This window comes from Anoplophora glabripennis, unplaced genomic scaffold (assembly GCF_000390285.2).
Source record: "Anoplophora glabripennis isolate ALB-LARVAE unplaced genomic scaffold, Agla_2.0 scaffold408, whole genome shotgun sequence".
Taxonomy (NCBI): Eukaryota; Metazoa; Arthropoda; class Insecta; order Coleoptera; family Cerambycidae; genus Anoplophora; species Anoplophora glabripennis.
Genome location: NW_019416514.1, coordinates 242,869 through 387,047, shown reverse-complemented (window position 1 = coordinate 387,047; position 144,179 = coordinate 242,869). Strand labels below are relative to the sequence as shown.

General features: G+C 32.1%; 5 protein-coding genes across 6 annotated transcripts; all 5 read left to right on the top strand.

Moving 5' to 3' along the window:
* The first annotated feature begins 27,688 nt into the window (after nucleotides 1-27,688).
* On the top strand, nucleotides 27,689-40,082 carry LOC108909932. Its single transcript, XM_018714405.1, has 4 exons — nucleotides 27,689-27,756; nucleotides 30,175-30,449; nucleotides 31,790-32,001; nucleotides 39,779-40,082. Exons 1-4 carry the CDS (start codon nucleotides 27,701-27,703, stop codon nucleotides 39,917-39,919), a joined length of 684 nt encoding a protein of 227 aa, XP_018569921.1. The 5' UTR covers nucleotides 27,689-27,700; the 3' UTR covers nucleotides 39,920-40,082.
* A 17,449-nt stretch (nucleotides 40,083-57,531) lies between these two features.
* Nucleotides 57,532-65,923, top strand: LOC108909931 (perlucin-like). Its single transcript, XM_018714404.1, has 5 exons — nucleotides 57,532-57,683; nucleotides 58,052-58,143; nucleotides 59,583-59,691; nucleotides 65,163-65,481; nucleotides 65,795-65,923. The coding sequence occupies exons 1-5, from the start codon at nucleotides 57,608-57,610 to the stop codon at nucleotides 65,805-65,807; spliced, it is 609 nt and encodes a 202-aa protein (XP_018569920.1). The 5' UTR covers nucleotides 57,532-57,607; the 3' UTR covers nucleotides 65,808-65,923.
* A 10,094-nt stretch (nucleotides 65,924-76,017) lies between these two features.
* Nucleotides 76,018-98,447, top strand: LOC108909927 (perlucin-like). Of its 2 annotated transcripts, none has more exons than XM_018714400.1 (5): nucleotides 76,018-76,269; nucleotides 81,236-81,327; nucleotides 83,085-83,193; nucleotides 84,617-84,908; nucleotides 98,248-98,447. In XM_018714400.1, the coding sequence occupies exons 1-5, from the start codon at nucleotides 76,158-76,160 to the stop codon at nucleotides 98,285-98,287; spliced, it is 645 nt and encodes a 214-aa protein (XP_018569916.1). In that variant the 5' UTR covers nucleotides 76,018-76,157; the 3' UTR covers nucleotides 98,288-98,447. The 2 variants fall into 2 exon arrangements, with proteins under 2 accessions (XP_018569916.1, XP_018569917.1); XM_018714401.2 differs by lacking the exon at nucleotides 98,248-98,447 and adding an exon at nucleotides 86,838-86,972 and having other exon boundaries at nucleotides 76,019-76,269.
* Nucleotides 89,189-96,340, top strand: LOC108909928 (perlucin-like). The gene is made up of 4 exons (XM_018714402.2): nucleotides 89,189-89,302; nucleotides 92,886-92,977; nucleotides 93,079-93,187; nucleotides 96,005-96,340. The coding sequence occupies exons 1-4, from the start codon at nucleotides 89,296-89,298 to the stop codon at nucleotides 96,271-96,273; spliced, it is 477 nt and encodes a 158-aa protein (XP_018569918.1). The 5' UTR covers nucleotides 89,189-89,295; the 3' UTR covers nucleotides 96,274-96,340.
* Nucleotides 98,448-100,633: 2,186 nt separating the features above from the next.
* LOC108909929 (perlucin-like) lies at nucleotides 100,634-106,354 on the top strand. Its single transcript, XM_018714403.1, has 5 exons — nucleotides 100,634-100,725; nucleotides 100,959-101,047; nucleotides 102,341-102,449; nucleotides 104,551-104,770; nucleotides 106,199-106,354. Exons 1-5 carry the CDS (start codon nucleotides 100,656-100,658, stop codon nucleotides 106,215-106,217), a joined length of 507 nt encoding a protein of 168 aa, XP_018569919.1. The 5' UTR covers nucleotides 100,634-100,655; the 3' UTR covers nucleotides 106,218-106,354.
* The last annotated feature ends 37,825 nt before the right edge of the window (nucleotides 106,355-144,179 follow it).

Here is a 144,179-nt window from a genome sequence, read left to right as displayed (position 1 = left end):
TATACATAAGGTGCATCGGCTTCTTGCACCTGCAAGAATTTCGCTATCAAAACATGGTCCAGCAAAGGACGAATTTTTATTAGTTCAATCATGTGATGCATATGCCAAATCTTTTAGTTCAAAGTCGCACTAATGACTTTTTTCCACATAATTTTCTTCATAAGACGAGGAGATACAACTCTTTGATATAGAACTTTTAATATTATATAAACTACAGCTAAAATTCTCATTATTAATCCTAATTGCCTCTAATCCTTATATAAATTTATATTTAGCTCCAATCAATTTGATTGAGTTGACAGTAATTTTTATTCAAGCAACGCATTCTTTTATCTTGTATTTACGTTATGATATTAACTATTTAAAACATTGAAGGTAATGTAGATTTCCCCAGAAACAGACACCATACCTTAAACACGAGTCAATTTGTGCATAGTATAATGCTTTATTTGTCCTTAACTAAAAATGATCTAAGACTTCGAAATGATTATGTCATTTTAAATATTATATTTTCGCAAAAAAAAATCCGATTAAAACAGTCATCTAAGTGAATTCCAAGAAACTTAACAGTTTTCTCGCATAGTATTAATATTTAAATTGTTACATTCCTTTTGTCTGCTGTGAAATCGTATAATCTGAGTTTTCTTAGGATTCATATAAAACTGATGTTGAGAAAATTCAACGACGTCAAAGTTTGTTTACAGCTCTTTTCGATCATAGTAAAATGAAGTAAAGACGTTATGGACTCAATATCATTTATGTATAAAAGAAAAAAAATGAGGCCCAAAAGGGATCCTTGAGGGAGCACTTTGATGTTACATTTCTCACTATATGTATTATGATAGAAATCCTGCAAATTCACATACTGCTGTCTACCTTTTATAAGTATATCTCTTTTTAACTCCCAACAGTATCTTGCCATCATATTTTCATTCCATTTTTTTGATACTACTCAATACTACCACCAAGGTAGTTTACTACAATTTTTAGGTCGTAAGTGGTCGCAAGAGATGACTGAGTTTTTTGAATAGTCAAAATATGTAATGACCTGCACTAATATCGATTTGTTTCCAGGACAATGTGTGCAGAGGAATCTACTACAGCAAAGTCTTAATTAATTGGTTTTCAGGCTTTAGGTGTGATTTTTGAAAATAAAAAGAAAAACTGGGAGATGGTACGAGTATCATGCGTGGAACAGTCCATATTTTTGTGTGTTTAGTTATATACTTGATTATTTAGATTAAGATAACAGATATTCTAAAATCACCTAGATAAATTTCAGATATCACAAAAAATTCATTTACCTTGTACCTTGTTTCAAGTAGGTTGTAATATTTGAAAAATATGTTATAATGTATAATCAGTTACTGTTTGAGAAAATGTGACTCTTTTATCACAAACATTTAATTTAGTAATAAATTTAGTCAGTACGAGATAAACAAAAAACACAGTTGTCTGTAATTCGTTTTTATTTATATGGTTTGATGAGGGAAAGAAAAATAAAATAAAAAGATAAATTACGTACAGGCTGTGGCGTGTATAATCTATAAAAATTAAACTACAGCTTCCTGATGATATTTGTAATAGAAAAGTCGTATACGAAAAAGTTCTATCTTCGCGTAAGTTTTTTGTAAGTTCATTTATTCGACGAAAATGCAGGCCGACCCTGTGATATTTATTAAAAACCTTGGAAATGTTTTTATGAAACCCGAGATGCAACCTTATAATTTAAGTCGGTATAATCTATAACTAGTAATACTAAAAGAAGGTTAGGTTACATTGTCAAAAAATTTGTGCAGTCAACTGATTTTGTATTTGTATTGAGTTCATTATTAACTTAATTATTAAATATTAAGCATCGTCAATCGACCCATCAGTGTTAGAAATTGAAAGATTTCAGACAAAAGGTTTTATTTTGTAATTCCACGATAATGACAGTGTAATTTTTATAAAGAAGTAAAAAATAAGAATAGCGTCCCGATTACATTAAAAACGAGATTCTTATTTCTTACTTTGCTTAATTTTTTAGTTTGTGCACAAACTAGTTTAACAATGAACCGAGAAAACAATGCATTTACTATTTTCAGTATTTTCGAACGTGTCGATATGGTGTTAGTGTATGGTGCAGCTGGAGAAAATACGCTCGCGGCGATTAGGTTGTACCGGGAAAAAATAGAACTTTTTCGTATACGACTTTTCTATTACAAATATCGTTAGGGAGCTGTAGATTAATTTTTATAGATTATACACGCCACACCCTGTATACTTTGAAATATTACTTAAAAAATGCGTTGTTGCAATATCTATTTTACAAATATCTATGTATGCGTTCACTAATGAACCTACACGTTTTTGGGGACTTATTCAAGCATCATCATTCAAATTATCTATTATATAAATTCTCATCCAAATAAGATAAAAAAATGATCATATTTTATCTAGTTGATTCATCTGAACAAATAATATAGCTAATACCCAACACTGTTTAGATGTGCACCAGTTAATTTTCGTCATATAGTACAGCACAGCACCCAATGAGAAGAGTATTGCAAATCTAGACCAATTAATTTTCCTTTGATCTCTCTGTTAGTTACGGTTTAATTAAATATTCGATACCTATTCAGACTAAATTCAAACCGTTACTCCAAATGCATTAAAAAATATAAAATAAACGAAAAGCAATTTGTCACACAATGAATGTGTCCAGCGGGAAAATTGAACAATAATGTATTTTTTTATAATTTCGTACATAATACGAGCTTTAGTTTTAATTCAAATTTTTTATTAACTGAAAATAATGTGTTGGAAACAATAATTAATTAATAATTAATAAATAATCACGAACTGAGGGTATTTGAAGAACTTTAACTACTAACATATTTTCTTAATTCCTAAATGAACATCCGTTACAGTTCATCTGAACTGGCAGCTCCCTCCGCATCAGAGCGTATACAAAACAGGAATTCAGAAGTACATCTGAAAGCAAATAAACTAAATTTCATAAACCGTCGACTGCAAATTACGTGGACCGTTACAGAGTTCACAGTAAGTTTATTGTTACCATTCCGTCGGCCAGGGTATTTTGCAACTTTGTTGTATTATGGCAGAACGACTTTAGGAAGGAACGAAATAAAGAAATTAAAATTTTCTTAACATCCCCACCTGAAGCAGAATAAGTTTCAGAAATGCAGTTAACATACAGGCCGAGTATGTATCCCATTTTATTCTAATAACAGTTACGTTATTTCAGGGTTAAACGTTAAGGTTAACGTTAACTATTAAGATATAACGTGCACGTTATTGAGGAATTAAGACCATTTTTAGCAAACACTCGTATTGCAATTTTGTTGTTTTTTGAAGACGCTTTTGTGTCGGCATTTTTAACAATAATTTTGCAAAATTATTATAAACAAGAGTCAGTATTAGACAAAAACACATATAACTGACAGAGGTCTTTTAGGTTATGAAATATGAAACAAATGCAAACGCGTAAATAACGGGTAAGTACGACATAAAATAGTTTGTAATACGTTATCTTAAATTATAACAGAGTTTCTTAAAGGCAAGGAATTTGGTGTCGCTATAGTTTAACGTACGTGTTATTTGTCTAATAAAAATGAACGGCTTGTTAAATTTACACTTACTTGCCGACTTTATAAACACACATCGAAGTTAAGTTGTGAAATTTAAGTAACTTAAGTATTTATCCTAAAATTATTGTTAGGTTAAATCAAACGAAGAAGGACCTAACAAGGAAACTACCCCAACCCGAACTCTCCGATTTCTAATATTTTTATATATGTTGTAGACTCGATTATAGAACAGAAAAAATTAAATGACACATATTTTTTTATCGGCGGAAAAACATATTTACGGGGTGAAATACATCCTGAAAGTTCGCCCCCTTAAACAGTTTTTTTTTAAATATCTGGGGTTCTAATCAATATTTTGGAATGAAACAAAATGGAAATTGCTTCTTATAAAAAAACAAATCTTTCACATGAGATTCAGTGTTTGGGGGTTGCTACCCGTATTTTTTATTTCAGAAAAATAATATTTTTCAAACATTTTTTATAGGTATATAAAAAATTCATATATTAAAAAAATTAAAAATATAATTTATATAAATAAATTGACAAAATTAAGTTCTCTTTTTAGGGGATGAACAACCCCCTAGTGTACTAATAATGTCTGTACGATTAAAATTGCTGCTTTTTTTATAAGAAGTAATTTCCATTTCGTTTCATTCCAAAATATTGATTAGAACCCGAGATGTCACAGAAATACTGTTTTTGGGGGGTGAACATGAGGGGTAGTTTGCATCCGTTTAAATCCGTTTGAGGCTAATAGAACAAATTATTCGTATGATCAGAGAAAAAGTAAAAACTTTTTATTTTGCTATGTTAATTCTAATCGTAGAGACATTTTTCGCACACTAGGGGGTTGTTCACTCACCCACAAAAAGATAACTTAATTTTACAATTTGTTTACATAAAACATATTTTTAATTTTTTTATGTTTGAAAAATAGTTTTTTGAAATAAAAAAAAGGGTAACAACCCCCAAACATGAAGTCACTAATAAAACATATGTTTTTTTATAAGAAGTAATTTTGCATGTTGTTTCATACCAAAATATTGATTAGAACCCCAGATATTTAGAAAACATTGTTTTGAGGGGCGAACTTTGAGGATGTATTTCACCGACATATTTAATAATAATAATAATGCAGATTTATAATAATACCCGACTCAATAGACAAAAACACATAGAACTAAAAGAGTTCTTTTAGGTTATGAAACATGAAACAAATACAACGTAGAACGCAAACTCGTAAATAACAGGTACCTACGTACGACATAAAATAGCGGCCGTTTTCAGTCTCATTTCAATACAATTAAATAACATAACGTCCGTTTCACGAATACTTACTATAAGATATACGTTATTACGGCACGTTATGTATAAACGTTATTTCTAACATAACATTTTAACATAAATGGGATACATACTCGACCTAATAGTGTTAAATAAATAACTACCTGTTTTTCACTATCAAATAAAACTTTTTTACACTATCAGATGAAGTTATGTAAATTATTCAACAATAAATATTTGAGTATGTTAAATATCAACTTTCAAGACAGAATATCCAATACATATATTTTAGATTAAAAAGAAAGTCTACCACTGTTACTGTTAAAAGTCTCATAATTGTTACAAAATTAATATTATAAGTCTTCCAAAACCAAACTATCTGGCAATAATAAAATATTCACGATCAATGTACATAGAATGACCATGATAATACCACGATATACCAAGGTGTTTACAAACTTGAACAGGATTTATTAATGGTAATGTAATAATAAGCATTTTTATTTATTTATTTATTTATTTATGTATTTATTTATTTATTTATTTAAGAAGTAAGAAACCCAAGAGGATTAAAAATCCCAATAACAGGGCAATACTAAACAAATAACAAAAAACAAGGTGATGAAGTACAATATAAACAAAATCTAACTAATAAGAGAATACAAAAAAAATACAAAAAAAAATACCTATGGTAGCTGTTTTATATTGACAATATATTCATGAATAAATTGACAAAGCTCTTCATGAATTAATTCACGAATTTATTGGTAAACAGTGTGGTTTTACACTGCTACAAACTTTGTCAAGTTTTTTGACGTATGAATCAGTTCTACCAATGAATCAAAGAAGCAAATAAATTTCAATAATGTCACCTTTCCACTCATAATTGTAGTGATACAACAGCGGTACCGTTCTAACACATATTATATAAATATTAGTGTTTGTAAGTAACAAATCAGTAAAAACTATGCAAAACTAGTACGACGTCACACAATTATTTACATATTCCAATAACATAACCTCGTTACTGATCTGAGGCTGGAAATCTGTAGAGTTGGTACTTCTAAACTTCACAAAGAAATTGACGAAAATTAGAACATGCTCTAATTCGTCAAGAACTTGATGAATAAATTCATAAAGTTATTTGACAGCAGATTTGGTGTATTACACTTGTCCAATTTCATGATGAAGCGACTTTATGAATTAATTGATCAATAAATTGTCAATGTAAAACAGCTATAAGAAATTATACACTTCTTCACAGAGAGGTTTTATATCTGTTCAAAGAAATATTAAAGATCTCAACTAGTTGACATATATTGCTATTAAAATATCCTGAAGTTCTATGAAACGGTGAATTTAAATTATAATTACTATGCGAGAGTTGAACATTGAAAACCGAGAACTGACGGTTAGCATACGCCGGGGCTAAAAAATTTATCAGAGACAAAATATCAGTATTAAAGTATCCATGAACAATTTTATATAACAAAACACAATCAAAAATTATCTACGCTCTTCTAAACAAAGCAATTTATGTACATTAAGAGAGTTCTTATATGGAACGTGTAACAATTCGTGATTAAATCTATATTTAACATTGTTGATAAATTTGATTTGAACAAGATCAATTCTGTTTATATATTTAAAATATAAAGGAGACCAAATGTAACATACAAACCGTATTATATGCTAATTGAGACCTAACCAAAGAAAATAAAGACAATACATACTTTTAATATTTTTAAAACCCTAAGTCTCAAAATGAAACCCAAAATTCGAAAAGCACGTCTGACTATGTAATCTATATGAGCCACCAACTTATCATCCAAGATGACTCCGAGATCCTTAATACTATTATAAGCTTTTTCAACAATATTAGAACCAAAAATAAAGTGACCCTGATGTCTATTTCTAGTGAAAGAGATGTGACGGCATTTCTTATCATTAATAAATAAGTAATTAGACTTACAAAAATGATACAATCTATGAATATCTTCCTGAAATTCAACAACATCAGTATGACTTGAAATTTGTTTGAACATCTTAAGGTCATCAGCATACATTGGCATACATTGAGAAATGACAGTGGTTAAAGCAGTTAGATATATTATTTATATATATAGAAAACAGTAAATGACCTATATGACTACCTTGAGGAACACCCGACTTTGCTAATATCAAAGCTACAATTCATAATCACAACGTACTGGGAACGATTGGTTAAATACGATTTAATCCATGCCAGAAGGTTGCCAAACACACCAACACATCGAAGCTTATTAAAAAGAGTATCATGGTGAACCTTATCGAAAGCTTTCGAAAAGTCCGTGTATACAGCATCCACCTGAACATTTTTATCCATACTATCAGAGATGAATTGTACATAAGGAACAAGGTTAGTCACAGTAGATCTACGACTAAAAAATCCATGCTGGTTTTCGTTTAATAAATATTTTATTTGAAAAATTAATTTATCCGTAATAATTGATTCCAAGATTTTGCTAAAAGTGCATAAAATAGAATGTAATTATTTGCCTCATATTTACTGCAAGATTTAAAAATAGGTGTAACTTTAACAATCTTCCACTTTTCAGGGAAACAACATTCAGTAATAGATTTATTAAATATTAAAAAAGTGGTAACTTAATATGATTACAACACGATTTGATAAAAATTGGAGAAATATTGCCACACCCAGCACCCTTATTAATATTTAAATTATTAATCTTATCTGTTATGTCATTAGAGGTAATAGTATTAGCATTGTTAAAACATGCAGTCATTAGTAATTACTGGCTTATTAGATGGCTCATAAACAGAAGCAAAAAATTCGCCAAAACTTTAGCAACGTCTGGATAATTACTGAAAACTTTATTGTTATAATTCAAGTTGCAAGGAATACTATTTGTACTTCTGATATGCGAAACATATGACCAAAATCTTTTTGAGTTACTAATAATATTATTTTCCGTATCAGCAATAAATTTTTTGTAATCAATGTGTATTTGTTTTTTAGACTGACTTCTATGACTTGCAAACAAATTATAATTAGCAACTAATTATATTTTTTTCCACCTATAATGGAATATACTTTTTTCCTTAGCAGTTTCCTTGTATCAGTAGAAAACCAGATAGGAAATTTTCTACTTTTATGGTTAACTAAAGGAACATATTTCTCTATAATATTATTTAGCACCTCATAAAAAATGGAAATAGCTCTATCAGTAGTATACTAGTCTTATCAAACAATATTTCCCAATTGACGACACTAAGTTCGGAATTAATTTTATTAGTCTGCTTTGAAGAAGTTAAAAGACAAATATTAAACTTTAGGTTCTGTAATTTCAGTGTAAGATAAATCAATTTGAATATCAAGTGACACATGATGTAAATCTCCTTTTACAAAAGGACAATCACAGTTCCTCACTATAATATCTGAATAGTTGGACAAAAATAAGTCTAATATCCTATCATTACTATTAGGTAACACAACCATTAAACGGGAATAATAATAATTTCAATAACTAGTTGAAACTTCAAAAGAGTGCATAAAATTAATGACAATCAAAATTGTTAAACTTATTGAAGACCTCTGAAATCATCCCTCGATTCACATGTTACATAAATGGAGGTGAGCAGTTGTATTGTAGATATTGACATTATTTTTTGCCACCCTCTTAAATTACTTAAAGTAAAGGTATGCTTGTGTCCCCTAAAAATGCTAAATATTCTACTATTGACATTTTGTAGACCTCTTTTATGATTTCCAAGCAAAATAATAATAACTATTATTTCTTACTGGTACTTAGTTAAATTAATAATTAAAGACTGCATCTAAAATTATTTTCTTGGCCCAAAAAATAATTTAATGGGTTGTATGTTGAAAGTAAGTTGCGATAAATTTATTTTTCATTGAAAAACCTTTGTTATTTATTAATATTATGTTAGTTATAGGATTTACGATATGTTTCTCGTTTCATGACGTATTTAATGTCATTTAAATAGATCTATACCCGAAAATATATCCAATCTTTTCGAAATCAGCCATTTGTTACGTTTTTCTTCTATACGTCTGTTTCTCTACCGTTATAAATGCACAAAATTGCCTTACCAACCGAAACAATTCCCAAAGGAAAGAAGGGTGAATTATCTACTCCTACACATAACCGTTTGGGACAGAACAACATGAGTTTTGCTTTTATAAATGTTATTTTTCTTATCGCGTACCATTATTTGCTTTACAGGGGACAGATATATTACATTTGTTTAACTTTAAAATAAAATGAATCTCGCCAAGTTTTACTCGAATTAGGTGTATTTTTAATGTTGCAGTAAACTTTGTGCAGTAGTTTTAATTGTTACAAGTAACGTTTTGTGATTTTCTTCGAAATTTCGATGGTAGAAATAAGTGGGTCATTACAGACCGCTTCTATTCATCCAAATGTCATGAAATTTTGACAGTACATCAGGATCCACCTTTCCAACGCATGTAACTGCCAATAATAATTATAATAATAATAGTTTATTTTCCATTTTGACAATATACATGGTATAGGAATAGTCAATTAAAAGAGATTACAGGTTTAACTGTATTCAAAGAGCAAACATACACGTATTAAAAATATACTGTAATATGTATATACATAAAAATAAAAACAATCAAACTTATTTATAAAGTAGGTTTCTACATAATAAAATATTAACAGATCAGAACATTTCAGACATTGATGCACATAGACCCATAAAATTACATGTACTCTGACAGTGAATAAAAAGACTTATCTATCAGATAAATTTTTAATTTCTTTTTGAACTTTATAATATTTTGTAGCGATTTTAAATGATCTGGAAGACGATTAAATATTTGTAGTCCGATGTAATTTGGGGATTTTTTGGTTACATTAAACTTTACTGATGAAATGTAAAAGTCATTTTTACGACGTGTATTATAACTATGAATATCTTCATTTAATACAAATGAGCGCACATTGTTAAATACATAAATACATAATTCATAAATATACAATGATGTTAACGTCAAAATTCCATATTTCCTAAAAAAAGGTCTACATGATTCCATAGAAGATATTCCGGCAATAGCTCTAATAACTCTTTTTTGTGAAATAAACACAGTATGATTAGAAGTCGAACCAGCCCAGAAACATATACCGTACCTTAAAATTGAATCAACTTTTGCAAAATATATATTTAAAAGTTGATTTTGTGTTAATACCGTCCGTAAATTTATAAAAAGAAATTTTAATTTATTTAAGCTACTAATTAACTTATCGCAGTGGTGCCTCCAATGCAAATTTTCGTCGATATAAAGACCCAAAAATCGTATTGCGTCATGCGAAGGAGACAAAAAACTATCATTAATTTTAACCGTAATATTCTCTACTTTTTTTTGATAATTATGAATTTGTAATAAATTAGTTTTCTCGGCATTAAAAAAGAGGTTATAACTATTAAGATAGCTCACAATATTATTTAAAGCATCAGAACATCTTCGCATCAAAACGTCATGATTCTTGTCAGAAATTACCATGGCTACGTCATCCGCGTAGACAGTAAGATGACATCCCTTTACAGCAGAATTAATTTCATTAATATATAAGACAAATAGTACTGGGCCCAGGATAGATCCTTGTGGGACTCCAATGTCAACATTTAAAGTTCTTGATTTAAAATGCGACTTCTGATTATTTTTTGTTATAGGCAAAGACACAAATTGATGACGGTCACACAAAAATGATTTTAACCAGTTTAAAGTAATTCCTCTAACTCCATAGTTTTCAAGAATGCTAAACATTTTATTATGGTTAACGCAGTCGAAGGCTCGGCTCAAATCACATAGTATTGCAACTGGGCTGTCTCCTGAATTTTTGATAGACTGTTAGGCATAGATACAGGTCTATAATTCTCTAATAATAAAGGATTTTTCTTTTTATATAACGGTACTACTTTATTTAACTTAAAATTTTGAGGATAAAGGCCCGAACTGAATGAAAAATTAATTAGAAATGTTACTGGAGTTATGACTAAATTTAATACTCTTCTTATCAAAAATACAGGAATATCATCTTCACCACATGACCTCTTATTTTTTATTTTTGTATTGAGTAGGGTGACTAATTCATCTTCTAAAAAAGGGTGCAGAAACATACTATTGGTGTTCACAAAATTATTTCAATAGATATCCTCATTAAAATATATATTTTTGAATAGTCCTATTTATATTGGAATGCGTGCAATAATAACTAAAATGTTTTATGTAACTTCTTATAAGTTTTATAGTAAATTTTACGTCTGCTAAATACTGTCTTTAATATTTACCCTTAACGAGATCGAAAATATTGACTTTCACGAATTGCAAGCGGTTCTAAAACGTTGCCATTTTGACTAATTATTACAATATCTCGTAAGAAATTCAACGTGTTTTTACTCTTGCAATACGAACCCGTTCATTTATTATTTTTCTCTTTGGCAGACAAAGAGATGTAACCCAGACACATTATTATTTCCCATTTCATCAGTCATAAAATAAAGATAATCTTACTTGACAGAAAAATTCCATGAATGCAGAGAGATTCCCGGTTCCTGACATTCTCGCAATTTTTATTCCTCTGACGACTTAATGCTTTCATGTAAAGATGGTCCCATTCTTCAACTATACCTCAACTCATTTTGCATTTTCACACGTACTCGTTTCTCCACCCACCGCCTTTATTTAAACACACACGACGCTATATACAGGGTGAGTTATAATTAGGTGTAAAAAGTTTAACCGAAATTTCTTCTCGACAAAACAAAATAATTGATCACATAAACCTTTGCTCCAAAATGCCTCCTTAAAAAGATATCTCCAGGAGTTAGCAAATTAAGTTGTATTCCTGCATTATCAGCGTTGCCAGTTCTTGTTAAATCAACCTACATTGTACGGAGCTACAATAGAAAATAATTTAGTAAAACAGTTTGCTTTTGTATAACTTATAACGACGTGTTATTTTAAAGTCATCATATTTTTTAATCTGTGATCGAAGTGCCAAACATTAGAAAAACGTTCTATTGTTCTAAAAGAAATTATATGATTTATAAATATGATACGTTGCTAATTGCAGCGTTCCTGAAATAAGCTGAAAAAACTGAAAACTTGAGTTTTTTTTATTTCTACCATATCTTTTTTATTATTGAAAGTATAGTAATGAAAATCGGTATGTGCATAAGGCCATAAGGCTGTATACTTTATCTATCTTCCAGGCTTTCTAGATCCCTATATTTTCATAACCAATATATTCTTATAGAGGCCATATTGGATTTTTGCACTATTAGATGAAACATTAAATTTCAAGTTCAACGATGTATAAGACTTTGATGAAGGGATTTTATTAAGGGACAAAAAGGTAACTTTTACCATTTACTTAATTCGATCGTAGTAGCCATGAAAAACAAACGAAAATTTCAATATTTCTGTTTAAAAGTAAAAATACTATCATTTACTGATGTCAATAAGTACTCAAGTCAATAGTCTGTTTACCTTTACTCTACTTTCAATAATAAAAAAGATATGAGAGAAATAAGAATTCAAATTTTCATTTTTTTCAGCTTATTTCAGGAACGGTGCAACTTATCTCAATTTTTTTTTCGTAATCCGAAATGGCATGAAAATATGCAACTTTTTTGAATATCGAACTTTCGCTTCATTTGAACAAAAAGGAAATTCTCTTTACAATTTATGCTTTGATAAAAATAATTTTGAGTTTATTTTACTTACTGAGTTGTCAGTTACGTAATTATAGTCAGTGTTTGTACAGGGTGTCCCAGAATATGTGGGCAATCTCTCGGATTTATACAGGCGACGTTAAAATAACATGACAAGTTCCTATACAAATTTCCCCTAGGTTGCTTCCCTACGGAGATACAGGCCACTAAAGGACGCCTATGAAAATCGATTTTGTAGTATAACAACCCCGGGTTCGATCGAAAAAATAAAATAAACGTAGTTGTGGCCAAAAATATGTGATCATCATAAGGAATACCTACGTTGTATACATCTATTTTTAATTGACCGGAAGGCGCTGGCTACTAACTTTAAAGAGGGGAAGTATGGTTTAATTTTATAAAACAAAAGCAGAGTAAATACACCTAACTTTATTATTTACGTACAACAGTCTTCAAATTAAACATGTGACAAATAGAAAGAACAACAAAAACATTAACAACCATTTAACATAAAATGAGAGTGCCAGGCTCACCTAGAGCTCCTGTGGGGAAAGAGCATGGCAGAGAAACCCACGATCGTTGCTCTAACTACCCAAATATAAATACAAAACAACCGCTAACAAAAGGCATAAATTAGGATCCTTTGCTAATGATAATTAACGCCCGACTCATTTAATGTGTCACTAAATGTCACCTCACTCGAATTAGACATACACACTTCCAAGTAAAACTGAAGAGGTTTGGTGTTAGTTAGCCGGCAGGGCCGGAAGGTACTGGAGTCCCATACGGGAGGCAATCCAGCTATGAGTTGAGATTTCGGAAGATCTGTTTTAGCAATTCTTTTTTTGTATTTAATTATTCTTTTTACAGATTCATTCCTCACGGGCGAAAATGTTAGTAAATTCAACAAGGCTCTTATATGCGTATGACATAAAGTGAGCACAAGAAATGCTTTATTATTTGTTTTTCGAACAACGTAATCATGATAAAACAAGTTAAATGTGAAACAAAGGAGTTGTTATTGCAATATCTGGGCAGTCACGACAATATATACATATTTTAACATGTAATAAATAATGAGCAATCGTTAATAATAATTGTAACAATTTTACCTTAGAAAAATATACGCTCCTGAGCATAAAACAATGAAGGCTAAACATACACAGAATTATTATCATGAAACATCTATAATCATCACAATCATAAGATTACATAGAACAATTAACAGCAAAGTACTTAGAGAATAATTACCTGCTAATTATAGTACGGGTTAAACACTTTGATTTTTCACTATTTTACCACACTGTCCGCTGATTGTCTTACTGTTCTCCCTTCAACTATTTAGGCTTCCTTCCAGAAATCCCCACCTAAGCGCTTGTTTTTGCGCTTCCTTCTACCAACTGTCAATATTACGTTTTCATTATTATACAACACCCACGTAACAGGTGACGTCGAAGTTGATACGATAAGTATGGTTTTGCACAGTTTGTTTAATAACTTTTAAAATAGTTTGTGTAATTTTATTATTTTTTGATACGATGGCCAACAGATAATACTACTTAAACACCTGAAAACAATTTGGTTTATTTGATTTGCTAGGGACGGACTAGCTGTAGCACAATAATGTAATTTTTTTACACCCTTTTCGATAAAGGCACAAAAAAAATAATTTTAGATAATTTGAACCTTAATCTAAAAAAATGTCACGCTTAGTTGATATCGATAAAATGAACCGTTTTCGAGAAAAAAAAAATATATATTTTTTTAATATGATTTTTATTACATACGTAAAGAGAAATAAATAAATTTGCATTCTTTCTGTGCCTTTTTAAAAAAATGCCACTTTTATTTACATTTTTTTTGTTTTTGCCTAAAAATAATTAAATTACGCAAAGTATGTTAAAAGTTATTAAAAAAATTGATTTTGAGAGGCGTCCTTTAGGGGCCCTCTAGGAAAAATTTTTATAGGAACTTTTATGTTATTTTAACGACCCCTGTACAAATCTGAGAGATTGCCCACATATTCTGGGACACCCTGTGTAAATACATAAATATAAACATTTGTATACCAGCGACGAGTGATTTCTCACCTTAAGATATACTGAAAAAAAATCCCGTTTTCTACAGCTTTCAATAAGAGATAGGCAAACAGGATTACTGAATTTCTAGTCTTGATATTCAAATGTAGACTAAAAACAACACACTGGAGATATTTTCAGTTTTCAGTGAATGATATTGATATTTATATTGTCTTACCAATCTCATGGGCAAATATCAAGGTCTCTCATTCATTCATTACGTCAATTGTAACTCATATTTCCTTGACGTTTTGTTGAGATTTGGATATATACTCCATCGTGACGTATATCAGGATAATAGATATGAAGCTATAACATTCTAATAAACCCTTATCAAATTTCATACCCCCTTTCCAAGCAAGAAGGGGAGAAGTAATTTGCTATTTGCGGAAAAGGCTTACTTTTTAAATTACGCTATTTATATTCAATTTATGTCTTTATGTTCAGTGTAGGCGGATAAACCGCGATAAAATTCCGCTGATATTTTTCGGTTACTACCTACAAAGGACCTACTTTCCTTGAACACTAGTCGTTACCATGAATTTATTATAAATATTTTTCTATTATAGTGAAACGAAAAGTAATTCAAAAGTATAATAAACAAGAAGTAGTATATTGTGCGGTGGAAGATGCGGTATGGCATTATCTTGTACCTAGTGGATGTGCAGTTGTGTAGAATTGCTAGTACTTATATGCTTTAATAAGATTAGAAAAAGCAAGAAAAATTGGATTTATTTGGATTAGCTTGATATCTTCATAATAATGTAAAATTACAAATATTATTTTATATCCCCGGTTTTCTTCAGAATTTCAGTAAATGAAAAAATTTAGTCCTGCACTCTTTCGTAACCTCAAAAAACAAATCGTTACTTGTTTGATGACAGTTCCGCCATATGCGCCTGGATTATTTCAATAATTGGGATTAGCTGTATCGATGTGTATGTACGTAGTAGCTTTATCAATATCGCAACCCCGCCATTGTATAGACTGTTTGCCTTAGTAAATCACGTACGCAAAGGATAAAGGCTGGGTGAAGAATTTTCTAGACTTTCCATGTCTATAAACAGATTATACACCGAGGAATCGAAATTATTTATATTCCAAGTCTGGGGAGACGTGATGTACTGAAAATCCACATTTCCAGTTATAATGCGAAACCAGCAGTTCGTTCAGCCACCGTGGATGATAAATATTTATTTTGCATGTATTCTATCCGTACCGCACTGCTGCGAAATATAAAACTGGTATGATTTGTTCATGGTCTTAATCTAAAATGAGATTGGGGATTTAAATTAAAATATATCCTATTCATGTTTGCTTACTTTGTTTTAAAAAATATCTGTTCGAATTTCTAAAGCTGATGTTATATACAGGACGGTAAATAAAATTTGATCTTTTGCCTAGACAGAAAATGATCACCCTGGTAACTTTTTTATTTTTAATTAAAAAAAAATGTTTCATATAAAAGTTGTAGGATCTTTTTTTAATTTAAAATGTTTTTATAGAAAAAATATTTTCGTATGATTTCAATCAACAAATATATCATATTACTTCTTTCTAAATGATTTTCAGAAAGCGTCTATAGCATTTCAGAATAAGTCATTTGTATTTTAGAAAGTTTTAAAGGCATTCCAAAAAAATAAATAAAATGTTAGGCATGGGTGAGTTTAAAGATATACGCTGGCTTTCAATTAATTATCTTATTTAAAAATATTGTAATTAATCGAGCAAATATTGTGACAAATTAGTCATTTCATAAAATTGAATAATACGAGAAAATAGTCTGCAAAGACTTGTATAAGTGCTAATACAAAGTTTCATATAATTTGTTACTCTACATGCAGTAAAAGTTAAAAAATTAATAATTCTTGAAAACATTTGATGTCTTTTGAAATACAAATGATGTTTCCTGCAAAACAATTTACGTTCTTTGACTAAGCTGAAATACAATTGACGCTTTGTAAATACTAATTTCAAATATAACTAACGCTAAATTAAATTTACTAAGTTGAAATAGAAACGATGCTTTCTGAAATATAAGTCATCGTTTTCGAAATATTTCCGGAGAAGTTGTAGATTAGACTTTTTAATTCATATCGACACTATTCACACAATTCACTTCTATTTACAACTGTGCCCCTGACANTAAAATGAGATTGGGGATTTAAATTAAAATATATCCTATTCATGTTTGCTTACTTTGTTTTAAAAAATATCTGTTCGAATTTCTAAAGCTGATGTTATATACAGGACGGTAAATAAAATTTGATCTTTTGTTTAGACAGAAAATGATCACCCTGGTAACTTTTTTATTTTTAATTTAAAAAAAAAATGTTTCCGATAAAAGTTGTAGGATCTTTTTTTACTTTAAAATGTTTTTGTAGTAAAAATATTTTCGTAATATTGTTACAAATTTGGAATTGGACTATAATTTTTAATTAGTCGTTTCATAAAACTGAATAATACGAGAAAATTGTCTGCAAAGACTTGTATAAGTGCTAATACAAAGATTCATATAATTTGGTACAATACATGCAGTAAAAGTTGAAATACAAATGATGTTTCCTGGAAAACAATTTACGTTCTTTCACTAATCTGATATACAATTGACGCTTTCTAAAAACTAATTTCAAATATAACTAACGCTTTCTGAAATTAAATTTACTTAAGCTGAAATAGAAACGATGCTTTCTGAAATATCAGAATAAGATCGTTTTCGAAATATTTATGGAAAAGTTGTAGATTTGACTTTTTAAATCATTTCGACACTATTCACACAATTCATTTCAATTTACAATTGCGCCCTTGACAGTGTAAAAATTATAAAATTGAAAGTTGAAAAACTGATTATATAGTAGGTGATTCATTTAAGACCTACGACCTTCATATGTTTTCCATAAACTAATTAGGTAGCTTCATTTTTGAAAAATTAAAAAAGGAAAATGTATAAGTAGACATAAACGAAAATTAAAAAATTATATAGAATATATTTTATTTCCCTTATTATGTAAATGATTTTTTTGTTCTAAAAGAACCCTACAACGTTTTTAGAATTTTTCTTAAAGTCAAAATTAAAGAATATGATTTCATAATATCATTTTTGAAACTCTGTATAAGTAATTGGTTAAAATATTTCTCAAAACATGTAATTGTAAAATGTAATGTAATGTAATTGTAAGACGTAGATACTATTATTTAATAATTCTTTTCTATTTTCTTCTCTTAAGTATGCATATTGAACGAAAAACTCTTATATAGGCTGTCTTACGGTGATGACCCATTAGTAAAATATATTAGAGCTTCCGTGTACCAAAATTTAACCGTTTTCGAGATAATCGGCATTTTATAAAAAATTTGACAGATGCAAGCGTTTCGAAAATTACTTATATCTTTCTTCGTTCTGCTTTGTTCTTGCTTTTCAGAACATACAAAATGTGTGGCTATATTAAGTATAAACATAAGGTACACGACCTTCCACTATAAAAATCACTTGAAGAAAATTATACCAAGTGAACAATGTTTTACGTTACATTTGGGAAAGTTAAAACCGACAAATATTTTTAAATTTAAATGGAACACTGTACTTTTTTGCACCATATTACAGAAAATCAGATTCTCTTTCCACCGATATAGGCATTCTAGAGGTTACAGTTTCGATTTTCTCAAGTATTTGCTGGTTACATTCCCAAGAATATTACGTTAAAAATATCATCAAATGTGTCTTGAAAGGTAAATATTGGTATGATGAATGACAATTCAGTATTCTACAAGTAAGGCAGCCTGTATTCCCGCAGTGATACACTTAGTTACATTTATTAGACTTAGATAAATATTACTTTATATGTAGGTATATTAAGTAGGCAAATACAGGGTGTTACATTCAAAACTGTTAGTACCACATTTTGAAAACAAAAAGGATTAATATCTCAACTCAATAAAATGAGTTTTAATATTAGTCCAGTTGGTAGAGGTTCGGCCTGTGTCAAACCTTGATAACCCGGAAATAACTACACAGGCCTACTTTAAATCATGAGTACAATAACAGGCTAATTTGCTGACAAAGTATTTTATTAGGAAAAAAGGTTATTACCAATTTAATAGTGAAAAAATTTTTTTTTAGTACTTTTCTATAAATAACTCAGCGGGATGACTTTGTACGAAAAAATGCTAAATTTTGTTCGTAATAAAAATAGCTACAAAATGGCGGTGGTCCGATTACGAAATTTGTAATAACAAAGCCGTGAGAGTTGTTGTAAAAATGTCAATTATAAACAAAAAGTGATAAAACTTTCGAAAACTATAGTTCAATATATATACAAGAATGACGCTAAAGCCGAAAATCAGGAGAGCAAAACTTTTTGTTCTAAAAGATGTTATACATTCATCGGCATCTGAAACTCGGAACTTAGCCAAATTTGTTCGAAGCTTTGCTGACACTTGAAATTTGGTACACACATAGTGTAAATATGCAGAAACCAAAAGCAATTTGCTAAATTATCTTCATTTTTGCAGTTTTTGTAAGGTTTTATACGTCACAGTTTTATACGTGACCGTTTTTTTTAATTTTTGGAAAAATATATATGTATATATATTTATAAAATNTTTTATACGTCATCGTTTTTTTAATTTTTGGACGTATATATATGTATATTTATAAAATATTCCTTCACGGTAGATTAGCCAGCACAATTACCTACAATTTAAAAAAATATATTTTCATTGTTTAGATCCTAAGCTACTTAACATTTTGTGCCCGTTAGCCATACTCATAAATTATTCAACAATTCAACATAAAACAAAAACGTACGTGTGGGGTAAACCTTTAACTTTAAGTAAACAATTGTTTAAATTTACTGTTGTATATTTCTAATAGTATCTATACAAGCGCCGAAGAGCGGAGCTCGCGCTGGAAAATGAAAAGTTAAAGGTTTACCCCACACGTACGACATATTGACATTTTTACAGCAACTTTAAAAAATTGACGTTTTATACCGTTTTTTCAATCTCACGACTTTGTTATTGCAAATTTCGTAATCAGACTACCGCCATTTTGTAGCTATTTTTATTACGAACAAAATCATGTCCTAAGCATTTTTTCGTACAAAGTCATCTCGCTGAGTTATTTAAAGAAAATTTTTTTCTCGATTAAATTGTTAATAACTTTTTTTCCTAATAAAATACTTTGTCAGCAAATTAGCCTGTTATTGTACTCATCATTTAAAGTATTCCTGTGTAGTTATTTCCGAGTTATCAAGGAAATGCCACCAACAGTAACTTTTCGGCCTTTGCCGACTGGACTATAACTCATTATCTATAACCCAAAATAGATCTTAAAGTTCTAATATCTGTTTTCGTAAAAAGCACTTTCAGTTTCGTTCTTAGACTTTCGTGGGAGTTGGCTAAACAATTTCAGAGGTTATTTAGACTTTTCAGAAGAAATTCTGAGATTAAGGCCTCTGGTCGGTATGTATATTCACTGTGTTACTAGTCACCGGCTTGTGACGTCTATTTTCAAATTCCACGTAGTTCTAACCACGCCAAATAATAGGCAACCCCAGTTCTCAGTATTTTTCCTTGATCGATTTTCGACCTTATGTACCTTGAACATAAGTGTCAAAAAAATGTCTTCTTTGTCATGAGCTTAAATATCGCGATATTCTGGCAATATTAGAAATATATAAGAAATTTCAAGCCCCAAGTGGCAAACTAAAAGAATTATAGAATTTATATATTTAAATTTATAGAACAATATTGACTTTTATAGTAATTAATAAATTAAAATTATATCAATGTTGCTGAGCAGGCGTATTAGAGATAATTTCATTTAAGCGAAGTAGCGTCGCATGAGGGCATAATTCAAGAAAAGTTTGGTTATGGTTAAAAGTACGTCTATAATAAACCACTTGATGAAAAAACACTCGATAAACACACTGACACAGCACAACACCAAGACAAACAATAGAAATACTTAGCAGAACTAGAAAATGCTAAGATTAAACACAAGAAAAGAAAATACGCTAATGATGACAACGACGACTATATCAACAAGATCTCACCTGCGTATGAGGCTATTCTTTCCGAGCATGCGCATTAGGAATAATACGGCTAATGTTAAATTTTTACTTTATTTAAATTTAGGAATATCCTTTTATATCGTTTCTTGTAAGTTTTAAGCATATTAGTGTATCCATTTTAAGAAACACGTGTTGTTTTTCTTAAATACTTCTAAATACTTGTAAAAATAAATTGATTTGAAGTTGTTCATTTTTATAGTATCTACTTAAATAGTACACAAGGGTCAGATTCGGTTTGTACAACTATGACAGTTTGTTGCGGGTTGCCTAAATATGTGTCTCACTAAAAAAGTCTATTTCTTTCCGTTGTTGTTCTCTCTGTTTGATATATGCTTTGCTCATGGACACAGGACACAGCTTGTCTTCGGAAAGGCGTACCCTATTCTCCTAGAGGTGCTGTCTGTTTCATTTGTATATCCTTGTATATAAGGAAGATCATTACCAGATATTCCTCCTTCTGCTTTCTTTGACAGCTGATTTTAAACGATATAGTTCAAGTGCTCTGACTTGCAGATAGTATGCGATCGATATACTAGGATGCTGACAATCTATTTCATGTGGGCTTGGTTAGGTAAGGGTTGGCATAAGCATAACGTTTTTTTTTAACATTTTGATGATGGACTTATATTTGGTACCATTAATATGGTTAGTGTTGCTGACTTTTTTTCTTGGAGGCTATATTTGTCAAAGTTGCAGTCAAGGGTGAGCCCACAGCTGTTCAGATTTTCCATAAAGGGGAAGGTTCATCCAATACATATCTTTGCTAAGTATACTAAATCAGTAAATTATCATCTTTACCTTCTGCAAATAATCTTCGATAACGTTCTACCAAGGCTTGGAACTTTCATGAACAATGACTTTACGTCATATCTCACTGAGATATCATCTGTATTAGATAGATATTTAAATTATTTAAACTTAAATAATTAAAGAACTTAAAACTTTATTGAATTGTATTGTAAGATCTTGTAATGCGCAAAATTAGCCAGGATAGATAAGATCTTACTGTCTCTGCATTTTGCTTTAGTATTGCTATATGAAGAGGCAAGTGGAATTATTTATTATCAATTCATTAATAGAACAAAACAATGCCACAATGTCGTTTTAAAATTTAATCTTTCTTTTCATTTATAATTTTGTTCTATTAATATTTATTAATTCCATTTGCAAGTACGCCATTTGAAATGCAAAACAAAATGCAGAAATAGTAAGATCTTATCTATCGTGGCTAATTTTGCACTTTGGTTATATTAATAATAATAATAATATCTCTACTCCTCATTCTAACTACGAGAGTTAGTCCAGAAGTCGGAGACTTGTGCGGGAGAGGAGGCGGCTTATTATTATTACGCATGCCGCATTTGCGCCCAGGAACGACTTATGTTGGTAGGCCCTAACCACCATTCAGTGCAGGAATGAGGGAAACCTGGAAAACCTCATTAATTAGGGGGGTGGTCAAATGCCAACCGGTGTCAATCTCTCACATTGACCCAAGCCAACATTCTTCCACCCTACCATACCTGCACAGAGGGTGCCAATCCTCCGTACAAGCATAGCTAATCTACGGTCTACCGGCCGCGGGATTCGAAACCCGGGCAGATAGCACACATCGATTGAAGTACTGACGCATTAAACCGTGCGGCTATCGACCGATTTGATTATTGAAAATTATATTTTTCAAAACAAGGAAGGCGAACTTCATCTTTCATCTATGTTTCTTATATCTATGGGATATTAGAGACAGAAAGAATCATTATGAAAGTATGGCCAGAACGAACAGATTTCCATCCAGGATTGAAAGACATCATCCGCGAATCCTTAATTAATAAATCAAGTATTCTGCTTCATCTCTCCATTTTAAACTTGGTCCCGCGAATAGTTCGTTGAAGCTTTGGTCACAGATGTTTTGGATGTTTCCGGAAATAAGTAGTTTTAAACTGGAAGAAGTTATTTTCTATGGACCTCAAATTCGTATTCACAGATGAAAAATTTACCACAGAAATGAATGACATTGAAAGAGCAGCATGGCTAAGTTTCAAGAACGTCGTTCAAAATTTCTTGGGGAATCAGAAGAGAGGATTATCAGCATTTAGTCGAGGAATTGTTGAAAAATTTCGAACAGTCGCCTGATGAACTTGCAAGTGCATTTACTAGACACTCATATTGACTACTTTCCACAGCAAATCGAAGACTACAGCGAAGAACAGGGTGAACGGTTCCTCATGATATCAAGGAAATGGAGCGTCTGTATCAATGAAGGTAAGAGTGGGATTTTTCGTATATTATAAGTATGGTTTTTCTTTATTTAAAAAACAGGGCGATGATGGAGCAATTCTGAATTTGGATTCAAATTCTGCTTATCAAAATATGTACATATAACCATGGTCCTTTTCTGTATTTAAGGACGACCTTTCGCGATTTAAAAAAAAGGAAGGTGATGAAGCCATCTTGCCCCGGATTCGGATTCAAAGTTATAAAGATACATAGATCTAGTTTTTGGAACACATCACTTTTCTTTTTCTGTGTGCCTGCCAATTTTCCATATTTTCTGTATTTAAGGTCGGATTTTCGCGGTTTAAAAAAAAAGGTGGTGGTGGAGCAATTCTGGCCCCGGATTCGGATTCAGCGGGTCACAACACATAAGGATACATTAATTTAATCTTAAGGAACATACCACTTTTTTAGTGAGACAATCAATATAAAAATATATACAGGGTGATTCAGAACTTATCCAAAAAAAAACTGGATATACAGGGGACCCGTACAAATACAATTTTGTAAAGAAAAAATCAAAAAGTGCAGTTCGAAAATGATTTAAAAATACACTTCTGCACAGCCCTGGAAACTGGTCCACTGTAAAACCTGACCTGGCACAATGTGACCGTCAAGGCGGCAGTGATAAAAACGGGCAAAAACTTGAAAGAATTTCGCAAGGAAAAGAATAAATAGAATTTTATAGCACCTATTTTATATCAGCAAATTCAACTGATTTTGCCACTATTGTTATTATTAATAAATCAAATTCATTTGTGGTTTTAAATAATAAAATAATTTAACATACCTGATGTTACAATAACTGTTCAAAATTTTGTCCACCGACGTATAAACACATTTGGGTCCGTCTTACTCAGTTTCTACGAACTAACACAAATTCTGTCTTGTTTCACCATAACACAAATACTTCACCATAATACAAATGTTTTCTTGCTTCACCATAAACTAAAACAATATCCATCAACTCCGAGTTGCTATACACGCAAGCCATTTTTGACACTAACTACTAAAAAACTATTATAAACNCCTGTCAAGAATTTGAAGGGTCTTCTAATATACCTATGCAATATCAATAGCTAAGTAATATAAGCAGTTAATTTAATAAATAAATTAAATTGTCTTCACTTTGATTTATTTCAAATTTGAAAACTGAAGTATTAAAGTATGTATTAAAAATGATATATAGGCCTTGGAAATGAAGAAAATTATTTAATTATTACAAAAACAAACATTCATTGTTATTAAAAGGTCACGAGTGAAGTTAAAAAACGACTCTGAATACCACTTACGTTTATATTATTTGATTTACGAAACTAATCTTCAAATTAAACTGATTAAATTTGATCGTATTTTACTGTGTTTCAAAGTTATATTTGTCTTTTAATATTTTTTATTGTATATCTACGAGGAGAGAAGTTGCCTGATGAAACATTCCCAAGTAATATAAAATGTGGAAACAAAATATTTTTGTAGGAACTTTTTTTACGTAATTAATCTTTGTCAGGGGTGATAATAGGACAACGAGAATACAGGATGTTCCTTTGAATGATTGCATTATTTAAAAGTTTCACTATATCAGGTATGTGTCTCTATATAATTATATTTAAACATATTATTTTTAGTTTTTATTCTGTATAATTATTTTACAGCAGCTGTTTACTAGGTATTGTCCTGACATATTTTGTGCTAGTTGGGGCAGGTAGCCCACATAGTAGTTGTTTGTCGCAAACATTTAAGACTTGGAAAAAATATTAATAGTAAAAATCTAATAATAAAATATATGTTTATTAATTTATTTGCCTGTTCCTTAAATTAGCAGTTAAGTTTAGAATATACGGTTAAAGATCTTAAATAGATCCTACGTTGAAAATTCCGGGGGGTACTTCAAATTAAATTTTGCCAAGAAACGTTTTATTTTCGAGTTATAGGTTGTTGAAGCTGAAAAAATTAAAACTACTTTAAGACATATCTCAGAAACCCATTAAGCAATGTTTTTCTGATTTGATATGGACAGTACCAAATGGGATAAGGTACAATATTCACTTAAATACAAAAAACAAACTTTTTTTTCAGGGTCCTTTTATAAAACATAAATGTTACGACGCCATGTATAATGTAAATTTTCAATAAGTATAAAAAAATTTGTTGGCTGTAGCTAAAATTCTTCATTACCTAAAAGAATTGATCACAATTTGCCAGTGCATTTAACCGTTTCGGACATTCTAATTTAATTAAAAATCATCTTTTTGATAAATTTCCAGCTGTATTAATTAATTTTTAAGGTTTATATCAACTTTAGTCTTCTATGCCCAATTTACCCTAAATGTAAAATCTAATACTATTTTACCCACGGAGGAAACGGTATCCTCTTTTCAATGGAATACTTTTTAAAATACACTCTATTCAGTACATAAAAACAAAATTAGACTATTGTTGTATTCTACAAAACATAAGAATGAACATTCTAATTATTTACAGGTGGATAAATGTAAGGGAAGTATTAATACTATTAGTTGTCAATAGAGAAATAGGTTGATCTTGCTATACGTATGGATTCTATAGTTTAGTTTTTCACATAAAGAACAATCTTAATGTACATAAGTTTTAGTGACTGTAATTAGTCATTAATAACTACAGTCACTAACAATCACTAAAATTTTGATGTAATGTTAATTAGAGTTTAAAATATTCCTAAGAATGTATGCCTTGTTCATGAGACATCCATCAATAAGTTTTGACATAAGTCTACTTTGAGAAAAGTGACTTATTTTATACACCGTAATATTGTAAAACTAATTAAAAGCCTTTTTTCTCGAAAACTGTCCACATTAGAAAGTTCTAACAAGAGTACATTGTTTTTAGAAAATAAGATTGTACATTAGAATTGGAGCCCAAATGGCAAAAAACCTAACCTTAAAAAATTAGAACTTAAAATATAATAGGAATGTAATCTCCAAAATATCCAAAAAATAATTAGACCAGCATATTTGGCATCCTTAAAAACCCCGGAATACCAAATTTCATTAAAATATTTCGCATCGTTTGTAAATTTTCGTAAGAATTCTATTTAAAAAAAATATTTTGTCGCTCTGTATCTTGAAAACAAGAGGAGATAGACATAATAGTTCATAAGACAAAAAATATTCTTATTTTTTGTCGTATTATCACCCTCTGTATTTACGGGAGGTCTTTCTGAAACACCCTGTATATGTTAATTTATCATTCTTATTATTAGCTACAACATTAACACAATCTTATAAATATTTCTAACAAATATAATATACATTTTTTAATAAAATATCAATGTACATATTAAATGTTACTTTTTCATTGAATATATAAATTATAGTTAACATTGATTTAATGACATAGAGATCATATACATATAGGACTGTCATTGGAAATACAATAGCAGTTTTCTTCATGTCACATCAAGTATATTTGGCTTCCATTTTTTACTGCTTTAAGACACAATCTTGGATTAATTTTGAATTTATAAAATTATATAAAAATCTAAAAACTCGAACTGAAAATCATAGATAATGCTGTTAATTTTGTTTTAATGCCCTCGAAAACAATTTGTACATACATCTTTTTTTAATAAAAACTTTATACTGAAGTCTTGAAATAAGGGCATTACTTGCACCTATTTATACTTGAAATGCCAAGAGGCTGCACGTTGGGAAGATACTAAGCATTCATAAATGCTTACAAGCCACGTCACTACCGACCTTAAAATCCCTAAATTTTGACGTCACCAATATTAATAAATTGTTTACAATGAGCAATGACAAACCGTTACATCTATGCTCGAGGTAATGCTTTCGTTGATTGGTTGAATAAAATTTCGTGCAAAATTACACAAATCACCAGCCGGTGAACCAGAATAATGTTTTAATGCAATCTTGATCTTATTGTTTTAATAATTTTTTAATTTTACCGAAATTTACAACGTAAAAGTAATAAAATTACTGTTTCAACGAAAATTACTGGTCACGTGGCTTGTAATCATTTACGAAAGCTCAGTATATAAAGTCTTCAAGCTGAAAAATTTATTTGAGTACAATTTATTTTAAAACAGGTACAATAAAAACATATAACTCATATTAAATTGAATTATATATCTATACATAGATTTTTCTGTGGACGACATAACGAATAAATCATATATGCACAAAAGCTTTTACAATATATTTACCGAAACCAAAATATTTTATTAATAGTAATGTTGTGTTAAATTAATTGTAAAGAATATCACAAATTTAATTTAATTCACAATTATATAAATCAAAACTAATTATCATTTAAACACGTACAATAAAAAAAGAAAGACATGCCAATTTCAATAAAAATCAATATTTCAACATTTTTTCCATATCTGAAGACATTTAGAAATAATTAACGAATGTGTCACAAAACTATTACTTTTTTATTAGAATGCATTAATCGAGAAATTATCTGTGAAACATATTTATATCTAGAGGAAGTGTCTACTATCACTATATATTACTCATTTTTACTTATTTTCTGCAAGTAGTAAGGATAATAAATTTTATCGTCCATATCCTTAATTATGATTCAGTCCCTTAACATTTTTATGATTTCAGAACAATATAAAAGGTGAATTTGGCACTAACATCATTACTTAGTTCGTTTGGTAACAACTAGCAAGATGAATTGTTGCTTACTCAAAGTGTTGCTGCTGCTAACTTCTTCTGCTACAATTTTGTAAGTTATATTTGCTGTAGATTTTCTATATTTTGTCAAAAACAGCACATCATATGTATTTTTGGTATAACTGACTGGTATAATCATCATAATTAAAAAAAATGTGCAATTCACAAAATTTTTATAACACAAAGGGTATAAACTGTCCAGGTATATGAAATTTTGTACAGGGTTAGTCACTATAATCTGACAACTTATTGTGAGTTTATTATTGAAATTACATAAAAGTTTTTAATATAAAATTTTTAGCTTTTTTTTATGAATTTTTATAATACAGTATTAGAAAAAACTATTGAATAATGGAAATCACTAAATTAAAGAAAAATTATTTTTTTAAATGGTACACCATATATATTAGTACATAATTAGCTTCGTTAAATTTTTCTCTTTTCAAAAGTGTATAATATGTTACTGTTTGATTAAGGACTTTTCGATATGGAGGGAAATTTATGTCTTACTGATCGCAGTCGCAGTGGCTAAAGATGAGGCATGCGGAACAAACAAATGACTCTGACAGAAATTTATTTATCATCATTAATTTATTTCATATAACAACTATTTTAACAAAGAAATAATGTTTAGTGAGAACGAAAAATTTGAATTTATCCGTTTATTTTATGATAATAATAAAAATCATTCTTAACTTTAACATAATTAATAAGAACCAACTAAAACACAAATGGTCACAGATACTCAACGTCATTTAGTATGAAATGGGAATTAAATTCACTTAAATTTTGTATACATTGATCAACTTTATGTCTTAGTTCATCTAAGTTTACACTAGTTTCCTTATAAACCCCACAGAAAACTGTCCAAGGGTGTAAGGTCTGGGCTATTTATAGGCCATTGAATATATCCTCCATTACCAATCCACAAATCAAACCTATTATTTAAATAATTTCGTACTGCTCTGGTTCTATGCGGAGGCGCTACGTCTTGGTGCCAAATTAAATTTAATTTTCTATTTGATTTTCAATAAGGTATCTTTCCCCAGTCAAAGCACCTTCATAAAATAGTGGGCCAATGATTATATTTCTCAGTATACCGCAACAAATATTAAACGATGTGCGTCCTTGACTTGGAATTTCCCTATTACAGTGAGGATTTTTATTTGCCCAGGTATGAGTATTTATTCTGTTGTAAAAGTCGCCGCATCAGTGAATTTCAAAGAAAATACATACTGTGAATACTTTAATACTACTAATAATTTTAAAATAAGAAATAGAATTTTCAATTTAATTGTTATAAAATGACAAATTTGCTAAATACCAACCCACTTGAAGTTAAGAAATTTTTTATCCCAACGGAATATAGAAATCTTAATGTTCTCTGGTTTAATATTACCAACAATCGCATCTAAAGCTCGAACTGCACTACCACTACTTTTTAGTTGGTGAAATTAAATATGGTAATAAATATGGCAAATCAGATACCCATATTTTAATTATTTAAGAAAAATATATAGAATACTGTAATATTGAAACAATTATCCTTAAATCCTCAAAATTTCTGAAGTTGCTAGTAAAAAATACCCTTAATTTATTATCAAAATTAACTTGATATCAAATATGATACTAAATCAGATAATCCAGCTTTGACTTAAAAATAATATCAGATTAGTATCTACAGAACATGAATTATTACTGTAAAAAACTGATCCCCACTTGACCCATGTGTAACTAAATTATTGTTTTTACATTATCCTGATATGAGGCCTTTTGTCAGATCATTAATCTAAAATCAAAATTAATAATTAATAACATTTATATATTTCTGCAAACTGTTTTGAGAAATTAACTTGTTTTATGAATACATACTCATATGTATGATGCACGTATTTCTTGTTATAAAAATTATTGATGTCTATCCTCGAACTGTGATTAAACTACATAGGCACAACCAATTTCCTCTCTTGAAATCCCATTTCAATTATACGGAACGAGAATCGATAACATCAGAAAAACTGCTCCGGTTTCTACCTTTCGAATTCTGGTTTTCACTGGTATTGTTTCTATATAAATCAATAAATTTCTGAATGAGCCATTTAATAAATCAAAATCTAGTTTCATTTCGTTTGATGGATTGAAGTTCCTAAATTTTAATCCTCTTTAGTAATCACACCCAGTTTCCCGTTTGAAGTCATCGATCCATCAGAATTCATCAGATGAGTTACATTACACCATCAACTTTAAATGTTAATAGATATGTTTACGTGATTCCTACATTTCCTGTTATTACATTTTTTTTTAATTCTTGCCCTAAAGAAGAATCTACTGAAATTTCCAACGTAATTGATGCTATCAAAATTTGTTTTTATTTCTTTTAATTTCGACATTAAATACCAACTAGTTCAGTAGCTCCATTTTTATGCTATGTAAATTTTATTTCTGTTCAGTTAGTATCTTAATGTTTTAGGGCTTGTCCACAACACCACCATGGACACCATTATGAACCTGCCAGATCCAATACATTAGAAGACACCAATGTGTTCAAAGAGGACAATCATCTACCCGAACCAGAAGAAAATCCTAAAATTCATGTTCACAAGAAAGTAACAGGGGATGTCGAGGAGAAAAAAATTATATTACAGATAGATGATGAATCAGTCCCAGAAACCGTTCAACCACAAGCACCTTTGAACTCTTCAGTAGTCAATGAAAATCATACTAATTCTGAAAATACAACAAAATGTAAGTAAACTTGTTAAAATGTTAAGAATTTTGTTTTTGCACTTTCTGCTGCATTAAAACTGTTTCCACCCCAATTTAATTTTCACTTTAACAAAAACAAATGATAAGCTCTGAAGGCCAATAGACTTTTAAATCAGAAATTCCCCTCATAAAAGATCACTCTGTATATTCTACTACGAAATTGTGTTACTAGATTGTTTTAATCAGCTTTTCAATATTATTTTAGTAATTAGAACACTTAGTCCATATAGTTATAGGTACTTCAATTCAGTATTAATGGAATATTGACTTCCTGTTGCAATTTAACAAATCCTAATTGGAAGACTTTTATCCTCACAATTTCCTCTACATATTTAGATGTAAAAAATCATATGAAAAACTGTTAACACGGCATTTAAAGTAATAAAAGCTATTCCTCCCTTATTCCTCTTAAAAAGAAGGCATTACTTAATAATTATTGCTAATACAGATATAGCTTATCACACCTAACATCTAATTATTAAACCTGACACAGAAACTAAAATTTAATTGTACAACATGAAAAGTAAGCGGAAAACATTTCTGATGTGACAAGTGAGTATAAAGTTACAGTAAGAAGTATTAATACTAAATTAAAATTACGAAAATATTAACTCTGACTATTCTTATTGCTAAAATAATAATATTAGAAAGCTAATTGCAGAAATGTATTACTAGTTTTAAATTTTTTTCCCTTCAAATTCGAGAACTGTACAACACAACAACGCATATTTTGGTCACTGATTTATGTATATTTAATAATATCCGAGTGGTGCGAGTAGTCACAAAAAAATGGTAATTCTCTCATTACCATCTTGGAAAGATACAATAATATTAAATTTTAATTAAAATTCATGGAACATCGTGTATTAATTGCTACAGCATTTTGAAGTAGGGCTTTTTTCAATCCGTACTCATCGAGATTGTATGTACGAGATCATCGAATATACTAAAACTGAGTTCTAACAGCGGTATTTGCTTGGTTTGAGTTGCAGTGCTTTGGGAATTTATAAGTTTATTATATTACTATTAAAAAATAATAATGGACCAATGCATTTAGCATTTCCTCTTTATCATTTCATATTATTAGCGAGACCTAAATAAGTTCCAAACTACCATCAATAATAACGTACTTTTGCATATTCTATTCCATTTGTGCAGTTCATAGACAATACATAAATAGTTCTCGGCTGTATTTATTGGGCATGAAACACCTTATTTAGCTTTCACAACTTCGATTTGGTGCTCACTTAAATACCTTAAGGATAAAAAAATGTTATCAGTTGGTGAGAACGAAAGTAAAGATCAATGGCTTGTTTCAGACATCGAATGTGTTTGCGCTCTATTCTCCCTAAGACACCCGATTGAGACCGATGTACCACTCATGTCGAAAACTTTCCACAATGTGTCTTGCGACGGCCATGTTTCTGGAAGTGATGTTTGCAGTAAAGTTTGCGTTACCTTCGCCACATCGCACCACAAAGAGAAGGATAATATCATTTGCTCCCAGCTTCACAATGCCACGAGCTTAACAGTAAGTAAAATACAAGTTTAACATCAGTACCTAATAGTAACGCATCTTCTAGTAAAATATTTGTTTAAATTAATTACAGACAAATATTGTAGTGTAACATTTACTGTTTCAAATAGATAGGCGTAAGTAATATATTCGTCTCTGTTTTAACATAAACTGGTTGATTGGCTGGTTATATACCAACATTATTTCCCTTTAAAACTATAGCTTTGTCACATGAAAAAATGGTGCGCATATAAAACTTCCTTCGCCCATATAAGCTCTTAAGTGACTACTGCAGGTAATTTGTCACGTGACTATTCGGGATATATCGATTCTAAAAAAATAGCTCAAATATATTATGGACAAAAATACTTATTTGTCATGTCATAGAATTTCGCTTTGTTGTGTGCAAATTTTAATTTTCAGTTTTCATTTCTTACAATTTTTAGTTTTGAGAGACAATACGGGTAAAAAAATTGTATTAATGTATTTTTTTTCATGGAAATTTCACATATCAGAAATGCAAACGGCGTTTATGGTAGGAGTATTGGATAATTTAAGGAAAAAATGTCACAAGCTTCTTTTGCGACACAAATGCGCACTGGATATGGCAAGGGAAAAGTTCCTATCCCAAATCGCCGCCCTACGTCATATTCCTTCTAGCTTATTAGTGTTGGTTTGCACAAAAAAATGCGCGTATTCACTAACACTCTCGGTTTTGTCTGTGATCCGAAAGGTGCTACAATGGTCGTATTCTGAACTATACCTATATCACAGTATTTACACATTCCGTTTTTTAATGATATTGGTGGCCTTCTAAAAGTACTTATTGAACCAATTTAGATGATCTAATTCGAAATCCGGAGTCAGCGGCAATTTTGTTAGAGGGGGTTTTTAGAAAATTATAAAGCGATTTTCTTGGTGCATTTTTTGTTAAAAATTTGGGAAATAGCCTCATTCAGCATTTCCTAAAATCCCTATATGTATTTCACATTTCAACAATTTATAATGAAGAATAATTTTTTTATTTAAACTTACAATTTTAGTCTTATGAAGTTTCCGTGTTAGTTTAAAAATCTAAGACACTTTAGCTATGCCTGAAGATGAAAAAAAATAGCTAACTAATTACAAGCCATGTTGATTGTAACTGATAAATAGTTTGAATCTTTGAATATTTTCACAATTTCATGGTTATAAGTAGACACTGTTGTTTCCAGTCATAGTGTCAGTAATTGGCTAACACTACTTCATCTTCCTTCATACAGGGCGTTTCAGTTCGAGTGAATCAAATTTTAACCACAGATAGAATTCGATAAGTAATTAAGAATTGCCTTATAAACCAAGGTTCTATGTCTCACTGTTTTCGCTCTACAGGGCCGTATTGGTCGTTTTTTTACATCATATTATTTATGTTATCTCTGGTATGGTTGTAACAATTTGATTCAAATCTGGTATGATGTTAATACTTACGAATGTCTATAATTTACTGCAAAATTTACAAATTTTTTGTAGGTCAGTGGCGTAGAAACGGGTAGGGTAGCGGGATTTTTTTGCCCCAACTTCTACGCCAATGACCTAATACTTATTTGGGGTAAATTTTTAGATTCCTTGGACAATTTGGCATAATACTTGTTTGAAATCGGTAAAGTGTCTCGTTCTGCCGAAAATCTCAATAATGTGGGAGGCCGTTCTTCTGATAAGGAATCAAGTTTAGTTCAGTTTAGCAGTTATTAAATTACGGTTGAAAACAATATTAAACAATACGTCTCTACACTTCGTGTATTATTTTTATAGCATTTATAGTGTGGTGAGTTTCCTTTCTGAGCTCTGTTTTATGTTGCACTACAGTGCGGTACACATTCAATGATACCTCCTTTACATTTCATTTATGCTATTCTGAAACTATTATAAGTATTTTTGCTAATTTAACGTTTCATTTATGTCAAATTAGATATAATTTGTTTAAAAAAATTACACCCCTCATTGACAATTGATGTGAGGCTCATATTGTAAGTCTGCGCTTTGGGAGTATGTATTCACAAAGATTGCTATGCAAAACATAACAATAATGACATTATCTGTCATCAGGAATTGTTATTTAATTATAAAGATTTGCAACAGTACTTACCATTTGTCAAAATATGGATGAATATTCAAGTGAAGAATACGCTGATATGATTTTTGTGTACGGATATTGTCATGGTCGTGCTCGAGAAGCAGAAAGAGAATATCGGAGAATGTTTCCAAATCGTCGGCGTCATCCCTCTTTTGGCGTATTTATAAGAACCTTTAGAAGACTGCGACAAACAGGTTCTGTGCAAGTAAGAAAAAATCAAGAAGGTAGAGGATATCGTAATATTCAACAGTACGAGGAAAATATTATCGAACGGGTAGTTGATACTCCTGAATTGAGTGTGAGACAAATCGGACGCGAATTACAGATACCCCACGTATCTGTATGGAGGGTCCTTCATCAAGAGCTGCTACATCCATATCATTACCAGCAAGTGCAACATTTACAAGAAGGTGACAACCTTCAACGATTACAATTTTGCAACTGGATCCTCCAAAATTTGACGGAAGATCCACTCTTTTTACAAAATATTATTTGGAGCGATGAAAGCCTTTTTCCTAAAAATGGACTGAATAATTTTAGAAACTTACATCAATGGTCATTACAAAATCCCCATTTAACAAGAAGAAGGGCCTTTCAGCGCAGATTTAAGATTAATATGTGGGGAGTAATTTTTCGAAACAAATTATTTCTTTTTGAAATAAATGGTATACTGAATGGGCAAAGATATTTAGAATTGCTACAGAATTCCACACATGAAATTCTAGACGAGGTGCCATTAAATGAAAGACAATACGTTTATTTCCAACAGGATGGTGCACCTCCGCACAATGCAAGAGATGTTAGTGCATGGTTAACGGAAAACTATGGACATAGGTGGATAGGAAATAGAGGACCAATACATTGGCCACCGCGATCCCCAGACCTTAATCCAATTGATTTTTTTGTATGGGGTCATATAAAACAGCTTGTTTACCGCACTGTCGCGCAAGATGAAAATGATCTCAGAGAAAGAATCCACGATGCTGCAGATGCAATAAATAATACAGAAGGGATTATGTTTGATGTCTATCAGTCGTTGGTTCGGCGATGCAGAGCATGTATAAGAGCCAATGGGGGTCATTTTGAACATGTTATTTAATATTGTTTTATGTTAGTGTTATTTGTTATGTTGTTATTTACCGTTTTGTATTATTACTTAAAATTGTAAAAACCGTACCTACAAACTATTACCTATTATTAGCATCTAAGATACAGCAATAAGAAAAAGAATATTTCATTGTTTGCTGTTAACATTTTTACATGAAACGTTCCATTTTAATTTAATACATAATATTAAAGTAATATTACTTTGAAATGTATTTGCTATCATTACGAAACTAAATGCTTTATCAGAAGAACGGCCTCCCACATTATTGAGATTTTCGGCAGAACGAGACACTTTACCGATTTCAAACAAGTATTATGCCAAATTGTCCAAGGAATCTAAAAATTTACCCCAAATAAGTATTAGGTCATTGGCGTAGAAGTTGGGGCAAAAAAATCCCGCTACCCTACCCGTTTCTACGCCACTGACCTACAAAAAATTTGTAAATTTTGCAGTAAATTATAGACATTCGTAAGTATTAACATCATACCAGATTTGAATCAAATTGTTACAACCATACCAGAGATATCATAAATAATATGATGTAAAAAACCGACCAATACGGCCCTGTAGAGCGAAAACGGTGAGACATAGAACCTTGGTTTATAAGGCAATTCTTAATTACTTATCGAGTTCTATCTGTGGTTAAAATTTGATTCACTCGAACTGAAACACCCTGTATATTTAAACTGAAACAGAAACTTAACATTTTAAGTCGGCATCAATAGCAAATTTTGCGTGAGAAATGGAAGAAAATTGAGCCACAATATCTAGTATCATAGTATGGGTATTAAGTGATGCAGATTAAGACTAATAACAAGATTTTTAATAAATTTCAAAATAATTTTCCAAAAAATCTCTTCTACAAAAAATTGCGGAAGGCCATGGCTTGCCAATTCGATTATGGCCTTTAAGGTATAATCTGGAAAGCCACTATACATAGAAAAATTTTAGTCGAGTCGAATGTCCAAAAAAAAAAATGTTTTCTTGGTTCTTAATGGTCCACACCGTATATACAGTGTGTCCCAGAAGTAGCGCAAAAAATTCATATTTTATTACGTGTTGCGTTTTCACAAAAACGCTAAAACACGTCAATTAGTAAATAGGAATTGTCATTTTGTCACGTTGCTTAAACCTTTTTTGAGCTATGTTTCATAAACCTATGACGTCATCGACATTTTTTTTTAATAGCACTACCTAATTTTTTAAGCATAAATGGATAGTCCTTTTGAAGGGAAATACGTCGATATAGGGTTTTGGCCTACTTTACTTTGACAGGAGCGAAAAAAAAGCCAATGACTGGAATGGACATGGTTTAAAATAACAACAACAAAAGTAGGTATCATAAACTGTTGCAAGAACAGTGCCACAGCAAAAAATGGAAATTTGTGGATGTTTTGTGTTTTGGTTGATTGTAGGTACGTTTTTATGTATTTATATGTTGGCGTTTTCGGCGATAGGACGAACAGCAGTGTGTGGATTTTCAGTGACAGCTAAACATAACATTTTGCCTATTAGACAAGGCGAAATCGGCGGCTTCGTATGAAAAAATTAGTGGATTCGATTTTTTTGCATAATCACCTCCGTGAGATGTCCCTGAATGAGGATCAAAATGTTACCGGCCAGTAACCTGGTCACAATTTTTTTAAACTAATTTTTTTTAAAAAAATTGAAAAAATAACTTGTTTTTGAATTTTGGGGTATTCTAAAAAAAATAGTTCCTATGGACTATGCTCCTAAAATTAACGGTTTCTGAGTTATAAACAATTTAATGTACGAAGAAATGCAAAAACGGCCATTTTCAAGACTAAAATACAATAACAAAAAATCAAGTTTTTGATGTTACTAAAGTTTAAAAGTAATCTTTGAACATCTCTTGACAAAATACCGAGGAGTTATTTGGTGTAATTACATTGTAATGCGTATTATTTTACCTATTAACTATATACGTTTTGACTTGCGCGCCGCGCCGCTCGGGCACTTCACTCTGCGCCGACTCCGTGTATATATTCATCACCTCACTTTTTGATATATTTTAGCAATGCTGAATTTTTATTTATCAGAATTATTTTTTGTTTATTGATATTATAAATTTCTAAACAGTAATAATAATAATAATAATAATAATAACAATAATAATATATCTACTTTACTTAAATAATATCTAATTTTGAATTTGCGAATATCGCAATGAAATTCCCGCGCCGCTAGGTTAAATATTTTTTCTCGAACGTGTGGAATGGGTATAAACTTAGGAAATATTCCAAGTACTTCTGATGTCTTTAAACTACACGTATTAAGAGCATAATTGTAAACGTATATTTGGAAAAATTCAATATACCTACTCTAAATACCAGACGTTGAATATCGAAAATTTCGGTTACAAACTAGATGAAAATGGTATTCTGTATTCCAAGCAGAAATCTTCGCGATAATGGCGTGTCTGGCAGAGAATGTACGTAGAGGTTATAGACGTAAACTCATATATATATTCTCTGATAGTCAAGCTGCAATTAAAGCTTTAGCCGTACACAAGGTAAGTTCAAAACTGGTGTGGGACTGTTTACAGATGCTGACTGAACTGGCCACCAACAATACAGTCAGACTGTGTTGGGTGCCAGGGCACAAAGGCATTTGTGGAAATGAGAAAGCGGATGAACTTGCGAGGAAGGGATCCGAGACAGTGTTCATTGGCCCGGAGCCCTTCTGTGGCACATCTCCCAGTGTGGTCAGGCGGGCTCTGGGCAAATGGACAGAGACAGAACATAGGAAATACTGGACTTCAAGGCCAGGACATAGCCATTCCAAGGAGCTTATGGAGTATCTTTCGAATGGAAGAGCGAATGAGTTACTGAGCTTGAATAGAATCCGGCTCAGGAGAGTGACAGGACTCATAACGGGACACTGTCACTTTAGGAAACATCTACATAAACTAAAGTTTGTAGACAGTCCGGTCTGCCGAGGATGTGAATCGGCGGATGAAACTTCTCTGCATATCCTGGGCGAGTGCCCGGGATTTGCACGTAGCAGAATGGCGCTCCTTGGGAGACCCTATTTGGAACCCAAGGAGCTGAGAGAAGTGTCAGCAAGGAAGCTTTTGGACTTTGTAAAAAGGACAAATCTACTTGCTGAATAGGACTAGTAGTGGGACGCACAATAGGCCTAATTAGGCCGCAGTGCTATGGGACTTTTAAAGGACCAACCACTAGATGAAGATGAAGATGAAGATGAAGGAGATGAAAATGGTGCAGTATTACCCATATTTATGTTAAATAATACCTGATCGATTGATGTAAATGTTTGAAAACATGTAAAACTAAAGCATGTAGTTGTAGAAAAAATAATGTTACTTGATGTGTTACTTTATGTGGTTGTAATGCAGACGAATGTGAAAATTTTATGCTTAAATAAATATATTTATAAGTTTAAGACATTTTACTCTTTATTTTTTATTTACTTTAAAATATATGTCGAGATATATGAAAAAATGAGGCGCTGACGGGGTCGGCACACAGTGGAGTGCCTGAGCGGCGCGGCGCGCAAGTCAAAATGTATATTGTTAATAGGTAAAATAATACGCATTGCAATGTAATTACACCAAATAACTCCTCCGTATTTTGTCAAGGTATGTTTAAAGATTACTTTTAAATTTTAGTAACATCAAAAACTTGATTTTTTGTTATTGTTTTTGAGTCTTGAAAATGACCGTTTTTGCATTTTTTCGTACTTTAAATTGTTTATATCTCGGAAACCGTTGATTTTAGGAGCATAGTGCATAGGAACTATTTTGTTTAGAATACCCCAAAATACCTAATAAAACGCAAAACGCGGCGCAAAACAAGTTGTTTTTAAAATTTGTTTTAAAAAAGTTAGTTTAAAATAATTGTGACCAGATTACCGGCTGGTAACATTTTGATCCTCATTCAAGCCGCTGTGAACATGTACCTACAATCAACCAAAACACATTTTTTGCTATAGCACTGTTCGCGCATAAGTTTGTGATACCTACTTTTGTTATTAATTGAAACTATGTCCATTCCAATCGTTGGCTTTTTTTTTCGTACCTGTCAAAGTAAAGTAGACCAAACCCTATATCGACACATTTCCCTTCAAAGGGCTATCGATTTATGCTTAAAAAATTAGGTAGTGCTATTTAAAAAAAATTTCGATGACGTCACAGGTTTATGAAATATAGCGCACCAACGTGACAAAACGACAATTCTTATTTACTAATTGACGTGTTTTTAGCATTTTTGTGAAAACAACACAAAATAAATAACGGATTTTTTGCGTTACTTTTGGGGCGCACTGAATATGTTTTTTGTAAAATATGAGCACCTGTTTTCCTCAATAATTAAAAGTACATCGTTTTCCAATTAGCTGCAAAGCGAACAGTGACCAAAGCCCGCGGTCTAAATCACCTGTGAAATTCAGGATCTCACATTTTTTAATTGGGTATTTAAAGGGATGTAACTTTAAATACTTATCAGGTCAACCCGCAATATAGTATTGTTTAAAATTAATTTTTAAACAATGCTTTGATAATGTGATTAAAAGTAATGAATATTTTTTAGGCATACTTACATTCAAAGCACTGCGAGGAAAATGGCATGTGGACCTTCACTGGACTAGAAACTCAAGAGCCATTATGTTGTAAGAACAGAGAGCCTATTGGTTGCGAAGAAGTGGCATCAACCACGATAATCGATTACTGACAAAAGAGAAAAAGTTAAAGCTTGTAGACTGGCACAAAATTAAAACTAGACGTCGCTATAAAATTTTCAGTTTTAAATTCCGGCGAATGTTTACTTTTAATTATATCCCGTCTAGAAGCAGCAGCTACTTTACTTTTATTGTTTTTCTGTAAGTCGTTTAAAATACTTGCGGTCTATAAAACATTTGATGACTCTGCAATGGATCTGGCTATGTTTTAATGTAAAAAATGTATTTAATAAATATTGTAAGCAAGCATATTCTTTTGAAATTTCCTCTATTGAAATGCAAGGAGATAACAATTAAAAATTTGAGTAAATTTTCGTCAATTTAAACAAATTATTATTACTCGTAGAAAATATACTTTTCCTGACCGGTTTCCCCTTCAACCTCCTGCATTTGCCTTAAAAGGCATCCAATAAAAAGAAGTTTATGTGACAAACTGGAATTATTTTTGTGTTAATTTATATTTGAATAAATCCTTCTTGTTGTTCCAAAATAGAAAGCTTTCCTACGTACACAGATATTCTTAAAACAGGCCTTTGCTTTCTGTTCTTGTTATAATTATGCAACAGAACATCAAAGAGGTCCATTTACATAATTAGAAGACAGCGTCATTTGGTGCCTTTAAGAAAGCGACAAAACAAGTACAGAATTCTTCTGCAGGACAAAACAAAGAAATGATCAATTATTTAATTTGGAGGCGTGCCTTAAGTTGCAAGTCAAGTGGTAAAAAATTGCTTCTTGGAGTATATTTCTCTATGAGGCATGACTGTGCACAGAAATAGTTCCGTTATAAGCTTAGTTGTCTAGATATGGACATCCTTAAGAAAAAGTGACTGTACAATGGATCTATTTCAATAATTTTTTGTGATAGAGAAAGGATAAATGCATATCTGGTGGTTTTCCTTGGGAACTTTATGCATTGTTTTTAATAATAATCTTGTAACATACATTTAATTTCCCAGTACGATGATTTTTTAGGTTGTGATGCCTACAGGGTGATTCAGAACATCCAAAAAAAAAAGAAATTTTTTTTGGATGTCTTAAAAATACAATGTGGTAAAGAAAAAATCAAAAAGGGCAGTTCGAAAATGATTTTAAAAATGTACAGAAACTAGAAGAATTTCTCAAGGAAAGGAATAAATAGAGTTCTATAGCACCTATTTTATATCAGCAAATTCAACTAATTTTGCCGCTATTGTTATTATTAATTAATAAAATTAATTTGTGGTTTTAATTAATAGAATAATTTGACATATCAATGTTAAAACAACTGTTCAAAATTTTGTCCACCGACATGTAAACACATTTGAGCCCGTCTTATTCAGTTTGTACGAACTAACACAAATGTTTGACCATAGGACAAATGTTGTCTTGCTTCACCATAAATTAAAACGATATCCATCAACTCCGAGTTGCTTTCACGCAAACCATTGTTGACCCTAACTACTAAAAAACTATTGTAAACACTATAGCAACGACGATCGTAAAATTGGATTTCAGTATTAGGAATCGCTGAGGCCACGTAGCGTATTGCGAATGACACTAGACATTACAGTTGTCCAGCGATGTAATGCTTGAAAATACTATAACTTCAATAATTTTTTCTCGGAAACTAAGAGAATTTTACAATTTCTTTTTTACGATATTGACTCCAATTAAGTTGAGAATCACCCTGTATGTACCCACCAAAACAACGCACTGGAATATACAGGGTGCTTCTTAAGTACGGTCCTTATCTTCAGGACACGATTTCTTATGGTATTTAAAGAAAAAAAATGCACGACGGTGCTCCGGTTCATTTCACTCGTGATGCTCGTCAGTACCTAGACAATACCTTTCCTAATCACTGGATTGGACGCTCACAAGTCCCCAAGCATGGCCAGCTCGCAGTCCCGAAATGAATCCTTGCGACTTTTATGTATGGAGTCACCTCAAGTCTCTTGTGTATATGACACCTGTGTACTAGATAGAAACGAGTTACGAAATCGAATAATGTCACGTTATACAATTTCTCCAGGAACAAGTGAGATAATCAATGATGAAACGATTGGAATCGGGCGTTTTATCAGAAGGTGGCCATTTTCAACATTTGCTTTGATTTTGTATCGAAACTGATTATTTCTATTATTGTTTTTTGTAGTTGCTGGTCATTTTTCTAAGAATAGATTAGTATTAGGCAAAAAAATCAAGACAACCTTTTTGTTTTAAGGCGAGTAACACAAATGCCTGTTTTACCATAATACAAATGTTGTTTTGCTTCACAATAAATTAAAACGATATCCATCAACTCCGAGTGGCTATACACGCAAGCCATTTTTAACACTTACTACCAAAAAACTATTGTAAACACTGACGCAATGACGATTATAAAATGGGATTTCAGTATTCGGAGTCGCTGAGGCCACGTGGCTCTCCACGCGTATTGCGAATGACGCTAGAGACTACAGTTGTCTAGGGATGTAATGCTTGAAAGTACTACAACTTCAATAATTTTACAAAATTTAAAAAAAACATAAATGTAATTACACTGCACTAATGTAGTATTTTATGAGGAGTTTAATACATATTGAGATTTCGTTTAATTTAAAACCCCTAAACCAATAATTTAGTCTTTCTGTGTTACCGATCCGACAAAAAAAAATTGCGCCTTTTTTGTAGACAAATAAAATGTGGGGCCTGATATTAAGTCGTCCATACAAAGGCGGAGTGTAAATGTAGATAAGAAGAAGGAAAGGAAAAGAATTGCCGATTCCTGTGTATCAACCAAAGAGAAAATATCTCCGGTTGAAATTTGATAATAGCCTGATACTGACGTGTTGCAAATAACGTTATTTTTTATTCCCTTTAATACAGTTTCCTGTTATAAAATATGATACTGCACAGCGGGAAAACAACAAATAAATAAGACGTGAAAATACGTCTATTTACAATGTTTTTTGGAGAACAGTGCTTGAAATAAGATCCGGTATAAGAAAATATTACGAGTTAAATTTTAAGTTTGCGGGTAAACAAGTATTTAGAGTACGCTTTTTTTAAATAACGACATAGTGTAGCAGCAGCTGTAAAGGCAAATACACAGATTCGTCAATAGAATGTGACATTTGCATCTACGTTTCTTTACTATTAAATTTAGTTTATTATGGATTTATGTATAACCATCGTACCACCGTGCTGAAAATATTACTCTGTGTACCTACCCCAGGTCAAAATGGTGTAATGGGCTTATTTGCTGATACCAACTGTATAGTCTTCAGTTATATAAAATAACAAATAAATATTACATGCTTTATTAAAAATTGAGTACGAATTGATGGAAACACAAATGATAAAACGGTTATCTGATTATATTTTTAAGTATTGTAGGTATGTGCATTAGAGTGTTTTTTTTCGCTCCATTGTTGAAATATTGTTCAAAACATTGGTAAAAAAATTCTCACCAAATTTCAACTTTTAATTTTAATTTTAAGAAGTCGCTATTTTATTTTAAAAATTTCCTAGTCATTTAACACGTAAACCTATTTTTTTTTTTTTAATTATCTATGTCTTAGCTGCATTTCACGTTATTTTATTGTCCATAGGCGATAATTATAAGGAATTTTTGTACTTTGAAAGTGCCCATAGTTAGATCTATGCGATTTGAATGATTTCACTGGTAAAAAGTTAATTTTTATCGATTTTTGCATTTTTTTCACAAACCGCTAGATTTACAGCAAAATCGTAACATGACATTTTCATAGGAAATTAAATTTGCTATAAAAGAAGCTCCTTAGTATCTAAGCTGTAGTATTATTAGTTCACGTTGAACCAAATGTTAAAATATTCTTGTATTAACAAATTTATCGTATTGAAAATTTGATTGTTAATTGTTCGTTCTACATTAACTACATTATTTTATAATGATAGTTTTTAACATATTAACGCTACCAAACAAAATTATTAAAAAATATTCTTATGTTAACAAAGCTGATAAAAAAATATCGAGTTATTTTTTCCATTTTTAATTTAAAATATTTATTTAAGAAATCAATCAATTTATATATTAAGTAATTTTAATCTAATATATTTAATAAAAATGGATGGAAAAACGTTTTGATTTAAATGATAAAGTATCTACAGGAAATTTGCCACCATTAGTTTGACTCTCTTTAAAAGCTATCGTTTTGAAATACTCAGTAAGGGATTTTTAAGGATACGGTCGATTTTTCCAACCTACATAATAGTTATCAAACTGCCAGTCCCCGTTTCAGCAGAAATTGCGTTAAACAAAATTACAAAATCCTTTCAAGTAAGTTCTAAAAGAGCTCCACCTAAATGGCATAAAAGGCAACTCGAGTATAGGTTTTTTCGTGAATTCAGTCCTGTTGGACAAACAAGCACACCTTTGTCGGTGCTTTTCATTTCTCTACAGAATGAGATTCCATATGTACGGTAAAATGTTGTTCATTCTGGAGTTTTTTCATTCTACGTTTTGGCTATTATAACACTAGATGTGGGGCTGCACTTTTCAGTTTGTAGATGCAGAAGCAAAGAAAGCAGTATTGAAGGTGACATTAAAAAAAAAGATTTAATTCGGCAGTGTCAGAAATATAAAACATTGCAGTATAATTTCAGAGTTAAAACTTTTAAACATTGTTAAATCATTTTTAACTTCAACAATCAATTTCTTGGGAAATAAAGGTCGTACAGAAAATCCAAGCAGGGGTTTGGAAACTGCAAAGTATTCTCTACAAGTCGTAATTATGGGTTTTTGATAAAAAAAAAATTCAAAGTGAAAATGTTGGTTAGAAAAAAGGTAAAAATTGCATAATTAGGGTTATTTGATTAACTTGCCATAACTTTGCAAATAATGAATAAACTAAGGATATTGACTGTAACTTTTCAACCTCAAAGTGTCCCAAAGAAACGCTGATAATTTCAAAACGCTGCGATTTTTTTTCCTTGTGCCCGGAATGCTTAAATTTGTCGGATTTGTTGAAAATCAATGTAATAAGTAATTTTTCACTTTTTATTCATTTTTTTAAGTTAAAAATGTTTTTTTAGCAATAATCCATATTTTCTCTTATCCTGTTCACCGATTCTAAGCGGTCTCGCTTGATAGCCAAGTATCAGTAAAGCTTCAAGAAATATTCCTACTATTAAGATTTATTTGTCTTTCCTTTTATGTAAAATAAGCAAGTAACATATTTTGCCTAAAATTTTTCTCTTCTTTTCTGAACCATTTGATGAATCATTTGTACTCAAATTGTACTTTGGTAATGGATACACATTATCTTTCCATGAAGAGACTAAAACATTAAGAAAATCTGATACATAGTTGTCATCAAATGTAACATTAATTATGTAACCTGCGGGATTATTTCTTTATTTATCTATACAGAATGATTCAGAACTTATCCAAAAAAAAAATTCTGGATTTTGTAAGCAAAAAATCAAAAAGGACAGTTCGAAATTGATTTAAAAATACACTTCTGCACGGCACTGGAAACTGGTCCACTGTAAAACCTGACCACGCACAATGCGACCGGTATGGCGGCGTGATAAAAACGGACAAAAACTTTTGCAAGGAAAGAAATATGTAAATAGAATTTTATCGCGCCTATTTTATATCGGCAAATTCAAATGCTTTTGCCTTTATTAATTATTAATAAAATTAATTTGTGTTTTTAAATAATAAAATCATTTGACATACCCGATGCTGCAACAGCAATTGTTCAAAATTTTATCCACTCACGTGTAAACACATTTGGGTCCGTCTTACTCACTTTCTACGAACTAACACAAATGATGTCTTACTTCACCATAACACAAATACTTCACCATAATACAAATGTTGTCTTGCTTCACCATAAATTAAAACGATATCCATCAACTCTGAGTTGCTATACACGCAAGCCATTTTTGACACTAACTACTAAAGAACTGATGTAAATACCACAGATAACAGATAAAAACTACCGCAACGACGGATTTCAGTATAAGGAGTCACATGGTTCTCCACGCGTATTGAGAATGACGCTAGAGACTACAGTTGTCCAGCTATGTAGTGGTTTAATGTGCTATAACTTCAATAATTTTTTTTCTCAGAAACTATAAGGATTTTACAAAAATTTTTTTTACAATATTGACTCCATTTCTCATGCCGCATCTATTCCCAATTTTTTTTGGATAAGTTGTGAATCACCCTGTATATCATTATGACCAGTATCATAACGAGTCTGGATTTCAAAAGAGTTTACTATACAATTCTCGAAAGGCAGTTTATAATTATCACTATACTTTAATTAATACGTGGGAACTACGAAATGTTGTATGTTCAGAGAATTAACTTCAGGCACTCTATTGCTAGAATTTAATCCAGGGCTATACAGGGTGACACTGAAGTTGAGAGAAACAAAGGGAAACACCAAAAGTTCCAGGAAGGGTTTTAATAACAATAAAAAAACAGAACAAACAAAATAACGACACAACGGGCTCGAAGAACATTATTAATTAATTTACGCGACAGCGTACCGAGATTCAGGGAATGCGCGATCCATAGCAAAATTTGGAATGACTTTCCATTATTAAATTAACCCGAGACTCTAAAACTAAGTAGACTGCTCAATGTGAAACCCAGGGAAGAACTGCTTTCTTCGGAGATATCTCCTGAATTCGACACCTCTCTTCGACACGCCCATTTCTTGGATCCAGAAGTTTCTGGTCGTATCTTATTGGCGGGGACCCTGAATGTCGGGACGCTTTGTCATAAATATACCATGTTAATAATTACCTAATTGACTGGACTTACATTTATATAAATAATTCTGTGACTAACTGAACTTACAAGTAACCCTAGCCTCCCTCTAGTGACTCCGTGTAGCAATACGGGACGGATTAGACAATCTCATTTAATATATTCTTAATAGCTTGGAAAATCCGACTAAAAACCAGCTATTTGCCGATCACTTTCCTTTACAATTTTATCAATTTAACAATTTGATTTAATTCTAATTTGGAACCTCTACGCTCTTCTCGTGGTTTCGCGCGTTATTAAAAATATGGGTTTCTTTGTTCTGTCCCAGCATAAGTTGGCGTCTCCCGGACGCGACAGATGACTGTCACGTGGCCCCGACTCTAAGTGAACGTGTTCAAAAAAATATTGCTAAATTTCTCCGAAGGACGATGCTAAACCCACTTGAGAGCCCTCAACTTTCGATAATTAGTGTTGACTGAAATATTTTACTTTTTGGCCCATCCGTTCCGAGAATTAATAAATAAATTTCTACGCGTCCCGGCTTTTGTTACATTTATTTCTACTTTTTTATTTGTACTGTAGACGCAATCAGCTACATCGAAATAGCCCTTTTGAAGCCCTGTTAAATACACTTTGTAGCTGCCATCTGCACATAAAACTTCTGGGTCGGTTTTCTTTTTTCCACATAATTTTTAAAAGTCTTCATATTCATGGTCCATTTAATTTCAATAATACCGTCTTCTCAGATTCCATCAGGCGATTCTGCTATTGTGGGATAGTTTTTGCAAAGCATTATACCACATTGTTTTTAAATTTTTTCCCTAAATTGTTACTTACAGTTTTTTGTTCACTTCATCCGCTAACTTTCTATCGCGTTTCATGGCTGATGCGTCTGAGATTTGTTCTCCCATTTATTAACGTGATCAGAGTGGCACCGACTAAATTAAAACGCTCGTGAGGCCATCACTCTGCCATAACTTAACTCATGCCAAAAACAGTTTTCATGTTGATCTCGTCTCTTCTTCAACTTTCATGTCATCTTCATCAGACAATACGAGTTTTTCTGAAAAATGTGTCGCAGGATTATTCTTTGCATTTCAGCACCAATTTATGCATGCATAAACTTTTGATCACAAACTTAATCTTTTTGATATTTTGTTAACTCGCAGTTCTTGAGCTTTATTTTCTTTCCTTCTTTTAGAAACTTTTCAAGTACCTAACGTTTCCTGATTATGGTTTTGGTAACAAAAAACTAAGCAACTGATAGTTAGGAAATACAAAATATCTAAACGAAGATAAATACTGCGGATATTGTCGAAGTACAAATGACACAAAATTACATTTACTTAGATGTGACGTAATTCGCTCTGATTGGTTTTCAACCTATCATGGCGGTTTGCTGTATTTTGTAGTTTTATTTTATCAAAAATATTATCAATCTCTCTCATAATATAAAAATGAATACGTTTTTTATAATCCATGAATCATATTTCATTAGATAAATACATAATTTTAGTGATTCTCGGTTACTGTCATCATGCCTATGCACAATCGAAGATAAAAAGGTGTAAAATACGTGTAAAAAGTTTTTTATTGCACACATCTGTCTTTAATTATACTCGCTTCGGTTCTACTTTAACAAAGCTGTTCGTAAAATAAATAATGACCTCTTGTACTTAAGTATATATTAAATAACCTATTTTATTTTTTTAATCGCAGGCGCTAAAATACTATTGTAGAGTTGAGGAGACCCGTTTATCTTCCCTCTAAGCATCATTAAGGTCGTAGACCCGCATGATGGATTCTCCGCCATAGTGCGTTCAAGGTTTCAATCCGAATTCTTGTTTACGCTCTGGCCAGGTACTATGCCCTGGTTAAATAAACACAAATGACAAGGGTGCGTGTTCACTCGCCGGCGGGGTGGATTTCAATAGTCCCGTTTAGTGGCACCCCATTCCAGTGGGCGACGTTGGCACTTTTGCCCGTTCTGGCTATTTGCTTGAAGATTGGAGTCTGAAACTTAACAAAGTTAATATTGACCCAGAGGCCTTGTTGGAGGTGAATTTTAAAGTCAACTCATTCCGTGAAAATTTCGAAAATGTGATGAAATTTTCGTTTTTCTCGTCTCTCGTCGGCAATATTAGGGGAAGCTTTGACCCAGGTCGTTGTCATCATTCTATGGAACGGGGACGTTTCGCGTGCTTTATCTCGTCCTAGCGGCTCGACAGTCGAAATTTGGATAGGCGATTTTTTGTATTGCTTCTGGATATCGTGTAACGCGTACAGCGCTCGTCCACTTGTCTGTTTGCATCGTTATGGAGGTCTCTGGAGTGATGGTAGGTCGACCGCGTCGTCTGTGGAGCCTCGTGTGGAATTTTGGAAACATCCGCGATTTTTTTCGAATTATTTTTATAGGTTGCAGAACTGCTATGAACGTTGTAGAGGTCTGCCGTGAATACATTCCTGCTATGAATGTTGCTTTTGAGCGGATTGATGAACGTGTTCGAAACATAGACGATTTCGTAAGTACCCAAATAAACAGAGAAAAATCTAAAACCACAAATAAATAACTTGAGACAAAACTAAAATGACATTTATTATAATGTAACACCAGCAGTACAACACCATATGAGATATTGCAATATTCTTGTACTAAACAAAAGTCGGACAAGTTTATTAAAGATGGTAAATATCTTTGCTCGAGGGAGACGGTAAAAAGTCGGTGTATGAAAGCGTTTTACACCCCTGCAATATTATAGTATAATAGTAAATCATGCGTGTGTGTGTGTGTATGCGCGCGTTGAGAAAACATAAAAGTAGTGGCATAAAAACCGGGAGAGACAGGATGAGAAATGTGTGTGTGGTAAATATATGTGGAATAAATGACACGTGAGGATATTAGTATACGAAGGAGGAATGTAGCGCAGTCAACTCAAGAGTGAATTTATCATATGGCGGTAAATAATACACGGGGAGTAGAGGTTTCCGGATGGTGTAATGAAAGAGATTAAGACTGGTTTCATAAGAATAATACTTTAAACAAATGTTTGATGGAAGTTTAGTGGTTCTAAAAGTATAAAACAAGTCAAACTCATCTTGTCCGTGAGAGTCCGCACTAGGATTGACAGAGATAGAAGACCTCAACAGTAGGGCAGGTACCTTCTGTGCAAAAGTTTTACTTAGATACGGTAAAAATACTTATAATTTAATGAAGGTTTTATATTATACAGGGTGTTTATTAAACATACGGAAAACATTCGAAACGTTATTCCCTAGACTATTCTAAGAATATTTTGTCCCCTGATAAGTTTGGAAATGCTGCTTTATTCTGAAGATAGCGACAAAAATTTTCGACAATAACAACATTTCATTACCGAAATTTATATGTAAAGCTTCTTAACCTACAACAGTTGAAAATTACTACCTCCAGCTAATTGTAAGATGCAAGATTCCAATCTTCTCCTCACTGACTGCCGAACTCTTTCAAAAACACCAGAGTGGTTTGTTATTGAGTTACACCCAGCAATTATCCGATTTCTTAAATCTTCCACATTTTTCACTGGAGTAGTGTAGGAAATAATCCAGAGGGTTTAAGTCCGGGGATTGAGTAGGCCATAAGTGAGCTCCACCTCGACCAATCCAGCAATTTCCGTATGTTACTAAAAACTCACGAGCACTACACTAAAATGCGCTGATGCACCATCGTGCATAAACCAGATTGCATTTCTTGTTGCCAATGGTACATCCTCCAGAAACTTAGGCAGCGTTTATTCCAAAAAATTGTTATACATATCGTCGGTAAGTCTTCCTGGTACAAATACCGGTCCAATTAGCCAGTCACCCAAACGTTCAACGAAATATGATGTTACAAACGATCTTCAGGTACGTCACGTGGATTTTCTTCAGCCCACACATGGTTATTGTGAAAATTTCTTATTGCATTTCCTGAGAAATTCGCTTCTTCGGTAACAAGAATCAGCGTCAGTAGTTGAGGGATCTGAATCAATGTGTGTAAAAGCCATTGACAGAATGCTATATGTGGAGGAAAATCAGCAAGAAGTGCTCGAACACATTGTATGTGGTATGAGTACAACAAATAACCCCTAAGAATATTTCAAACAGTCCCATTACTTACATACAAAGTAGAAGTACCTGGATCTACCTGTATCATGTGCAGCACATTCTCTTCCACTTCAAGCTGTTTTTACTGTTATTGATCTTCCTGATCCTCCACTTCGTTTTAATGTGCCTGTTCCATGCAGACCTTGATGATTACTTTAGAAGGTTTTTCTATCAGGAACGTTACGGTCAGGAAATCGTTCAATGTACAACCTTAGCTTTTAATCAACTGCTATCAGTAAGTCTGTAAAAGAAATGCATGTTCATATAGTGATTCATGATAGAGGACGTCGGTCTGCCGATGATGTAAATCAGCGGATGAAACTTCTCTGCATATCCTGGGCGAGTGCCCGGGATTTGCACGTAGTAGAATGGCGCTCCTGGGGGACCTTATTTGGAATCCAAGGAACTGAGAGAAGTGTCAGCAAGGAAGCTTTTGGACTTTGTCAAAAGGACAAAACTACTTGCTGAATAGGACTAGTAGTGGGACGCACAATAGGCCTAATTAGACCGTGGTGCTATGGGACATTAGGACCAACCACTAGGAAAAAGAAGAAGAAGAGGACGTTACTAACAAAAGTTTAATTGTTAAAGACAGAAAATACACTTCAAACAGCCAAACGTCAATCAGTGTCAACAAATTCGACACATACAAAATGATCAATCACAAAAAGTGTTCAAATGAAATCCAAGTTCAAACTGGTTTCTTTTCAATGCACTTGCCTTCTTTTTTCTTAAAAAAAAATATACTCTGTAAACCGAGTGTAGTACGCCATACTTTTATTTCGACTACATTAATAATTTCAAAAATATCAAAATTGGTTTTGCCGAAAATTTTTCTCGCCTTGTATCTTCGGAACAAAGCGGCTTTTCAAAAATCATCAAAGGATAAAATATTCTTAGAATAGTCCAAGGAATAACCCGCTGTATATTTAAATATATGAGCAAAACACCTGTACATAATATTTTTAATGACCATGGGCAATACAATTTAATTATTAACAGGTAATATATTTGCAATATAAAATAACAAATTGGTGAAAACAACTGTTGAGTGTGTGAGCGCATTGTCATCGTTCAAGAAAAACCATGAGTTGTCCTGCCACAAATCTGAACTCTTTTAGGATTTTTTCACGTAGTCGTTGTAAAACACCTTGATAGTACACATGGTTCACTGTTTCATTTACTGAGTTACCGACTTTTTTTCTGTTGTTCATCAAATGAGGAATAAATTTTGCTTCAACTCGATTCATGTACAATCTGTCAGTCAAAATTTCATGGCATGGTCCAATTGAGCTGCTAACCTCTTTTGAAATGTCTCTGGCAGTCAATCGGAGCTTTGCATGCACCAGATCTTTGACCTTTGAACATGAGAGTCATCAGTTGAAGTCGAAGGCCTTCCTGGTCGAGGATCATCTTCAATTCACTGACGACAACTTTTAAATCCTGAAGATCATTCGTAACATTGCGTATAAGCCAGAGCATCATCCTCGTAAGCTTATTTCAGAAGTTGAAATGTTTCCGTGAAAGTTTTCCTTAGTTTCATGCAACTTACGTTGCACTGTTGATCCAGAAAATCGTACATTTCAAAAATCATGACAAACACTTAAACACATTACACTTTGGCATAGGTAGGCCTTTCGAACATTTGCTATAGTTTCTTAATTCTAATATTGTTTATTTTCTGACATTTTTTTAAATTTTATGTTTTTTTCCAATAATTTAACATAGTTGTTTTAAGATATCATTTTAATGGAGAGGTATTATTCGATGAATAATTTTTGTAAAGCCATGTTATTTATATTTTACTGGAGCATTTTACTGGACATATGTACCTAAGAATGATTTTCTGTAATAAAAAAAACACCGTGTAAATTTGTAAGTAAGGAGACAATTTATAACTCATCATATTTAATGCTTTATTTATTTCAAAATACTTTTCCATTAAACATACGCAGATCGATTGAGGTGTAACCGCGGAGGAAAGGCAAATATGGAAATCGAGAAAAATGGTAATGCTACAAACTGTTGCTGTGGCTAGGACTTTATAAACTTAAAGCGTTTAAAATTAATGGAACTTTTATTCAGCGAGTTGTTTTTTCAAAAAAAAAAAAACCAATATTCCAGGATCTCCATCGGGCGACTTTAGCCGTAAATAGAGGCGACCTTCTCCCCCTCCAGCATAATAAAAACTCAAACGCCTTTAACGATTCCTTTTTGGGCACTTCATGTGTGAATGAAAGATCTGACTTTAGCGAGGAAAACCGACAGAGTTACTTTCAGGCAATGAGAAATGGCGACGCATTTGTCACAGTCTGCGAGGAGAGCCGAAGAAGGTAACCAGACGAAAATAGAGCAGGAAAACAAATGCATCAGAGGAAAAACGCTCGCCGAAATCATTGCCGCTTTGCGGACGAGAAACGCCGAGATAAAACAAAACACTGTCTTTATATTCCTGTAAAAACGAAATGCATTTTATACACTACGTGGACATTTCACGCGCTGAAGAAATTGACGTCTTATCTTGTTAGCATTTTTTTTGTTGTGTTGTACGTTTAGAATGTGGGTTATTATTATTGTTAATAGCGTCGTGACATGACAGATAATATATCTAGATGTCAACATCAAATTGACTTTTATTTAATTGCATTTCATGGAACTGTAAGTTACATTCTTGATTTTTTTCCACTGTAGAGGGAAATTCACATAACATTACCTTTATCCCTAATCTTTTTTAAGCTTCTATCTAGAGAAAAAAATGGTAGACTAAGACTTTAGGAAATTATCTTTTAAGTCCTAATTAAATACAGGGTGTCTGGTAAGTATATCGCATACTCTTGGAGTGTATAAGGGAGGTCAAAATAACACTAGTTTATCATATTTTTTTTCCTAAAGTGCCCCTTAAAGGAGATACAGAGCCCCAAAGGGGTACCCAGTTATTTACCTTTTCGACTCTAAATTTTAATATTTTATGTAGGCCATAAAGGCTCATAAAACCATGCTACCGATGAGGACTAATAAGTCCGAAACCGGTCTGTGCCTGGTGGGTTAAACTGACAAACGATCCTAGCTGTTGTACTAGGTGTTGCGAGTATAATTCAATGCCGGTAGGGGCAATTAGCTCTCGGAGTAGTTGTTTCTCGCGGCACTGACGACTCAAATCTCCATCAGTCAATAAGACAACCAGCCCTAAACAACAATGTAGACCAATCATATGTTGTAAAGTTGCTTCCTATAGAAAAGTATCGTGGATATAAAGTCCAGCTGATACACGAATTAAATAAGGTTGACCCAGACCGCCGGTTGCACTTTTGTGAACAATTAATGTTACGGTGTGATGAAAATCCAAACTTTCTAGGTAGCATAATTTTTTCTGACAATGCCACATTCTATTTAAACGGCTAAACATTAAATAATTTTTTTAAATAAATGTCATTTTCTCGCAATATTTCGCATGTTATTTGAGATGGACCCATCAAACCTTACTCAAACCTCGTAACCTTATTCGTAAGAGAAAGCTTTATCCGAATGTGAAAAAATATACAGGGTGTTCGATAAGAAAAAACAAATTTATTGGCCGTCCAACTTTTCTGGGTCACCCTGTACACAACTGAATCATCTTAAAAGATGCCCCACCCGAGAACAAAATCGACCTGTCTCGGCGTTTTTTCAAAAATCACTCAGTATAAAAGTTATGAATTTTGTTCCAAACTTTATCATCACGCTGTATAAGAAATTATTTAATGGATTACAAATTATATGCATAGACCGGTTCAAAAACCATTGCACACAATCTTGTTGATGTCTTGAAGATATAAAATTTGTTTTTACAACACATATTTTTAAATTTTTAACTTCTCGATTTCAATTTATAGTTCTGTCTTATTTTTCTTAAGACTTCTCTCTCCCTTTTTTTTATATAACGAGTTTTATTATGAGAACAATCGAAATTACCTCTCTAGAGGTTAGTAAACCTCATATGTTATAAATTGGGCACCCTCGGGTTATTATTCGTTCAGTCGTTCAGCGGAAAAATGAAGTATAATTTGAGAAAAGGTCTTTGTATTCACTTTTTGTGATGGTTTTTCAAATATCTCGCTTTATGTGTGGCTACTTTGTATCATACTATAATTATTTCTATTGAATTTTTCGGATTACCATAAAAAATATGCGTTACCTGCATTATTTTAATTTTCACAAAAAGAAATAGAGTAAAATAATTTTACATACTTCCAATGCATAATGTTTTGATATAACAATAATGTATATTTAGTTGAAACTAAAATTTGTGTTAGTTATTTCTATGCTGAAGTTGGAGGAGAACATGAAATGTGTGGAATTTTCTGAAATTATCGGAACTTGAGATATTCAATTTAAAGCGAGTGACGATAGTTAGAGATTTAATAGTTTACAGACTGTGAAGGAACTTTCCAACTCTGTCAGTCTGGAAAGTTTACACTAAGCCGCCTTTGTGATATAGATATTTGGAGGGAAAACTGAGGTATACGAGAATGTACACTGAATTTTATATGCATTTAGCTTTAACGAATCTGGAACGGTTTACTGAGAGGAAAACCCATTGCAGGCAGCATTCATATCAAACAGTATTAAATATGTACATATTTAACTGCGTGTACACTCAGAAAAGTTTAACATTTATCGATCATATTTTATATGTATTAAGTTAATTGCCTAAGTTTTAAGAAATATCCACATTTAAAACTAAATGCTGGGAACATTTCAAAACTTGTAGCATGAGGTCCTTAAGTTAGCTCTTTGCAAAGAATTTTTCTTAAAAATAAATGTCTCATCTTTAAATTTATCTGTGAAAAAAGTAAAAAAAAAAATAAACAAACCATTGAGCTAAAAGGTATCAGTCACTGGTTATGATCCTTGAGAGGTTTTCCCAGATTTAAAACATACTACGTGATCTCTTAATGGTTGTGATCCTGGTAGTCAATCAGATTTTTTTATATGACAGCCACCATTACTAAATCATATCTATCAGCAGTAAGGCTTTGTGCCAATAGGCATTTAGTAGCAGCGACAATTAAATATGACGTACTTTATGGATTATATCCACCTATATCGAAAACATGTCGATACATAAACATCCAAACAGTTTGATCTTGCATCGGTCATCTCACTTCTGGCATACTGATGAGAGCTGATAAGTTCTAAACCGATCATGCTTGGTGATTCTACTGTAACAAAAACCAGAACGCCTGATAATATATTTGTCAGTTTCGGAAAGGTTTGGAATCTATTCACATGGTAATAAATAGCATCTTGATGAGTCGCCAGATAAAGTAATTGAAAGGTTTCATCTCATTGTTTTTGCCTTATAACCAAAATCAATAAATTTACAAGACTTAGTTGTCACTGCCACTTAGAAAAAGGACATCGTAGAAATTAGAAAGCATTTTGAAGAAAACTTTAAAACGTTGTTGCCATCTGGCGGGCATCTGTTACCGTACATCGGACGTCGACTTTGTCCATGGTAAAGGAAAAATCAATATTTGATAGTTCATACAGAAAAAGCGAAGGAATTCCAAAGTAGCAACAGGGTTACGGCGAAGGAAGGCAATTAATAGGGTTACCTATATTTAATTTCAGTTTTGTCATGTTAATTATTAAGATGAAATAGCAAAATCATTCCTAGAGCGTTCCCAAGATTCAGGAGGGGGAGTCAATCGACAAGATAACGAGTACCTAAGGCATAAAGAGGGAGACACCCTCTTTGTCCTTAAAGGTTTTAACTGATAAATAAGATGATAACAAAACTCCTTGGGTTTCCACACTGTCTGGTCTATTAAACTTTCTCGGGATTAATTTATAAATGGGTAATATCTTGATACCAAATTTTGTCATGTATCCGCGATTCCCTAAATCTTGGAAAACACGTTATGCATGCGAAATAGTAATTGATATTGTTTATTTGAATATGTTGTGTTATAGATGTTTTGTTTGTTTCAATTTTATACATTGCTATTAAAAACCTTTCTTAAGAAGTTCTAAGCGTTTTCTTGTTCTCTTTAACTTAAGTGACCCCTAAAGTGGTGTGTAGCCAAACCAAGGATTAAACACTACGTGAGAAATTCATTTCAACATTTCTGAGTTCCCACGCATCTTAATTCAAGTATACATGATAATTTATGAGCTCCCTTTCGCAAATAGATGTCGATGATACTGTTCGTAACGATGGATAAAGAAACAACCCCTCAAGTTACACTACTGACGAATACCTTAGCTGTTTACTAGATATTGTGAGGGTAATTCAATGCTGGATAGAGCTTTAATCTGCGGAGTGCTAGCTGTTTCCCACAATAGCATTAGCTAAAAAAATTTATTTCCATTAGTTTATGTTACTGCCGAAGGAAACAAAAGGCGACAAAGAATTTTGAATATTGTTGCAAACTTAATTTTAATCTATACCTAACACTCAGTGTTTTCTATAATCCAAAATCATTACTGCAAATCAAACAAATTAGTAGATGTGTTCAGCTACATTTTGTCGCTAGTAAACACCTGTAGCAACCTACAAACATATTATGTTTCCAATCGTGTTTCACGAACTTATTATATCTATCTGCCGTTTTTAATGACCTGAGAGTTGAATATTCTCATATCATTACAGTTTTAATAATAAATAACGTCAAGGTCTACCGGTTAGACGTCTTTAGGTAAATTACATGTCTTAAAATGCTTCTACCTCGTACACTATTTTGAATCTTCACTTAAAAACGGTATCCCCACTTCACTACAGCTCCCATGCCGTTCTGTTATAACTTGAACTTAAATTATTAACTGCCAAGGAAAAGTTCAATACAGAATGTTTGGCTTACGAGTTCTATCTGTGTTCAGTGTAATTCTTGTGCCAATAATCCTTACAGCAAAAATTGAAACAGGTATCAGTTTGAAAACTGTTATTTTGCAATTATTAGACAATTCTTAGCTATTGCTCCTAAATTTCAAAGGAAATACAAATAAAATATATGAAACACGTTTGTAAATTAATATTTTTGATGTACTGACAAACAAAATAGAAAAAGTTTACACCAATTTATGTTAGAGTTTTAAGTAAACTATGGTAGAAAATGAGTTTACTGAATTCACTGCTCGAGTAAGATAATTTAATTTTGTCATAATGCTTATAGATATTATTATCGTATTAAGTCACAAAGTCAGTAGTGCTTTCTAGAACGTTAAAAAAAAATTAATTATTATTTAAATTAAGTTATTTTAAATGCTATACTTACATTATCCTGTTTTTGAGACTGGTTTGAGACGCTAAAAGGAGAAAGGGCACCAAGACTTCCTCTACTAGAATTTGATCACAAAAGTTACTATTTGGGAATAATATTTAAGGTAAGCAAAAATTTGAATTCCATAACTTTATAGAATTACGAAATGATTCCTATTTCATTAAAGTATAAATTGTAAAAGTGCACGGTGTCCCAAAATTCACGAAAGAAATAATTTTGATAGAAAACACAAGTTTTTAATAAAAAAATGTATATTTTTTAATTAATAAAGTATGCAGTAGAAGGTTATGTATGGAGTAGCATATGGAGGTAAATGGCCTCCACGGCTCTTTTGTCGACATTTGCCATGACTGTTTTGCATAAATGTGGCTGCATTTCATTAATACAGGGCTTAATGTTCCTATTCAAGGCATGGGTGGTCGTGGGCTTGTTGGTATAAATCTTAGACTTCAAAAATCCCCAAAGAAAAAGGACAATGACGTTAAATCGCATGATCTGGACAGCCAATTATAATCACCAAAATGGGAAATTACACAACCAGGAAATGACTCATGCAGTGATTGAATTATTTCTCTGGCTGTATGGCATGTGGCACCGTCTTGTTGAAACCACATATCGTCTATATCCATATTTTGCAGTTTAGATACACAAGACTGAATTACCATATCGCGATAGAGAGCACTATTAATTGTTATTGCCTGACGAGCCACATTTACGAAGAAGAATGGTCTGATGATGCCTCCACACTCGAAATCCGCACCAAACAGTCACACGTTGTGGATGCATTTGTTTCTCAACAATCACTCGTAGATTTTCTGAATCTCAAATGCGACAATTTTGTCTATTAACGAAGCCATCAAGATGCAAATGTGCCTCATCGCTGAAGAAGATTTTGTTAAAAAAATCAGCATCCACTTATTGATCCAGAATTCATTTAACGAGCTCTTTTCGCTCTGCGTAGTCAGTAAGTTTCAATCAGTTCTTGAGTCAACTGAACTTTGTAAGAATGAAGATGCAAATCTTTCTTGAGAATACGCTGCAGAGAGCTTCTCGGAATGTCCAATTCTTGACCACGGTACCGAATTGATGTTCCTGGACTCTCAGCAACACTCTCACGAACTGCTTCGTTGTTTTGTGTTGAACGACTTGTTGAAGGACGACCAGAGTGTTTAAGATCACTAATTGATCCATTCTCCCCGAACTTTTCAATTATTCTCTTCACAATTGATGAAGTTAAATTACCCGATCATATTTTAATGAAAATTGCAAACTGTAGCTGCCAAATCTTCATTATTTTAAAAATATTACTCAACAATGAAAACACATTGTTCTTTCGCATGGCGCTCTAGTTTTGATGACTCTGAACTGTATTTTTTTTTCATTGCCAAACACTTTACCGTACAAATGGCGAAAACTTTTAAATCTTGCTTAAATTCTGGGACACCCGATATAAATACTTTGTTTTCCATTCTTCCAACGTGAACGTGAGTCTTATAATTGACTTCGTGGGTAATAATTATAGTTATCTATTTTTTGCCACAGGGAAGCTACTTCCAAGCCGAACAATTCTGTAGATATCATGGGATGCAACTGTTGAGCATAACATCGGCAGAAGAGAATGACTTCTTAGGGCAAAATGTTATTAAAATGGGCAAGTACTGTTTTTTACTTAGTCACAAATTGATTTAGGAACATATTGATCCGTAGGTATACATATTTTTAATTTTGAGTTTTTGTTGTATGTAGGGTGAAATCAAATCAAAGCGATCGAAGTATAAAGCAATTTGTTATTTTACAAATGAAGTACTGTTACTAAATTGAAGTCTATTCTGCGGCAACTATTATGTCACATTCGTGCAGTGATAACCAGTCAAACTTTTTGTATGTGACTGAAAATAACCGAACTCAAATTAATTCTAGTTTTTTCGAAATTCCTATCAAATTAAGTTGTCTAGGCAAAAGTATTCATATCACTTTTCAGAGGCTTTTATCTATAAATATTATATTTAAGTAAAATTTACTCAACTCATTACAAACGAAACTTCTAATATATTAGAAATGAAGTAGTTGTCATAGATACAATAAAATCCCTTATCACTCTTATATAAATAAATTTATTTATTTATGTATTTGTTACAAATGACAACAGAACTGAGAACATAGTAAAATAAAGTCAGCATTATTTTATTTTTGTCATGGCATGTAGGTATTTTAAAATATCATGTTTTGTACATTTTCCCGAAAATTAAGAATAGCCTTGTAGCTCAATGTAGCTACGATAAAACTTAAAAGACACTACCCTATATCACCTACCCTCTGAACACAAAACAACCCTGAAAACACTAAAGTCACCCCAACTACACATATCAACAACACTACCATTGTTACAAATATTACCATTTTTTTCCTTTGAAAACCTTATATTAATATGCTCATCCACACAAAAATTCACTTCCTACCCTATGTGCCATTTAAAACAACTTTTACGCTAAGTTCACTTATAGTACATTTAAACATACCCAAAATGAAACACTTCATTATATTTCTTCCTCTTACCACCCCCATAATCGTGGAATGCCTGGACTACTTCTATTCGTCGCAAAAAGGTCCAGCCTACACAACGACATCAAAATCACTCCGATCGCACCACGAAAAAAATTGATAAGAATTAATTAAAGTGTGTAGAACTTGACTAAAAAAGGTTAATTTTCAAATAAATTTCTATCTCTATATTTATTTAAGATTATTTGTTCATTTCGCGGTTTCGTAAAATAATTAAATTTTTATGAACTTGTTGAAAAACTAATGTAGCAGATTATATATTTTCGTAGTTTACGAAGTTTTCTAAAAAGTCTTATTAAATGAAGACAATGTTCTTCTACATCAGAAATTTAGGTATGCAAAAGATATCTGACCCTATAGACAATATTTCTATCTGTTGATTTTACGGCAACAACTACATCGGTTACATGTCCCGACTAGCTTTGAATTACACCAACATTATCTAGTAATAAATAATTATTCATAAAGGAGATTAAAATATAATAGGAAAACGCATATGGCTGAAATATTAAAATTGTTCAATAATGTAAGTATTAGAAGAAATATCTTCATTTTATTTAGGATTGTTTCTAAGATAATTGACCTCAAACAATTTCTCACGCAAAAATGTTATAGCGTGTTCAACAGTTCTTTTAGTTAAGTTAAAGAATGCTGATAAAAATAAAAAAGTACATGATAAAAGTTCAAAAAGCAAACAATAAAGTCTAAAGATATAGTAATGTCTGAGCAAACCTAAAGTTAAATAAAACTTTAATTGCTAGTTTAACTAGGAAAATATAATATGAAGCACTTATGACAAAAATTATTTTTAAAAAAGAAGTTAATAATTTCAGAGCTTAATAAATATATTTAGATTGAAATATCTCAGGAACGTTTAGACTGTGGCGTCATCTAAACAGTTATAAAAAACACTGTCACTCAGAATTTGATTATCTTGTTCTGTTTACGAGATATCTCCCACTTTTCGTCATATGATTATAGTTTTATTTGGACCAATCGAATTAAATTTTAAGTTTTTAACTATCTGACACTATTTTCTGGCAGTATTTTTTATCACAGCAATTAATTATAATACTATTTGATACGTTTTCATATCACTGCTACAATTAGAGTAACTTTTCATTAACAAAATCGGTGTGAGTTAAAGCCATAAAGGTTCGGAGTGAACCCCTTGAGTGCAATATTGGGCATTTTGATTATTTTACTCATTTGTGATTATATTTAAACTAAAACTATTAGAGTAAATGTCCTCATTACTGAGTGATCCCACCCTTTTTCATACCCAGATGCATTCATTGTCTCTGTCTGTTCCCATCGCCCCATTCGGTTATCTCATGATCGTGGCGTGGTGGATGGCAGTATGGCGTATGGTGTGCTTTGGAGTTGGACAAGTATCGATTTATCTAGTTATTCTAGCGAAAATTGTATTTACACGCAATGATTTAATTACAATAATAATTAAAGACAATATATTGTCTCGATTAATATTTGCTTAACTAAAAGGATAGTTACATTGCTATTTATAATTACGTATTTGTTAAGTACAATATAGGTTGTGGCAATCTATTCGTCCGATCAGTTCACCAATTCCTCTAATCGAGACCTAAAATATTGTCCCTAAAACAGATCTATGTAAACCACTGAGGCAGCTTACTAGTTTATGACTTTAATACAATGTTATTTAAATTAAAATTTAAAGAGAATGTAAACCAAGTCCGAGTAAAAAATGACTCAATAATAGTTAAAAGACCCCGCACAAACCTTATGGAAAATGGCATTCGGTCAAAATGGCTGAAATTGAAATATGATATAGCTCTCACATTCCTGAGCAAAAGTTGTCATGGGCCCAAAGCGATCCTATTATGTGTAAGTTTAAAAATAGAGAGCTTTGAAGCTAACGATTTCATAGCACTTTGCTGAAGTGCAGGATATGTGTATGTATATCTCCCTTTCTCCGTATGTGCAGGGTGAGTCGGTTTTTTGTAGACAAACTTTAACAGGATATAGAACACATGTTTTTAAAAAGAAAAGTTCCTATAAACATATGTCGTAGAAGGCTTCGTTTCCGAGAAACAGGGTGTTGAATATAATTTTTTTTTTCGAATTTTCATTATAACATAAACCAATGCTTAGATTTTTTTCATGTTCGGGGGATAATGCCTATTAATTAAAGGACATAAAACAAGCGATAAGAATGTTCAAAAACTTGCACAGTGGCGGAGTGGAGGGGGTGCTCAACCCCTTTCCTAAACAGAACTTCTACGTCAATGACTATTAAAAAAAAACTGTTATTTTCATTATCTACATACAGTTTAATAAAAATAATGTCCGTTCTTCTGTTTCGAAATTCCTGTGCGATTCCGAGTTATTTTGATTTTTAGTGTTTGATGTGGTACTAAATTAATTTATTTATTACCAATTATCGGCTAAATATTTAATTCTTTCAACGAAACCTACCCAAATATGGTTTGTTAAGGATTCTAAAAAGCCGAAATCTCTTATTCTTTATATGTTTCCAATGTAGTCAAAATAAATGTTTGTTATATCAAGCCATACTTAAATACAAGACTTTTATAAGTTGAAATCTGTCTAATACACTAATTTTAACAATCCTTATTTATCATGTGCAGCTTAAATACTGCAACTAAATTACAAAAAAAAATTGAATGATGTTAATGTTTATGGAGAAATTTTTTGAATTTATAACAATATTTAATTATCAACTTCTTAAAACTTTTTGGCAACTGCACAATAATGTATTGTATGTATGTAATGTAACATATTTCAACTTATAAAAGTCTTGTATTTGAGTATAGCTTGATATAACAAATATTTATTTTGACTACATTGGAAAGAGATAAAGAATAAGATATTTCGGCTTTTTAAAATCCTTAACAAACCATATTTAGGTAGGTTTCGATGAAAGAATTAAATATTTATAATTATAATTGATAATAAATAAATTACTTAATTTAGTACCACAACAAACACTAAAAATCAAAATAACTCGGAAACGCACAGGAATTTCGAGACAGAAGAATGGACATTATATTTGTTAAACTATATGTAGATAACGAAAATAACAGTTTTTTTAAAAAATAGTAATTGGCGTAGAAGTTCTGTTTAAGAAAGCGGTTGAGCACCTCCTCCACTCCGCCACTGTGCAAGTTTTTGAACATTTTTATCGCTTGCTTTATGCCCCTTAATTAATAGGCATTATCTCCCAAACATGAAAAAAATCTAAGCATTCGTTTACAAGTTATAATGAATATTCGAGAAAAAACAATTATATTCAACACCCCGATCTCGAAAACGAAGCCTTCTACGACATATTTTTCTTTTTAAAAACATGTGTTCTATCTCCTGCTAAAGTTTGTCTACAAAAAACTGACTCACCCTGTATACAGGGTGGTCCGAATTTTATGCAGGAAACTTCGAGGGTAGATAGATCTCTTTAAAATAATATGTGTTTGCCTTATAAACATAGGTCTGGAACGGCCCCGTTTTAGAGATACAGGGTGTTGAGGTTTTAACACAGGTGGTGTAGAAAGGAGTGTAAATAATTTTGTTGATGTGCTTACAAATTGCACTTACTTTTAAACATAAACAAATATTCTTGTAATATTATCGTTAGAAGTGTCTGCCACAAGGGGAATGTATTGGTATGAATAACTTGAGAACGGCGAATCTTAGGGAAAAAATTAAAGTCACCTTTTTTACGTATTTTGTGCATAAAATATAAATCAGTTACAACGACATGTAAAAAATGCAGTGGCGTAGGTTTTTTTGTAAAAAAGGGCGTGACCCCTGTCCAGTTGTACATCACTGGTTGAACCTTTAAAGCTCATATTTCAGGAAATATAAGGCCTACTATCATACATTATATGTACCAAATTTTATTGAGATCGGTTAATAGATTCCGGAAAATCAATTTTTTTGACAAGTTCAACACCCCGTATCTCTAAAACGGTGCCGTTCCAGACCTATGTTTATAAGGCAAACACATATTATTTTAAAGAGATCTATCTGCCCTCGAAGTTTCCTGCATAAAATTCGGACCACCCTGTATACGGAGAAAAGGAGATATACATACACCGACACATAGGATCGCTTTGGGCCCATGACAACTTTTGCTCAGGAAGGTGAGAGCTAAATCATATTTCAATTTCAGCCATTTTGACCGAAAGCCATTTTCCATAAGGTTTGTGCGGGGTCCTTTAAATCATATTACAGAGAAAAAATCAATTCTAAATTGGTTTTATATACCTACTTAGAATAGAGTCAAAAATCACTCAATTGATAGCAGTAACTCGGATTTGAGTAAAGCTCACTCATTTCTGATGCATTAGTTTCACTCAGTTGTACTCATACTAATAGAGCGAAAATTTCACTCAATCGGGTGTGGACAGAAATTGATACATCATTGAGTAAAATTGAATGAAATTTGAGTGAAATTGTGTAGTTAATATCTAAAACCAAAGTTTACGCTGGGTCTAATGTTGGTTTACCTACCCATCTAATACATTATTATTTACTATTCGTCTTATATTTGAATTCCAGGACTGTCTACTGAGCGGTTCTGGACTTCGGGATCTCGACTGCCAGATGGTAAGACGTGGGTATGGATGTCTACTGGTAGGCCATTCTCTTTCAATAACTGGTTTCCTGGTGAACCCAACAACGCCAAAGAGTACAACGAGCAGTGCGTGGAGACTAAAATAAACAAGGATGAGCTTAAGTGGAATGACGTGAATTGTACAAGACAACTATACTTTATTTGCGAAATATCTTGGCCCACGGATTGCTATAAATTGTTAGAAAAAATTAATTCTACGCAAGTTAGTGATGTGAATTTACCTGCTGGTCTGATAGATGTTAGGTAAGAGTCAGCGTTTAACGCATTAGAAAAAAAAACAAGTTGCACAGTCTTTCTTTTCTACAAATACAGGATGGTCCTAAATTCGTCTATTAAATATTCGTTTATTCAAAAAATAAATAACATTTCATAGAAGGTGTAAAAAATGAGTTAAACATTTTGAAGGCTTAGAATAGTAAAAAACAAATAGAGAAAAGTTCACATGACATGAAATTGGATGATATCTACACGACAACAGAAAAATTTAAAATTTTATTTTAGTAAATGATTTAATAATATTTTTTTAATAGAATTTAATATATTTTTCTTGTTTCAGAATTCAGCCTTAAAATATGGTGGATCAGAAAAAAAAAACAAGTTAGATTATACAATGGATTACATTTTACTTGTATGTATCTTCTGAAGCAATAATAAAAAATACTGAATGTATATTTTGAATAATGTATGTTGGATTTACACGGCCATTTATTTTAAAAATATGAAATTTAATAATAGTAATAATAATGATAATAATGATAATAATAATAATAAAAATAAATAAATGAAACAAAAAAAAATATAATAAATAAAAATAAAAATTGCACACCTCTAAACCTATTAACGTAAGAACAGTCTTTCGTCTTCAATTCAGTAGAACAAATGAAAATAAATTGGTCATCCAAACCGCTTCATGACACTATAATAATATTAATCAGGAACAAATAAATAAAGATCGAACATTTCTACAGAAAGGTCATAATACCCTGCAACTGAATATTTTACACTTGCCAATGGAAAATCATAAGACACAAACGTTTTAGGGTTTTTTAAAATCTGTTACAATAAAGAAAAATTATGTATACAGGATCAGTCAAAAAGTCATAATAATAATGGGTTGCAAACTATTGGCAGGTGTTGAGTATACAAATAGGCATAATACAATAACTAAAACTATACATCAAGCAATAGCATTACACAACTGCAAAAAGTCAAAAATCTATATTAGGTATATATACACACTACAAACAGTATTAATAAATATTATAAATTATATTGGGACCTGACTATACGGATTGACAAAACAATCGCACATAACAGACCGGAAATAACATTTCAGGATAAAATCGAAAAGGTCAGTTATAAAATTGATATAGCAGTAACATTTGACTAAAATTTAATACTTAGAAAAGAAAGAAAAATATCAAGAACTGGAAATAGAAATAGAAAGAATTTAGAAACAAAAATTTATTATTGTTACAACTACAGGTATCACACCACGCTCGTTCAATACACATCTCCCGCAAATCAATTTATATCAGAATATTCATACTGTTGTTGAAAAAGCAGGAATTCTTCAAACATGTAATATAACAAAACTTTTTTTAAATCAAAAATGAATTTTTGATGGACTTGATTTTAGTCTGTCCGTCGGGAGGATATATCAGTGGAAGCTGTAAAGAAGAAGAAGAACACTAACAAAAAAATTTGTTTGCCAAAATAATACAGATTTACCGATTTATTGATTTTTAATTAACAAAAAAATTTCATCTATCAGTGATCTTCCAATTAATTGAACTAAATTTAACTAAATAATTAGAAAAAATATTTTTAGTAAAACAGAAGCTAACAACTCTAATGTTCGTTCCTTTACTTAAAAAGTATGATATATTTCTCTAAATGTATTAGTTGATCCAATGGTATTAATTAATAATAACATTAACTAAAAGCTTCCTGTTTAACGGACAAGGTCAATTGTCAAATCTCACGATTTTTTTAATAGAGAGCGAATGATATAAAAACAATGACCATTAATTGCTTCATCAGGTCTTATCGAAAGCGGAAGGAAGGCATTATTTTGAAATTGCTTCCCTGATATCGCGGAGTACTCCGATAGCAACTTATTTAATTAGATCATTGCTCAATTGTTCAAGTTAATTAAACGTATTTCTAAAGTGCACAGAAAACGGAGAATGTTTGAAAAGAAGGTCCTATAAGTTTTAATAAAACTGAATCTATAGATTAGTTCGTGATACAGTTTTTGTATAATGATCAAAATATAATACTAATAGTAAGGTTCCGAAAATTTACTGTGGATTTTTGAATCATTAACGACCTTTTTGATGTGCGCGATATTAATTAATTTTTCATTGCGAGACTTTTTAGCTTGATAAAACTATTTTCATTAAAATAACCCTAAATTGATCCATTTGGTGCAAGGGTTTATTTTACTATTTTTTTTTTAAATTTTTCAACAGATGGCAAAATACCCAAAAAATAAAGAAAAAAAAAACGAATACCGTGCCACAAATAAATAGGTAACTTCAGACAACAAAAGTGAAATTTTCGGTAAAAACCCCCAAATATGGGTAAAACTGAATTTTTCTTAAATTTTGACCAAATATATCATTTTCGTAGTATTTTGATGCCTCTGTATTTCTCAGAAAATTCACTATTGTGGTGAAAACTGGTTCAAATATGGGTCAAAACTGGTTTTTTTCCTAAATTTTGTCCAAATACATAATATATCATTTTCGTAATATTTTATCAATGACATAGTTGTCATTGATAAAATGTTGTTGTTGTTCACTTATTTTGACCCAAAATTGTTTAATATTTTATCTAAAAAAATTTGAAACATTAATAATAATAATAATAATAATAATAATAATAATAATAAAGGCATTGAAAAAGTACGTTCATGTAAATATTAATTATATTAAACTTTATGTGATTTATGCATAAATCAATGCATAATTACTTCTCTCCAAAATGATTAGTCATCTTTAGACGATGTTTTTGTACTTCATGTCTACTACTGTTTTAACTTAATGTTTAAGCAGATATCTTTTATGTATAGTTATAGTAATAGTCCGAGAGCCCGAGGTACATTTTAGTTATTAGTTATTAGTATTAGTTTGTATTTAATCGTTAATATTATGCACATATATGATTTTGTGAAATTTAAGCTTTCGTAGAATAAAAAAGTGAAGGTTTTTTGCAAAAATTAAATTGTACAAATTTGTTCATTGTTACTCAGTAAACAAATATACGATTTTATTGTATGGGCGACAAGATATACAGGGTGTCATTAAATGAAGTAGCAAAAATGGTATCAGTGAATGTAGAGCCAAAAATAAGAGGATTGAAGTAAAAATACCTTATATGAAAGTTGCACCCCTGAGGCGATATACCCTCTTAAAGGAGGGGATTGAAATTCACATTTTAATTTTTTTCTTTAACATGAGGAATGCTAGAGACACAAAACTTGGTATATGCATCCTACTAATAAAGACAACTTTTCAATATTTGTTCGATCAATGGCGTATTTTATAAAGGAGTGAAACAGTCAATAGCAATATATTTTTATAAAGTTTTTATATGAAGCAAATTATTTATTTAAAAATATTTATAAATAAGACTGATTTATTGCGCAACATTTTTACCTCTTGTAATTTTTCGATAAAACCGATAGTTTTCTAGTAAAAAAATTAGATGCGTCATCGTTCACTAATGGGGTAATTGCGAAAATTTGTCAAAATAAAGTAGGCGGATATCATAACAAATAAACTGTTATTTATCATATTAATGAATTGACACTTTCTGTCAACCAATTATTAGTACCAATTGATTAAATTATTATCAGAATAATTGGCAATTAATATTTACATACCAATGACGAATGCTTCAAGTGTTTTTCGAATCCACAAAAATAGTAACGATGCAGTAAGATTATACCACCAAAGATACCCAAACCGACCGATTCCTCATAGACAAACATTGGCCTCGGTGGAAAGAAGGCTTCGCGAAACTGGTAAAATTCAGTCCAATCGCCGGAAGAAGGCGTAATGTCCGAACTGTTGAAACTGAGGAAGCTATACTGGAACATCTGGAGCAAGACTGTGGTAGAAGCACAAGACAGGTGTCAGGCAACTGCAAGCTTCTCACAGTCTTGCGTGGAATGTAGCTCATGAAAATCTTTTATACCCTTTACACCATCAACCCGTGCAAGAATTGAATGACCCTGATTTACCTAACCGTGTGGATTTTTGTCAATGGTACATTAATATTTCCAGGCACAACTTAAATTTCCTAATGAATATACTTTTCACCGATGGAGCAAATTTTCCTAGAGTAGGTGCAGTAAACCTTCATAATGTTCATTCATGGTCGGAAGAAAATACTCAAGAAATATTTGTTTCAAGATGTCAACATAATTTCACTATAAACGTTTGGATGGGAATTGTAGGAAGTACTCTAGCAGGTCCTTTTATTCTTCCGCACAGGCTTGGAGCGGCCGAGTATCTTAGATTTTTGAATTAAAATCTTCCAACATTACTTGAGGATGTACTCCTCGCTACACGTCAGGTGATGTGGTATATGCACGATGGGGCGCCTGCACATAGTTCACCTGCCGTTAGAGAATGGTTAAATTTAAATTACCCGAATCGCTGGATTGGTCGTGATGCTCCTGTTTGTTGGCCTGCACGTTCACCTGACCTAACGCCTATGGATTTCTTTTTGTGGGGACACATAAAAAGTATTGTTTATGCCACTCCTGTTGCCTCCTTAGAAGAACTACGCTTAAGAATATTTCAGGCAGCAGATGACTTTCGCAATAACCAAAAACTGTTTGTGTGAGTGCGTTATAAGTTCAACAGACGTATTAGGTTATGGTTGCAGCAAAATGGAAATTATTTCGAGAATATTCTTTAAATTTAATTTTGCTTTTCTTGTTTTGCGTTTGTATTAAATTTTATTTCAGTTAAATAAACATTAAACGTTAAACATTTTTCATTAATTAATAGTAAATTATTCTTAATGTTATTATTAAATTACCAGCTTATTGACAGAAAGTGTCAATTTATTAATATGATAAATAACAATTTATTTGTTATGACATCCTACTTTTTATATTTTTCGTAATTACCTCTTTATTGAAAGACGACGCATCAATTTTTTAATAGAAAACTATCGGTGCTATCGAAAAATTACAAGAGGTAAAAACATTGCCCAATAAATCAATCTTCCCAATCAATATTTTTAAATAAATAATTTGCTTTATATAAAAAATTTCTAATAAAATATTACAATTGGGTTGACTGTTTCACTCCTTTATAAAATACGCCAATGATAGAACAAATATTGAAAAGTTGTCTCTTTATTAGTAGGATGCTCATACCATGTTTAGTGTCTCTAACATTCCTCATGTTAAAGAAAAAAATTAAAATGTGAATTTTAATCCCCTTCTTTAAGAGGGTATATTGCCTCAGGGGTGCAACTTTCATATAAGGTATTTTTACTTCGATCCTCTTATTCTTGGTTCTACATTCACTGGTACCATTTTTGCTACTTCATTTAAAAGCACCCTGTATAATGCGGATAAATGTTGCACAAAAAATGTTGGCGCTTTCCTCTACATCAATTTTCTCGATATCGCTTTCATGTTCGCTCGAATCGATATCTATATCTTCTTTTTCCTCTGCTTCTGAAAAAAAGTACGATAATATGTATAATATTAATCAATCAACTATAGCAGGCATTAGTCCATTGAAAAGTTATATATTTGGGGTTGCAAAAGTCAGAGCACGCAATTTTATTTTTTGGATATTGTGCAAAACCGTACTTATCTTATCAACTTCCACGTCACCTGTTACATGAGTGTTGTATAAAAATGAAAACGTAATATTGACAGTTAGAAGGAAGCACAAAAAACAAGCGCTTAGGGGGGCATTCTGGAAGAAAGCCTAAAGAGTTGAAGATAGTTAGTTGAAGTGCGAACAGTGTGGAGATCGGCAGTAAGACGATCGGCGGGCAGTGTGACAAAGTAGTGTAAAATTAAGTGGTTAACCAGTATTAGTTATCAAGTAATATTCTTTAAGTACTTTGTTGTTAATTGTTCTATGAAATCTTATGATTGTGATGTTTATATATGTTTCATGATAATAATTCTTTGTATGTTTAGCTTCCATTGCTTTATGCTCAAGGGCATATATTTTTCTAAGGTAAAATTGTTATAATTATTCTTAACGATTGCTCATTATTTATTTTATGATAAAATATGTATATCGTCGTGGGCGCCCCCGACTTTTCAATAATGACTCCTTTGTTTTACAGCTAACTTGTTTTTGTAGTGATGACGTTGTTCGTAAAATATAGATGTCTCATGATAATAATTCTGTATATGTTTAGCCTTCATTGTCTTACGCTTAGGGGCGTATATTTTTCTAATATAAAATTGTTACAATTATTATTTAAGGTTGTTCATTATTTATGATATGTTCAAATATGTATTTTGTCGAGACCGCCCAGATAGTGCAATAACGACTTCTTTATTTCACATTTAACTTGTTTTAAACAAGATCATGTTGTTCTTTGATTTCTTGTGTCCACTTTATGTCACACGTTTATACGAGCCTTGTTGCAGTTACTAACATTTTCGCCCGTGCGGAATGAATCTGAATTACGCTGGATAGCCTCCCGTATGGGACTCCAGTGTTAAGAAGGACCTTCCGAAATCTCAACTTTAGCTGAGTAGCCTCCCGTATGATGGGACCTCAGTACCTTCCGGCTCTGCCGGCTAACTAACACCAAATCTCTCCAGTTTTGCTTGGAAGTGTGTATGACTAATATGGGGTTAACAGATGACATTTAGTGACACATTAAATGGGACAAGACTTATTTATCATTAGCAAAGGATCTTAATTTATTCCTTTGGATAGTGGTTGTTTTTGTATTTATATTTGGGTGGTAAGAGCAACGATCGTGGGTTTCTCTGCCATGCTCCTTCCCCACAGGAGCTCTAGGTGAACCTGGCACTCTCATTTTATGTTTGATGGTTGTTAATGTTTTTGTTGTTCTTTCTATTTGTCACATGTTTAATTTGAATTGTATGTAAATAAAGGTTAGGTGTATTTACTCTGCTTTTGTTTTATATAATTAAACCATACATCCCCTCTACAAAGTTAGTAGCCAGCGCCTTCCGGTCAATTAAAAATAGATACACACAACGTAGGGATTCCTTATGACGATCACATATTTTTGGCCACAACTACGTTTACTTATTTTTTGTCAAACCTAGGGTTGTTATACTACAATATCAAGAAGGGGTTAGAGTAAAGTTAAATCCATGTTTGTGGGGTCACAACCCTTGTGCATCGGCCGCCATCTTGTAAATAGAGCTGTGAACGGTTTTTATAATACTACTTACTATATTGGCCAAATTATTCGTCGCACAGAAAATGTTTAAACACATTTTTTGTTGCAAATTAAATTCGCTACAAATTTGGTTCCATAACTTTTAGTCGTAAGACCAAAAATAACAAAGTTATTAACGAAAATAGATAAAAATTTGGGAACAAATTTTCTTTTGGTCGTTATAACTATTTTTCTGATCATTTTACAAAAAAATACATCAGGCATTATGATAGAGGGGTTTTCGAGGAATAATTTCCATTACAAATTTTTTCAAATTTTATTTATTTATTAGGGTTTTACAGTGATGCGAAATTTACACTATTCTCCAGTACTAGTAAGTATACATTAATATGAATGATTAGGCATAGGAGGTGTCCTTCAAAGTTTTCTTCCAGTTATGCTACCACGTGCGTGCGTGACGTATATAATTGTGAAAAGTATTTTGAGTTTTGTGGACACTATTTTGAATTTTGTGGATAAGAGCTGGGTTTCAGTGTTGTCCAAGCAGAATCAGATGCAGATACCCTCATCGCTCGACTCAATCACTATTGTCGCTGAAGGTATCGACATTCTTGTCTTGCTCACGGTATTTGGAAGAACACATTCAAATGTCTTTTTTTAAACCATCAAAAGGACGTACAGTCGAACAATTATATTGTCGGTCAAGTTTTATGTACGGAGACGTCATTGTGGATAATCTGTTGTTTCTCCATGCCTTCTCAGGAATTCAGCAGCTTAAAACATCGGTAAAATGAAATTCACAACCCTGGAGACACGTCCTGAGTTAGCTAGTGGAACAGCGTTATTCCTCAATGAGAGAGTCTACCCTACTTTGCTCACTGCCGTTGGCGAAAGTTTTTTCATCTCTTTATATGGTGGCAATAAAGATGATGATTCTCTTGACAGTCTTAGATATAAACGATTCGCCAAATCAGTGACAAAGAATACATTTAATTTGTCTTCACTTCCTCCACACAAGACACGGCCCGCTTATACAGCCTCCGAGTCCATCATCATGTCCAGTCATGGCTCGGGAATTACAACGACCCTCAAGACTGAGTCTGGAAAAAGTATGGACAAATATTGATGCCTGTTCAAAGTTCAAAACCTCCAGCACCCCCTGAGCTTCTAAAGTTGATATTCTGCCGATGCAAAGGAAACTGTGGAGCAATGTGTGGATTTCGGAAGGCAGGCCTCAAATGTTCTACAGTGTGCCTGAATTGTTGTGGGGAGACATGCAGCAACATAATGGAGAAATCAAAATTGATCGAGGAGAATGATTTTGAAGATGAACTGCCAACAATGACGCCACTTCATTCTCCATCCTTCCTCAACAATTCAATATCGGAAACTCAACCAGATCTTGAGTCGCAGCCTGGCCCATCAATGAGACTGAGCACACAGTAGATTGGGAAATATATTTCGATATTTTTAATTACACTTAAAATAATTTCGTTAATACATACCTAAACAACAACCATTTTACGTCATGTATGTATGTATTAACGAAATTATTTTCTTATTAAATTAATTGTAATTACAGGAAAAAAAATTCTAAATATTAAGTAAGTTATTGTTTGTTTTAGGTTTTAATTTTATTAATTATAGCAATTTTAATAATAAAAGCCTTTTGAAAAAGTTCCTGATCAGGAACGAAACGTCAAGAAAGAAATCGCTGCTGTTTTTTGTCCTTTTTTTTTTAACTGACTATCACACCAGAACCCAATTCCCAAGAAAATAAATATATTTTAATATTAAACAAAAGGTTCAAGAAATTTTCAACTTTAAATAATTATTTGTATCTATATTTTTTTCTATATTATATGAATACAATAAATAAATTACATATTAAATAAAAAATTTCAAAATTTTATTTAAACATTATTACCACGTAATTATAAAAACTAATACCTAGTAACAGTGGATTATGTACCTATATCCTACCATCGATATTATTGTTTACATGAATATACAGTATAACAATGAAATGTGGAAAATTTTTAGTTGTAATAGACCGAAAAGGGCTTTATAATATTTTAATGAAATCTTGATAATTGAATTCCTCTCATTTTTCTATAAAAAAAATTATCAAAATCGGAGCCATAGAAGTCGAGATACTGAACGCCGAAGCGCGCGCGCTCTTTTTGAATGCACGATTTCAATTTCTATAATTTATCCCCTCCTCCCGGCTTAACGATATTCATTGAATTTTCATATAAAAAGCACACGTGCGATCATATTTATAAAAACACATACGGAAAGTTCTTGAAAAAACCTACCAAATTCAATTTTTATTGTTGTTACATTAAGTATAGTTTTGTAGCAAGCGCTTGTTGACTTTGACACTGTATATCTCGGAACTTATATGACCGATTTGAACGTCCTTTTTTTTTTCAAGATAAGCGTCTTTCCGAGAACTACCAATTTTTACTAATATCTAAACTACGTCAAGCAACAGACATGCCAATGTGTAATTCTCCTGGACTACTAGCTCTGGGTTGGGTCCAGTGTTGCTAGATGAAAAAAAATATATATGGTATCCGACACTTGAAAAAAATGGTATTTTACTGACAAATATGGTATCTTGATAACACTAAAATAACAAGGTTTTACACATAATCAATAAGTAAAAAAACAACAGTAATATTGAATTTGTATTTTAAACCATATATTTAAGCAACAAAAAACGGGTCTATTCTGCAACGCTTTTGGTTAAATTTTAGTGTAAAGTGTAAAAATTGTAATGGGTTTATTTTAACCAAATATGTTAAAATTTGGCGGGACCAAAATAGATGCTGTTAAAAGTTAACCTGGCTTGACAAATGGTATAATTGATGTTTATTATTTATAATTATAATGCCCCTTCAAATTAAATCATTCCAAGATTTATTTGCAACCGCAATTTAATGTGGCTTCAATTTGTTGTTTAGCAAAATATTGATGACTTCTAAAAATCAATTGGATTTGTTTTTTTTTGTCATGCGTGGGGCACTTTTCTTTTTTTCATTCCCCATGATTCGGCTAAGTCATAAGAATATTATAAATTGTTTACTAAAAGATAAACAAATGTGTATCCAGCAATCGAGTTTGACGCACGACCCACGTGTTTTAGAGAGTGATCTGCCATGTTTCGTTAATACATACATACAAAATGTACAGTTAAAAATATGGTAGGAAAATGGTATATGCAGCCAAAAAATGGTAGAAAAATGGAAAATGGTATCCTCAAAAAACTTATAGGCATGATAGGTGAAAAAATGGTATAAATACCATAAAAATGGTATATTTGGCAACACTGGTTGGGTCCAATATGCGCCACTCCGTTTCAAATCATGTTTTACAAAGTAACGCACGCGTGGGTTGCACGTGTGCTGTGCGTGTGCTGGGTTCAATTTGCGGCGGGCTTAAATGTGCGTAAATTCTGCTTGGCTTGCTTATATGTGCAAAACAATAAACAAAAATTTTGAAAAAATTTGTGAAGATAAATATAATATATAAGTAAGTTTATGTTGTTGGCAGAAATGGTCAGTGATAATAAAATGTTGGTGACATACGTTATATTCGTTAGTGCAGTTTTCTGCAGAGCTGCGGGTGTCGAAAATTCGACAGATTTTCTAGGTGAGCAGAGTTTTCCTTATTAGTCGAAAATATTATATGATACCTTATATCTCTATGAAAGGTAAATACATAAAACAAACAAAAAAAACATTTAACTTTAAGTCAATTTGAGTTTTGAGAACAAAAACTAGAAGTTTTCGAAGCGTTAACTAAGTCATCTGCTGCAGTGCTTATCATATAATCGAGACGAATTATTTACTTTCTTATTGTGAACTATTCTGGAAATATCCAATTAAATAAATTCAATTTCAATGTGACCTTATGAATTTTACGCAGTAGTTTCTCATAGGTGGAATTTTTTCCACAAATTTCTACATTAAATTAATAACATCTCGTATGCTGTTATAACGAGTGATTTTTTTAACCAGAAATTTTAAAAAATCCCGAAAAATAAACACTACGAAAAATATATTTGTAGGAACCTATGTTTTTTTATCGCAGATTCGGATTCTGCAACTAAAATTACATCATGACAAATGGCGACAAACTCAATTTTTCTCGATTTCGCCTACTGAGAACCTATACATACGATTTTGCTATGTGTTTGCAAAAATAAAGTCTTTATTTTTGAAAATTATACAAAACAAAATACAATTTTACCTACTAAAGGCGAAGTCTAGCCAATGGCTACTCTAGTTAACTTTATAAAATCTAATTCATTATACCTATATTAAATTATTTCGGATGATGTCTGAACATATACAATGCGTGCAAAAATGGTACATAAAAATAAAATAAAATATTACAGGAGCTTACTAATTATTAAAATTGCAATATTAAAATTAATTGACAAAAAAAAATTAAAAAAATGATTATAAAAGATAAAATATGTTAGTTATACTATAAAGCCAGACACACAAAAAAACTATTACAGGAACAACGACGGGGACATAGTAGTTTTGTTCCCTTCGGCTCCGGCGTACTTGATTAAACTGAGTTGTCTAATAACGTTATTTCTTTGTTTTACGTTTATTTTGTGTTTTTGTAGTTACAAAAACACGAAGAAAGAAATAACATAAACGGTATATGTAAACATATAACGTTTTTATAAAAAATATTTTTAACAAAAGAAATAGTATTTTTAAAACAAAATACAAAAAATACATTCATTTGAGAGCAGATTTGCACTCTTATAAATCGAGTTGACCAAGTATCCTAAAAAGGACGCCTGTTCCTGGGTTATGATAATAGTAGTTTCTTCACTGAAAAAAGGATTTATTTGAACTAAATAAATATCGTTTGCCATGAACTAATCCTAGTTTTGGACATTGCCTAGAATATAGGTATATTGTGAAAAGTAACTAATAATAAGTTCATAGTTTTGTAATAAATCTTATTTGAATGTTAATTTATTTTTACTGCAATATTATATTTCGCCGCTTTATGTAGATTAATACATATTTTAAGATGTAGATGTCATAAAATTATTAGAAAATTATTTTAGCTTAACTAACAGTATTTCAATGAAAATATTGGTTTATAAAAAGTGAATTGTTTTTTGACTAATATTGGACGTATTTGTTTCTTGATTTGTCTCAAAATTATGTACTTTTTCAAATTTAATGAAACTTATCGTATTCCACCCTTCGAGCGAGCTTTAGGATTTCAGAACCCTCAGTATATTCCTAGACGTCGTCTTGTACCTACGGACATGCCTGAGGCCATCAGATTGGGAAGGAGGCGAGACAGACAAATTCGCCTACCTTTCCAGTCCAAACAGAAAACCCGCCACGGTTTTAAAATTAATCGCCGTTGGCCGGGTAAATCAAAAAAGCCTCCACGGTATCATTTCAGACATCGAACTGGATACCGTCCGAGCACGATCTCCGCGACTCTGCATCTCAGACCAATTTCACCGATGTTTCCAATGTTATCCATATCGCGACCGATCTCGCCTGGGTCTGCCTTCCCTGCGCTCAGTATCCACTGTAGCGACTCTCGCAACCTGCAGACGAACCCCGGCGCGCTTCAGGGCGATATTTGGATCAGTATTTTTACTCATCTTTCCAATTGGTCCAAGGACGCTAGCGTCAATAACTCAAAAATTTAGTTAGCGATCGGTGTCAAAATTTAACGCATCACTTCTCAAGTCGCTGGCATTATTCCCCTAAAATTTTGTCCGAATCGGATGAGCAATAACGCCGTTATACGGGGAAACGCGGATTTTACGTTTTCCGCGTTTTTAGCCGTTCCGCTCATTCGATCTCGGCCGAACCTCAAAACCACACTAAAGTATCCCTAGGTGGTTAGCATATAAAATTTGAGCCGAATCGTGCGACTACTAACGGCCAGCTAATCCATAATAGGATTCCACGTCTTCCTAGCTGCCGCCGAAAGTGTCCGCGCGATCTCGGCCGAACCCCCCACGGTACTACTTCGTGCCGTGTATCACCAGTCCACTTTTGAACCAGATCCATGCAATACAAAGACCTCCGTAAGCCCTTTTACGAAGACGGGGAAAATTTCACCACACTTTCCAATTTCCCCGTCTTTGGGCCGAAAGGATAGTCTTCCGAGGGTCCCCCCGCTCTGGCGGTTGGATGCGATGGTCGGTAGCCTAAGCCGAGACCGAGGGTAGAGATTTTTCAAAATGGGAGAAGACTCCAAAATCCCCAATGCCGACATCAACTATCCGGAGAGGCCAGAGAGGAACGAGATCCGACGTCGGCGACGGGCGCTTTTTGGTGGAGATTTTGGTGAACGATTCACGAGCGTTCCGCCAAAAGTATGGAGATCGGAGGAAAGCGATTGAACGTCGACTACCGGCATCTGCAGTTCTTTAGTGGGAGTGCATAGCGCGAATGAGCGACACGGAGCAAATTGTAACAAACGATTTTCTATGGTAAATGTCTTGTATATGTTAATTAAGAGCACTTATTGTCCGTTTTTACTGTCTAATAAATCTTTTAACATATCTTCCACGGTTTGATTGTGAAAATCCTGACATCAAACTCAAGAACATTAGGAGCTCAAGCTCGCAGGCTCTCTTCACGAGGCTTCCGTCAAGGCTGCCATACCTTCGGGGTAGATTATAGTGCTTAGCCACCACTACTCGCTTCACGAGACATACCGCCCGAGGTAGCCCAACCTGAGGTGAAGATCCTGTTCGATAGCCCCCTGCATCGAAACAGCGGTAAACTCCAGGCTGCTTTTGAGACCTGCGATACCGTCCGAGACTGACCACCTCCGACGAAGATCCTGTCCGATAGCCCCCTGCATCGCACAGCGATAAACTCCAGGCTCCTTTAGAGATCTGCAATACCGTCCGAGACTGACTACCTCCGACGAAGACCCTGTCCGTATAGCCCCTTGCATCGCACAGCGGTAAACTCCAGGCTCCTTTAGAGACCTGCGATACCGTCCGAGACTGAGCATCTCCGACGAAGACCCTGTCTCTGATTGTGCAGGCTCCATCGAGAGACCCTCACCTCGGAACGACGGTACACATATAGGCTCCTACGAGTCCTATCATTCAGACTCTGTCGAGATCTGCAAATCCGAGGCAACTTTCCTCGTCAAATTTCTAGGAGGTCACTCGTCGAGGCAACCTTCCTCGTCAAACCCCTAAGAGACATTATCTTTGCGACCTACGGGTCCAAAGTTATAGTACGCACGTCATTGCGGCGGCGTACTCGAAATTTAACAGAAGTTGTCCTTGCTTCTCAGGGCTCCCTCGAGAGACCCATGTTTCAGTAGAATCAGTGTTTCTACAAGACTTACAGAGCAAAAGAGCTTGCTCCGACATTGTCGTACGCGACGCGATATCCAGTGCTACGAGGATTGGAGCCCCCGAAGGTAGAACAAATAAATCAGATCGTGATTCTATGATCAAGACTAAGCTGGACGAGACCTCGTAACCATCCGGAGAGACCAGCTTACACGGACTGCCCTCACGCCTGTTTGCCGGCGAAAGTTCTCCCGACATTCCGGGTGAAAGAGGAAATAGCCTTATTCCCCAACGCTATCTCGATGCTGCGTGAAGAGTCTGAGGGTCCGAAGGTGGTAGCTCGCGGAAGTACGCGGCACGGCGCAGCCACAGCGCCGTATGCTTTGAGGTCCGCTGCTACATGAGTTACTGATACCACCTCGACCACCCCTCACGACGCACTCACGGAGGCGAGTAGCCCATACGAGTTACCACGAAGTGGGTCATCCACAGATACTCGGGACGAGATTATACCTATGTACCAACTGGTAGGGTCCGAGGAATCCCATGAGCCCGACCACGGTTCGCGGTCCGGCCCCGATATCGGCCTACCTCCGATTTCGTGTGTCCCGGAACGTGGAGCCATTGGCACCGGCGATCCAGTACAATCAGCATTTCTACGAAATGGTACTCAGCGGGAGCAACACGCTCTCTCAACGGTAATAATAAAAAATTTTATTGAAAACTAATGTATAGAAAACTTGTATAGGAAAAGACGTGTTGACGGGGTGAGTATTCGTTGGAGAGTCCCTATGTGTGGAGTACGTCGTAGGTATATTGGTAGTCGCTACCAGAAGTCCCTGCTCCTTGGAGCCCCTCTGCCGGGGTCGTCTTCCGGGAACCCCGTGGTGCGTCCGGCGGCGTTCTTGACGTAATGCTTGAAAAATGGGTCACTTGCGAATCGAAATAATTAAATTTCGTCGATTACAGCGCCATGTACTATGAATCGAAAAAAATGTTTTGACCATACCATCCGAATTTGTAATAAAAAATTGGGGTTTGCATTTAAAATTTCAAAGTTACCCCTCTTCCCATCTACAAGGGGGGGATGACTAATTTTAGCACTAATGTATTCCTTCCATGGAATAATTAAATTTTGATTACGGACACTTTTTTCGTAGAGTGCTTTTTTTCGAGATATTTGAAAGTTTCAAGTTAAAAAAATCATCCGGTATATTGGATATCTATTTGAAACTAGATTTTGTAGTTACATTTTTCCTCTTTTATTCAATTATTTTATGTATTTATTTTTCTGTTTAGACTGGTTTAAAACTGCAATTACTGCAGAAGTCCCAACATTGGAACTAGTAGACTTCGAAAACAAAAGCTACTATCTAGAAACAGTTTTGATGGTAAGTTAGTTTAGTATAATTTCATGTACCTGTTTATTCAATGATTTGATGCATGTCATTTCTATAATCATATACATAAATATACATGGTGTTTATTAAGTACTTGTACAAACTTGGGTGGATCTTTGAGTAATTTTAAGATAAATAGTTCATATGAACATGGGTTCGCAACGGCTTGGTTCTTTATATACAGAGCGTCCAAAAAAATTTTTTTTTTTCAGCAATTATTATAAATGTTATTAATTTATTTGTGCAAGTAGTTTAGTCTAATTGTTAGTCTTATAAATGATCTAAGTTTGTCACATCGCAATACAATCAATAAATGACACAATACTGTTTAGGGATTTTATTATGCTGCTAACTTATGTCCATTTATGTTCGGAAAAAAATGTGTCAAAGTCAAATTCTCAAACCTAACGTAATAACCTAATTTATTTTATTGTGATAAAAGATTTAGTTAAACTCATGTTGCACACTAATTATTTCTTTTGGGTTTGGCATTTTTATGTATCTCTGATAAAGCCGAGCTATTGCAATTGATACTCGTACAATTATTCTGGACACTGTTGATATGTTCACCCCTGAAAAGTTTGCAATGGCAGACAAATGACCAGCACAAGCATAGAACCGAAGAGCAGTCAGCAATTGTTGGATAGGAGATACACTATTATTCCTAGACATACAAAATCATATTAAGAATAAAAGCTTTTTATAACTCCAAAATTCTGATTGCCAGTTGCATCGTGTTCATGCCGACGTGTTCGTAAAACTTACATGTCACTTGGATATTCCAACTCATCTTCAATTAAAGTTAGTAGATGTAATATGGTCTCTTCTGTGAACCTAAATCTGCGGAAAAAAGTCATATTGTCTAGAATATGAAATAGATCATTTCTAATATATATATTTGTCTGGGAAATCCAAAGTCTATAATTTCGTGAATATCAAAATCATCCAATACATCAGTCAGAATCTGAATCGATTTCAAAGTTCTCAATGATGTCTTAACACCACTCACTCATTCACAGTCCACAGGAAAAAGGAAGAAATATCTATTTAAAAAAATATAACTAGCAGCTAAGTACTGTCAATAGTGTCAATTTATGTTTTCTCATTAATCCAAGTTTAAGCCGTCAAATTTGAGGGTTTAAATTAATCCATATATTTGAAACGGTGCAAACAAAATGTTATATTTTAATCCAGGTTCAAACTTAATCCTGGATTAAACACTATGGTGCAAACGAGCATTATAATGATTGTAATTACAAAATTACCACGCATGTTTAACTTTAAACACGTTTTTTTACAAAACGGCTGCTTTTAGCGACATATACTAAGAGTACATTTTGTACGTAAAATTGAATGGAGAATAAGTGTGTTTAGTCAAAAATAACATTCAGTGCGACATAAAAAAGGTATGGTTATTTAAATCCAGGTGTATGCGGCGCCCTATAACATTAAACAAAAAACTAGGTAAATACTCCCAGTTTCCCCGAATTTCATCAAATTGTCATGTTATTGAACAAAAATATAATTAAAATACCAAACAAAAATAATTTTTTTTGGACGCTTTGTATCTCAAGGACCAAGCTGTTGGGGACCCATGTTCATACGAAGTTTTTATCTTAAAATTAGTCAAAGATTCACCTTTTAAATTTTGTACAAGTACTTAATAAACACCCTGTATATTTTTAAAATACATTTATAGAAAATGTTATTAGCTGATTAGCTAACATAATGATTTTTCTGTATTTTAGGCAAACTATTATCAAGCTACACAATTTTGCAACTTTCATAAAATGCGTTTACTGACTGTCACATCTCAGAAGGAAAACGATTTTTTAGAAAAAGCTATTCATGATTTAGGTAGGTAACGCATGTCTACCATCTGTTTGCATTGTTCAATATATTGTATTGGAATAATACAACAGATACATTTCCAAAAAAATAACTTTGAAGGTTTTAAAATGATAGGCACAACATTCAAGAAAAAAACACATATATGCACAATTTCAGTATTAAAATAGATATATCATACAAATGCAAAATAAATAAATAAAAAAGTTTATTTCACAAAAACTTCAAATAAAAATATTTGAAGATATCGTCGAAATGCTAAAAGCTATTTGTATAAAAGGGATATTCTTTTGATACAACTGAAAAGAAATTACTTCCAGCACACTATTACTGAACACACAGCACATATTTAAATTTGGTTTGAACATCAGAGTTTAATAAAACCATTTAGCTCAATTTTCATACCAGAAACCTTTCAAAATTTCAAATGTATCATTGATTAACCATAATTTCCATATAAAAAGGAATGTATTGGCACATCATTACATAATTTTAATAGATTTATATTTGGAATTTAACATAAAATAATTAGAAAAAAAAAAACAAAATGTGTAACATAAAACAACAATTGTTACAAGAGTTTGTAAAAATGTTTGTAAAGAATTATGTGCAATTAGATTAGAAGTTCAATTATTTAGTTTAACTAATATTCGAAAAAATTTGTTTTTACATAAAATTCCAAAGATTACATTTTGCTCCAGCGAATATGTTATTTACTACGTTATTAAATCTTTTTAAATTTATTAAATGTTACTGTGTCTTGTCATCTTGCAAAAATAGAAAAACATATTTTCGGAAAAATGTACTACTTAATAACCTATGTATTATTCATTAGATTGGCTCAAAGGCTTCTGTGGGAGTTGCCAATGATTGAACAATTTCTGAGTCGATTCTAAAATTAAGAAGACAAATTTTGAATGTTCAGAGCAGCTTATGATGGATAAATTAACATCAAAGCATTGTCGTTTTCAATTCAGGACAAATTTTTGTTATAAATTCCGAAATGAGAAACCCTAAGGGCTTCTTCTATATAAAAAAAATATTTTTTCCTTTATAAAAAATAACGTATGCAACCCTTGCGGGTTGAATCAGTGTTCCATAGTACCTAAACAATCTCCAATTGGTTCACAAAATAGTTTTTGCAGAGATATTGTGAAAAAACTATTTTTGGGGATATACTTTAGGGGTGCTTTAAAATGTTTATCGGCTGATTACTCAAGTCGGTTTTTTTTTTGGAGTTAGGGTCAAAACACGAACTGATCCTGGAATTCTGATATTAGATTCGGATTCAAAGAATCAAAACACTGTAGAATACTGGTTTGGTCGATATCCTAGCCTATTTTTTATGACACTTTATAAGCAGTATTGTTGTGAAAGATTATAATATTCATTTCATATTAAAGAAGATAGCTACATTTGCTTCCTTATGTAGGCGTATCCAGATTCCACTTCTGGACATCCGGGACTGTCTTACCGTCTGGTCATTGGGTGTGGATGTCTAGTGGTCGTCCTATAATTTACACTAACTGGGGAAATGGCGAACCAAATGGCAGTAGAGTTAAAGAAGTATGTCTAGAAATGAGAATACTGGATCAAGGATTTGCATGGAATGATTTGGAATGTTCAACAAATTTGTACTTTATCTGCGAATGTCCAGCGAATAACAGATATAATTTGAAAAAGAAACCGGACGAGAAGAATTCTACTACAAAAGCTGAAATAGGGTAATATAACATTTTTGCTTATTCATGTTTACTTTTGTCATATGGTAACATATGGTAACATGTTTTAAGATGCTTGGATTGAATGGATTTTGTGTCTCTAATAATAATGAAGTACCTACGAAATCACACGGACTTAATTTAAAATACTATATTGTAAGTTATTTTTTATGATATACAGGGTGGCCCATTAGTGTGAGAAAGTAAAATAACTCCCTTGTTACTTATAATACACAAACAAAGTTTATATAAAAGTTATACAAAATCAGGAAACCTAAACTTCAAAATTAATTTGATACATTCAGGACCATGAGTAAAACCGGGAGGCACAAATATTACATTTTTTAAATGGAACACCTTGTATATTTTTAAACATATAGATATGCGAGAAAATTCTATATATGGCAATATAAACAGTTTATCATTTTAGTGCGGGGTTGCCAAGTTATGTAGAAAATTCTTCGAATTTTGGAAAAAACATGAGCTCGAAGAAGTTGTATTAACTTTCAGATACTAACACTTGGAACAGAATAATTAGACAGAGTTATAGGCGAATGTTAGACAAATACTCATATATTAGCTAATTTCGATATTTTATTCGTATTTTTATAATACGATCATTTTTAGAAAGTTTAAACTTGATTTTCTAAAATTTTTCAAATAGAACACCCTGTATTTTATTGTTCTATTTTATTCACATGTCGGTCCACTTAAACTTTTATTAAGCATGTTGTATATCTAAAATTGTTAGTTTTTAAAATATAACATTTCTGAAAAAACTTAATTTGTATTATTTTATAGAATACCACAAATAAATCAAATTAACTCAAAATGGAATGATAAATTATGAACTGACAAGTTGACAAAATGTGACAGTTTTTTCCAAAGCTATTTCGTGCAACCGAAAATAATAAAAATGAGGTTTTTCCAGAAATGTTGCTATATCTTAAAACCTAACAACTTTAGGTGTAGAACATACTTAATAAAAATTGAAGTGGACTGATATGTGAATAAAATAGAACAATAAAATACAGGGTGTTCCATTTGAAAAATTTTAGAAAATCAAGTTTGAACTTTCTTAAAATGATCGCATTATAAAAAAATGCCCTGTAAAAAAATATCGATATTAGCTAATATAGGAGTCTTTGCTTAACATTTGCCTATAACTCTATCAAATATTTTTGCTTCAAGTGTTAGTAGTTGAAAGTTAATACAACTTCTTCGAGGTCATGTTTTTTCGAAGAATTTTCTACATAACTTGGCAACCCCGCACTAAAATATTAAACCGTTTAATTTTCTCAGAAATCCATATGTTTAAAAATATACAGGGTGTTCCATTCAAAAAATGTAATATTTAGCGTGTCCAGTTTGTACTCATCGCCCTGTGTATTTCTAATTAATTTTTTCCTTTAGGTTTTTTGATTCTGTACAACTTTCATATAAACTTTTTTTCTGTATTATGAGTAATAAGGGAGTTATTTTACTTTCTCATACTAATGGCTCACCCTGTATAGAACAAAATCTTTAATATTCGTCTGGTATGCAGTCAAAGCCACAATATAAAAGTGAACTCTTTTTTATTACTCGCGCTTTCTGTATTTAATTCTCCCTTCTTCAGGAATCCCGAAAGCTCGAGTAATAAAAAATAGTTCACATTTATATTCCAGCTTTAAGACTAATATTAATGATTTTGTTCTTTATCTTAGACAATCGTCTAATTTCTCCCAATTTATATATTTATACATATTCATTGTGATTGTGACTGTAAGTGTAACAGTTGGATGTCAAAAAATATCAGAAGTGCTCCTTATAAGCTAAAAAAAGGTAAAAAAGGAAAATAAATATGTAGTGAAAACCCTTAATGATATGAAAATTGTGTATGTATATTGAATGTACCACGTCAGTAACATGTATTTTTAATTTTCATTTCAGATCACTTTCAGGAGAACCACTGAATGAATAATTAAAAAAAAAGAAAAAGAGATGTGTATTATACCTATGTTATCATATAAAGCTACTTTCTCTGTTATATGACAAAAATTTTAATAAAGTTTTACTGAAGATTGATATTAATATTTTTTCAAAAATATGTTCTATTATTAACTTTCACGTTTTTACTTAAGGGCGACATATTCGTGAAATAATGTTTTCCACAAAAACAAATAATTTAAGTAATTTAATAACTCAACAGTTTGAAGCTTATCAAATAACGGAAATGTTATGTCATGTCATCTGTGTATTTTCAAAGACAGCGCAGTAAAACGAATAAATAGGTACAAAAAAAACGATCAAACCATTAAGGTTTTAGGTACTGAAATTTACGAAAATACTAACTTTTTTATATATAACTCCACATGTAAATATTGTTATAACATATACTTGCTTAGTCCTACATATAAAATTGTTTACTTTTATTTATAAGTGTGTGAAAATAATTCATAAAAGGTGCTGTTAGGATAACAGCAAATGCATGTTTTAAAAACGCTTTTTTAAGTTATTATTTTATTTGAGTAAATTTAAATAGTAACAATGAATATACAGAAAAACAAGGATTTTATTTTTGGGCTTACTTTTGTTCTACGTTTTATTTTTCAAGATTTTAGCACCTAAAAACGCCAGAAATTTGACTATTTCTCTGGCAGGGGTATGGCCATCTTAAGGTATTTATTCAAATTAAAAGAAATAATTTCGACTTCATTTGATAGGATTTTTTAAAAATTATAATTTTTTAATTTGTTTCAATTAGCATACCTTAAAAAAGTGATAAATATTTTTAACATTGTTGCTTTGTATGTGTATGCACAACCATGTTATAAAATCTTAAAAACATAGTAATGTAACCTGACGGGTTATTTCTTTATCTATCAATATATCGTTATGACCAGTATCATAACGAGTTTGGATTTCGCAAGAGGTCACTATTTAATTCTCGAAAGAGAGTTTATAATTATCAATACCTTAATTAATGGGAACTTAGAAATGTTGTATGTTCAGAGAATGAATTTCAGGCACTTACCCTCTATTGCTTACGTAGATTGTAATCCAGTGGCTGGCTATAGAGGGTGACACTGAAGTTGGAAGAAACAAAAAGAAACACCAAAACTTTCAGGAAGGGTTTTAATAATAATAAACAAAACAAACAAACAAAATGACAACACAACGGCTCGAACAACATTATTAATTATTAATTAATAATTAATTAATTATAATATAATAATAATTATATTAAATATTAAATAATAATTAATTAATTAATAATTAATTAATTATAATATAATAATAATTATATTAAATATTAAATAATAATTAATTAATTAATAATTAATTAATTATTAATTAATTGATTTACACGCGACAGCGTACCGAGATTCAGGGAATGCGCGTTTCATATAAAATTTAGAAAAACTTCTTCTATTATTAAATTTAATTAACTAGCTCGAGACTCTAATCTAAAACTAGGTCGACTGCTCAATGTGAAATCTAAGGAAGAACTGACTTTTTCGAGATCTTTCCTGAATTCCACCTCACTTTAACACGCCCATTTCTTGGGTCCAGAAGTTTTGGTTCTTATCTTATTGGCGGGGACCCTGAATGTCGGGATGCTCTGGCATAACTATGCCATGTTAATAATTGTCTAATGGACTGAATTTACATTTATATCAATAATTCTGAAACTGAACTTGCTTATAAGTAACCCTAGCCTTCCTCTAGCGACTCCGTGTGGCAAATACGGGACGGATTAGTCGATCTCATTTAATCTACTCTTATATTTAGCTTGGAAAATCCGCAAAAATCCAGCTAATTTATATCCTCTTCTTTTTCAATTATTATCAGTTTAACAATATAATTTAATCCTACTTTGGAATCTCTACGCTCTTCTCGTGGTTTCGCGCGTTATTAAAAATATCGATTTTTCTCTTATAGTAGACGCTTAACACATGGCCCTGACAGTTTAAGTGAACTCGTTAAAAATATTGGCAAATTTCTCCGAAGGACGACGCTACCTACTTGAAAGCCCTCAACTTTCGATAATTTGTGTTGACTGAAATATTTTACTTGGCCCATCCGTTCCGAGAACTAATAAATAAATGACTACATGTCCCGGCTTTTCTTACAGTAAACATCAATCTTAATTTGTGTCATTAATTTATTAATATAATAAATATAAACATTTGAGGCATATCTCGAAAATAATTTATAATTGCTTTATCTTTTCTAAAGGGAAAACCAAAATCTGCAGATATCCTTATTTACCATTTCTTCAAGATAATAAATGCTATATAAGTTTCATGGTGTCGCCAAGATGGTCAGTCAAAACAAAATGTCCTTCAAATATTTTATCGTTATTAGTGTAATTTGTGCTGGTGTCAATTAAGTTGGAACAACTAACATGTTAGGTTTGTATTCAATTTTATTTATATATAATAATTAATCTATAGATTTAATATCTTAATTTTTGCTACAATTATAAAAGCAAAACTACAATATTTCGTCGTCATTTTATTACATTTTAACCTCCAGTTTATAATAAATCTACAATATAAATCTCAAGAAGTCATAACTAGAACTGTCATAATTGGCCGCGCACCAAAGGCGTACGGATCATCAACATAAAATAAAGTGAACAATGATTAAAGATTTATGTCATGAAACACGTAAATTGTTTTACGAATGGTTGATATCAGTTCCACAATCTGGGATATTTCTACCCTTGTTTCAGCAAAACTTATTCGCGGCGGTGATAAAATAACTGAATCTGAAGAGAACGACCGTTCGACATCTATGTAATATTTGAATAATTAAATAATCTACTTCCAAGCTGGTCCGACATGGTAATTTTCACTCGGGATTGTATTTATTTCAGTAGGAATTAAATGTTTTATTATTTACTATAACAAAAATGGTAGGTTATATGCAATCAGGAAGATTAAATCAAACATAAATTGAGTCTCCTGGCTTTCGCCAGTTTTTTATATGTGTGGTGGTCACTGTTTAATACTTAGTACTATGTTTATTAATATTTATTTTAAACGTTTTTACATTTACAAGTATGTACTCGTATACAGGGTGTCTCACGGTGACGGCCCATTACAATTACTTCAGAGACTACTTCGATTTGAATTTTGAACATTTTGGATACCGAGTTTTCGGGCATGTCCTCCTCAACTAAAATAATGGCGTCCACGTACCACTTCCGGTTATACCGGAAGTAGCCATCAACTTGCTTATTTTAAATGGAACACCCTATACATTATTGCAATTTTGGATTCTACGTGTTATTTTAGGTGGACTTTTATGAAGTTTCCCTATACCTAAAATTAACCGTTTTCGAAATATTTAATTTTTTTTTTCGAAAAACTATAGAGAAACAGTGACTAGTTTCAAACCATGTGTATTTTATAGTAAGAAAGATAAAGCAACAATATTGATAGAGGGGATAGCTAGACACCTAAGCTTCCCATCTATACTTTCAAAGTGGCTTAATTGCATACAGGGTGCTAGAAATTTAATGCCGAGATTAGTTAACTTCAAACCTTCATAAGTCGGTTTTTTTAAATGCACTCTGTATGTTTTTCTATATTCTGATACACAATTTTATTCTATTTCGAACGGTGTTTCCTTTACCTATCTCTTCTAGTTTTTAAGTTATCTACTATTTTTTGTGTAATCACCTAAAATCATGTAATTTCTTGCGAGGATGGCTGTGGAATTTTTAGCAAAACTTACTTCAAAATAAACAACTAAACCGTCAAGTTATTTATTATTATTTATTCACAGACGTTGCAATGGGATTCTACCTAGAACATTTACAGTTTTTAATGAGACATATCTCAATTTTCCACCAATGACCAGAATAAAGTTAAGAAGAATTCTAAAAAATCCACTTCATACATGGCAATACACAATTTTAATTATGTATGTTGATAATAATAATGCACTACACTGATAATGGGGGTCATATTGAATATAACCCCCCTTAACAGCTAAGCATTTGTCATCGCTTTTGCTATTTCAGCTGCAGACAATTCATGGAACGCTCTTCGTATTCGAGCAATCAAATCCTCTTTTGAAGCAACGGGTGTAGAATAAACTTTTTGCTTCATTACTCCCCAAACATAAAAATCTAATGGAGTGGGGTGGGGAGACCTCACTGGCCAATTCCACGGTTCCTTCAAACATTTCAGTCAGCTGTTGATCGATTTGATTGTGACAGTGAGGTGGAGCCCCGTCTAATTGATACCAACACTTCCTTAGTTGGTCTAAAGGTATATCATCTAGAAAATCTGCCACAACCGTTTGCAAAATATTGAGATATTTAAATTTTCGTAGATATGGTAAGGTTATCTTTAATTAGCCAAAAAACATTTACGCTAAATTTATTTTGAAAGTTTCTTTCTCGAATAACATGAGGATTTTCAGATGACCACAAATGAGTATTATGTCTATTAAAAATACCTTCTCTCGTAAATTTTAACTCGTCTGTCCATATAATATGTTGCAAAAATTGTGGATCTTCTTGATATCGCACTAACATCGTTTCACAAAATTGTACACGTTGCACGACGTCACCCAGATGAAGAGCAGAAAGTAAATTAAATTTATAATGATGCATATCATTAGTTCTTAGCATCCTGTGAATGGACGCTCGTGAAATGCCTAAATCATACTCTGCGGCACGAGTTGAGGATTCTGGATGAACATTAAAATAGGCTAGCACATTTATTACATTATCTTCATCCACCATACTCTAGTTGATTTGCTAAAATGTTTAACTTTTTTTTGCTCATTGGTGGCAAATTTGGATATGTCTCATTAAAAACTGTACATGTTTGGTTTATAATCCCATTGCAACGTCCATCAATGAATAATACAGGGTGTTCCATAAAAAAAACGGCTTATGAAGGATTGAAGTTAACTAACCTCGGCATTAAACTTCTAGCAACATGTATGCAATTAAGCCACTTTGAAAGTATGGATGGGAAGCTTAGGGGTCTAGCTATCCCCCTATAGATATTGTTCCTTTATATTTTTTCCTATAAAATACATATGGTTTGAAGCTAGTCACTGTTTCTCTCAATTTTTTTGAAAAAAATTAAATATCTTGAAAACGGTTAATTTTAGGAATAGGGAAACTTCCATAAAAGTCCACCTAAAATAACACGTAGAATCCAAAATTGCAATAATATATAGGGTGTTCCATTTAAAATAAGCGAGTTGATGGAAGTGGTACGTGAAAGCCAATATTTTAGTCAACTAAAAAAGGGCATGTCCGAAAACCCGGTGTCCAAAATTTTCAAAATTTAAATCGTAGTAGTCTCTGAAATAATTCTAATGGGCCGTCACCGTGAGACACCCTGTATAGATACTGAATTACATTATGGTTTATATTTTTTAGTAAAACAAAATATTATTCGTTATTTAACTTTCCCTATGACCACATGCACTTGAAATAATACGTGTTGAGTAGACAAATTTACTACTGATAAAGCTGTGATGCTGACCTGAGTACCTACATAATTCATTACTCCTTGCTATCCTTGCTAAAAAATAAAATTAAACATTTATACGAAGGGGGTAGCTTAAATAGGTATTTTTAGAACTCATTATTTTCCTTTACTTTCATAAAATTCTTTTAATAATTTTATAACTACTTACCAGTAAATTCGTTTTTTTTTAGTCAGTATAGGAAGAATTGTTTGCTGTTTTTTAGCACTAACTACGCTCGACATAATTACACTCAATTATTCATCAAAAGACAACTAAAATCGTAAAAGAAATTGTTCGATTGCCTTAAGGGAAATCGGCGACAGTTAGGCAGCTCGCGTGGCTGACTGACGGCGCCAATGGTTAGCGGCCGATTGTGACAGCTCTAGTCATAACCGTAAAATTCTATTTATATAGAAAAATAATGTTCAACTTTTCAATTTATTACAAATAATTCTTTTTCAGCCATTATTTCAAAATGTTTTTATTTTTTAGATCGGCTTAAACGCTCGATAGATAATAATACACCCTCTCTACAACTAACAAACTTCGAAAACAAAGGTTACTACGTACAAAGTATTTTTACGGTGAGACTATTGATTTTATTATTTGGAAGGAATATAACAAAATTTAAATTTCTCAACAATGAAGTAGGCATGGTTGTAAAACGCAATGCTTTATGTTTCAGGCAAACTACTTTCAAGCTATGCAATTTTGCCATTACCACGGAATGCGTCTGCTGTCTATTACATCCAAGAAAGAAAACGACTTTATAGAAGGGAAAATTCGAAAGATGAGTAAGTAAAACAAATTTTCATTCTATGCTTAACACGTTGACTGCGAGATAATCTCAATGTACTTTGTCAGTGACTGCGATACATATCTTCGGAGATATGTAACAAAATTCGTCTGTGTGCGGTACATATCCCTGGGGATATGTAATTTTTTTTACATTTGACCCTATAAAATTAAAAATAACACAATTATTGATATAAACTTGCATATATCTGTAACTATATATCCTAGGATACTAACGTTTTCATTCGCAGAGTTTTGAAAAGAAAATAATAGAAAAATCATTATTTCTAAAAAGTACAGATTCTGCAACTTCCACAAGATACAGTAAAAATGTGATTATTGTGATTCGCATATTTTTTATAATGAGTACATACCCCCCGAGGTATGTACCGCAGTCAACGTGTTAATACTGGGCGTATAGGAAAACTTCCTCAATATTCAGAAGTAATCTAGATTTAATTTTTGCCAGTTTTCTCCTGAACATTACACAGCCACACAAAAAAAAGTTCTGACCTAGAAACTAAAACTACCATACATGTATTTTGTTCTCCAGAATTGAATGCCGTAAGCCAAATTTCATTTGATCGTGTCATTTTTTTAATCTTTGATTTCATGCCAAAAAGAAGTCATTTTGCGCTTAAAACGAGCACCAGATGTCGGCAAAACTAAAAGCGCTGAGTACGATGTCAAAAATATTCTACGTTACGAATTTAAACGACTCTTTCATAGCAGTAAAATTAAAAACGAACGAATTTTTGGATTGGACATTGTTTTCTACATACAAGGTGACGGCCCATTAGAATTGTTTCAAAGACTTCGATTTGAATTTTGAAAATTTGGGATACCGAGTTTTCGGGCATGCCCTTCTCAACTAAAATAATGGCGTCGACGTACCACTTCCGGTTATACCGGAAGTCGCCATCAACTTGCTTATTTTTAATGGAACACCCTACATATTATTGCAATTTTGGAGTGAAATTTAAAATATCAACATTTGAATATGTATTGTTTTCCATTTCTTAGAAACACTAAATTAAACTGTCACTGCAAGAGAGTAACAACTAATTGACAGTTTAGTTGTTTGTTTTGAAGTTTTGCTAAAAATTCCACAGCTATCCTCGCAAGAAATTACATGATTTTAGGTGCTTACACAAAAAATAGTAGATAACTTAAAAACTAGAAGAGATAGGTATAGGGAACCCTAATACCGTTCGAAAGAGAATAAAATTGTGTATCAGAATATAGAAAAACATACAGAGTGTTCCATTTAAAAGAACCGACCTATGAAGGCTTGAAGTTAACTGAACTCGGCATTAAATTTCTGGAACCCTGTAAGCAATTAAGCCACTTTGAAAGTATGGATGGGAAGCTTAGGGGTCTAGCTATCTCCCCTATAAATATTGTTGATTTATCTTTCTTATTATGAAATACACATGGTTTGAAGCTAGTCACTGTTTCTCACCATTAAAAAAAAAAATTAAATATCTCGAAAACAGTTAATTTTAGGAATAGGGAAACTTCATAAAAGTCCACCTAAAATAACACGTAGAATCCAATATTGCAATAATATACCATTTAAAATAACAAGTTGACGGCGATTTCCGGTATAACCGGAAGTGGTACGTGGACGCCATTATTTTAGTTGAAAAGGGCATGCCCGAAAACCCGGTATTCCAAATTTTCAAAATTCATATCGAAGTACTCTCTGAAGTAATTCTAATCGGCCGTCACTGTGAGACACCCTGTATACGGTGTGTATCCCAAAATTGGAACAAAATTCATATTTTTTTTCAAGTTGAAATTTTAAAAAATCGCTGAAACAGGTCAATTAGTAAATAGAAATTGTCACTTCTCTGCAATATTTTCTATTTTTTTTAGCTATGTTTGACATACGTATAACATTACCGATATTATTTTTTAATAGGACGTTCTATATTTTATAGTATAAATAGCCATTCTAAAGACTAAATCAATGATGTAAGGTAATACCTACTGTTTTTTCATAGTTGTCAAAAAATCGAGGAATTAAATAAAAACATTCATTTAGTAGGTACTATTTTTTATTCTATTGCAGCAAATGTTCAAAGTGGCCTCCATTAGCCATTGCACGATGCCCAATTCGGTGTTCAAAGTTTTCAATTACATTTTCAATAACATTTGTTGTTATGTTTCGAACATCTTCTCTGATATGATTGTTTTCAATTCTTTGATAGTCTGTTCTCATACTTACTTTGATTTTAGATAATCTCACAAAAAATATAGTGGGGTTGTCAGGGGAGTGTGGTGGCCATTCAAGTGTCTCTCTTCTGCCTATACATCGATTTGGAAAAACTTCATTAAGGTAATTTCTTACATCGAGGCGAAAATGTGGAGAGGCACCATCTTTTTGGAACCAGACATCACCAGCAGGCATATCCTGTTCATTAGGGTTAGGAAAAATTAATTCCAGGACTGGAGTCAGCTGAAAACGCAAAAAATCCAAATAAATGTCGCCTGTCAAATTGTCAATTTGATAACAACTATAATCTTCTGTCGATGTAATCTGCCCATAGTTCTTGTAAGACGTTAACTTTGTAAGGATGCCACTTTTGAGAGTACAGAGTTCTGTGAACGAAAAATTGCTATTTTAGGCATAAAAAAATGACAATATAAACTGAAATTTGATTTACGGCATTCAATTTAGGAGATCAAAATACATAAAGTTTCTGCGTCAGGACCTATTTTTTTTTTTGTGTGGCTGTATTATCTTTAACTTTAAGTTACATTTGCAATTTTATTCACATAAATAGTAAATAAGAAATGATTTACCCCGACAGACCTCGAGGGACATCACTGGACATCTGGGACAATATTACCGAGTCCCGATCCGTGGATATGGATGTATACCGGTAATTCCATGATTTACACCCACTGGGACATAGGTGAACCATCGCTCTCTGTTGGAAATTCATCAGAAGAATGTTTGGAAGTTAGAATAATTCGCGGTGGACTGTGGTGGAATGACTTAAATTGTTTGGGACTATTAAATTTCATTTGTGATACTCCATTAAGAAGTAATGGGTATAGGTATAATAATTCAATTTGACTGTATTAAATTGTCTCTGTGGATTAGGTGCATGTACATATATAAATAAAAACTAATTTAAACAAAATTAGTGGTTTAACAATTGTGTCCAATACCTATCAAACTTGACACTAATTCGGATGATATTACACTTACATTATCACCAAATCATAGATCTAAAATATTAGTAAAAAAATATATTCTAAAATTACGATTTTAAATAAAATATAACCATGAAATATTTGAACAAATCATTGTTTTGAAGGTACAGTTTAACCGATTTCATCTGGTCGGGGAGACGCACAATTGAGAGAAGATTAATTATAGCAAAAAAATTCTATAAACTTTTTTTTTAAATTAGTGATCTACGAGTAATTTCCAAAATGTAGCGTCGAATAATATTGACCGACTCATTTATGTTGGCATACACCTCATAAATTGATTATTGATATTGTTAAATAACACAGTCACACACAAAAAAAGTCTGTACTTTTCATGCGACATATGTTGTCCGTAGTATTTTGGCCTCTTGATCACGAATCCGGTGTCAGAATTCAGCTATCAGATCACAGGAATTTCCTAACCTCAAAAAACAGGTCAAAAATAGTAAAAAATCACGAAAAAGTGCTAGGAAAAGTACATAAACGTGAATCCGTGGTCAGAATTGATGGTTCTTTTTCTAACCTCAAAACAACGGGTCGAATAAGATCAGATATCACGAACTTTCAAAAAATAACAGATTCGCTCCAAATTTGGTATACGGGGGCGTTCAAAGTCGCTGATCACGGATCCGATGTCAATTTTGTAACGTTCAAGATGGCGGATCCAAGATGGCTGACCAAATTTTTAAATAATAATATATTCGCGCCAAATTTAGTATAAAAGGGTTCTCGGGGTCGTTGATCACGAATTCGAGATCAGATTTACAAATTTCGTATTTAAAAATTTATTTAACTACCTATGTACTTTATTACCTGAGATTAGGCAGAAAACCCGTGAATGGATCATTTACAGAAAAAAGAACAAGATATAGCCGAAAAAATGGTTAAAACATGCTTGGGTATTTAGGCTATATAGTAAACAAAAATATTACAAAATGAATTTCGCAATTCTGGCCTCGAATACGTAATCAGCAACCCCGAAAAACCCCGTATATCAAATTTGGTGCTAAAATGTTATTTTTCAAAATTCGTGATATCTGACCTTAATTGACCCGTTTTTTTAGATTAGAAAAAGAACCATCAATTCTGATCGCGGATTCACGTTCAGCAGGGTCCCTTATAAATGAAGATTTTAATGTAGAAAAAAATATTGTATTTTTCCTAGCACGTTTTCGTGAATTTTTGCTATTTTTGACCTGTTTTTTGAGGTTAGGAAATTCCTGTGACGTGGTAGCTCAATTCTGACACCTGATCAGGAGGTAAAAATACTACGGTTAACTTATGTCTCTTGAAATGTACAGGCAACTTTTTCTTTGTGTGGCTGTGTAAGTGTGTAATTAATTCCGTTTTCTTGCTGTACTGTTATCACTATTCACAAAGACTACTACTAGTAATAGTAGTAGTAGTAGTAGTAGTAGTAGTAGTAGCAGATTGGGGAGACCTCAGCTTGGCAATTTAGTCACAAGTGGTCCCTTTTTGCCTATCTATCCACTGTTTGCGTTTGACCCTCCTCGAACCTACATGACGCGCTGATGAACGCTAGGATTTTGATATATAATTATCAATCCCTTGCAACTCTTCGGTACCAAAGACTTTACGCTTTAATTTGCGCTCTTATAAACTTATTTATTGTTCATTTTTCGAGAAAAAATTATTCTTGATAAAAAGTTTCTCGATAGGCAGTAATCAAATATGTAATAAAACATACAGGGCGTCCAAAAGATTTCAAGATGTGAAATTTTCCCTAATTTTTGTTTTCATTACAAACTGTATTTATTTTTTAAAATAAATTGTTGTGTTTATTTCTTTCAACAAATTGTGATTTTATTTTCAGTTCCGAATGGCTTATTGAACCCCGGGTTAAGAGTGAATAGGTATGAGGAACTTACGAATTACTTTATTTTGATCAGCGGTAGTGATAAAAACTCAAAAGTAATCTTAGCTTTCCCTATATAGGACGATTAGAATTTTAGAAAATGTAAACATAACCCACATTGTTATAAATACTTTTAATAAACAAATAGCACTTTAAAATTGTTTTTATTAGCCAACTGCTATTCCCTTTGAAACGTATCTCTCTCTGTGAAAAATATCCACTTCTCCACTTAATTCAATTAATTCATCTTTTGACAATAAGATAGTTCAATAACACAAAAGTTAGTAGTAGTTTCGATACCACAATAGTGAGATATAGTGATTTCATATGATCAAAGCAAAAATCATCTTGATAAATTGGCTTTAACCTTAACTCAGACCTAATCGGGTCAAACGGACACCGGATTCGGATTCAGCGATTCCAAAAACATATAAATACCATGGTCTTGTCTTTCGGACGTCCCACTCATTTACGATTTAATTTTGTGCTGTTGTATGTTATTTTGGATTAATTTAAGATAGCACCGATTTAGTTGAAGAAGTGGCTGAATGAGAAAAAAGGGTAAAAACATAGTAAATTGTTGAGAAAAAGCTTTTTAATAGTACCTATTAGTTCAATTAAATGGGCCTTTAAATCGGAATTTGGTCAACTTGCCTGAATTTTTGATATAAATTAGAGGTATATAATAACAATAAGTGACAGTAATTTTGTTTTCAACCCCCGGCCAGGGGTGGAAAAAGATAAAATATAGGGATTTTTCAAGATAACTTCAAAGGGGTAAGAGCTAGAAAAAAATAGGTTCTCATAAAAATGGTAGAGCAAAAATTTCTACATAAAAATGGTCCATTGACTTTTTCTTGTACTGTTAAAATTAACAGAGTTAGGGTGGCTAGAATTTAAGGGATGATTTCAGATATTTAAAAAATCATAAACAGAAAAATGAATGAATTTTATAATTTTTTTTTCAATCTACTCTAAAAATGTATACTTTCTTTACAGAGAAATAGATATATTTTTCAATTTTTAATAAAAAATTTGTAACAATTTTTAGTCTTTAATATTTATGATTTAACACTGAAACAAATTTTTTTATGCCATTCGATTGATTATTTAAAACCTGAAAGGTTGCTTTCGAAATTTTGTTTAACGACAAAGATAAACAATCACATTCGCTTTGTGAAATTGTTATAACTTTTTTATTGAAAATGAAAAAAGATATCTATTTCTCTGAAAAGATAGTTTACATTTTTTAGAGTAGATTGAAAAAAAAATTACAAGAACCATTCATTCATTTTTCAGCTTTTGATTTTTTGTAAAAAATGTAATTTTTTTCGAACCACACAAAGCAACCTGCTTTTACAAAATTATTATCTATTGTTGTTTTCCTTCCTGTCACTCACAATCAGTTTTATACAGTTGGCATAAAAATATAGGTAACAACTGCTAACAGGGATAAGTGTATACAAGACGCACAACAACCAAATTTGAAAGCTACCCAGTGGAGCCATAGACAAAAATTTAAGTGCGTTTTAGAGAACAAATTATAAGTCGACTATTGAAACCTGTATAATTAAAAAATATATTGTTATGATTGAATTGTATTGAAATGAATTGAATAGTATGGTAATGGTAATGAAATTGATTGGGCGCCAAAAAAAAATGTAATATTAATTTTGAAATATTGGATTTTGGAGAAAATTAGATTTTATTTTTTTCATAGTAGAAGAGCCTTGAGAGCTTATCTCAGTAGTGAGTTCTACCAGGAAGTTTTTTTCAATTATGCAACACATCACACAAAAAAATAGAGGATCAATTTCTAATTTATTGTCTAACACATTGTAATATACAAATTACCACTACACAATCTTTTATACATATTTTAACCAATAAAACAAATGTGGCGCTTAGTTAAGAATTTTACTTAATGTTGTTATTGCAAGTTGTTTATTTTTAATTTCTATTGATACATTATCTAGTAGGTTGCTGTCAACATTTCTAAATAAAATACAACCATCAAATATCGAATCAATATCTTTAAAACTCTTTGAAATAATTAATACAAAATAAAAAGAAGTTAAAATTTAAGCACTCTGTATCTCGGAAACGAAGCATGTTTTAACCTACGTTTATGTAAACATTTTTTCACAAAATAACTTCGGCAACCACCCTCTAAAATATTTCGCAATTATTTACAAACTCCCTGTATAAGAATGCTATGTGAACGTTCCTGTACACTAGCGTACATTCAGTAGAACTGAGGGATTCTGTATATCTTCTTTATGTTCCGTACATTTAATATTTTTGCCAAGATAAGAAATGTTATATATAAGGTGCACGTTCTTACCGAAAAGGTCAGTTATAATAAAATGTTTCTCAGATTCCTAATTGTTGCTTGTGCGATTTGTGCAAATGTAAGCGGATATAGTACTTTTTATGGTAAATACTTACGTAAAATGTTTTACTCTTATTTAACATGAACGTAATTGTTGGAAAAAATTTATTTAAGCTGCCATAATTTGTTGTATCTTAAATTTAAAGCTTAGTATACAAAACGTGGTCTGTCGCGGGGAAATTTTTGGATGTTGTTTTTTTTTTCTACGTAGGAACTATGTAGTCAATCTGAGAGCGGCAGACATTTTAGAACGTAACTATTATAACCAATTTTTTAGAATGGTTCGTGTCAACTACCGATGAGGTCCCATCTTTAAAGTTGGTGAAGTTTGGAAATAAAAGTTATTACATTCACAGTGATTTTAAGGTAAGTCCCATTGTTTTTACCGTATTCATTTTACATTGCATTTACATTTTTATTGATTCGTGTTATTACACAAAGTGTTTACACACGTTCACAGAAGAATTTCTCAGATTTATCTCGGTGTAAATATAGGATGATTTAGAACAACGCACCATAAATCATATTAAAGAATATTAAAAAATAAGAAAGTATTATTATATGAATATAACCTATTGACCTATTTACACGGTGCTGCAAAAAACCAGTTAATCTCAAATTGTTTGGACATAAATAATACTTTATTCTTTATGCCTTTTTTCAAGAAGTTATAATTTTTAAAAAAGTTTTTATTTAATACCTCTGTTATTTTTAATATATTTAATTGAAATTTAGCATATATTTCTATCACATGCTTCCATTTATTTGCGTATATTGCTTCAAAAGAATTAGTCAAGGAAAATTCAATGAAACTATGATAGCCTAACTAATATAGAAAAATACAGAGAAATAAAAAATAAAAGATGCACATTACAAAATTACGCACGTTTTTTAAAAAACAAACCTCATTCCTAGTCTTGAGAACGAGAACAGATTGGTTTTCGAAACATTAACTAACTGAAGTAGATAAAGTATATATTTTTTATTTGTTTGCTTCTTTCAGTGTGATATTTTTGGTTAAGCAAAACTATTTCCATAAAAAATAATCCTTGATCCATCCTTGTGACACTAGGGTTTGTTTAATTAGTGTGTATTTTATAACAAGTATGAACATAGTATAAATAATAATTTTATTGTAAGGTTTAGTTTACGAGCTATTAAGTTTCCTTAATACAGGCTCGGAAAGTCCCCATGGTTCATCGGCCGTTACGTGAGAGCGATAAAGTAAGTCATAGAAATCTGTGCGATAGAGAAAGATGGCTATAATGAAGGCGTCTAATAGTCACCGCCCATTTCGCCCTTCCACAAATAAGATCCACTTCTTATATAATAAGAATAAAAAAGACGACAGCCCGTAATAATAAACAAATGTTTTTCAAAAACATCATTCTAAGAATGCCTAACTTTAAGCATAACATAAACAAAAATGTTTCAATCATATAACGGAAAAGTTGTAATATCTGGAAACCAAGTCCTAAATAAAAATTTTACCTAATCGAAAAAAATTTAGGAACTCGACGCGACTTCATTTCCATTTTTTTTAATGACTTTTTGAACCTCATAAAATTAAAGAACCAACTCATAATGTTACAAGTGCGTCAATATTCGTTGTTTTTAGACAATATATACGAATTAATAATACCTATTCAAATGTTGCAGGCAAGTTATTATAAAGCTACGCAATTTTGCAATTACCATGGCATGAGACTAGTGAGCGTCATGTCTAATAGTGAAAACGATTTTCTTCATAAGGAAATAACCGAAATTGGTAAGTACCTAATACATTTACCTACGCTTATGTCTAATTTACTTTTTAACTACAATGTTGACTTCTTGGCGGAAAGAATAAATCTACCCAAACTGTAGTGTCACATTCTATATCACACAATAACGAAAAAAATGAAATTATTATAAAACTCGTTTAAATCTAGTTAATAGGCTAATCAGCTGAGAATATGTTTAATGTCATATGACTTAACAAAGTTTTTTTTAAGCAGTTTCAGAAATGAAATACGAATTTATTTCCTTATTGTTTCAAGAACACGTAATAACAGCTTCCTAAAATTTGATAGCTTTTAATTGCGATAAGGCAGGATTAGTCCTGAAACTTATTTTTAATATTTGAGTACTGTTCATTAAAACAACATATTTGTTAAAAAAGAACTATTGTCAAATTTTGGTTTTCCCATATATTTGAGAAAATTGAAAAATAATTATTAAATTTTTTCCATTTTCGATTACCTAGTTTTTCAAAATGATTTTAATTAATAGAAAATAACTAAAACTAAAATACGTAGTATATAAAAGTCATAACAAACAAATATAGACACAAAAACACTAAAATATAGCTTAACATTCTTATAGCACAAATAGAGAAATAATTTAACGTCGATTCATGTAATACAGATATTCTTGATTAAAAAAGTCTGTTAGATGCCAGTTTGTTTAGCACACGGGTTGTTTTAAATCTCACACTTTGACTCCTACTAAGGGTGTTTTCCAAAGTTCAATATTAGGGCCACTTCTATTTATAATTCGTATTAATGACATTGTCGAATTCCCAAATGTTTGCTACCTTCTACATTCAAATGCCTTGTATTATAAAATTGATTACCTGTGCGATTGTGAAAATTTACTTTTACAAATGCAGCCAAATGTAAATATCTTCGGTCGCGTGGTACATACACTTCTATTTAATTGTAATGCTTGATAATGATTGTTCAAGATATCAGATGCCATTCATGATATTATTTCAGCTAAACCTTATGTTTGCGGTGAGGTCCGCTTATGTGTGGCATGTAAAACTTTTATTTCAGAAGAATTATAAATTCACTAGACTTCACCGATAGTGAATTATTCTATCACACCCATCTTTTTTATTTTCATACTTAGAAAAAATGGTATTGACAAAAGTTGTAGAAAATTATCTCGTAATTTCAAAGCTGTATTTAGAAGAACAATTGAATATTGTATTTCAAAGATTCAAACCAAACTAGGAGGGATTTTCCTTAATATTATACTGTTACAAGGTTTGATAGGTCTATTTCTAACAATATTCGAGATATGGCCAAAAGAGTCCAATGACTTTACAGTTAATTCTTTGTTAATCCTTTGGTCATATATTCCAAATTATTAAAGACATATCTATCAAACCTTACATTATTGTAATCCTGGATAAACGTTCTATTCAAATATGTAAAAAATGAATAGTGTCTCTTATTTTCTGAATTATTCCAGCAATATCAAATTATGTGTTAGTGTTTGTCAAAGGTAATGTTAAAACAACAAGCAAATACATACTTTTTAAAAGATTACATTATTTGACTATTTCAATATATGGGGTATATGTTTTTCAATTAATAACACTGGAATATCTCATTTCCAATTTTGATTTTTCAAAATTACTTAGGCACATAATAAAACTGATATTCTTTAGACCCTATTATTGTTACGTTTTTGGACCCGCTAAATAAGTAAAGGTGACAGAACACTATTTCCTAGAAAGTTCGAAAAATGGGTTATTTGCGAATAAATTGAAGGATTGTAAGATTGTGGCAGAAGCTGGTCTGTATATCTAATTTTGTAACCCTACTCCCATATTTTTTGACTCCTCTGAACACGAATCAGTCAGTTTGATACCTGGCCTCATATTTTTGTGGAATGCCCCCCAGATCCTCAAAAGATAGGTTATTATTTGCGAATATACTTAAGAATTAATTATAAGGTAGGTGGTAGGAGAAGCTGGATCTGTACTTGAACTTTGCACTTTATTTATTTATTGCAATAAGACATACAAATAAAAAGGAATCAATAAATACATTTAATATAACAAAATTGCCAACTATATACGCTTTACATTTTTCCTACAGGCTTTAGCTTTTGGACATCTGGAACAGTAGATGGCGTTGATCAATGGACATGGATGTCTAATGGCAGACAAATATTATCTTATAAAAATTGGAATATAGGCGAGCCAAACAACTGGGACGAAAAATGTCTCGAAATATTGGCGATAGGTAAATGGAATAGTTTAGACTGTTACAAATCTAGATATTTCATTTGCGAAGCTCCTAATATCGAAACCAAAAAGTAAGTATTTTTAAGTCATAATTTAACTTTAAGATAATTAGGTAGGTGAGGTTTGGTGTAATTGATTCTTGTAACTCTAAACAGAAGTTACTGATTCTGCAGAATTTTTTTTTCAAATTTGATGAAATTTATTGATACCAGGCATATCCAGAAAGTAGGAGTACTGAGACTCTGATGCTCTGTAGTTTTTGTCTTTGATAAAGTTGGCAACACTGCATTCAAGGCCACGGTGTTGGGAGCAGAATGCGTTCACTTCTCTCGGTCAGTTGCGAACTGTTGTTGTTGTGGCGTGTTAAAATGAGTGCCGCTATTGATCCCCGCCAGCTGCGAAATGATGAGTGTAATCCGGTTTCTTCTTGCAAAGGGAAAATAGCCGTTCCGGATTTTTAATGAAATCAACATTGTATATGGGGATGGTGATAAGGCTGGCCGAAAGAATTTTTATGATGAACAAAGGTGTGGGAATTTGTCAATCGTGAACAAGATCGAAGAAATGCTTCATGGCGACCGTTGATTGACTTTGGCTGAGATGACCGCAGTGTTTCAACAAATCATTAGATCTTTTCTGCTTGAAATAATTACTGAAACACTCGGTTATCGAAAATTGTATACAAGATGGGTACCAAAACAGCTCACGGAACAGCCAACAGAATGCAGTAGCGACATTTAAATAATTCAACATCGTAGTTTCGGTGCGAAAAATAATGGCAACTGTGTTTAAAATCGTAAAGGGATTCTAGTCATTGACTTCTTTCCAAAGGGGGAAACAATTTATGCCGCGTGGTACTGTGAAATCCTGAAAACTATATGGAGGGCGATACAGAACAAAGAAGGACAATGTTAACGAAGGAAGTGTGCTTGTTGCATCATGATGCACGTCTCCATATAGCCAATGCCACAAAACAACTCTTGGATTCCTTCGGTAGGAATATCATCAACCACCCCGCTCACAGCCCGGACCTGGCAAGGTGTCTATGGATGGACCCAAGAGGAGAGGGGGAGATTTTTTAACGAAGGTATCAGAAAGCTTATCCTTCGGCTCACAGAGACCATTGAGACTGAAGTCGACTACGTCGAAAATAGTGTTTGATGTACTTTTCTGAATATGTAAAAAAGACACCGCTGTTTCGGTGTAAAAAAAATTGAATACTCTTACTTTGTGGATATGCCTTCTTAAAATATTGAATTTATATGAATTAAATTTGTTGTATCATATATAACTTGTATATGAAAACTAATATTCTTATTCCAAATCTTGTTTGCTTTTGAGTGTTAAGTATTAGTCTCGTGTTCATACAAGTAACAAGGAACTTAGATTTATAATCCTAAATAGAATGAAAAAATTGCGATTTCATAGTTATATGTATTAGAAAAAAAATCTGTGTGGTAATTTTAAAAAAACAAATAATATAATTGTTATATTTTCAGTTCTGGCTGCAAAATATAGGCCCGTCTTAGACATGAAGATTAGGAGTAACAATTTTTTTCTAATTATTATTGTAATGGTAAGACTAATGTGCGACACAAAAATGAATGTATACCTTTAAATATTTTTTGTAAATAAATATAAAATTTTACAAAGTATAGAGCGATTAATCATAAAAATAGTCTTCAAATCTTTCAAAAAGATATAAAACAGAACTTACAAAAAATATTTACGTCTAGATTTACGAAAATTTGTATGACTTTTCTTAATATTTTCTTTTTAATACTGTAATATGCCATTTACAGGAAATAATAATATGCTTTGTATACAATTAAAAAACAATCACATACTTAATTGGCTCTATAGGATTTCCCTAATAGGTTGGATATTTTATGTACCTATTTTACAAAAGATAATTTATTTTTAAAAATAATGATTTTACTTTGATTTTACTGTCTCGTTCAATGCAAATAAATAGCGGACGTAGAAATAACTGGTCAAAATAAATAAAATAATGTTTGATATACCAATGACTCAGTCCTTTAATGGAATAATATCAGCATCTGAAATTGGTAAGCATTGAAACTACAACATATGATAAGATTTCTCGAGAAACTAAAGACATAAATTAATCAGTTGCACATTAGATGTGAGACATAAATTTATACACAAATATAAAATAACTTAGATAGCATATTATTTGTAAACTTGGTTGCAGAAAATGGAGAACTACGAATATTGTCATCAGTTGGCTTCTTGTTTATAACTTTCTCATTATGATAAAAAAAAGATTGCCAGTTACTTAAGTCTGATAAAAACCGTTCGTTGGGAGATATGCAAACATAAACTTACTAGAAATTTTCATAGTATTGATGGAGGTTAATAGGGTCAACTGGCAATTATATACAGGGTTGCTGATATGTATGGAAACGGTCGATTATCTCCTAAAGTAAGATAGCTATAGAAAAATAATAGGACACAAAAGTTTTTTAAATCTATTACAATAAAGAAAAATTAAGTATACAGGATCAGTCAGAAAATCATGATAAAACGAAGTTGCTTTTTCTTTAATGGAACACCTTGTATATTATTTCAAATTTCAATTCTTCTCGAAATTCTAAACAACATTCATACGACACATCATATACCTAAATTAACCGTTTTCGAGATATCGAACTTTGAATATCATTATTTTCTTATACCCAAATTATTGTACAGAAATATTTTAGTCCATTAAGTTTATAGTCCATCAACGACGCGTCTTTCTTTTGTCTAATAGTGATTATCTTGACAATAGTGTCAAAATGCATTTAATACATAATTTTCTCGCAAAAATGGCACTTTAAATGATCGTAGAATATGGTGAAGAAGAAAATTTTTCTAAGGATTTCAATATTTTTTTTTTGAACGGGCACGTAAACCGATACTACTATAGGTATTGGTCGGACCAAAATCCACATTGGATGGAGGAAGCTCACACCCAACGACCACAGAAGGTAAATCTTTGCTGTGTCATTATTGGTAGACACGTCATAGGACCCTATTTTATAAACGGAAATTTGACCTCTGAACGATATTTATTACTTTTTGCAAAAACATACTATTATTCCAGAGCTTAGACGATTAATTCCGAACAATAAGAATCCCAATTTACCGGCAGAATATGGAATATGAAATATGGAATATGGTTTCAACATGATGGAGCTCCTTCACATTTTGAACGTGTGGTATGGACATATCTAGATGAAACTTTTCCTGATAACTGGATTGGACGCAGAAGGGCAATTGACTGGCCAGCTAGGTCTCCCAAAATGACCACGCTTGACTTTTTTCTGTGAGGTCACATGAAAATGTAGTCTACAAAAATAGACCGCAAAATATCGAATACTTGCAGGAAAGGATAAGGCATGAAATTTCCACTATTCCTCCCAAAACCCTTTTAGATTCATTACAAAATTCATTACTTGTCAGGAGGTAGTGAACACTTTGAGCACCTTATAAAATAGAATTCGAAATAAAATATTTGTTGTTATTAAAATTTGTTTTCTCTCTTTTTTATTCTGGCATAACTGTTGATTTCATAAAATTTAAAATTTCCAGGACATTCATTACGAAATACATTTTTCCGTTTCACGCAATTTTATCAAAAAACTAATGATAAAATTAAATCATATCCATATCCATCACCTTGCGTTATTTTCAAAATAAATATCTATAATTTGGGGCCCTTTTTGTTTTATTTTGAGAGTATTAAAAAGTTACATTCATAGTTCGATATCTCGAAAACGGTTAATTTACGTACATGATGTTCTGTATAAATTTTGTTTAGAATTTTGAGAAAAATTGAAATATGGAATAATATACAATATACAGGTTTATTCCATTAAGAAAAAGCAACTTTCTTTCCTCATAACTTTTTGATTGATTCTGTATATTTTTTCTTTCTTTTTCTTTACTGTAATAGATTTTAACATATTAAAACGTTTGTCTCTTATGATTTTTCGATAGCTATCTTACTTTAGGAGATAACCGACCGTTTCAATACATATCACCAACCCTGTATATCGAAATCTACTAGAAACATATAATTTTTTTGAACAAGAGATATATTGGGAAATACACAGTACGTTGGCGTACGAAATCTCTTGTGGTACAGCACTGATAAATTGGTAAAAGGCCGTTAGGGACTTACGCCTCTCGCTGTTCAGCTGTCAGGATGAAACCCGTCAGAGGATCATGCTTTGCCAGCTTAGTCCGGATTAGTTTACAATTTATCATTACTCTAAAGAACCATTAATAAATAAATTAATCGGTAGATACACGATTCTTAGCTATTTTTAATTATACATTGTTAATATCAAATTTTGTACTTTTATTTTACTTTGTAATGTAATAAGCTAACTCAAATCGTGTCTAAAAAATTTTTAAAGTAGCTTCAACTACTCTGCGGACTAAAGCCCCGTTCGGCATTGAATTACACCCACAAAACTTGCGCAAAGTATGTGTTAGATACTAAAAGTATCTATTCCTAGTAAAACGTCAGAGTAAAAGCAAAACCTTCAACTCATATGAATAATAAGTGCTTTTACTTTCAGGAAGTAAATGTTCTACATTTCAAACATCAATCAGCTTTATGGTACACGGTAATAAAATTCTTCAATTTAGATTGATTTGCAGCGTTTTTGGCAATTGTCAAAGGTTGAACAGTTTCCAGGCTGGCTGACATATCGCTCTCTTCATCAAAAGAAACTCTATAAACTAGAGATTAAGTTTTCTCGCTGGTATTTATATCTGCTGAGTCAACTGGTTCATGGCATTCTGGTGCATGATCGTTTCGAAATTCCTCTTTCACCAGAATTAATGAATATGATTATATGTCTTGTATCTGCCTTGTGCTCTACAACTAGTGATTGCTCAACGTTGTTGTTAATTTCACGTAGATATCAGCGATTCCGTTCAAATATCTTCTACTTGGGGATTATGAGCTCTTTGTCATACAGATACAAGATGCTTCTAAAATGTTAACTAAACAGAAATATTCCTAATTCTCAAACATTTACCAACACCAACAACGTGCATACTAGTTGGTAAATGTGGAACTATCAAAGTTTCTAACGGAAATAGGGGATACACCAAAACTGGATTGCGGAGAAGAGTTAACGTGATTGGAGAGATCCAAACACTAGTCTAGCAAAGGTGGAAAATGGGACATGCTACTGTCTGGAGAAAATATTTTTTAAGAGAGAAATGCTTTTGGTTTGTTTTTTTTTTAATTTCTAAAGAGTTAGTAATATGGTTATTAGTCTAAGCCAATTTAGTTACGTTATATCAACAAGTTGAAATATAACCAAATAATTTATGGCAAAAATCAGTAAATAAACACAATATAAAGATTTCCTTATTATTATTACCATATTTCATTTCCTTTTCAAGGAAAATCCATTTCCAATGTATTCTCTATTCGAAGCCAGAACGGAAATGCGATACGAATTTATAATCCCTAATTTCGGAAATCGGGAAGGCTCGTAAAAACTGTAAAGGTCGATTATTTAATATAAACACGGCTCACTTGCGCCTACGTCAGGATCGTATCGCCTACTTGATATGCATTGAAGTATTCGACTGTAAAAATACAGCATTTTGTTTTGTAGATATGCTTTTCCGGATTTATATCGCGCTCTACTGGATTATGAAATAGGTAGTTATTATCTAAGCAACTAAATTTTGCATATTCTTCCTTTTGTACTTATACTTTAATTTCAAATATTGACGTTCTGGACCACAAATCGCATCTGGGATATAATTATACTCATTACGAGATTTTACTGATTTGCTAATCCAAATTCCACAATATTTTTAAGAGAAATACGCAGGTCTCTGGTCTCTTAAATTCTTTATGCAAGTATTTTTGGCAAACTATAATCCTTTTTCGCACTGCATAGGATAACTTTGGGAGAAAGATGGGATATTATTTAATAAAGACAAAAAAATACGAGTATAATAAGTCTACATTAAGATTTTTTTAATAATAATTATCATAAGATTTTGGAATCAATTAATACTACTTTTATATTACATTTCCACCACTATAAACCGAAAAATTGAAAAGTTCGGTTGTTTAGTCAGAATCCAATGTATCCTTAATTTTGTTAAATAAGCTAATAATTCTTATGTATTGTCTAAATCTAATATTTAGTTAATTCTCTGCAATTAGATACTTTTATAAAAATTTTAATTTTGGAATCCTGTTAACTTTTTATCCGAAAAGAGTCAAATGAATTATGCTTTTAGCAGCACTTAATCGACCTGATGCTGGCTTCCCCCTTTATTTAAATTTAAATAAAGGCTTATAGCTAAAGCCCAATACCCTTTAAAATTTCAGCCGGCCCGAAAACATCACGCCATGAATTATCCCGAAACAAGTGTGGAAGCTGTAATAACACAATGGGTTGTTTAAGTACAAAATAAACTCGATATTTCCGTTGAATATCGGGAAATCATCCGTAACTCTATTTAAATATTTATTTTATATCTGAAAATGTTTGCAATGATTTCAATTTGTCAGATAAATATTATTGACTTCCTTAATTAAGGAACTTATTTTTTTTATCAAATATAGATATTTAGTATTAAGGCTGGCGTTTTATAAATCAGAAATCGCACTTTTTGTAAGATAATGTTAGAACAAGTAGATCCATACAGGAAGTGACGAAGCGTGACGCTAAACTACAACAACTTTAAATTTTCGTATTGAAAGATCACGCAGAACATGTAAACATCAGAAAATGTACCTTTCCTGTTTTGTTAATAGTTTTCTAAAAGCATTCTGCGGGGTGGGATTGTGTTTACAGTACCGTACAAGATTTTCGATTATGTTCTTCAGACGTGCAAAATTCTGGAAATGATTTTGAATGTCTTGTCAGTTGTCTTACACCCTGAAGAAAACTTATATAACTGGTACAGTGAAGAGATATCGTTTCTAACTTGCTTAAATTCCCTAAAATGTTTAACAAAAAATTGCGCATATTGTCATTTTTTATTCAAAATTAATTTATATTTATAATGATTTATACATTCACTTTTTCGAGAATATAATATACATAAAAACCAGTTGGCAAACTTGTTGCGTGATTGTATGGGTCAAAAAGCCGGGACGCGCAGTCAGTTATTTATTAGTTCTCGGAAGGATGGGTCAAAAAGTAAGATATTTCAGACGACACAAATTATCGGAGGGTTAATGGTTTTCAGGTAGTAGGTCGCCAAGACAGTCTTTCGGAGAAAATTGCCAGTATTTTAACAAGTTCACTTAGACTGTCGAGGCCATGTGTTAAGCGTCTGGGAGGCGCCGCGTAGAGCCCCATCTTTTTAATAACACGCGAAACCGCGAGAAAGAGCGTAGAGATTCCACATTAGAATTAAATTATATTGTAAAATTGATAGTAATTCGAAAATAGAGTATACCTAAGCAGCTGGGTTTTTTGACGGATTTTTCCTAGCTATAAGAGTAGATTAAATGAGATCGACTAATCCGTCCCGTAATTGCTACGCGGAGTCATAGGGGAAGGCTAGGGTTACTAGTAAGTCATATAATTATTGTTATAAATGTAAATTCAGTCAATTAGATAAGTATTAAATAATCCTTACATTCAGGTCCCCGACAATAAGATAAGAACCGAAACTTCTAGACCCAAGAAATGGGCGTGGTGAAGCGAAGTGTGGAATTCAGGAGAGATCTCGAAAAAGTCAGTTCGTTCTTAGGTTTCACATTGAGCAGACTAATTTTTAACTTTAGAGTCTCGGGCTAATTAATTAATTTTGATAGTTTTTCCAAATTTTGTATAGAGCGCGCATTCCCTGAATCTCGGTACGCTGTCGCGACTGAATCAATTAATTAATAATGTCGTCGAGCCATTGTGTTTTTATTTTATTTGTTTGTTTTGTTTATTGTTAATAAAACCCTTCCTGTGTTGTGTTTCCTTTTGTTTCTTCAACTTCAGTGTTACCCTGTATAGCCAGCCACTGGATTACATCCCACGTAACCAATGAAAGGGTAAGTGCTTGGAAGTAATTTTCTGAACATACAACATTTCTAAGTTCCCACGTGTCAATTAAAGTATATCTAATGATAATAAACTCCCTTTCGAGAATTAAATAGATAATAATTAATTAAAGGTAGATAATTAAAGAAATAACCCCTCAGGTTACAATTATAACAATCTAGAACTCAACCACTCAGGGAACATTGCAAGCTCAGCAAAAATGGAGTACAGAGTTGGATGCTCGATACATGAGAAGAGCTCGGGGAGTTCCCTTTTGGTTTTCGGAAAGTGAGTGGTGAAAGTGTCCCAGATCACGCCCTTTGTTTTCTACTTCTTTTCGAAATTCAATATATTCTTATTTGTTAAGTACCGTCTTTGAGACCCTCATTGCGACCAAGGGTAGGTCATAACAGTATAAACAGCCCCGTTAATGAGTCACTTAATTTTAAGAAGCCTCAGGAAATAGTTATTATTTACACCATAAAGGAGGTAAATTATACTTAACTGCTGCGTGGTGTAACTAAAATTTCACGCTTTTTTATGCGCTGTCAAGCAGGTAGATGTTACAACCAATCAGTCGGCAAGAATACCCTTTCTATGATTCCTAATAAGATTGCACAGTTTTTGAAACTAGAACATCCTGAAACATATACAGGCCATTCATTACAAATAATATCGGCAACGTTACTGGCTAATACAGGAGTTGATGTATTAGCAATCAAGAGACATGGTGAGTGGAAATCAGCCACAACTGCAGAAAGCTATGTTGCTGACAGTTTAAGTAACAAAAATGAAATAGCCAACGGGATTCTTTACAATGACACTTCAACTCCAGCTTCTAATAGTACGTCGCAGCATGCTGTTTTAATGGATCAGTCAGATAATATTGAGCCTCCGGTGACTGAAATGAAGCGGTGAAATCATTTTGAGAAAAATGTGACAATTAGTAAACGCAAGGGGAATAATTATCCAGATTTTATAAATGTTACTAAATGTAATAACTGTACAATTACTATAAATATTCATTCATAATAATTAATAAATATTCAAATATAAAATATTTTTATTTATTTGTTCATAAAATATGCATTTATAACTCAAAATCGCTTTTTTCCATAGTAAGTTACCTCACTTATCTCCCATTGTCCATAGCAACTTCCACTTCTACGGTAAAATCCAATTACTTCCTTAAAAACAATGTATTCATAGTCTATTTACTATAGTGGGAGCAGATAAATATTTGTTTAAGTAACGTAAAAGTATATAAGAGCTAATAACAAAACATTTGCATCAGTCACTGACGTTTAACAATTTATTTGAAATATCAGTTATAATTTATAGAAGAATATACTCCTTCAAAACTCTTTTATTGTGCGAGGCAATTACGGTGCATTTTTGCAATTATCCTTTGTAGAACTACGCTGTGAAAAGCGTTAATGACTACACCATCACTTTTCTGTTTGACTCGGTGAATCTATCGATCTAAAATTCTCAAAGAATTCCTTTGAATTCTAGGTAAGTTTATTAGTAGTACTCTAATCATGAGTTAAATATCCGCCGAACAAACGATTATTTTCCAGAAGTTTGAATAAAGTTTCGTAGATAACTTTATTACTATAACCACAAGAATAATATAATTGGGTTAATTAATTAACTTTTGGAGTTAACTAAGATATATACTCTTAAGATATAAAACTTTCTCCAACAAAAAGTAGAAGAATTTCAAAATATATATTTTTAACAATTTTTTTAAAAAAAATGTGTCCTAATTAATGCCTTAAACTTCTTGCTTATTATAAAGTTTCCTTTCAAATTTCACAGAATGTTACTTCAAATTACATCTAAAGCTCATAATAGAGACCAAAAAAATTTCGTCTGGATTTCGAACTCTCCGAATTTCTGCCTTTAATTCAGGAATGTTATTCATTTGAGCAAAATTAACATTAGAATATACGAATCTCTATAGAAAAAAGTCACAGGGGTAAGATTGCATGATCTTGGTGGCCACGTCATGGCAGGTGCCACCATCCTGCTTGAACCACATCCAAATCCATGTCATCCAAATGATGTCACTAAACATTCGATAGCATCTCTTGATATTGTTCTCCATTGACAGTCACTGCATTTCCAGCTCTATTTTCAAAAAGGAACAGACCAATCACCGGTCGTTCTTGAATGACCCGAGGATTGTCTCTGTCCCAAATTCTTGTTCACATGCCACTATCAACGAATGTCCGTCGCATTGAATGGTTTCAATTCCTGGGTTAGCTAAATCTTGAACAGATGCAGACGCCTATCTTTTGTTACAATCCGCTACATTGTGATTTTTGAAATGTTTAATGTCAGTGACCGACGTACAGTGGTCAAAAAATCCTTAAAACCCGATCGAAATCTAACAATTTCAATTTTTCCTTTAACGCTAAAATTTACACGGTAGATACCCCTAATACTGAACTAATTTTTCAGAAAATATTAGGCCGATTTAAGCTTCCATATAGACGTTATAAACGGTTAAATCTGTTAAAAATAACGCGAATTATTATATCGTTTTGTCTCTTGAAAAAAAAAAAAAAAAAACGCAAAATGTTTGACAGCTTGTACAACATTCAGGCCTTTATATTTTTATTTACATCTTACAGGGCTTAAAAGTACGGCTTTTTGTCGTTCTTTTTATATACCTGACGTAATTATTAAATTAAGCCTTAATGGTTTTTAACTGATTATAGCCAGCAGGTAATTTTCGAAACTATACTCCCGTATACTTCTCAAATTATTGTCAGGGTACCAGGAACATAATTACACTTAATTCAGCTGCAGTATTTGCAAGTAAGACCGTAAGTGACCTGAGGAAAGGTTTAATATCCTGGAAAGGTGGAGCCTAGTATGGTTTACAGATGGCTCCAAAATGACCAGAGGGACGGCTGCAGGAATATATGGACTCAGACCCAGATGGAGTGCAAGCTACAGTCTTGGGGAGTTCCCTATCGTATTCCAAGCAGAAATTTTCGCGATAATGGCTTGTCTAGCAGAGAATGTACGTAGAGGTTATAAACGTAAACTCATATATATATATATATTCTCTGATAGTCAAGCTGCAATTAAAGCTTTAGGCGCACACAAGATAAGTTCAAAACTGGTGTGGGATTGTTTACAAATGCTGACTGAACTGGCCACCAACAATACAGTCAGACTGTGTTGGGTGCCAGGGCACAAAGGCATTTGTGGAAACGAGAAAGCGGATGAACTTACTAGGAAGGGATCCGAGACAGAATTCATTGGCCCGGAGCCCTTCTGTGGCACATCTCCTAGTGTGGTCGGGGGGGCTCTGGGCAAATGGACTGAGACAGAACACATGAATTACTGGACTTCAAGGCCAGGACATAGCCATTCTAAGGAGCTTATGGAGTAACCTTCGAAGGAAAGAGCGAACGATTTACTGAGCTTGAACCAAATCCGGCTCAGGAGAGTCACAGGACTCACAACGGGACACAGTCACTTTAGGAAACATCTACATAAGCTAAAGCTTATAGACAGTCCGATCTGCCGAGGATGTGAATCGGCGGATGAAACTTCTCTGCATATCCTGGGCGAGTGCCCGGGATTTGCATGTATAGAATGGCGCTCCTGGGGAGACATTTGGAACCCAAGGAACTGAGAGAAATGTCAGCAAAGAAGCTTTTGGACTTTGTAAAAAGGACAAATCTACTTGCTGAATAGGACTAGTAGTGGGACGCACAATAGGCCTAATTAGGCCGCGGTGCTATGGGACTTATTAGGACCAACCACTAGGAGAAGAAGAAAAATAAGAAGAAGAAGAAGAAGAAGAAGTGACCTATTTATACGGGGCGGTACAAATGAATTTACTTCAGTTATTCACCCGCTTTCCGCTTTTGTGTCGGACAGTATTTAGTGTGCTCCAGTGACTTTTCCATTCTGTTGTTTTGTTATTTGTTCTGTATTGTTATTTGTTATTTGCACTGTTTCTTTTGTTTATTATCATCTTTTATTACAATGGCTGATGAACCAATAACACGCCTGAAATTACATCAAATAATGATGGAATTTTCACGCGAATCAGTCGAAGTGCGAAAAATCTATATGCTTGACTTTCTAAAGAAGCACTTCCACACAAATTTTGATGAAAATGCAACGAAAACCCTTACCACATATACAGAAAAAGCATTCTTTGCGCCTTATTTTGCAAGATGGAGAAAGGTAAGTCGAAAAAAAACATTTCTTAAGTAAATTCGAAAATTGGCTGAATGAAGAAATGAATTTCCGGAAGATTGTTGTTCGCTGCCTGCAGGATTCTCATAAAGCGTCGACATCAGAAAGGGGTGGTCGTCCCTCTAAGGATTTTGAAAATTGTTCTGTCGTTATTAAACGTAAAAAAACACAGGAGATTCGTGAACAAACATCTACAGAAAAATTATCATTTGCTACCTCCATGAAATTAAGTGGAAATGTAGATGCAATCAAATTGCTCACTGAAGCAACGAAAACGTCCCCAAAAAGAGCAGGAAGAATTTTAAAAACTTGGAGATCTTCAAAACAAGACGTTTCCAGTTACTCTGAGGAAAAAGCTGTGGCTTTGATTGTCTCATTAAATTTAACTCGAGATCATTATGAGCAATAAAGAAAAGGGGTCAATGAACATGATCTTTACCCTCTTGATGTGGAGTGGAGTAGTGGTGGAGCCTGAAGAGTTTGAAGAAGGTGAAGAATACGAAACTGATGAAAGTGAACAAAACTAGGAAAAACAGGAGTAACAGGACAAGGAAGAAGGTGAAAATTGAAAGATATAATTATTTTATACTGCGATATAGAATATAATGTAATTATGATAGATAATTAAAATATAACTGTGCGCCGACGCACTGAGGTTACGGGAATTTCAGTCACACTATCACTCACTGTAGCAATATTTTCGTCTGAACAGCCAGTACGAGGCCGGCATGTATTTTTTATTGTCTGAAACCGAACCTGTTAAAATTTGGCAGCTCACAGTTGTTTCATTTGGAGCGTTCTTTCTACCGAAAATTCCACGTAATTTGTGCACAGTTTCAGCTACACTCTCTCCGTACTTGTAATGAATTTTCACAATTTTCACTCGCACATCCTTCGTACAGCGCTCCATTTTGTTCAATTCTGATGCACAGCGCTGCCAACATTTTGGAATGAAAATGGCGCATAATTCAAATCCTGCATTACTTTTGGGACAGAAGAATAGCCCCTTAAAGCTGTCGACGTAATTTATTAACACCTTTTATAAAATTTTCTCATAAATTTAAAAATAATTTCTCTTCCCCGTACAATAGCAGGACACATACAATATGTAACTATTTCCGTAAATAATCAATCTCGATTCTGTAACACCAACGGGACATGCTCTAATAGTCCCTATATAGTCCCCACTGCAAACACGTCATGAGAATATTTTATCAATGCGAAAGGGAATCCGTTAATATCCACAATAGCATTAAACGTCGGTCTTCTCATATTAGTCGAGACTTCTCTCTGCATGCACTCATCGCGGCCGCCGACACGTCTATTCTCTAGTGCCCACATTTGTGTTCTGTGGTCAGGGATGTGGCCGCAACTTCTATTACAGTACATTTGTTCATAGTTATTCCCTGTGATATTCCGCCCGTATATGAGAGTTGTCCGCCGGCCGCCATATTTAATGAGATTTTCACTCAGAGTAGAAGGGAATTTAAATTATTTTACCAGATAATAAATAAAATTACATGAGGAGTGTTTTGTGTCACAGCGTTGTTTGTTGCTGCGCGCAAACTAATTTGAAGTAGTTTGAATGGAAACAGATATGAATCGCTCTAGTAAAGTTAATAAACTTTTATCTGGAATTTTAGTTTCGCCTATACTTTTACGGCAATTCGTAAGTATTATTTTACATGTTTTACATTTTTTAAGAAAAATTAAAACTGAATAACTTGTTTTGCTGCAACATAGCTACAGTGGTCGGAAATCCGAAGAAGCTGGAAAAAAATCCAAAAAGTTTGCTTCATCACCAAAAGTGGGGACTTTATGCTTTTCAGGTCGCTAAAACAGAATTTGCAGTCAAAAATCTCAAATTCGAGATGTCTGACACAAAATGGCCGATATATCACGTTAATTTATTGAATCTAATTAAAATTTCGAGTGCCTCTGGTATTGAGGTTGCGTAAACGTATGTAAGGTCGGAGTTTGAGGTTTTGGAGGTTTGAGTTTATTATTAATAAAGTACGAAAGCGACATAAGGTATTTGGAATGAATTCCTCATTTCGAACGAAACAAATTCTAAATACTATTGAAGCTTATTCTTGTTATAAAGTTTATTCTAATTATTTAGCTTATTTTAATACATATAAGTCATCCGCATCGTCATCATCTGTCACATAACCGTCAGAGCATGAAGACATTATCACCATAACTTCGGTTGAAAAGCTTTTCTTATTTTCATCTATCTTGCACCTTTTTAAAAAACGTTAATCTAAAATGATGATTTGCGTTTCTAAATTCTCGTGGAACTTTCGTTTCAAAAATCGAAAAATGTCTTATTTCGAGCACGTTATTTTATTGGTGCCTGATCATGTCGAAAATGTTAAATTATGAATTGAAAGATCATAGATAAGTTCAGCTATGAAATTTTTTTTTATTAAAAACAAGTTTTTAGTGACGTCATTTTATTTTCGTATTCTTCTCAGCAAACCCTTTCATTTGATACCCATATCATGAGGGTGCATAAAAAATAACTGGTCCGCCATATTGGATTTAGAATGACGTCACTTAGCTAACCATGCATTGTCATCCAAACTAGACGTGAATGCAAAATTTCAGCTCAGTTGGTTGGGGATTCAGTTGCAAGATTTGACCCATACGAATAAGGCAAGTTCAATAAAAGCTTGTAAAATATGATAAATGACACACAAAATAGGTGCATGTTCATAAAAAAAAACAATTTGAATTAGAAACGCTCGTTTGGAATGCGAAGAGATACTAAAATGCTATAGACTAAGAGCCGGACAGGAAAATTTTCCTAATCATTTTAGACACCGTAAGAGTCTATGACTTCAATAATAGTATAACCTAAAAGAAAACATTTGAGCACTATGCCGTCAATTCTCCGTGGCACATGGGTTGTCAGCGGAAAATCAAACTTTCCAATTTTGGGCGGGGTAAATTAATTAAATAGAAATTGACGGCATTTCGACCCAAGACGGATAATATCTAATATTATTAGAAAAATAAGACATAAAAATCTTAGACATTAAAACAAAAATAACGGATCTGGAAAGAATAAAAAAATATTTATTTTCTAAATATTTTCACTAATGTAAAAATTATAGAAAACTGTACGACGTGCCTGATTTTAAATAAAGATATTAATTTGAAAGTTATATTTTACTGTGGCGTACGAAAGCACTGACTCTAAGGGTTTTTAGCTCTTGCTCAACCCTTACCTTTTGCGTAGAATAAGGAAAATTATTAGAGGCACCATAAAATTAAAAAAATTAGAAAGCGCTATATAAAACTATACCTCAAGTCATTATGCAGTACATTTTTATGGCACATGAGGTCACAGTAGGAAAATGAATTTTCCGCTCAAGGGGTGGATATTTTAGTGGAAAGTTCCTGTATGGCATTTGTGCCCTTTTCGAATTCATTAAAAATTAACTATTAAAAAAATATTGCCGTATAAATATCGTGGCACTAAAGGGGAAAAAATCTCCAAAGTTCCAAAAAAAAAAACGTTTGTATATAACTGCAATTTTTTTTCCATGCAAAAGTTTTTAATATGTGTATTTACGTACATCTACAATTCGATTTCTTTATTTTGTCAAAATTTATTTTTTATTTTTCAATTATGCCGTATATATTTTGAATCCAGTACAACAAATAAAATAAAATATCAACAAATGTCATTAAGATCAACAAGATTTAATTAACTTTTCATTTCATTATTTTAGTATGTAGTATATTTTATAAAATAAACGTCATTAATACTTCTTTCAAATATCAATTTAATTTTTTGGTAATTATTATACATTTTTTGCGTTGAAAAAAATAAATTCTAAAACATAATTAACATAATTTAATTTTACATTTTTATTGGTCTACCTACTTGGAATTTATGAAACACTATCTCGTTTCATTTTATTGTTTATACAATTTATGCATATATTATTTGTATATTCCATGCAAATGTAACGCATATATAATTAATATAATTTTTCATCATTACTTAACTCCCTTCATAATCTGCAATGAATGCCGTACAGGAATTGTTAATTATTGAGTATAGTAAAATTGAGATTTTAAATTATTTAACTATTTTTTATAGCATTCGATGAATGTTCCACCAAAAATGTACGGCGATGTAATTTTTTATTATCATTTGATGGTGTTAATGTTATGGGGTAAATGCCGTACATGAATATATAATTTCATAATGTAATGAAAATGCCTTGTAAAATCCTACTAATTATGGAAAACCCTGAAATTAAAAATAGACGGCAGCTACAATTTTATTAATATTGAGCCTTGAATAATTTAAAATAGTAATAAAATTGAAAATATATAGTACTATAGTAGCTGTCAAATGGATTTTCCAAACTGCAAAAATGATAAACAATTTTTTTTATTCACGGCCAATTGTTTTTTTCCGGTGCCAATAATTTTGTACGGCACTTTTGTATAAAGACCATAAAGTGGAAAAACTTGCTTCCGTTCAGGAAATAATAATATTTACCCAAAGAAAAATGGCGTTAATTTCAGAGCACTCACAAATATGTAATAAACTTTTTTAGACAAATATTTTGTACGACACTTGCTCTTAGAGCATTCGTACGGCATAGTAAAATATACCCTTCAAATAAATATCTTTATTTAAAATCAGTCACGCCGTACAGTTTTCTATAATTTTTACATTAGTGAAAATATTTGGAAAATGAATATTTTTTATTCTTTCCAGAACCGTTATTTTTGTTTTTATGTCTAAGGTTTTTATGTCTTATTTTACTAATATCCGTCTTGGGTCGAAATGCCGTCAATTTCTATTTAATTAATTTACCCGGCCCAAAATTGAAAAGTTTGATTTTCCGCTGACAACCCATGTGCCACGGAGAATTGACGGCGTAGTGCTCAAATGTTTTCTTTTAGGTTGTAGTATTTAAGTCATAGACTCTTACGGTGCCCTAAATGATTAGGAAAATTTTTCTATCCGGCTCTAAGTCTACTAGCTATTGTATAACTAAGGCCTCTTACAATAGTAAATCGGCCTTACACGGAGGCAAAAAACTCAGAACCCGAATTCGGAAGAATTCGGACGTTTTCTCTTCTGATATATATACTTGACACCCCTGTACACATTTTCAAACTTTTAATAGTGCAGGATCTCTTGGGCTCATAACTATTTCTATGATTTACGATTGATGTGATTTGAAATCGATGGAAATTGCAAGACGTTTTTGTTAAAACAATAAAAACATGCAACTTTCGAAAAATGAGGTTCTAAATGAGCAAATGTATTCTACTTACCTCCAGGAATACCCTTGCACACAACGATTCGTACTTTTGTAAAAATTTTTCAATTCACTGCTTTTCGAGGGGTTAGCATACTTTCGATAGTCATTGTGGTCTATACACATGGGCCAGCTCTCGGTCCCTTTAAAAAACTACGTAGTGACTCCTTCTCTAGAATATTCTAAAGTATTAACGCAAACCAACGACTTTGATATTTCGACTTTGTCCAGCTTTTTCGGAATTCCGACCACTGTGCAACAGAACAAGCACCAGGACAAGATGGGGCGACGATAAGTGGTAATGTTTATTACCACAAAAATTCTAACAATTTTCGTGAAAATTTTATATTTACCTACACTGCTATAATTTTTACTATAATTATTATGAAGCTATTTCCCACAAATTGTGGATTTTCAAATAATACTGTAAGAAAGTTGGACACAATTTATACCTACATATTTGTACCATCAGGATACCACAGAGGGTAGTCTTTAGGTGTCTGTAATAAATATTAATAAATAGAATTACTTACTGTCAGGAGTTGAAAAATAAAATATGTAACGAACACTTTGTATTGTATCTTTAACAGGTGAATTTTTTACATCCATAAAAGTTAAGGGCGAAGTAAGTGCTAATTCTTTATCCTTACATTAACACAAGTAGGGCCTATGTGAAAACCTGAAATGGTTCTGTTATAGAGACAATGGCGTCCAAATAGAGATAAATGATTATGATGGCATTCAGAGTTATAAACGGCCAGTGATGTGGCATTATGAAACGAAAATGGACCATTTATACTTTTTAGATGGACAAGTATGGGAGGGTACTCCCTGTAAGTAGCAGCAAAATAGGTTAACAGGATAGGTAGGTCACGCAAGGGTAGAACAATGTGTGATTTTTTAACGGAAAAGTTAATATTATGTTAGGAGTTTGTAGAGTAGTATCTAATCACTAATAAAATATTCATTTCTGAATAAATTTCAAATTGAGACATATTAAAAGAGTTAAAAATCATCCAGTTTGTACAGCAATTTAAAAGTTCATGAGACGTGGAAAATTACAATTCTAAGAAAGTATAAATCCCGCTCCATTAAAAAAGCACTGACCCAGATTTTTAACACACCAATTTAAATTATAAACTGTGTCCGTTTCCTTAAATAAAATTATCAATTAACTGACAATTTTAAAAGCAAGAAGACAAGTATAAACGATGACAATAAAAGTATGATATTAATTAATAGCCATAAAATACAGTTCGTATGACATTTGTTGTCATACAATTTCAAGAAAAGAGCCGATGAAATACTCCTTCGTAACATAGTATGCACTACAAGCTACTATGGTGAATGCCACGCTGCCAACGTATTTCTACCTCGAGTGTCGAATGCGATTAATTCCAAGAAAGTGACACAGGGGTCTTTTTGGAATTATATCTCAACATATATACGGACTGTAGTAACATCTAGTTTTCTGTAGTACCTAGAGTTTTTGAAACACTGGCTGAATTGAAAACATATACAAAGCGAGTCATTAACTCTGAATAAATTCGATAAGTCACACTCAATGTTAAAAAATGTTCAAAGATGTCGATTAGTAATATAAGTTGCGCCTATTTTGATAGTATATATACAGGGTGTTCTGACTATAATATGATATCGATAATTTTTTATGGGAAGTTTTTTGTACTTCTTGGTAGGATGCGTGTACAGGGTGATTAATTTTTTATGATTTGGACTTAAACCGTCGAACCGTCTTTTAAAATACCTTTTAAATTTTTTTTTGGTTTTTATTTATTTTTTCTTAAACTATCAAAGCCATTTGTTTTATATTTAGTACGAAGTGTACGAATGAAACGATCTATCGATTTTACAAATTATTGTGAAAATAGACCAGTCATAGGCGCCCGTAAGGGGCTTTTATTGCTATAACCTGAGGGGTTATTTCTTGATTTATCTATCTACCGCTATGACCAGTATCATAACGGTATTAACTGACAAAAGAGTTTACTATTATCTTCTCGAAAGGGAGTTTATAATTATCATTAGATACACTTTAATTAATACGTGGAAACTTAGAAATGTTGTACGTTCAGAGAATGAATACCACACACTTACCGTATGTCGCTCATGTATAAGGTAATTCAGTGGTTGGTTGTATAGGGTGACACTTAAGTTGGAAGAACAAGAAAGAAACAGCAAAACTTCCAGGAAGGGTTTTAATAACAATAAAAACAGAACAAACAAACAAAATAACGACACAACGGACTGGAACAACATTATTAATTTATTTATTGACACGCGACAGCGTACCGAGATTCAGGAGATGCGCGATCCATAGCAAAATTTGGAATGACTTTATCCATTATTAAATTAATCCGAAACTCTAAAATTAAGTAGACTGCTCAATGTGGAACCCAAGGAAAAACTGCCTTTTTTTCGAGATATCTCCTGAATTCGACACCTCGCTTCGACACGCCCATTTCTTGGGTCCAGAAGTAACTGTTCTTATCTTACTGGCGGGAACCCTGAATATCGGGACACTTTAGCATAACTATACTATGTTAATAATTACCTAATTGACTGGACTTACATTTATATAAATAATTATGTGACTAACTGAACTCGCAAGTAACCCTAGCCTTCCTCTAGTCACTCCGTGTAGCAATACGGGACGGATTAGTCAATCTCATTTAATCTATTCTTATAGCTTTGAAAATCCGCCTAAAAACCATCTATTTGATCTATTATTATTTTTCTAACAACTTCTAACAACTTATTCTTGGAATTCCTACGTTCTTTGCAATGCATTTCGCGCGTTATTTGAAATATCGATTTCTCTCTTTATACCAGATGCTCAACACATGGCCCCGACAGTCTAAGTGTACCTGTTCAAAAATACTGTTAAATTTCATGAAGCCTTCCCCGAAGGACGGCCTTGGGGCGACTCTAAACCTACTTGAAAACCCTTAACTTTTTGATAAATTAATGTTGACTGAAATGTTTTACTTTTTGGCCCATTTGTTCCGAGAACTAATAAATAAATTACCACGCGTCCCTGCTTTTGGTACATTGCCCCTATCTTTAATATAATTTCTACGCCACTGGAAAATTTTCAAAATTAATATATTTTTTTACATTGCGGTTTATTCTAATATTGAGAAACAATCAGAAATAACAATTTAATAATGTAACGTAAAATCAATGACTGAGGAAATATGTCAAAATACGTATAAACAATTGTTATTTTAAGAATCACCTTCAAGGGGCATGAGATTTTATTTCAAAAAATCTGTTCCACCTACAACAGTTTCTTTAAGTAATAAAATAATAAATATAGTTTTAGATGTCCCTTTAAAATATTATTAACACATAAATGATATATTCTGGACCCCTTCTTAGACATAAATTTAAATAGTGTCGTACATATTTCAATCATTACCCTGTTTACCTAATTCTAATGAATCCATAAGAAGCCATTTTTCTCAAAAACCAAGCATTTCATTTAAAAATAGGAAGAGACCTTTATGCTGTAGAAAAACCGCATTGTAAAAAAATGTATTTATTTTGAAAAATTTCCAGTGGCGTAGAAATTATATTAAAAATAGGGATTGTCAGAGCCCGCTACGGACGTCTATGATCGATCCAGCTTCTCATTCGTACACTTCATACTAAATATAAAACAAATGGCTGTCGTAGTTTAAGAAAAATTAAATAAAAACAAAAAAAATGTTTTTTCAGGAGCTTATATCTCTAAAAGGAAGCCTTTGGAAGAAAAAGGGTATACTTCAAAATGACACTATTTTGATAAGATCTATCTACGGTTAAAGTTCTAATCATAAAAAGTGAATCACCCTGTATATTACTACGAAATTACAAATAATTCAATAATTCAAGTTAAAATTGTTATTTTACCATATTTGTAATATAAAAAAATGTGCATTATTTAATTAAGAGGGTTTCAAAACCGCAGTTTTAGTCTTGTTACATTTGTTTAGTATTATTTCTTACAGCTTTCCAAAATTAAACTTTAAAACCAAATTAGCTGAATAACGCATATTCTATAAAATTATAAAAACGGCAAGAGAATAAAATTGCTGTAATTCTGGAAACGTCTAGAAATTATTATTTGTATCTAATTTTAAAAAATTGCTCAACTTGTATTACTAATTGACGATTTGATGATTCTTTCATTTACTAAACGACTTTGTGTCCGACATTCCGAATTTATTCAATATTAGTGACTCGCCCTGTATACGTATATTCAATAACTTTAATACAACTTCTAAAATATAAAATCTCAAGTTTTTTGAAAAATATTTAGTAATTTAATCCCAAATTTTAGCAGTAAACCCGCTAAAAGCCTTAAAATGTATATATTTGCAAAACCCTTAACTTTAACACTACTTTATCAGTAGGTAATTCGCATCTCTAACACTGTTTAATTTAAGACAGGAAATTAAAAATCAAATTCGAACATCAATATTTTGAACCTAATAATATCAGCTCTAATCTTATTAAATATCAAATCTTGATTTTAAAGAGTCACTGTTTCTCTCTGTCCTATTATTTAAGATTAACTGTAAAAATTATTAAAATTAGTTACTTATGAGGCATTCTTAAGACACTGATTTGAAATGATTCCTTTAAATAAAAGTTACCACAGAACATTGGGCAACTTCATTGGTTATTTGTACTACTATGGCGACGGTAGTTCAACAAATGTAAATGGTGTTATGAATATTAAATCATCACTGCTTGAGCTCCCTCTTCCATACCAGCGATGTTCATTTTTATTTATTATTACAAATTAGTTTAGGGGTGTTCTGCATAATAAAACTTGTGAATTTTGTGCCTTACATTACGACTAAAAAGAGGGTTAGAAGTTTTGAAGTTTTAAGACACAAGGATAAGGATATATTTTTTTAATTGAACCAACTCATACAGGTTCTCGAAGGACATAAATTGTAATGTGTTTATTTTTTTAAGTGAAAATCAAAAAAGTAACAAAAGATAATTGAATATTTTTGTCAATTCCTTTGAAAAGAATTACAAAAAATTTGTTAAATGACCATACTCCAAGATTTCTATATACACTCATAAAAATTTTATGTAAAATTTCACACTAGGTCATTGAATCTGTTAACGCCACAGTGGGTAATGTAAAATTACATCAAAGTAAAGTTACATTAAACACGTAATTTTACACTTTTTGTCTAATTCTCCCAAAATTACTTGGCATTATAAAAAAATATATTTATTACATTATAATATTTTAAAAAAAGAGTACCTATCTTTTTTACATACTTTTCCAATACTGTTTACGACGTACTTAAGTGAAGGGAAAATAACATTAAATTTTAAGAAGATTTATTAATTGAGTAAATGACACATATTCTTTAAGGTGAAATATAAATTTCTGAATCATACCTAAAGATAAATAATACAGAATATTATTTAAACCAATTAATTAAACAACTTTCTTAAAATAATAGTACAATGAAAGACTTGGTATAGCAGATTTAAATTAACCAAGTCAGTAAAAATTAAAAAAATATATATATTTATTATATAAAGTAATTTCTGTAAAAAAAACCTCCCTATTTATTTAAAGGACAAAATATATGCAGTATGTCCACAGAAAAGGTATTGAATACAATGAAGACGATGCAAGCACTGTGTTGGTGTTACATTCAGTAGAGGAACACCCCAAATTATCGTTGAGAAGAAGAGCTGAAAATCTGCAATTTGTTAAAAAGTCGCAAATTCAGAAAATAAAAACACAATAAGATACATCCATGCGTGATGAAGTAAAACGTTTGGATTTTTGTTTGTGGGTTCCTCGAAAGAGGATTTCATAAAAAAAATCATGTTTTCTGATTAATCAGCTTTTTCAACCAATGGTGTTGTGGCTTCGCAATATGCATGACATTGTAGTGATTCTAATCCGCATTTTCGGATACCACGGAGGCGTCAGTACTTTACTAAAGGAAATGTGTGGTGCGCCATTTCTTATTACGGAATAATAGGGCCATACTTCTTTAACACTTCTTGTAATGCGGATAGTTACTTGGATATGTTAAGAAATTTTCTTGACGGTAAATTAGAAAACCTCCCTTTAGAATAACGTCGTTTATTTTATTTTCAACAAGATGGATGCCCAGCACATTATGCGGCAAGTGTAAGACAATGGTTAGAATAGCGGTATTAAAACTGTGTTCCGCGAAACCTTGGGGTTCCGTACAACCTCTCTGGAGGTTCCGCAACTCAGTCAAAAATTCAAAATTTTGAAATTAACAATATCGATACTACAAAATTAAAAAAAATTATACTCTTACTTATAACTAGTATTTATAAATATATCATATAATCAGTAATAAATGTGTCGGAAAATTTTTTTAGGTGTGGGGGTTCCTCAAAAAATCGAAATGTTGGCCGGGTTCCGCAAGTCATAAAAGTTTGAAGACCGCTAGATTAGACCATACATTTCCAGACCAGTGAATTGGGAGACAAGCACCAGTTCAGTGGCCTCCTAGGAGTTCAGATTTGACTATAATAGATTTTTTCCTATGGGGTCGACTGAAACAAATTGTTTATCGCACACCTTTCATAGGTTCCAATATTGACCAATTAAAGGATGAGTTTAGAGATGCCGTTGTTTCAATATCTTTAGATGAGGTTAGAAGAAGTTTTGATGAATTACTTGTCCGTTTAAAAACATGTGCTCAATATGATGGTAGTGTGTTTGAGTAAATAAACTTTTAAAATATGTGAATTGTTAATTTGGAATAATTTAATTTGTATAAAACAAATTTAGTGATTACAAATAAATAAAAGTAGGCCAATTTTTTCGAAAATTCGTATTAGAGACTGCCTTTTACTTTTGAATAACTTTTCTTAGTAACTTATTTCCACATCTTCACAAACAAGTGACGTCTTTATCTTTCAAGTTTAAATTGAAAAAAGAGTTACCAAATACATACTCTCGAAAACCGTATAAAATAATATGTACTTATCTAAGACAAATCTTCCATAAAATTGGTTTCTAATTTAAAAATACAGGGAAAAACATACTTCATGTATTTTCTGAGAAAAGTTTTACTGCGATTTTCATTTGTATAAAGACTTTTTCTGACAGAAAATTTTGTCCTAGTTCACGCGTCCAGGTAGGTACATTTTTTAAGAGAGAGAGAGGGAGAGCAATGCCCACTTCTTGGAAACATTAAACTGAAAACAAAATAGAGTGTAAGTAAAACAGGTCTTAAATTGTAAGGGACAATCTGTATGTCTTTGTGTAAAGGCTAGACAAAGTTATTGTTATTATTGTTATTGATGTTTCTCATACTCTTCAATAACTTTATATATAAACATATATTACCAGATTTATATAATTTATACAAAGTCATATTATTTACTTACCTCAGTCTTTATTTATAACAATATATTTAGGTAGTTACGCCATAAATGAATCTAAGCATGCCTACTGTACAACTAGCATAGTTTCCTACACACACACTATAACTCCACACCAGGTGATCACATCATTAATCTGATTGGTTTCACACATTTATTCGTATATTTATTTTAACACTATATATAGTAAAATCACATAAAGGATTAGAAACAATACATTTTAGAATGGAAACGTAAAAGGTAAGAATACATCGCAATAAGAAGACGATAAAAAGTGTATTTCAACACAATGTATCATGGATGTTCAATTCTTTACATTTTTTGTGTATAAAAACCATTCTAAATATGTAAAAATGTGAATTATACTATTTTTTATTAGTGTATGTGTGGGTATTAGTGTTTGATTAATCCTGAACATCCTGTATGGTTTATAGGGGAACTCACTGCAATAAAAAATATATATTTTAATGTTATTTATACTTACGGCAAATTATTTTTTTCCTTGGAGTTCATCGAAGTTCAATCGCACTTAACGAGAGATATACATCATTACGACGTTATAAGCATTGTCGCTTTAGTCTAAACTCGAGAAATATCATAGAGTAAGTGCTCAATTTCCTTGTCAACGAAACAAAGCCCCACAGATATCCATTAATCAAAATTTGATTAACTAAGCCCCTAATAAAGTGTCATTTTCCTCAAAATCTTTCCATGGCGTTCATAATTCATCTTACTCTTTTCCATTTACTCTTAAGAGTTCCAGATTAAATTCGAATTTAATTCATGCCTGCCGTTTTCTTCCTCGGAACGTATACTTTGGAGTTCGGCGGGGCAGATTAAGAGAAATATGTACAGTACGTGCCTACAAGACACGTTACAAAGATTTCAGGAAAGTGAATATATTTCTAACACGAATTTGTCGAATACTTGCTTGTTTAAAATAAACATGGTGGAAAAGCTTCATGTAAGCAGGTATTTCATTGGTTGATTGAAAGAGGTCGTTTAGACTTCTGTAAAGCGGTCATCGTCTGAATCTCAAATCTCAGATCAATAAAACAAAGGAACAACTTTCGCCATTTTCAAAAGAAAACTTGGAAATACGGCTATTAAATGTACTCTCGAAAAATAGCATAGCAATCACTACAACAATGTATTACAAACTGACATACAGTCCGGTTTCATAAGAAACCTACAAACTCGAAATAAATGTTACAGAATTTTTTGTAAGTACTCGCCGCGATAAAATACATGTATTTCAGCAGTTCCAAAACAATTTTAAACACATTTTTAATTAGCTCTTTTCTCTATGACCTTAAACTTCAGACATCAGTTAACTCAGTTTTTGCTACTTTTTCAGCCCTTTAAATTTTTGACATAAGTTCATTAATACCCTGTATAGTAATTATGGGTAGAGGGATCTGTGGCCACTAACACTGCACCCTATAACCATATTATGTTGCCATACTCTAGGTGAAGAAGTTTTGTTGATTTCGTTAGATATAAAAGACTTTTCACTAAATAATTGATGATTAATTATTAGTAATCGCGTTTGAAGATTATTTATTTATTTATTTATTTATTCATTCCAAACAGACAAATTGTCTAATTACACGGAAAATCATAACATTTACTAACATTCTTCCAAATAATGTGCATGGTAACAACAGTATCATGAGAACTTCAGCAATTTACATCACTTAAACAAATTAATAATAATAAAAATATAAAGAGAAAAATATAAAAAGAAAAATATAGGGTGCGAATCAAGGTACATAGCTATAATTAAATAGATTTCGAATTCTATTATAAAATTTGTACATCGATGGTTGAAAAAAATCAATATTATGTGTTAATGAGACATGGTTAACCAAACGAGACATGACTAAAAATGGTGAACTGTAAATAGTTTTAACAACAGGTATAAAAAGTAAACGGTAATGTCTGGCTGTTATGGGCGAAATATTAAATTTAAATAATGATAAAATATATGAGTCATTTATAAGATTATTTAGTATTTTATAGACAAACACTAATGACGCAATACTTCTGCGATTAAAAAGTGTATTCAATTGAAACTCTTGACATAAATGCATTGTTCTGGTAATGTTATAATCAGGAAGTTTATTATATTTTTTAAAATACAAAAACGCAGAAACTTTTTCTGCACTCTTTCACATTTATCTAAATGTTTTTTAGGTAGAGAATGCCATATAACAGAACAGTACTCTAGTTTAGATCTAACTAACGAGTTATGTAATAAAATAAGACATTTTACATTGCTTAAATGTTTGGACTCTCTTATTATAAATCCTAATGATTTAAAAGCCGAATTGACAATATTATCTATATGTCCTCTATATGATAACTTTGTATCCACAGTTACACCAAGATCCTTCACATATGTTACCCTTTTAAGTTCGGTCCGATTCATTAAGTAAGAAAAAATAATTGGAACACTATTTCTTGTGAATGACATAATAGAACATTTTTTAATATTAAAATCAAGCTGATTACTAATACTCCAATTACCTATAGCATTAATGTCATCTTGTAATAGTTTGCAGTCGTGATTCGACTCTATTTCTCTAAAAATTTTCAAGTCATCAGCAAACAGTAAACATGTTGAACTTGACACCACTTCCGGTAAATCATTGATAAAAAATAAAAATAACAAGGGTCCCAAATTTGAACCCTGCGGTACCCCAGAAAGTGCTCTAAATTCACCAGAGTACATATTACCATATTTTACCATAAAACGCCTATCTTTCAGATACGACATTAACAAATTCAATGTATTATGAGAAACTCCATAAAAACACAATTTTTTTAACAATATATTATGTGCTACACAATCAAAAGCCTTCTGAAAATCTGTAAAAATTGTATCAACTTGATGCTTGATGAATTTTAATATTAAATGATAAAAGATTTGTTAAGGCCGATTTTCTCGGTATAAAACCATGTTGTGATGTAGAAATGAAACTACTCAAGTGGGCCCATAAATAATTATACAAAATTTGTTCAAATAACTTGGCAGGAGCAGGTAACACAGAAATTGGCCTATAATTTTTAATATCTGTCCTCTCACCTGTTTTAAAAATCGGAGTTACACTCGATATTTTCCACGCATGCGGAAATATGCCTTTTGCTAAACATAAATTATAAATATATAATAGTGGTATTTTCAGATAATCAGAACAGCCCTTTATGATATACGGTGGTGTACCATCAGATCCAGCAGCCTTTTTTCCCTTAAGTTTTTTCACCGACTTAATGTAATCAGACTCAGTAATGGATAAGATATTAAATATAGGAATGTTATTGTAACTGGTTAAGTAACTGGTATTGTAGTCTGTAGGAACTGATGCATATACTGAACAAAAGTATTTAGCAAAACAATCTAGAATTATGTGATCTATATATGTTCGTCACTGTACAAACTCATTTTGTCTGTGTATTTCAGACTGCAGTAACTGCTTAGAAATTCCATCAATTTTTTTTTGTCTTTTTATATGTGCCTCCAATGTTAGGTACTGACTTTTTCGGTATTTCAAACTGCCACTTATTTGAGTGTTATTATACTGTTGGTGGGTAGCCAGGGTAAGAAGAATCTGGAGAAAATTCCAGACTAGTTCTGGGGTGATCACATCTCTTGCCAAGGGCTTCACTGCTTTTTGGATTTTGGAGTGGATCTCTTCTTTAGGATAAATCTTAATGGCATGTTGTTCAGTTCAGAATACGCCTACGTTGTTTCCCAATGAGACATTTTTTTAAACCTAGGAAAGCACTAAATATCCAAACTCCATTTCCATTTCCAACTTTGAATTCATCAGCATACCACACCAATGTTCCAGATATTTTGTTACTGATAACTGAAACTAATTAGATTAAAGATGACTTTGTAATTTTTTTATTTTAGAGGCACGGTTCCATTAACAAAATAGTCTAAAATTGGGAATGTCTAATGTAAAAAAAATACTGAGTGTTCTACGTAATTTATCACATCTTTGAAAGCGACTGCCATTCCCTGTGGTGGGGGTATGACTCAGGGAACCCTACACGTGGGGGATTCCCGGCAAGCAAGACTGATTATAGAAAAACTTTCCGGTGAGCCAGATAAAAAAGGGGAAATACTAGAGGGTTAATGTGCACGATCTATATCGGTCTTGTAATAGCGACATCAGGTGCTACCTATCAGTTTGAAATAAATGGGCAGATTTTATGCTAACCCGGAAATGTGGTTTTTATTCTAACAGATACAAATGGAAAATGGATTTTTACAGTGATATATATGTTAGCATTGTCAAGCTTCGATTTACATAATTAGACGCAGTCGAGGAGAAGTATTACCCTATTTAAAATTGAATTAATAGAAATCGCAACATATAATTTCGATTTTTACTGTATCTAGGGAATATATTTTTAAAATCAACCTGCATAAGTTGCTGCAATTTGTGAAAATATTTTAAACCAACATGTTTTACATCAGTATGAATTCGAACTAATTACTTCCAATTATACAGGGTGTCCGGAAATTATGCGTCAAGACTTTAGGAGGTGATTCCTCACAAAAAATTAGGGTCACCTATTAGAGTCCTATAACAATTTTTCGAAAACTCAATATTAACGGAGATACAGGGTGTCAAAAGAATTTTATTTTTTATTTTTCTTAGTTAACTTTCTTATTTGTGATTTGATTTTTTCCTATGTATTACTAGTGCTCTTGTAAATTTATGTTCCAAATATGGTGCAAATATTCCAGTGCCAAAGGGCCTTCGATCCATGGCCCACAACTTTTTTGTTTTCACTTTGTTGTTGTTTTGTTTTGTTATAAATTTGAACAGCACCATGTTAAAGAGTATCAAAAATTATTTAAAAAAGTATCTCTTGTTGCGATACAATAAAATAAACCGTTTCTGAGAAAAACGACTTCAAACATTTCCATGCTGTTCAAATTTATAAAGCGGTGAAAACAAAAAAGTTGTGGGCCATAGATCGAAGATTAAAGTCAGATTAGGACGTTTGGCACTGGAGTATTTTGCATCATATTTGGAACTTAAATCTACAAGGACACTAGTAATACATAGGAAAGACTTGGAAAAAATCAAATCCACAAATAAAAAAGTTACCTAAGAAAAACTAAAAAAAATTTTTTTGACACCCTGTATATCCGTCAATATTCAGTTTTCGAAAAATTGTTATAGGACTTTGTTACCCTAATTTTTGTGAGGAATCACCCCCTGAAGTCTTGACGAATAATTTCCGGACACCCTGTATATTTAAATTATTGAATAATAATCTACTGACAAAGTGTAATAGCTGTTTTACATTGACAATTTATTGATGAATAAATTGACGAAGTTCTTAATGAATTAATTCACGAATTTATTGGTAAACAGTGTGGTTTTACACTTCTACAGACTTTGTCAAGTTCTTTCACGTATGAATCAGTTCTACCAATGAATCAAAGAAGCAAATAAATTTCGAAAATGTCACCTTTCCACTCATAATTATTGTAGTGATACAACAGCGGTACCGTTCTGACACATATTATATAAATATTACTTTTTGTAAGTAACAAATCAGTAAAAACAATGCAAAACTAGCACAACGCCACACAATTATTTATATATTCCAATAACATAACCTCATTACTGATCTGAGGCTGGAAATCTGTAGGGTTGGTATTTCCGAACTTCACGAAGAAATTGACGAAAATTAGAACATGCTCTAATTCGTCAAGAACTTGATGAATAAATTCATGAACTTATTTGACAGCAGATTTGGTGCATTACACTTGTCCAATTTCTTGATAGAGCGACTTCATGAATTAATTGATCAATAAATTGTCAATGTAAAACAGCTATTATAGAAAACCAAATATACAGGATGGGCCACCAGTAACGCCTCGGTCGCTAGGGACCAAACGGCAAATGTTATAATAATTAATAGAAACCTGTTTAGGTGGGTACGTGTAGGTTGATTATGGCTACATTTTAAAAATATTTTGAAATATACAGAGTGTCCAGGAAACGCGTACCATATCAAAGTTATGTATTTTTAAATGGAACTGGAAGCACCATAAAAGAATAGGTGAACTTTATTAAAGGTTGTGCATACCTTGGACTTTGTGATGTATTTCAATTTTAGTGAAAATACAGGCTTGGCGTAGAAATTTAATATTAGCAATAAAAAAATAATTTTAAGGAAGCAGCTTTGGAGTGTGTATATTAGACCCTTGAAGTTATAAATTATTATATTTGTCGTCACTTAGTATTGTACAAGGTGTTCAAAAAAGTGCTGAATACTTCTCTCAACTTTAAACGGCAATAACTTGGTTATTTTAAAATGGACACCCAGTATATTTTTACTTTGGAAGTTAGGAAATTTAAAACCCTTTTAAACTATGTATAGGTTCCCTAACGGTATTGGAGACTGGGGATATTTGTGCCGTTTCGTTTTTTATCGATTTTTTTTTGTAAGATCAAGGGTCAGTCATGACAATATTTAAAAAAGTTTACTAATAAAAAATATTATTTTATAAGCAGAACAATTATAAAAGTTATTATTTTTATATAAATATGTTTGTTGTACGTAACTGAATTAAAATTAGGAACAATATGAAAAATATTTATTAATGGAAATTTTACTCTGGAAATTTGTAGAAAATTGATAGACGAATCCCAAAATATTATAGTTGTTACCGTAAAGCAGTGGCGTACTATTTTATTTAGAAAAATATGCCTCCGATACCCTGTATCTCCGCCACTGGAGCATGTAAGTTTTAGAAAAAGCCCTTAGATTTTGGACAATGTTTACATAAATACATGTGCCCAATTTCAAATTACTAGTTTTTAAGAAGCAAGAACCCAATAAGAATTACAACATAATCTGGAAGTATGGAATAAGGCCCTTGAAGAAAGAAACCTAAAAATAAACAAAGAAAAAACAAAGGTGATGGTAATAGGAAAAGAGGAGTCCAACATGGATGAAAGACTAAAAGAAATAAATATAGAACAAGTGGAATCATTTAAATATCTAGGAGTCAAATTTCATAAAATTGGAAGAAATGGGGCGGAAATAAACTACAGAATAGAAAGTGCACCGAAATTGTACTATACACTAAATAATCTTTTTATACGAAAAAGAGATATATCAAAGAACACAAAACTAATAGTCTATAATACTATCTTTGAACCAATATTGATGTATGGAAGTGAAAGCTGGATACTAATAAAACATAATAAAATACAAGCCACAGAAATAAAATATTTAAGAAGAGTTGCAAGGATTAGCAAAAGAGATAAAATAAGAAACGAAATAATACGGGAGCAATTACAAGTAGAATCAATCTTAAATAGTATAGAAAGACAGCAACTAAAATGGTTTGGGCATATGGCGAGAATGGACACAGAAAGACAGCCGGAAAGAATTTGGCAACCAAAAACAAAAGCAAAGAGGCAGACCTAAAAAACATGGGACCAACATGGCTATATAGTGGCAGAAGACTTAAAGAAAAGAGGAACAAACTGGCATGAAGCGATGAATCTAGCAAAAAATGATAAATAATGGACAAAATTTGTTTATAAGTAAAAATGTATACCTTTACACCCTATGGGTACTTAATGTTTTATTGATTATATAAGTATACTAGTTTTTAAATGCCCAGAAGAACTGGGCTACAACTTTAATTATGTAAATAAAATTTCTTTTAATTTTAAACTGTTACATTTGAATCTTCAAAACATAAAGAGTAAATCAGATGAACTTGAGGTATTAAATGAGTGACTTTTACTTTAACTTTCTTATAATTAATGAACACTGGTGTACACAGGAAGAGTTAGAATACGTGAGTATTTGTAAATATAATCTTGTTTCTAAATATTGCAGAAAAAACTTAAAACACGGTGGCGTGGCTATATATGCTTTAGATATCTATCACAACTGTATTAGTTTAACTCGGATAAACGAAATTTCTTTGGAGCAACACTGTGAGATTTCCGCAGCAGAGGTGGGTAGCCTTAGAATTATGACGATCTATCGTTCTCCTGTTGGCGACTTTAACTTATTTTTAGATAAGCTAGATTTAGCCCTAACGTATTTTACCCAAACTAATAAAATAATGTTGGTCTCGGGTGACTTTAATGTACCTTTTCAAGAAACTTTTAATAACCGTGTAAGAATACTGAAGGACATATTCACATCGTACGGTTTAAGTGAAGCCTTCTTTGGTCTATCGCGAGGCAGAAATCGTTTAGATAACATTTTTACTAATTTAGCTTTAAATGATATTTCTACTGCACCCTTCGACTCGAAACTGTCTGATCATAATGGCATTTACTTGCAAGCCCATATTATAGATAAACACTCTCCCAAAAAAATAAGCTTCCGGCCAATGTCAACCTATGGATTGATTCAATTAAATAACCATCTTGATTCGATTAAATGGGATTTTGTATATAATAATCAGATAGACGTTGACACTCGTTTCGTAATGTTTAATAATATTATTATACATTCTGTCGATCAATATTTACCGCCTCGACATCGTTTAGTGCGTCCATCGTATTCCGGTATAATAATGTGGTTTAATGATACTCTTCGACAAATGAGGCAGCAACTACAGTTTCTTATAGAAATTTGTAGAAGAAATCCATCAGATTATAATAAATCTAATCTTAAATTATTTAGATCTCGCTACCGGTTTGAAATTTCTAAAGCTAAGAAAATGGCTAACGATACTTTTATAAAAACGCATACAAATTCCCAAAAAGCAATTTGGAATTTAGTTAATAATACTAAAATGAGTTACTCAAATAATTTGAGTAACTTGACACCCGAGCAGTTTAATAACTATTTTATAAATGTTGCTAACAATGTTATAAGCAATTTACCCGTTAATAACAACGATTTAAATAGCTGCCTCCAATTACTCCGTCCAGTGAATAGTTTTTCCTTTTCTGAAGTGTCCCCTTGGGAAGTCATTGCTATTGTTAAGAGTTTTGAGAGCAAACCCTGTTTGGATGTATATAATATTTCAACAAAAATTTTAAAATCAATAATCGACCCAATATTAATACCTTGCACCGATTTAATTAATTACTGTATACGTAAAAATATTTTCCCCCAATGTTTAAAAATTTCTAAGGTTGTTCCTATTTATAAAAATAATGATATTAATAATCCCTCTAATTTCAGACCTATCTCTGTAATACCTCATCTAGCTAAAATCCTCAACAATTCGGTTTTCGAAGTAATCTATCGACCACATTAGCCATAGATTGTCTAACATCTACAATAAATAATAGTTTTGAAGAACGGAAATACGTTGCTAGTCAATTTTTAGATCTGACAGAAGCTTTCGATTGTGTATCACACGAAATTCTTATACATAAGCTAGATAATTATGGTTTTTCATCGTACAGTTCGGATTTATTAAGATCATATTTAAGTAATAGATTACAGTATGTTGTATATAATAATGTGAAATCATCCATAAAAAATATTTAACCTGGAGTTCCACAAGGTTCCATATTGGGTCCGTTACTGTTTTTGATATATATCAATGATTTTCCTAATTGTTTGCCCTATGATACTAAAAGTATACTCTTTGCTGATGATACCAATATAACTAGAACCAACTTAAACTTTGAACAGTTAATGACATCAACTTATGACCAACATGCATCGGTAGAAAACTGGTTTACTAGTAATCAACTCAGTTTGAATACTTCGAAGACCGAAACTATGATTTTTAGTCTCCGGAATATGGAAAACTGGGATAATCCAGCACGTGTAAAATTCTTGGGAGTTCATCTTGACCCTAAACTGACATGGGATGAACATGTTAATTATGTTTGCTCCAAGATATCAAAACATACTTATTTACTCCGGAGTCTCAAACGAAGAGTCTCAATATCAAGCTTGCTGATAGTTTATCATGGCTATATCCATTCCATCATAACATATGCTATTTTAGTATGGGGTCATGCTCCCTCTATGAAAAAAGTTTTTACTCTTCAGAGAAAAATTATTAGAATCATATCTGACCTTGGTTTTAGAGATGACTGTAGAGAGCAGTTTTCTAAATTGAACATTCTAACTGTACCCTGTGCATATATACTTCATTGTCTTATTTATGTCAAAAAACACATAAATAACTTTGAAATCAGAAGTGAGACTCACTCTTATAATACCCGAAAGAGCACATACTTATGTAATAAATTTCTAAGACTTAGTAAAACGCGGGTCGGTACTAATTATTGGGCCATCAAATTTTTTAACATAATACCTCAACAAATTCAAAATTTTAATGAAAATAATTTTAAATCAAGGATAAAAAAATACTTGATAAAAAATGCCTTTTATAGTTTTGAAGATTTTATTGACAGTAATGTAGCTCGAATATGAATGTTATCATTAATCTTAGTATGTCGTTTATCCTATTTATTTTAATTATATGTTGTTTATGTATATTTGTATAACAGTTAGTTGATTGCTATCATTATGTGTATTGTTATTTACCACTTTCTTTTTTTTTTGGACGCGTGTAAACACTTTTATGTGTATGTAACACTAGCCTTTATAAATATAAATATAAATATAAAAATAAATTATTTAAAAAAATTAAAAATATTTTTTGAAACACACTGTATATTTTTAACCAAACAATACGAGGTTTCATTTTTGGTCACTATTTGCGAATCACCCTGTATATAAGGAATTATAGTTGTTCATCATTAAATACGGTAATACGTATAAATAAATTTATTTTTCATGTTATGTTTTCAGTTTGCTTTTCATATGAGGCATAAACATGTAGACATTCTGTGGTATGCACATTGTGCTATTAAAACAAGTAATTTAGTTTATGTGACTCAAGCTCGAGTGACTGGATGCCGTATTTTTTTTCTTTATTTAAAGTCTCAAAGCAAGTTGCACATTCCATTTAAATTGTGCTTCCACGAATCTCGGGGAATTCTCGTACGCTTAAGAATTTCGCCTTAAATGTTCCAAACAGGTCACACCTTGTGCTTTTCTATTTCTTGATTTCTAGTCTGAGCTAGACAACAGCGACAGCAAATCCATACTTATGGGTTAAATGTTCCCCGCAGTAGAGAAATGTCTGTCATTCACATTTGCAGTACATTTACGCTTATCGGAAACTGTTCATTGCAGGATATTATTTCCAGGGTTGATATTTGACAAAAGCAATCAACCCAGAGCCTGGTGCGGTATTTTTACAAGGCAGTGTATTCTAGTTTAATTGATTTAAGGAGCACTTCGTCTAGTTTTTTGAGTGTGTTACGAGCTGATGTGATTCTAATGGGGACATTGTCCAAAAATAAACATACTTAAGGAGGTATATCGGGTTTACTCAAATGCACAGATGTACTTGAAATTTGTATAGAGTATTACGAAGTGCTCCCTCTGTGCGTCACATTTTTTTGAAAATTTTTTTGAATCTAGATTTTGAGATATTGTTGTTGAAAGTTGTTCATTTTAACATAGGTTTATATAGCGAAGATGGATGGATGGCTCTTTTTTGCTCATAACTGTGAACAAAAATGTAGAAATTGAGAAACAAAACTTTTCCATAGATAGTACACAGTATTATCTAATTTTTGATGTAAAACTAATGTAAGTTTTGAACATAGTACCTATAGCCGTATTAATTAGAAACAGAAACCAGTAATTGCATTTCTGTCTGACTTGAGGATTAATGTGTCAACGTCGCAATCAACTGACAGCAAGGAGGGAATACATTTGAAAGACTTGATAAAAACGAAATTGATTTCAAACATGTACATTTTTCCTAAATCCCATGTACATTATTATCAACAATAAATTATCCACAACAGATGATTTTTTGTAATGTTTTTAAAAAACTAGATTAATTAAAAAAGACTAGGAAGCTGTGATATATTTATTGGAATAAAAAATACAGTTGATAAATCCTTTTAATATATTTAATGGTTTATAAAAACATCGTAATCATTACCCAGCAATATTTAGGGTTACATAAAGTTTTCTTTACTTGATTAATATAATTAGTAATACTTGAGATAAAAGCATTTGTACGGAATAACAAAGGAACATAAATATTTCTCAGCAAACTTTATATCTAAAAAATTAGTTATAGTTGCAAAACTTTTGTAACATTACTAAAATAGCGATTAAAAACACGAACACTGAGTAATAATGTAATTTCTATCACAGAACCTTCAAAATTGCATCCAACATTTTCTTCAACTTCGACTTGGCGCGAGTGTCATTTCATTTCTTTAGAACTAAATTAACATAATTCTCTTTGTTTTACCAGTTCACATGATTTACGGATTTTAAATAAAGGATACAAATCTTCGCGAGGATAATACGATATAATTATTTGCTATATATAATAAATGTGCATATGAGTAGATTTCTTTGCTATATTGATAATGTTTATCGCAAATAATTTCAATAGAATTTAATTTTTTCAAATTGGCAACGGGCTTTAGTCCCATAAGAAAAGCATAGGACCCCCCCTGCGCTACTCACTTCCCTCGGACCCCGATATACCTCCTTAAAAGATTACATCTTAGTAACACTGTAGTTTTAACTGTTTTTAACTTTTCCATAATCCAGAATGTTTCTGTAACCCATTTTTGAAAATATAGTTACCGTTGTTGCCATGTTAGAAGTTGACATCTATACAGGGTGTCTCACGGTGACGAGACATTAGACATATTTCAAAGACTACTTTGATTTTAATTTTGAAAATTTGGGCAATAGTGTTTTTCGCGTCCACCTAACGCTTCCCGTTATACCAGAAGTTGACGTCATCTTCGTTATTTTAAGTGGAACACCCTGTATATTATTGCAATTTTGGATACTAGTCAATCTTTAGGTGAACTTTCATAAAGGTTTCCTATTTTTAAAGTTAATCGTTTTTGATATATTTAATTTTTTTCGAAAAAAATTAAGACAGCACTGTCTAATTCAAAAAAATATGTATTTTACAATAGTAAAGTTATTGTGATAAAATTTATAGGGGACATAACTAATACTCTAAGCTTCCCTGCCATAATTTCAAAATGACTTAATTTCTTACAGGGTGGTAAAAATTTAATGCCGAATTTTGTCAACTCTAAACCATCATAACTTTTTATTTTTATGGAACATCCTGTATAATTTTGCGCAACCTGATGAAAAATTTTGTTCTCTTTCGAATGGTATAGTGATTCCCTATACCTATCTCTTCTGGTTTTTAAGGTATTTACTGTTTTTTGTGCAGTCAACGGATATCGCATAATTTCTTGCGAGGATGGCTGTGAAATTTTTAGTGGAAGTTCAAAACAAGCACCTAATCTGTCACCAGTTTATTGTTGTCAATTTAACACATAGGTACAGTGAATGTTTATCTGAGTATTATTTATTGTTATAGAATGGAAAACGTTAACATTTATTCAAATGCTGACACTTGCTAAATTTATTATTTACTCATGGACTGTGTCACAAGGTAATATGTAAATACAACTTGCAGACATCTACTGCCAATCAGTAGGGATAAATTAAAAATAATTTTTATAATGTAACAGAATACGTAATATGTACATAATACGAATAATAATTATTTTCAGTAATATAATTAATTTGCTCGAAGTGGCCACCATCTACTTGTAAACAGTTATGTATCCTTTTTGTTACCCCATCTGTAACAGCTCCGGATATTTGGGCAGCAGGTAAAGTTTCAAAGGCTTCTCTTATACAGGCAACTAGGTTTTCTTTGGAATAAACTGGCGTTGAGTACACTTTCTCTTTTATTGCACCCCAGATATAAAAATCTGGTGGTGACAGATCTGGAGATCTCGGTGGCCAATCCCAGGGTCCTAGACGACTAATCCACCTGTCTTCAAACATTTCATTTAATTGGCTGAATACTTCGTTTCCACAGTGAGGTGGAGCACCGTCTAGCTAATACCAGCAGCTTCTTAGTTGATCTATGGGTAGATCCTCTAAGAAATATGTTACAACAGTTCTCAAAATATGGAGGTATCTTTGTGTATTTAAATTGTACTCGTAAATAAAAGTACCTCACCTGATTGTCTTTAACTAAGCAAAATACGCTGACACTAAACTTGTGTTGAAAATTTCTTTCGCGGATGGCATGTGGATTTTCTAATGCATAAAAGTGTCGACTGTGTCTATAAAAAATACCTTCGTTACTAAAATTTGACTCATCTGCCCAAATGATTTTGCGTAAAAGCTCTGGACCTTCTTGTGTTGGCGTTAAAATCATTTCACAGAATTGGGTTCGTCTTCCAGCATCCCCGGGATGAAGTGCAGGTACAAAATTGAATTTAAATGGGTGCTGACCATTAGTTTTCAATATCTTTTGAATAGAGATTTTTGAAATGCCTAAATCCTGTTCAACAGCACGAACTAATGATTCAGGGTAAGCATGAAATTATGCCAAAACATTGACGATATTTACCTTCATCTAAAGTTATCGGCTTTGGCAATATTGGAGT

Bases quoted from the DNA above. Each gene is read 5' to 3' on its own strand.
- LOC108909929 (XM_018714403.1), top strand. From the start codon at position 100,656: ATGTTTCTCAGATTCCTAATTGTTGCTTGTGCGATTTGTGCAAATGTA. The intron at 100,726-100,958 runs GTAAATACTTAC...CCAATTTTTTAG, and splicing joins CGGATATAGTACTTTTTATG to AATGGTTCGTGTCAACTACC. The intron at 102,450-104,550 runs GTAAGTACCTAA...TTTTTCCTACAG, and splicing joins TAAGGAAATAACCGAAATTG to GCTTTAGCTTTTGGACATCT.
- LOC108909928 (XM_018714402.2), top strand. The intron at 92,978-93,078 runs GTGAGACTATTG...TTTATGTTTCAG, and splicing joins ACGTACAAAGTATTTTTACG to GCAAACTACTTTCAAGCTAT. The intron at 93,188-96,004 runs GTAAGTAAAACA...TTACCCCGACAG, and splicing joins AGGGAAAATTCGAAAGATGA to ACCTCGAGGGACATCACTGG.
- LOC108909932 (XM_018714405.1), top strand. From the start codon at position 27,701: ATGAATTGTTGCTTACTCAAAGTGTTGCTGCTGCTAACTTCTTCTGCT. The intron at 30,450-31,789 runs GTAAGTAAACTT...GGCTTGTTTCAG, and splicing joins TTCTGAAAATACAACAAAAT to ACATCGAATGTGTTTGCGCT. The intron at 32,002-39,778 runs GTAAGTAAAATA...AATATTTTTTAG, and splicing joins ACAATGCCACGAGCTTAACA to GCATACTTACATTCAAAGCA.
- LOC108909927 (XM_018714400.1), top strand. From the start codon at position 76,158: ATGTTGTTGGCAGAAATGGTCAGTGATAATAAAATGTTGGTGACATAC. The intron at 76,270-81,235 runs GTGAGCAGAGTT...TTTTCTGTTTAG, and splicing joins AAATTCGACAGATTTTCTAG to ACTGGTTTAAAACTGCAATT. The intron at 81,328-83,084 runs GTAAGTTAGTTT...TCTGTATTTTAG, and splicing joins ATCTAGAAACAGTTTTGATG to GCAAACTATTATCAAGCTAC.
- LOC108909931 (XM_018714404.1), top strand. From the start codon at position 57,608: ATGTTTGGCTTACGAGTTCTATCTGTGTTCAGTGTAATTCTTGTGCCA. The intron at 57,684-58,051 runs GTATCAGTTTGA...CCTGTTTTTGAG, and splicing joins TACAGCAAAAATTGAAACAG to ACTGGTTTGAGACGCTAAAA. The intron at 59,692-65,162 runs GCAAGTACTGTT...TTTGAATTCCAG, and splicing joins GCAAAATGTTATTAAAATGG to GACTGTCTACTGAGCGGTTC.